Below are 106,279 nucleotides of genomic sequence, written 5' to 3'. Positions count from 1 at the left end.
ATAATTTTATTTGACTTCCTATAACAAAAATTTGTTTTAACAAAACTGCAATTTGGAAAAAGAGTACACAAAAAAATAAATTTAAAATATTTTGAGTATGGGGCTCGAAAGATAAGAAGTGACTCTTTTTAAATGCTTTGACGAACTAAAAAATCTAGAATACGTTCGTCTGTAATTGCGGTTCAAGAAAAAAAACAAATATCAGCAGTTTGTAAGCTTTAAAATCCTTTTTTCAGAATGCTTGCGTAGGGTAATTTTTTGGCGAACACATTACAAAATGGGGATTCAAAGCAAAATGTCTAGCAACCATCGAAGTAAACAAAAAAAAAAATTTTGTAACACGTGCTAGATATGGTAATTATAATTAAACTAAAACAAGAAAGGAAGCATAATTGACTACGTGGGCATCGATTTACAGAACTTAGTTAAAGGTAAATATTATTTTATCCGTTTGGATTTTTGAACTTATTATTCGAAAATACTACTACATAGCAGCAAAAATAACTAAATACGATGTTTTTTGCGTTAGTACCTCAGTTTATTTTAAATTGCTCCAATTGATTTGTTAGTAATACCATGCTACAGGCATTGCGGATGAACTTTGAAAACTTCGGCCACACTACAAAGAATAAGATTTTTCGACTGGTTAAACTCTTAGCCGATCTGAGTACTACTTTAAATTATTTTGAGTATGTGGACCGAATGATTAGGAGTGCCACTTTCCAAATGCTTTGACAAACTAACAAACGAAGAATCCGTTCGTCTGTAATTGCAGTTCAAGAAAAAAAAGCAAATTTCAACACTTTTTTAGCTTTGAGGTCGTTTTTCTCAGAATCCTTAATTTATTTGTTTGATCTTATGAACTTATTATTTTTAGTATTACATTAAATAAAACTTTAACCCAGGGTTCGAAAATACTACTATGTAGCAGCCAAAATAACTAATTAAGACGAGTTGAACCATGTTATTACCTCAATTTATCTTTTCAAAATAATTTAAAACCTGCGATATTATAAAAATTGTTGCTGAGGGTGTCTCTGCTATGTCGGGAGGGTGTATCGGCTTAGTGTGGTATAACTCGATTTCAACACATCGATATGAAAATCGATAACATCAAGTCGATTTTGACGGCATACCGTGAAATAGAGCTGCAAAAACATCGATGGTAGCCCCATCGATAGTCTTGATAGTTTGCGGACTAAACCTCGATTCTATCGCGATAGTATCGCTCATATATAAGCATTAGGGGTATTCATGTAAAACCAATATAATAGGGGTATTTTTTAAAATTAATTATTATTTTCAATTATTGACAATTAAAAACGCAATAAGTTTAAATTCAAGTGAGATCTTTTTAATACAGATTTATGAGAAATCAAATAACATTTCTTTGGTTAAAAACCAATTTGGCTGTCTTTCCATCTTTGGTCCTCTGAAAAAGATCCCATACCGAACTTCTAAGCCGGTTGACCTTTTTTAACGACTTTGCTCCTTGCACGTTGCACACGATTTCCACATCCTGCTCCACACCCTGCTTCACATTCTGCTCCTAACCTTGTCTCCACCAATAGTTTCATGAAGAATATATGTGAATTTAAGCTCTTTATATCTTTGCCATTCACTTGCTTTTTGCACCGCCAGCCATTTTTAAGGAACCACAACAACACCGGAACCACCAGAATATGAATATTTCTGTCGAAAACCAAAAAAATGTAGTATATATTACATTTTCCGTATGCAAAATGTGCGTACCTTCTTATTAGTTCGAATTTTTTGTAAAACTGTCGTGATAGTCTGAAAAATATCGAAGTCGGTCACCGGCGGCCAACCATCGATACTATGGATGGTTCCATCGTTTTTTTTGCAGCTCTACCGTGAAATATCGTCAATAACATCGATGCTCGATGTTTCATCACTAGCTTATACTAATACTTAGTTAAACAAATAATATAAAATCGGTCAACCACCCACCCACCAAAAAGGCCGCGCGGCTTCGTTCGCGACGTAACGGTGAAAAGCACGCGTTTTCCGCTTTTCCAGCAGACGTGTGCCAACTCGCTTCGCCCATTTTAAGCAGAGCAGCCGGAAAACACGCGCATATTGTGGAGGCAATGGGAAGCAAAAACATGTGTGCATGTGTGTCGCTGGGATAACGGCGAAAAAAGGCGAAAGAGGAGCTGTGAAATAGCGAAAACTTGAGCTGAGATCTAAAATCGGATCTCAAGTTTGAGGACAAAGATAGAGAGAGAGACGAGGAAAAAGCTGCTCTCATACACACACACGTTTAAACGCGTCACACGCTCTCCCGTGTAAAACCAATACAACAACAACATGCAATATTTGCAAAATAGTTAAATAATTCTGCCCTGTCTGCGCTTTATTTCCTTCTTCATTTCGGTTCTTCTCGTTTTTATTTTTTGTATAATTTCAACAAGTTTCTCGCTTTTCCCCACCCACACAATCACAAAGTTATTTTTTCGTTACTACTTCAAAACAACAAAAACACACGGCACGGCACACGAACACTAAGCACCAATACAACACAACGTCTCGTGTGACGTGCGAGCGCAGAAATTGTCGTCTTTAGATTTTGTTTTCGCCATTTCCCTTTGTGTTCCGTTGGTTGCGGAAGAGGAGGGGGCGGAAGGTGGAGAGTGGCCAAGAATCACCTGCGAAAAAGCGGCACGAGATCGCCAGAAAAGCAGAAAATCGCAAGAAGCAAAAGCGACCGGCTCCCCACGAACACACACACATACACATCAAAAGCACACACACACGCAACACTTGTTGCAGCGGAAGACGAGAAGGGGCAGAGAGCGATAAGAAGTGGTGATAAAGGAGGAGTACGAGGAGGAGGCGGAGAACAAGTGCCTAAGAAGACAACAACGCGCATCTGCTATCAGCGAATACCACTGCAAACGTAAGCTCACGGATAAAAACGGGGTGAAATAGACCTAGATAATACCCTAAGACTTCCAAATCGGTAGTAATAGATCTAGAAAAAGGCTATTTATAGGATATATATGTATATCTCCCTTACAGATTAAAAACTATTGGCTAGGGCTAGATATATTCCTACTCTATATCTTTAAGATGTGGAAGTAACCCTTTAAATGGTTATTTCAAACAAATTCCATCCGAGATTACATACAAATTACGTTTGAGATATCAACGGCACCTCTGTTTACACCCTATGTACCAGACGATCGGCAATAAATGTGTACTTTAAACTATCGTTGTTATCTTCACAAATAACATTTTGGTAATGTAACGGTGTCTAGGACTATCATTTTTATTATCATGCTCTATAAATAGAAAGTAATAACATTGATACTGGAAAATGATTTGTATAAATAAGATAGTTAAACATATCATCAAAGATTACATCTTGAAAAATTGTTGGATATGAGAAAAGTATATATCCTAAACGAATCAATAAACTAGAAATGTAGATCTATAGGGTGTTTCCAAGGTCTGACAGTGTAAACATCATATTACGTACTTTGTTTGAAAAACAAATTAACTTTCGACTTTTTGAATGTTATTTTTCAACAGTTAATTAGATATACAAACGGTTTGATCAGTTTTTAAATGGATTGTTATTATTTTGGTCAATGATCTTTAAATGATACGCCAGCTAATAGTCATGTTCAGTTTATCCTCCATTCGGCTGTAAAAATAACACCATAAAGTAGACCATATACCATTCATGGGGGACACAATCGGTAAACGAGTACGGCACGCTATCCGCCGTAGAAAGACCGGCTGATATGTGATAAGCCGGACGGACAGGCGGTGCAGTTTGCCGATGGTCCGACAATCGCGGATCTGATAAGAACGGAATCACGATTTTCATGTGCCGCACATTCAAATTAAAGGCGTCAAGCTATAAAATGATATATGAAGAGCTTTAGCATTTATCAGCGATTGTTATTTTTAAACGTGTACATAAGGGGGCAAAATAATGAGAGTTATCAGGAAGGTTTACTTTAGGCCCACTAGTGCGACTATTTTAATTTCGTTATTCTGTTTTCCAGATGGTCAAGGAGAAGCCCAACTCTACTCGTATCTACGACAAGGATGGATTTAGGCGACGGGCTGCCTGTATTTGCGTGAAATCTGAAAGCGAGGCGGAGGTAAGTGGAGATTTGTAATTTTTTGCCGCCTAAATGGTTTCATTAATTTCGCAATTTTACGAAATCAAAAAATTTTCCTAAACGATACATAACTTTATTGCTGACATTGTTACTTGTACCCAGGTACTCTTGGTAACCTCCTCTCGTCGCCCGGAGCTGTGGATCGTTCCAGGAGGTGGTGTAGAACCCGAGGAAGAGCCTTCGGTGACCGCCGTACGCGAAGTGCTTGAGGAAGCCGGCGTCGTTGGTGATTTGGGTCGCTGTCTGGGTGTTTTCGAGGTTGGTATAAAGAGAGACCGTAATTGATTTACCTTTTTCTCTTCACTACTCAACTTTATAAGGTCCTTTTCCGTTCAACCCGATTCAATTATGGTCTTTTATTCTAGAACAACGACCACATGCATCGCACCGAGGTGTTCGTCATGAACGTGACCCAGGAATTGGATGAGTGGGAGGATTCGCGGAGCATCGGCCGCAAGCGCCAGTGGTTTACCATTGACGATGCACTGTCGCAGCTGGCGCTGCACAAGCCGACGCAGCAGCACTATCTGATGCAGTTGCAGCACTCGAAGACGCGGGACAACACGAACCGGGTGGTGAACGCCACGCATCCGCCCAAGTTGACCAATGCCGCCACCCCAGCCGCATCGCCCACCACGGCATAAAGACATCAGAATGCAGGAAGCTGAATCCACACATGCACACCACACTTAACCCCGAGTCTAATTCAACACTAACTCTAACCCCATACCGAGAACCATACACATTTTGACATTTTGGAAATTTACAAATAGACAGGCAGTCTTCTAGATTATGTTTATTAAGCGATACTTATGTTACCCCGCATCCCCCACAAAGCCCCATTTGCGTTTATGTTTAAGTCAATACGTTCATTTATGTCTTTAGTAATTGTATCAGAACTAAATTTATGTGTTTACTCCAGAGCGAGTGAAGAAGAGGTGAAGAAAACAAAAACGCTACTCGATCAATGCTAAGCGATAACTTAAATTATTCGAGATCTTTAATACAAAACAGAAGAAAACGAAAAATACATGTAATAATTTTTGAGCGAATAGCACTTTTTGCAAACACTAAAAAGAAACTAAAACTTAACAAGAAAATCCAAAAGTAAAGATATCTATTAGATTTTTCTACTCTTTTTTATTATTTACTCAAAATGCATCTTAATTGATTATTGTAACAAACAAACCAATTGGAATCGGCTTTACCAAGCGCAAAGGAGATCTAATTAACTATGCTAAGCGGCCTAAACAATAAAACAAAAACTATTTAAGCGATGACTAACGAAGCAAACTCGTTCTGAATCTACATTTTCAAAAAAAAAAAACTTGACCTTTGACGAACGGACAGAAGACAGAAATAAATCATTAGAAAACCTTAATATTATTAACAACAGTTGCCTATGCAAGAAGATAAAACCCACTGCAGGGGAAATATAAAGATAAACGTTAACTTATTGTAAAAAACAAAATGCGAAAAATTAGAGAAGCCAGCAAACAACATATTATGAACTAATTCAACTACTAAGATATGTGCACGTTGTACTTTTCAGAAACAAAAAAAATTAACAATAATTACGATTATAATATTAACACACCTAGGAGAGGAGCATGTTTTCAATGTGATTTAAGAGATACAAGATACTTACAAACGAGTTGAACAATTTTATGTGAAATTTTTTCGATAATTTTTTGGCACTTCAAAAGCGCGCAACAAACGAAATTTTAATTCAAGCTCAATGGAAGCAAAGTCTGGGAGTTGAATCTATGATTTCTTCAATCTATCAATTGAACTTTAGTTGCAAACTAAAGCCGACAAACGAACTTTTATCGGAACGCTAAATTATATCACAAATTGTTGCAATTTAACAATGATTTACAACCAATAAAGAAGAAAACACAAAGCTAGTTTAGTTTCGTTCTTGGTGGATTATGAATATAGTTTCAAATTTTGTTCATGATTTAACATTTTCTCGTTTTAAGGATTGTCGTGGAAGGGAACATTTCAGTGAGTTCTGCTGAATGTTGATGTTTTTCAAAACATTTTCTTATATTTTGCTAAATGTTTGACTTGCCGAATACAGTAAACAGTAAATTGAAGTAAACATAAAATTGTAATTCTTAAATGTATTTTATTATGTACATAATTTTGTTATACCTATTTAATCTAAATCTTATATTTATAGACTAGTTCTTCAGCTGGATTCTTTTGAAGGGATGGGACTCGATGTAGGCCAGAGCCTTGAGGATGTAGTCTGGAATAGGAGGTGGCGTGGGGAGATGGGCACCAATGGGACGATATCCGTTCTCATCGGCCGTATACTCCAGCTGGATAGGTGAACCATCGGGAGCCGTATATTTCACTGATCCAGCAGCTTGAACTCCACCCAGACCACTCTCCTGAGCGTCGATTCCGTTGGAGGTTCCGAATTCCCAGCTGTAGGTGCCATCTGGCTTGATCTCATTCAGGTACTTGGTGGTTTGGGATTGGGACTCATCTGCAGCTCGGACGACTGCCACCAGGAACAGGGAAATGATAAGCGCCTTGATTGTGAAAAAAATTATTGGTTAGCTGTTCTTTAAGGACTATTATCGCATCAGACTTACGCTCTTGAACATTTTAGTGTTGATTTTGCTGAAGGTGCTTTTGATAACTGATCTCTGAATTCGACGGCAGATCGTTTTATACTTCTACCGATCACTGACCTACACCTACAACATCGCCAAACAGGTATCTCTTCGCAGTTCCGAATTATTAATTTAATGCGCTCATCTGAAAATATGAATTTGACCGAGTTTAACGAGCGTTTCTCGCTCAATAGCTCGGTGTGCTGTCGTCTGTTGTTTGTTTTTATTACGGCTTTACTACTTGTTTGCTCTATAACCTCTAACACCTGAATGGGGATCGATAACGCATTCCCTTATCTGCGCCCTAGAAATCAAAGATCAACAATCGCGACTTACAGCTTCCACAATGCCTCTTTTCTTATCTAATCTTGACTTAAATTCATAATAAGTATATAATTTGTAAGCCCAAATTGGAAGTGGGAAAAATATTTAAGCGAATATTATATACACTTTTGTTTAATAAGATATCATTTTGGGCTTGCGTAGTTTATCAAATTCTTGAAGATAAACCAAAACTGGTAGTATTATAAAGGTGTCCAACTATGCACAATAATCTTCGTATAATATTGATTAAAATTCTGGCAATATTTTGCATATCCTGGGGATAAACAAACTGTTTTGCTGAAACAAACTATCTTTTCTTAAAAAGAGTATCAACTTTGGTGGCGCCAAGAAACGTTTTGAGCTGTTACCCGATTAGCGGCTTTTGTTGTTAATGAGATGCAAATGCGAATATGAATGCGAGCAGATGCCAACTTCAGTTGGCCGAACTTGAAAATTTAACAAAGCACCTGATGTCATCGTAAATTTCTTACAACGGCTGCCGATCTCACATAATTAGCAATTTTAATTTATTTAAATTTTTTCGGAAAAGAATTTTTTTATTTTCCGTTTCAAAATGTATTACAAATTTATTGACCTTAGGGTTCTTAATTAGTTCATTGTCAACTAGAATTACACATATAGGGCTATATATCTCAATAAGGAAACACAGTTAATTTTTGTTCAATTCTCTGGCAACCGGAAGACTATGTTAGTGGGTTATTCGGAACTAAAGAACGTAGAAAATCGTGGTCGATGAACAATATGTTAGGAATTCCTAAGTGACTGTTCGAACTGCAACCTTTTCAGCGATATATTTCTTTCACAAACGCCACTCCGAAACATCACCTAGCGAAATCTAATACGAACTTATAAACTTGTCTGATTGATTTTCTGATTGGCTTATAAATTGTGGACCACAGTGAAAAGTTACGTTTAAAATCAATATTAGCAGTAGGCATCTTAAAATATAAAAAAAATCACAAATAACTTATTTTTATGGTTCCTGGCTTAGACGGGTAATTGCAATTAAAGGCGTAGTAAGGATTTGGCGTTAACCCCTTTCAGGTTCCAAACATTGCTTACAAAACCCCCTCAACTAAATTCCTTCAACGCCACTGATTACAAATGCGGTACATTTGAGTACCTTTTCCAATTTGGTTTGAGATCTGGCTAAGTACCTAGTTGGGATATTGATGGTTTGCGACCGCGCTTAAATAGAAAATGCGATATATCGATATACTTTTGTGAGTGCCTACCCATCTCTATCACTCCGACAATAATATGAAGTAGAAACAGGAAATTTTCCAAAATTTTGAACGAAAACGACCAGACTCCCGGTGTTTGGATACAAGCAAAGCCCTCAAGTGACTGTCACACTCTCTTCCCCAAAACAAACGAATCAACATGGTTGTTGGGTGAGTGCGGATGCGATTCTTAAAGCTTACGTAAGCCTAAATGGGGGATACTCTTGGAATCTTTTCCAGATTTCTGCTGCGCGGCGGTCTGCTGGGCGGAGCCGTCTACTACACACGCCAGGTGGGCATCTGGGGCGACTCGGACCAGTCGGACAAGCTCTACAACACCGTGAAGTCGGAACTGTGCCCTTATGTCGAGAAGGCGAAGAAGCAACTGCCCTTCGAGGTGCCGCAGTTGCCCAGAACCGGAGAGATGCGCTTCCTGGCCAAGCACTACTACAACGAGGGCGTGAAGAACACCTTCCGCTTCATCCACATGCTGCCCTGCTACGCGGGCAGGGGTCTCAAGAAGGTCAAGGACACGTTCCAGGACTTTGCCCAGTCCCCGGCGATCACCGGCGGTGAGGAGTCCAGTCCGGCGAAGTAACTTAACCAACTGCTCTTCAATGGCAGGCTGTTTTCATGTTAGCTCATAGTTAGCCTATTGGGTAATGTCGTTGTAATGTGTCGTTATTCCTCGAGCCGCTCGCCAGCGGATCCGCGACTTTAGATCTGTTCTCGACGTACTGAAACGCATCGAACTGGAACTTCCAGTTTAGAAATAAACTAATTTACGTGGTAAGCACTAAGATCGCCCTGAAACGTTGATGTATTCATTTGTATGCACGGGAAGAAATTATAGTTTTAAACTCAATAACCCCAGGTAAGAACTGCGAACATTCAGGATGAGCTACGTAAATGAAAAGCTTATTAAATGTCTAAATTTGTGTATGAGGTATAATAAGATAGTTCTTATAAAGGCCGAATTTCCACGATTGATATTAATGAACATATTAAAATTGTTCACCAACTTATCTGATCATAATATTCGATCTAAAAGTAAACCCAGTCGATAAGAACTTTCATTATCCATGATTTAAGCAAATAGTAGATTCTAAAAGCTTTTATTACAAATTTCGGTCGACTGTTTTAGTGACAATAATCAACAAAACTTATTTTGAGAAACAAAAAACTTTTTTTTTAGTCGTACTATATGTTAATTTATTTAATTAGTATTCAAATAATTCTAAACATATTCCAAATGTGATTTATTTCGGTGTAGTCGGCTAACTTTCTGGACAAGTACCTTGCAATTTTTGTGATATGAGCTTCTATATATATCCAACTTAGTTGCTTTTTGTGCTCTGCTAATTTATTAAGATTTTTTCGTCTCCACGTAAGACGTCTGTCACAACACACTCCCCAAACAGAGTGAAAAAAGGAAACTGATTTATTAGTTCACTACCGCTTCGGTTTCTGTGCCAGCTCAGATTTAGATCTTCTATTTGGCCAGTTAAAAACTGAACAACCTGTCATGGTGTGATGGGATGTTTTGAAGCACGTGAATAAGGTACCTTTCTTTATTTTTCAGATGTATGGGAGCTAAGATTCTTCCTCACACGCGGGTGATAAATTGCTTTCGATTTCATTTTTACTTTTTGTCTTGTCACTTGGCTGATAACATGAAATTATTGCTGTAAACAAAGCGATGTTCCAGATTGGCAATAACTATAGAAAGATGGCCGACTCTTGTTCATCAGATCGGCGATAAGGCGCTCTGCCACCCGCCAGCGCAGCTCTGACTTTAACTGACTCAGCACGGGATGGTTGACATTTTACAGCAGCTTCCGCTATGCCAGCGCGTTACGCATACGCCCCAGTGGCTAGAGCAAATATTAAACATTACTTTGGGACGCGCGGCAAATAAGAAACCACGGACGTCACTGAAGGCGAACGTACGCCGCCCAGTGATAACAGTTTAGTGCCTCCATTGGGCTACCAGGAGTTAGAGATAGAGCCACGACAAATATTATTAAAAACCAGTCGAAAAGTACCAAAAGATACCCCTGCCTGACCATTTCGGCTCCTTCAGCTGTCATCGCTTTAAATTTAGACACTCACTTGAGACTTCAAATGGGCTTTGATTATCTCCGCAATAATACTGCACGTTTTAATTTCGATTATTTGATTGTTTGCCTTTCTATTTATGATATTTGTCGAGTGCCACTGACGCTGGCTTCTATTTACATAGCCCCACCATGTTTTTAATTAATTAAACTTTTTTCCTTGTTTATTGGATGTGACGACCCAAACACAAGCAACTGTCTACTGCCTGCCAGGGAGCAGATGTTGTCTTGAGATAAAGAATTTACCACCTCAGTCCCCCATTGGACCGCTAGGTGACTCATCTGCTGGTGCGACAAAGCCAGAGATCTCCGATCTCGAAGAACCCCAAAGATCGAACCCCGAATCACGCCATCACGTGCTAGCCAGGACTTCATTGCCGCACTTGGATGGCCAATATTTGCGGGTAAACACGAAATCACATTGCCAGCGACCCATAAAATGGGTGCAAATATCAATATAACCTCTAAAATGGCCCTAGCAAGCAACACCTCCTCTGGTTATGGTTGGCTATAGGTACATATACCGTGGCAATGACTCCGGTAAACAGGCGCAAATGGGCCAGGGAAGATACTGATAAGCAAAGGCCAAGTTCTGCTCTTTCTTCGCCAAATTGGCGGAATAGAGCACAAGTGCTTGTTTGCCTTGGCAATGCGAACAATAATTAAATAAGCATTCTTGTTAAATATTCGCAGATCAAATTTGCTCAGCCACGAGCATTTCATTTAATTAAAGTTCCTAAAATAACCCCGATAAGAGGTGAGAAACTGAGAGAAGTCCCGCGAGGAATTGACGCAAGTAAAAAAAAAATAAAAAAATTAAATTTGAGAAGTGGAGAAATCATTAACTTTTATTGTTCACATGGGATACATTTAATGTAGTTATAAAGGAAAAATCTAATGGCTTAATGTAGGGAATTTTTTTCTCTAAGGAACCCAAAATACTTAAATGAAAAAGGGAATTTTGAACCTAAAGGGTGGACTCTAGAATTTTATATTCAAGATTTCTTATTCCAAAACGAAACATTTAAGACAAATATGTTGATAGCAAAATAAGTAAGGACTCTATAAAGATTGGTCTTTCCTAATGGCTTAGCTTCATGATAACTTTCACTGACAGATTACAGACAATAATCTTAACGTAACATTAAGAAATCAAACATCACAGCATCCACATTAAGTAATATGGCAAAATGAGGGCTCCCTCGTAACCCACTTGTATTGTACCACTCAAACTGTCTAGCTGATCGTGGATCAGTCCTCTGGCGAATAGCGAATAAATCATTCAAACATAGCCAGCTACAATCACGATCCACTCAGGTTTCAGACTACTGTCTACCGGGCCAACTAATTGTGTTTGACAAAACGATATTAACTCATTGCGCTATTGGCCATTTGTCATCCATTCAATTATTGTCACACTCTCCATTCTGTGTCACGTCGCGGCTTTAGCTTCGCCTTTGCCTTCGTCAGCTCATTATTATTATTAACAATATTATGGGGCGTTAGGGTGTGGGCCTGTTAATTCCGACCTCTGAGCATAATCCCTTGGACCGATCGTTCAACCAGGAGGATCGCATCGCGCATTCTGCTGATAAGACCTGAATAGTTTGTTGTTTGGGGACACTGGGGGGTTTATTGAACTTGCACCTGCCAAGTGGGATTCGGATTCGTATATAAATTCAGAATCGATCATCTAGCGATGGAGCGGAACACAAATAAGGCCAAGAGCGTGTGCAAACATTACAGGCTTAATTAGAAGCGCGGGTGGTTAGAGTTAGACACTTGGGCAAATAGCCGGGCCATATGACTTCTCATCCACTCGTTACACACTACACCCTCCGAGATATGTATGCTAATGCCTGGAAACAAACAAGAAATGCTGCTGCCAGTGCCTTCATAAATGTTACGATTATTTATTCTGATTCGGTGCATTTTCCAGTACGACTTCGATACCGGTTTGCTGACAGACGCAACTACGATGCTTCCGATTTGTACACCGCGGAAAACCCAATTTAGCCATGTTACTTGATCTATTCAGTTACCAATCTAATATAAAAAACAATTTCAATTTGAAATGGTATTAGTAGTATGTCTTTGTTATATTTTTGGTTTTGCATGTTACATTTCTTTATTTTTGGGGAACTCAATAATATAAAAGGTGGTATTCCTGAAAACTCACAGGTTTAAGCAAATACCTCTATCGATGTTTTTTATATTTTTAATGTAAAAGCGATGAGTTTATTTATAAAATTTCTAAAGGTCCAAGTTATAGAACACAAATACTAAATCAGAAATGCCTTAAAAATATACAACATTGATGATGTTGTTTTTAGAGTCAGATTAAAAAAATTCATTTATCGAAATATCATATTGTTTTTTAGAAAAAATGTTATAAATTTTCAACAAAAACTAGTATTAAATGGCATAGTTGAAAAAATAATTTTTTATTACAGAAATAAGATAAAAGTATGTGCCCCATAAAAAATAAAACTAAAAACCCCAAGCACATATGAGAAAAGTCTCTAATGACCACTTTTGGGGACGCTTTTTCTCCGAGTGGCAAACGCACGCGGGTGAGCACATCTAGTATATGGTCTATAGAATGCTTATAAGTGAGGCGATCCGCAATCGACCCTGCGCTATTGCCTTCCAGCTCTTGACCAGCTAACAATATCTACCGCTGCTGCAACTGCTGTCGCCGAGTGGTTCGGGAGTTGAGAGCAGATATTACCTGGTCTTATCAGGCCCAAAAAAACAGCAGAGGCGAGGGCTATTCCGTCCACAAGTCAGTGCGCGTTGGGGCGTCGGCGTCGACAGCAGCAGAGCAGAGCAGAGCGGTACCTGGTTCTCCGGCATTTCTGTATTTCTGGGGGGCGCAAACGCAGCGCGATCTCAAACCTCCGACGACCGGAGACCGGAGCGACAGGCACTCGTCCTCGAGAGAGTTGTGGGAAATTCGTAAATAAAATCGCCAACCGACGTGGATTTGCATTAATTGCAAAGTGAATGTGTGAAGTGAATGTGCGAGGAGATCGTGTGAAACATGAGCATATAATTTGACAAGCCAGCTAAATCGAATCATTTCGCTTGCGGCCACGAAAGGCAATAGTTGCAGATCTCCCTCAAATCAAGTAAAAGCATTTAATCTTAGAACAGACCAGCAAAATGAAGAACCTGAGACAAGTTTTGTGGATTACGCTGATCTTCAGCTGCAGCATCCGAGCTTCATTGGGGTAAGTTTTAACCAGAAATGGCAGGGAAACACCCAGACCCAGAAAAACATCTGATAAATCATTCAAATGAACATTCCTGGTATCTTCAGCTGTGGCCTGATAAAGATACTTTTTTGCAGAACTGTCTATATTTAGCTCTTATTGTGCTACTTCTTTTTTGCCATCGCGCGACCTGAGTAACTTCCAAACCAGACATCTTTGTTTTTGTTATGCTATTCTATAATAAGCCTTATTTTGCTTAAGTTTGATAAGGGTACTTGATGTGGCTTAAAATTAAAAACAAAACAAAAGATCACGACAGATATAGTGAAAATGAATAAACAATATTTGGTCGAAAATTACCAACCAGATTATTTTGATAGGGGCACTTTAAAAAGGTTGTCTGATATGAGACCGAAAGATGTACAAGAGAAAATGTTTACATGGAATCTGATAAGAGAGGGGTTACGCATAAAAGAATTTGGTAACTTTGCTTGTAACATTTCCTGTGTTGGGAAATTTCACATGGTTCCTTATGGGTTTTTTATATTTTATGCTTTAAGAATTCCCCCAAGCCATTGATAAATCTCTACCAATTTGCGTAAATAAATCTCCAGATTAGAATTTAATTAAGATCTGGAATGCGCAGTAAGAAACGCACCGAAAAATATTTACAGTCGGCTTTTGTTCTTTGATGTGCGAAAAAGGTCGCAAAATTTCTTATCGGATAAGTTCAAGATCTAAGCGCTTTATCAATAGGGCTATAATTGGTTTTCCGTCTGGGACCAGGTCAACTCGATTAATTGAATTAAACACTTTTTGTTGTTGCGCAAGCAAACGAATACATTGAAAATATAGAAAATAAAAATAAAACGCAGGTTAAATAACGAGTGCCATATGAGAAGACAAATATTTTGCTATTATTTATTTTTATTCAGCCATTTATTCTGCTGTTTGACATTTTAAGGTAGCTGCAAATGAGCTTGCACAGCTGTTAGGTGCTCAGTCAGGCAAACTCCGTAAAGAGAAGGCGTAAGCCCAGAAAAATCATCTCAAGTGCTATCTGGAAATAAGCCCGTAAATTCATTTATTTTCAAAGAGTTAATAGAAATTAACGCAAAAATAGTAAACAACATTTAACGATCTGCTCAATATTTTAAATGAGAGCCTGCTTGCATTTAAATATGAATCATTGCATCAGAAGGTGGAGATTGTTATTATATGTGGGCAATTTTTACAGGTCTTCCTTTTTGTAAGCTTTTTAAATCATTATAAGGCTTTTACGAACTATAGCCATATTTCTTACTGCACGTACAGTAGCCCTTTATGCAGGTTATTACTTTAATAACACCAGTTTACAAAAGAAAATTGATGAAATACGCCTTTCAGGAAACCTTTGTTTTCCGGTAAGATACATCTCCCTGATTAAGAAAAGGGCACTTAAAATTTTTTCTATGGTACCAATTTTTTTTAAAGTGTAAAAAACGTTTTTAGCACTTTTTTATTTTCTAACTCGAGTTGCGATAAACCGAATTCGGTCATTAAGGACTCATTTTACAGGTAATAGAATGCCCTTTAACTTTCTTATACACATCATTAAGTTCCATTCATTAGTTCAAAAGCTACACTTCGTCAAAGTTGAAAAATTTGGAAAAAAATCAAAAACGCTGGCATAAATGGCTTCTTTAAAAATACACGCGTAAAAACCGAAATTAGTTTTATGTTTTTTTCTTGATGGCTGAACCATAACGGAGAATATGCGCCATAGATCACGACAATCCGTTGGTAAATCGATTTTTAACAGATTTTTAAACGTATATACCCAAGTTCATTATTCGGGAGCAGCGGCCGTTAAACGTTATTTTAAATTTTCAGTGTTGGGGAACGTAAGAATTTGGTGCAAGTTGTTATGCATAACGTCAGTTTCTTTGCTATAGCGCTGGGCAAGCTAAAGAGTATGCGATTGCAGTTACGAGGAAATCATTTTCATATATTTTTAGCAAGGAAACTGACGTTATGCATAACAACTTGCACCAAATTCTTACGTTCCCCAACACTGAAAATTTAAAATAACGTTTAACGGCCGCTGCTCCCGAATAATGAACTTGGGTATATACGTTTAAAAATCTGTTAAAAATCGATTTACCAACGGATTGTCGTGATCTATGGCGCATATTCTCCGTTATGGTTCAGCCATCAAGAAAAAAACATAAAACTAATTTCGGTTTTTACTCGTGTATTTTTAAAGAAGCCATTTATGCCAGCGTTTTTGATTTTTTTCCAAATTTTTCAACTTTGACGAAGTGTAGCTTTTGAACTAATGAATGGAACTTAATGATGTGTATAAAAAAGTTAAAGGGCATTCTATTACCTGTAAAATGAGTCCTTAATGACCGAATTCGGTTTATCACAACTCAAGTTATAAAATAAAAAAGTGCAAAAAACGTTTTTTACACTTTAAAAAAAATTGGTACCATAGAAAAAATTTTAAGTGCCCTTTTCTTAATCAGGGAGATGTATCTTACCGGAAAACAAAGGTTTCCTGAAAGGCGTATTTCATCAATTTTTTTTTGTAAACTGGTGTAATTTATGGTATATTTAAAAATTGATTACATTTGTACAAAATATAAGTACTTAATTTAAAGGTTCCACTTTTTCTGACTTTTGCAATGCGTACATGCTATGTTATGCAATTTGTATTTAAAATTTAGTGCATTTTTTCACGAGTTCAGTAATAATTGGCAGCTCAGATCTATTGGGTATTTTGAGAATACCTGATGTAAATAGAAAACCTACAACTTGCTTAAGTAGGAGTAAGAAAAGTGACTTATTCACTTGCAGGTTTTAGATACACTTTATTTAAATTTGAAATAAGTAAGGAGTGAATATATTTTTTGATAATATTTTATAGGATGAATAATATTATTACTATAAGGAATATTTTTCTTTTCAATTTTTTAGAGCCACTAGTGACCAGGATGAAGATGAGGATTGTCCATCTTTGGCAAATGCGACGACCTTGCAACAGACCCAACTCATCCAGCGATTAACTCATGTCTGCCGCTATGATCGACTTGAGAGGCCAATTGGTAGGTTTTTGATGATATCATATGAAATAACTTCATATAATTATATGACCCTCCGTAGAATACGACCCTGTGACGTCAAAACGCCTGCCCATCGTGGTGAAGACTCGAATTTACGTATACTTCCTGCAGAATCTCAACTCCGACCTGCTGCAGTTCAAAATGCACGCCCTTCTGCAGTTGCGTTTCCAGGACATGAGGCTGGCGTATAATGTCTATAAGCGCGAAGGCAACATCATGGGGCAGAAGCACCTCAGCGAGCGCCTCTGGCTGCCGCACATCTTCTTCGCCAACGAACGAGAGTCCAGTATCCTGGGCACGGACGAGAAGGACGTCCTGACCTCCCTCACTCCGGAGGGCAACGTGATCATCTCCACCCGCATGCAGGCCAGTCTGTACTGCTGGATGGACTTCCAGAAGTTCCCCTTCGATCAGCAGTTCTGCTCCACAATACTTGAGAGCTGTAAGAGATGGAAACTTTTGTAGGGAATTTCAAGATATTAATACAGTTTCTGTATTGCTCTCAGGGATGTACAACACTTCCGACTTGGTTCTGGAATGGGAGCAGGACAAGCCCATCTCCTTCGATCCCGATATGAGACTCACTGAGTACAATATGGCCAACTACTTTCACAATACCACGCTGGTGGAGGCGGATGGAATTAATCTTCGCCATGGAGCATTCAGTAAGTCTAGGAAAACTGACTTTTTTAAAGACTTCCTCTAATCATGGATATCTTACAGCGGGTACCTACAGTTCCCTGAGCTTCACGGTCAATCTTAAGCGAGAAATCGGCTTCTATCTGTTGGACTACTATGTGCCCTCCATGATGATCGTGGCCATATCTTGGGTGTCCTTCTGGCTCCAGGCAGATGCTTCTCCGCCGCGGATTATGTTGGGTAAGGTTTAGATATATATATTTATCTGCAAACTTAGCTAGTTCAATTTGTAGACATGAACACACTGCGTATGCTTAATTTTTATATTAATAGTACAAAAAAATTTTAAGGGTCAATTAATCTTGAAAAAGCCACTTCTTTGCACTCATTTTTATACTATAAAACTAATATTTTCCGTTTACCTTACATTTCTTCCCATTTAGGAACCAGCACCATGCTGTCGTTTATCACTCTTTCCTCATCGCAGAGCAAGAATCTGCCCAAGGTGAGCTACATAAAGGTGTCGGAGGTGTGGTTCTTGGGCTGCACCTTCTTTATCTTCGGCAGCCTGGTGGAGTTCGCCTTTGTCAACACAATTTGGCGCCGCAAGGAGAACATTGAGTTGAAGAAGGTCAACAGCAAGTATATCATAAAGTCAACTCTGACCCCTCGACCTGCTCGACGACAAATTGGCGGAAGTTTGAGCAACGATTCCAGAGCAAGATCCTGCTCCAGTTTAGACAACATTGTGTCCAGCACGGAGAGCGTTCGCAATGGCAATGGCACTGTGAATCCGGCATTCAACAACTACCTGACAGTACATGTAAGAATTTATGCAGCATTTTTCCATCCAAGATTTATTTAATTTACTTTTAAAATCTACCCTTAGCCCAACTTACCCATCATCAAGACCGAGTGTGCCGATACCGCTTCCATCTGCAGTGACCGGACAAACAACGATCACATCGTGGATGTGGACAAGGACAAAAAGGACACGCCGCCCACTTTCACCACCATGACCCCGCAGGAAATCGCCATGTGGATCGATCGGCGATCCCGATTCCTCTTCCCGGCCATGTTTTTGGCCTTCAACGCCTTGTATTGGACCTTTGTCTATGTTTTGTAAGCGGAGTTAGCCGCCCTTAATGTGAAATCTTGTCTATTTGTGTAGTCCTGCTCGCGCAAATAATTGTTATATTGTAAGATGCATCATCTCATAGCTGTACAAATGTTAATCATTAATAAAGCAAAAAAAATATTTATCCAACACTTATTTTGTAGAATATAATACCATTTAAAAAGTAAAAGACACAGTGTAGCAATCGTATTTATTCACAATCCGCCAAATATATTGTTATATATTTAAAACTAATGTCAATAAGAACCTGACAAAGTAAGTAGTAGCCACAGATTTAACATTTTTATGTGGCGTTTAGTAATTTTAAACATTTATTTCCAAGTATTGTACAAGTCACTTCTTTTCTTTAACGAAATTCAAGTTTTCCCGCGTTTTCCCTACTACAATTGCTATTACTGCTACGGTAAGTTTTACCAGAAAACAGAAGGCCTTATATTGATTAAAAAATTGGTTAACACAATTTTCAAATTCAAAAATCAAATAGTCGATAGCAACAGTAAATCTAAAGATAGTCGCATGTCACCGCTAAAAGTCTACAAAAGTTCCCCTAGCGGTTGTGAACCACACTAAGCGGGTATCCAGGCTAACAACCATCGAATTGTGGCAAATTTAGTGACAGTTTTCAAAAATAAAGCCTGACCCTTTGGCATAATCAAGCGGTCCATCTACGGTCACACTGGTTGAGAGGAGGAAAAAATTTGCAGCGTAAAAGTCGAATTTCAAGGTAAATTTGGCATCATAATTCGTGCAATGACAGGTGCTGGCTCTAAAAATATGCACAATTATGGGCTGCCAAAAGTGCAGAGATCGCGCCCAGCAGCAGACGTACTCGGCCGCCTTTTGCCGCGGAGCAGTGCGAGAATTACATAACCTCTGGTCCCCAGTGCCATAATGTTTATAATAACGATCTGTGTCTTCATCCAAATCCTGGTGCACTTCTTGTGCGGTTGCTAATCGAAGGTATGCTTTCTCCCTCGCCCGCAGCCCCCGAAACATGCGTCTGTCCTCGATCCTGAATGGCCAGCACTTTGGCAACCTGGCCAAGGTGCACGGCATCGTCACCTACAAGCTCTCTCCCTTCGAGCAGCGCGCCTTCGCCGGAGCGATCAGCAAGGGACTGCCCAACATGGTGCGTCGCTTCCGCTCCAATGTCTTCATCGTGGCCCCCCGTGAGTATACCTCTGTATATCCCCCGGAAATACCCATAATAATCCTCTTCTTCCTTAGCCTTCATCGTCGGCTACCTGATCTACGATCTGACCGAGCGCCAGCACACCGCCCTGCTGCGCAAGAACCCCGCTGACTTTGCGAACGACGAATAAGCGCCTCAACTAGCAAATAGTTATGTTAAACTAATTAATAAAACTAGACCCACAGTTCAAGAGAGTTGTGTGTTTCGGTTGCTGGAAGGCTAAACTGCAATGTGTGTTCAGGAGGTCCAAAGGGCTGACAAATAGTTTCTTCTGTGCTATTTGTGAATTTTATTTCTTAATTGTTCGACATTTTCAGGAGGAATTTGTTTTTTAAACAATCAGCTGTTGAAACACTTTTTGGTTCGAGACCCAGCTGAGATCTACAAGCTCTCCAATTTGGATTTACCTCCTGCTAGATAGCGTTATTAAAGGGGATTCCCCTGTCCATATTTCAAGTGTTTCTTAAACAAAATGGACTAAGTGTAGACTAGTCTGGAAAAAAATAATTTTACTAATGGTCTAATTTTTGGAGATCCCATCACATAAAAAATGACATCACAATATGAAAGTATTTTGCGTTTTTTCAACAGCTCTGACATGAGTTTATTCTTGTCTCTATTCGTAATAAGTACCCCAAAATACAAGGACTCCGAAAAATTAAAAGGAGCTCCGGTCTTTTTGGAAGAACAGTCAAAAATTCCACTGATTTATGAGGAACATTTCTCAAAGAATAAGTAACAAAAAATGCTAGCGGTATGATATCGCAAATAGTTTATATATATTTTTCATATATTTTTCATTAATAAATGGTTTTATCAGCAATAAGTACCCACTTCTTTCTTTTTTGAAAAATTGAATTGCTAACGGCGGCTATCAAACAGTGCTACCATATCTTTGCTAAGCAAAGTCACCCACCCGTAGAGAGTTGCCACATGTGTAGAGCAATAATCGAATAATATAAAACCAGACAGCCCCACCTCTAGTACCCCCGACCAGCTGATCGCAATCCAAACAAAATTTGCGTTGTAACAAAAAAATAGTTATTAACCTTTACTTAATGGACTGCTGCGGCAACGAAGTGCGCAGCGAGAGTATCTACAACATGCTGCAGGCCCTGGTCGACTCGAAGGTGGTCAACGTGCAGCTCCTGTCGATTGCCGTGGGCATTTTCTTTGTGGTCCTGCTGCTGAAAAACAATTTTCGCAGCTTTTCTGGCACGTAAATGGAGCCAGTTTAGTGTTTAATGTATCCCATAATGTAATGTACGCTAAGGACTAATAATAACAACATTCACTTCAAGCCACTTGACCTTTGTTTCAGTTCTGTTCTTTTCGGAGCACCCCTCGCAGCAGTGACGTCACGTGCGATATATGTGTAATTTTTAGGTACTAGCACCTGTATATTTTTCGAGTCTCAGGGTCGTCGGTTTATTTCGGAGGTGTTTTGTTTGCACAATAACACGCCCAACGCATTATAATTGTTTCCGAAGGCCAGCTGAACTGGTTTGACTACACCCGAAACTTCTATGGAACATGCTAAGCAAAAAAATGAAATTGATCCAGCCCAGAATTGGTTAATTTCATCATTAGGCGACTGTGATTCATGGCTGCCCGTCTTGCGATAAGATAGCCTCTTGCAAATACTCGAAGTAAGTGCTACTTGGAACCGGCTTTGTCATCCGAAGAGCTGCTGAACTTTTGGCCCAATTGCCCGAGGAGAAGTACGGCGAAGCCATATCCAATCAGTCCCAATTGCTATCCACAAACGATTTCAATTGACCGGCGATTGATTGCCCAATGTCTGCACGCACTTCCTGGTGCAGCATTAGAATTCAATAGACGCCCGACTCGAGTTCAGCGGGCTTCATTCTGCAATCCCGCATTGACTCATTGCCCAACAGTTGCAGTATTTATGCAATGCCGTGGTACGTGCTCTTATGCTGAAATATTGCATTAGAACACCCAGCAAACGTGACTGGATTACATGGCTAGAAATCGAGGCACTAGCTTAGGGCCCAAAGGTAAACCATCCATTAAGCAGTCTTGATAAAGCCTCGTATAATAAATCTTAGAATAATTATTTATTTGTCCAACTGTTCTTGTAGGGCTAAGCAATTGCCGATATGTGGTTTTGATGTAATAGACCTTTATTCTACCTAAACAAATAATGCTAGTCAAAGATTATCTTCACCAACTAAATGCAGAAATCTCTGTAAAAAATATAGCTATAATTCTTAATGACCATCCTTAATATTTTGAACAAACCAAAGTAAAGTATACTTTCATTTTGGGAGAATATCACACTTTAATAAAAGGCGGGCTAACAAAAATTGCTAAGATCAAGTCTTAACACAATACACAATTATAAGGAAATCGAAATAAACTTAAGCAAATTTAAAAGATATGCATTTTTTCTTAGTCTCCATTCATCACGTCATTATGTTTAGTCAACTTGCTCACTATTGGAAAGCCCAGCGAAATTGCTTAACTCACAAAATAAATCAAAATAAAGCCATCCATTAAGCCAGATCATTAACCCGATTGTTCTTTACTGCTGAATGTATATTCCAAAAGCTTGTCAATGAACTTGTTAAACGGAGAGTTTCCTGGAACTCCGCCGCCAATCGAAGTCGAAGTGCTGACTGAAGTTCCGTTTGGTTTATTTACCCACCGACTGTTTATATAAGCGATATTTATTTGTTACAAAAGTATTCAATTACAGAAAAAGTGTTGCGATGAGGTGGTCTAAGAGAATACTAAAATAGCCAAACTGAAATTTTGGATATGAAATCAGCTTGGTACAACGTCAGGACATCAGATCCTGGTCCGTATTTATTGGTCATCAGTTAGGGGCTCCTGGCTGTTACATTTTTTCTTTGGCGCCGAGCAGAGGAAGTAGAAGTTGTCCCGCCCACGCTTGGCAGACTTTCGATTCTCCTTAGGAACTGCGGGCTCCTTAGGAACTGATGGCTCCTTAGGAACTGGTGGCTCATTAGGAACTGGTGGCTCATTAGGAACTGGTGGCTCCTTAGGATCGATGGTATCAGCCCCAACCTCTTCGCAGAAATGGACCCTATGATGATGGCCTTGCTTGCTGCGCTTCTTGTCATCGAACAGCTTCTGGAGACCCGCCATGACGCCCATCATCTCCTCCTGCTGGGCCTCGTACTTGGAAATAATAGTGTTCCGGCGTTCCAGCTTGGCGCTGAGGAAGCCCACCTCCTTCTGCAGGCGGTCCAACTCGCCGGCTTTCTCGGCAATGGTCTTCACCTCATGGCGCACTCTCTTGAGCTCCTTTTCGACCAGTTCGGCATTCTGGCGGACATCGAACATCCGCTTTTGGTACTTGGTACGCGTTTCGTTGATCTGATTCTCCAGGAAGGAAATGTACATCTCCTGCTTCACCACATGTTCGTCCAGCTTCTCTAGCTTCTGATTCAACACGCTACGCTGATCTGCTCCGCCGCGCTCCCGCTCTTCCCGCTCGGCGGACAGCTTGCTCTGCAGCTCCTGGATCTCCTGCTCCAGACGAGCCTGCACCACCGCCTGGTTCTGGCGGTTCTTACGGCTCTGGCTCTGTTTGCAGCGCAGGGTGGCTACCTCCCGACGCAGGAGGACCACCTCGTGTTCCAAACGGGCCTTGGCCCGATCGTTGATCGGCATTGGTTATGAAAATGGGTGGGGAAGGATAATTTGGAATATTTATTTTCCGGCGATTCGAATTTTGGCAGTCCAGAACACACGGCTTGTCTATTGTCAAATGAATTAAGGCACTGGGATTTTGAAGGCACTCGCATTCGCGTCTGCAATTGACTACTAAGTCATGGCAAACAAAATTAAATAATAAATGTAGTCTCTTGGTTTGGTATTTTAAAAGTTAGTATATTTATTAATATCTTTATTAAAATGTCTTAAATTATCTTCTCCTGTATATGTTTTATTGATTACAACGCGCCACTTTTAAAAATAAAAAGCTTGGGCAGTACTATTATTTCGACCGCAGATGTATGTCTATGACTGTCTTCTTTCGTTAATAACTCGCTAAAAAAATAGTCAAATTGAGGGGACCCAGAGATAAAGAGTGGCACTTTTCAAATGCTTTGACGAACTAAGAAACCAAGAATTCTTTCATCTAAAATTTCGGTTCAATAAAGCAAAAAAAAATGTTTAGCTTATAGGTTACTTTTCTCAGAATCCTTGAGTAGGGAAATTTTTGGCGAATACATTTCAAAATGGGGTTTCAAAGCGAATACAATTTTCAAGCCACCATTGAGGTAAATAAATAAAGGAAAATATATTGTAACACAGTAATATTTATATTATTATTAAAATATTTTATTTTTTTGAATTTCCCATCTTTTAATAATTAAAATAAATCTTAAACTACTATAAATATATAAGTTCCAACTAAATAATTAGAATGGAAATCATATATTTTTATTTTTCTTTCAAGCATCCTTCCCCTTTGTCCTGATAAAAATTATGGCCTGTATAATAATAAAATACTTTATTGGTACAATTATAGGGATTTCTAGCCCTGAATTTAAATCGGAACTGGCCGGAAAATCTAATGAAAAGATAATGTACACACAGGAATACAGTTCACAACCTATTCCTGTAGGTACGCATTTTTTCATTAGGGCTTCTGGACGGATGTGAAATGGCTTTGGAGTTGAGGAAGTTGATGAGCACTTGGTTAGACACGGATTGTGGCTTGACTCTGAGGTCGCACTTCTGCAACTTCTCCACGGCACTGGACATGTTCTGGTAGTGATCGCCGATCCGCTGTGCCCGATCCTGACGCACACTGGTCAGCAGCTTTTGCAGGTGGGTCTCCAGCATGGAGGCATTGTTCTTGATGGTGGACACCTGGCGCTCATAGTGGACCTTTATTCGCTGCATTTCCCGCTTCTGCTTCTCGATGCGCCGAGCCTGCAACAGGATTATATCGGCCAAGGTCTGGCGATCGGTGTGGTACTTCTCCGTCTTATAATCCCGCTGCACCAGGGCACTCAAGTCCTCCTCAGACATCAGGATTCCTTTCTTTTTCAAACTCGTGTGGCTCAAATTTCGACTGGCCATTTGTAATGATTGCAATGGTTTTCTGGATGGTTTCACATTCGATTTTTGTCTCTTTTGGGGCGTTTCGAGTACTCCTCGAGAATATTGCCCTTCATGCTGCATTCTCGACATTCCGTCGTTTGATATCCTCACGCCCCTGGTCATTCTAAACGATAATTTTGTAACTCTTGGATCCCGTTTTGATTCCCAATTTTATTCAAAGAACTCTGTGTAAATTTTGTCGATTAAGTGAAGGCAAACGTTGTTTTAAGAAGCAAAGATATTATACAAAAATGTTCGATTTTAAGAGATGAGTTGTAGTATCGTGGTTTATTTTTTCTAATTTTTTCCATTTTTTTTTTTGTAATTTACAAAGCGCTTTATTTAGGTATGTTACCTACACCATTTTCTGATTGCATAAAATTGTCTTGAAAGTGAAAAAATTAACAACTCTTACCATTTCTTCAAACGGGTACTACCCAAATAATTTCAGTTATTAAAAATTACTTAAAAAACACACAAAATTACAGCAATTTGATAAACTCAGGTTCAAGGTGGACTAAATGTTGCCAAAGTCTGTGAGAGTTTTTACAATGTATGGATTGTACCGGACTTGAAGCTGTCACGCCCACTACGTCATTGGAGGCTGGAAGCGAATAATGCCAGCTCACAAGATGGGACTATAACCACGTATATACCCTTTAACTTTTCTGATATTAGTCAATATGATTTACCTTCTGGAGACCCTGACAACCTTAATATTAAATATTATATGCATAGTTAAGGCTTATTTTAAAGACGCCTATCAAAGCCTATTTGGGCTACCAAAATGTATGTACAGGTTTTCCCCAAAGTTTTTCAAATTTTCTCTACTGTTATTTGATAGAAAGAGTAACGCAGTATCGGCCAACTTTATAGGGGGTTTTCGAGTCTTTTTTTTTGTTTGTAAAGCATAATTTGTATTTTCGGCTCCGCGATGCCGCACACTTGATAAGGGTTATCGATGTGCCCATGGATATGGGATATGCATGCATTATGTGCGGTTGATCATTATTTGCTTTCTTGTCCACTGCCTGTGGATCGCTTTCGCAAGTTGTAATTCATTTGGCAGCGCTTTGCGAAATGTATGTGCCCAGGAAGCGGATTTTGGATGGTTTTCGGGGTGTGGAAGATGGATGGTTGCCTCCATAAAAGAAATATTAATATCCTGAATGCTCATAAATTCGAAATACCCTCGTATTCCATAACTCAAGCTACTTCCTCGACCCATTTGATTCAGAGTCCTTTATGCCAAGGTCTGGTCTTCCATGTCACCATCACCATGTCACCATCACCGTCCAGACAGCAGATACTATATACCCACCAACACACGTAGACAGACGTCTGGCTACTTTTTTCGGCATCCAACAGATTGCGGCTAGAGACGGGGAGTGAAGGAGAGGAATGAGTCTTAAAGTTCCAAGCGAATTTTCGCCAGAGATGCGCGAAAAGCTCTAGGCGCAATGTACAAAAATAATTGTGATAGTGTCACGATTTTGTGAAGACAAATATAAGATGTATTTCTACTATACATTCCGAAAAATGTTAGTGATGATTAGACCTCGGCAAAACACTATTCTTATCTTCTATTCAAAGCATGCTTACCAAATAAGATATTATTTTGTAAAATCACACTTTGGTTAAACTGAAATAGAAGTATACATTTATCAAATTTCGCTTAGAATCGAATGTTTAGAATAATGGCTGAATGGCTCTTCATTGACACAAATAAAGTATATTAAATTCGAAAACCTCTGAAGAAATTAAAAGCATTAATTAAAAAATTAGTTGCGCCTAATCAGAAACACTTCAGAAGAAAACTTATGAATAATAATAACATAAAATAGTCAGTGATTGGGTCTGTTAATATGGTATTTAGAACTGTGGACTAGGCCTAAATGCCTAGAATTGATAATTGATAGAATATTATATTTATCATAATTTTATTTTGTTGGTGGAATTTCCACAACATTTACTTGATATATTTTCAAGTACTATATGGAATATTTATGGAACTATTCTCTCGCTGAACAAAAGATACAAAAACAAGGCGAATGTTCAAAAAAGATACAATTCATCCTGCTCAAAAAAACATATACTTAGGTCAGAAATGATTTCTTTTACCCTTAATATACTTTTCAATAAATATATTTTTCCCTCTTATTCGACGAGTATAATAATATTAATATAATACATAATATATAACACTATTTATGGACATAAAAAAGTTGGCCTTCGGTTCAAAAAACGTGTTAAGCCCTTCATTTAACTACAAAAAATGTTGATTCCAATAGTGTAAGATTTTAATAGGATCTTAGTTAAAGTTTTTCCTTAATCGTGACCACCGCAAATCCAATTTCGAAAAACAAAGTTCCGAAATAATATCGTTCAAAGTTGAAACGGCCTCAAGCCAGTCTGAATGTAGTGCGCTACATATGTATCTAAAAATAAGGTTTTAATGCTCTCATCACTATTAAATGATGTGAGAATATTCCTAAAACTATATTACAATTACAATATATTTAACACCTTAAATAGTACTTATCGAAAGTCTATAGTTTTGATTGCATAAATTAATTGTTTCTTTTATTTACCATAAAAGAATACAACGCTAGCTACTTATTGCCAGCTCTATAAATTCAGCTTACTCTACATACATACATACAGCAGACAGCTTAGAGGGTAAAACCTGGGCAATCCCCGTCCCCTTTGCACATGCCGAAAAATGATATCAAAATGCGAAATCAAAACAAAGACCCAGAATTTCGGCAGACTAACCCAAACAACATAAAAAAAGGTCAGAACTTGACTAAGATCTAACAAAAAAAAACACAAAGGGACCACGAAAAGCAGACAGGGAGCAGACGGGCGAACCCCAAATTCAAAACAGAAGCCCAAAGGGCTTTTTCCCGTCCCGCTCTTTCGTGAGCCCCTCAAAAGCGTAGACTTCAGCTAGACGAAATTTGAGATATTTAAAGGACGATGAGAAGGCAATCGGAAGGTAGAGATGCTGTCAAGTGCCGAAGTGAAGAAGACCAGACAGTATTCGTTGGATTCGTTTGAATTGTTCTATCAATTTCGGTTTAATTGCACTTAATTTGAATTGCAGACATAAAAATCAGGTTTTGTTTATTTCTTTTTCGGTTTTGCAGCTTGATTTAATTTGCTCGATAGACGGCGAAAAAGCGAAGGAGATATTGCGCAATTTGGTCACCCTGAGAGCAAAAATCAAATGCAGCTGGAAAGTCAAATAAAAGTGAATTGATTTATGGTGTTGTTGTTTGTTTGTGGATCTGTAATATTTAGGATTTCTAGCAGAATATGCCGTCACTCCAATTAATTATAAATTTGATTTATAGTGTTGTTTTTAGGTACAATAAAAATTTTGTGAACTTAAACTGTTACTAGATACTAGTTAGTGATTTTGCATCTAGAGTTCTAACAACCCATTTGAATATAATCTACAATCAAAAGTTTCCGCTGGATTTTTGGCACAGTTTTTCTGCCCGTTTTTGTATACCACCCCCTGGATTAAACACTTGCGCATAAATCTGCAGAGCAATCAGCATAGAGCTATAGCTTTAGACAAGAATCAAAACATATGAAATATGCAACAGGCCAGACACTTGGGTCGAAAATTTGTTTTGCAAATTCCAAGGGTTTTTTTGGCGACAAATTTCAATTCAAAATCGAGCACAGACATCCGTTCTGCGCCAGGCTAAGTGCAAATCGACGATATAACAGCTATAAAGCAAGATATCATGAGATACTGGAGGGATAAAAAGAACCTTAAGAACCATCCATAACTTACCAAAGGCAAACTCCGATTTCCGACAAGGGAACTCCAGCTCCTTCTGCTTACCCGAAATTTGATTCTGACTCTGAGTTATTAAAAACTGCACAGCAACAATGAGTAAGGGAAACAAACACAAAGTTTGTTATGTTATGTTGCGCAGGCGCAGCCCAGCAACGCCCTCAAACTCAGGGACTTGGATTCGGACTCACATGGGTATTGGGAGGTAGGTATGGGGGGCAGGAGGAGTACGGGTATCCGTACAATGTTATTGACCCGTCCCAACGATCCGTTAGCAATCCTCCGCCCCAATGCTCCGCCCTGCCGCACAAATTCTTATTAAGATCAATCAGCTAAATGTCGGTTTTATGCTTAATGCTCATGATTCACACGGGCAGAGAAGTCCAGGAATCGAAAATGCATATGGCAGCTCACACTCGGAAGGGATACGAATTTTTACTCATGATAACACACTCGGAAATACTCTTAAATATTATTGGAAAACTAATGTGTGGTGTAATTTAGAAGACTTTGTAGTGCAAATGAATGCCATATGTTAGTCCAATTTGCAATTCATTGGGTATTTTTGGACAGGTTTTAAAAGAGTTTGAGATCTGTTAATTTGGATGGCACCCTTTATAAAATGTTGATTTGTGGCGTTGATTAATTTTAATAAAATGTATTATTTAGTACTTTTTTTAATTATCTACACTTTTAAGATACAAATATATTTTGTTTTTATTTTACCTTAGTTATATTTATTTATAATTATTATTATATTTATTATATTTATAAATACAATTCTTGTATATTTTAGGTAATTTTAAATTTTAAAATGTTTTCATTTTTTTTATTTAGGTTTATAGGTGTCTAATGAAATCAAAAGAGTTAATAAAAATGTAATTATCTAGTTAAATGATTCTGCACAAAGGGGTTCTACTTTAATGTTTCCCCAAGTGGTATAAACTTGACGTTATAGTTAAGTTACCCATCCAAGCCGAATTCAACTCCCGAAAGCATGTCCCAACATCGTATATGAGAATATAAATAAAAATGTGCATTTTTGGCAGCCTTTACAAAGTTGTCGGCACGTTTTAATGCTGAGAATTTGAGCAGCTTTTTCGCCTTCTTTTCTTATTTTTTGGTTACTTAATTAGTCATGGCAGGCACATTTGGTAGAGTGGGCAAAGCGGAGTGGGAGGAATAAATTCACTTATAAGGAATGCAAACAGTATTCAGAATCACGGCGAATCGACTGAGTACGTTCAGATCTTATACAATAGTTTTCCCCTCCCCTCTGAAGTTTCTTATCACAAATGACACACATTGGAGGCCAGTTCTGTTGGGTTCAAGCTTTTGCAATCCGACGGCGTGCTTCCTGTTCCAAGTCAAGATTAACAGAGGGCTGTTCTAGTTCCTTACTCCAAACACACTTTTCCATCAGGCCACAAAAGATCTAACTCATACAAAACTATAATAAATTTGGGACCATATATTTTGAACCATGTTATAAATGTTTTTGTAGTGCAACTCACTAGTCTTTTTATGTAAATTATATATTTTTAGAAATATTTGAACTATAGATATTTCATTTATAATGATTGTAAATTCATAGATGGTATTAACTTTTCCAAAAGTTTAAGGAACGAAAAAATATCTTGTAAGTCTGTGAAGTATTCGTTGTAATACAGCAACTTAAAATATATAATAACCTATCTAAGTTAATTAATTGATGTAGCAAATTTATCTGTAAAATTGTTTGTCGTACAGAAATTGAAAGTTCGTTTTAGGCAAGTTCCACTGCATGTACAACACCACATTGTATGCACCACATATAGATGTGAATGTTTATTCGATCTGACAACGGTTAGCGATAAGCCCAGTCAATACGACAAACAATAACGAACATTTTTGGAATTTCGTCTTCGACTTTGTCATTATTTGCTTGCCGTTTGTTTACAGGCTGAAACATCAACTTCAACACACACGTCTGCATCAGCTGCTCTGCAGAGTCCCCCTTCCCCCCCACTGAAAAGGCGTAGGTACCCCCACCCACGTCTATGGGTTCATCTGTGGGTTATCAGCAGCGGATTGCAACTAGAATTGGTTACAAAAAGCGAGCTACGAAAAAGGGAAAACAACATTCTACGGTCGGTCGGCGAGAAAAGCAACCGCAAAAGTTCAATGCACATTTCGAGGTGAATTTGTTTTTTAGCTCTCGCTCGTCTGATGTCTGATGTCTGCATTAATTAATTACACAAATCGAGCGAGCGTGTTTAACTTGTTTTCGCGTCTAACATGTCATTGTAATTAACCGTCTAGCTGCGAATCGAGGCGATATCGATTGGAGTTCGCCAAAAGAATATCCAATAGATACGGGTTTGCCAGCGTCTGCGTTGCACTCAATTTGCTTGATTATTGCATATGGACTTTGCATGAGTGCGAGTATCTGACAGTTTGCCTATCTGCCCGACTGCCAGACGACCTTGCGCCCAATATGCAATTGATTCGTACTGTGCACATATGAATATTAATAGACGGCCAGAAAGTTACTTGAGGAATTTCGCAACCAGTATTCCATTAGGTCTTCAAATGTAGTCCAAGGAATGTTCGCTAAAAGTGTTTTTAGTCATTTAGCTTACTTTGTAACTGAGCTGATGCACAACCTAAGCGATAACCCTTTAATCGTAAAAATCGCTTGGTAAACAGAAAGTGGTTCATAGAATTTAATTATCAATCAAGTTGGTGGTTTACTTATTCGTATCAGTTCCGCTAAGGCTTAAACTTTTTCTTTTTATAATATTTTTATAAGGATATAAGGGAGCAGCCAAGCTTTCAAAGAGCAAAAGCTGTATCGAATGACAAGAAAAATCAATCAATCAATCTAATCAAGAACTGAAAGTTTCCCACTCTTATTTTCTCTAGCTCCACCCCCAATAGTCTTAATGCAATTCAGTGGCTTTCGTGGGGGTTTAGATGGTCTTATGGTTTATTTTTTATATTTTATTATTTTTATACAATTTAGTTATATAATTCAATTTTGATTCTAAGGAATTTTCGAAGTTAGTTACTGAAATGAAAAGATGAAAATTTAACAATAAAGTTATCTTTCTATAAGTTGGATAATAGGAAAAATAAACGTTAACATTTACTAAAGTAATACCTTTTTTATATCAAGTAAAAATTCTTCTAACAAACTTTTAGATTATAAATTTGTTCAGCCCAATAAGGCGCATTTGCAATCCAAATCTTCAAAACGGAAGAAAATATTTTGGAAAGTTTTGTTAGATATGAAAGTAAACTTTGATCATGATTAAGTTTTTGGAATGCTTTTTCTAAAAATAGATCTTTCAGCGCCGAAAGATACAAGTATATTAAGAGTTTACTTCAACAAAGATGGTTCCCCTTTGATAACAGAGCCCACGCCACTGATAACCCCACTGGAGCTAACAGAGCCCTAACAGCGCTGGGGCCTTAACAGAGCCCCAACATCCCCAAACAGCTGCGCTGCCGGCGTCGACTGCGACTGAGGCAGCGGCAGAGACCAAGGCAGAGGTAAAAAGTTTTGGCTGTTTTCAGTTCGTTTCGCCGTTTTGCGTATTCGTTTTCGAATTGTTACCGTGTGCGGACTGTGCCGACGGGCAGCGGAACTCAGGCGGTGCAACTGTATGTGTGCGGGTGCGTGAGAGTGTGTGTGCGAGTGTGAGTGGGGGGCCAGGCAGGCCAGGCAGAAAGCAGAAAGAGAGAGAGCGAGAGAGATAGTGTGTACTTTTTGTGTTTTTATTTATATGGGAACTGGGAACCCGACTCTACTCTACTCGATTCCGAGTGCGGTGCGTATATACCAGCTTAAATAAATACACATGTGTATACGTATTATTTCTATAGACTGCGGGCAACAGCAACAACAACAATGTGGGTCGTGCATATTGAGCGTATGCAAATACAAAATAACAACAGATAAATGCCAAAAATCTACTACACTTTTATAACCAAAACACACAGAGCGCGTGAGAGCGGGTGATAGCAGCAGAGAAGGAGCTCCCTCTCTCTTAGGAGGACCACCCCCACAGCGAAGAGAGCGAAAGAGAGCGGCGGTTAGAAGTATCTGCGAGGTACACCAACACTAAGAGAGCGCGTATCTGTATCTGTATCTTCTTGTCTGCGTTTTTTCGTCTCGTCGTATAAATTGAGCCGCACTTTGCTTATTCTCGAGTTTTTGCCGCTCAGACGTCGCTGTAAGTGCACGCGTCGCTCGTCTTTTCGGTTCCGTTCCGAATCGGTTTCGTTTTCGGTTTCCAATACCATACCTCCAGTTCCCACACACACTTGAAAGGAAAACCATCTGAAAGATACCTGTGCCCAAGAACCCAGTTTAAAGCAGGAAAATTGAAAAATATCTAAAATAATTTAATACTAATCAAAGGAAAACATTTTGTATGTTTAAGAGCTAATACTCCAGTTTTAAAGAGGAAATTTATCAGACAACTATAAGCTTCATCCTCAAAAATACAGTTAAATTTATATAAACTAAACCAATACCTAAATAAACTTCTTAACCTTATAAAAACCCTTATTCAATACTCTTTTTTTGAGATTTATCCACGTTATTAAAAGGCTCCGTTAGCCCAGTTTAACATTTTATAACAAAGAAAATCTTTATAAAATCCCAAAGCAACGTGATTGCGAATTTAAGTGCCAAAATCCATTTTCAGTGAGTGCTCGAAAAATTGTTTTACTGAAACCCAGCCGCAAATACAATTTTCAATTGGCTGTATTCGTGTTTCCAACGCACAAACATACAAATATAGCATATAATTTTGTCCATTATGTGTGCAATTAAATAAAAAAAATTCTGTGTGTGAAAAAGCAAAAAAAAAACAGTGCGGCGAACGGAGGCAGCAACAAATTAGACGCGTAAATTGCGTATCAAATTCTGAATGAATAAAATCAACAGAACCAGAAAGCGAATCAAGAGCGATAAGCGTAAGTAAAGCTTTACAAAATACATTTTGTGGTCTTACAAAAAATCCACATTTTTCTGAGATACTGCGAACATTGTTAGCTTTATATTTCGGTTCTAAAAAATAAGCAAAGAGCTTCAAAAACAGATAAATTAATTATTTTAAAATTCATTTCAAAGAAATGGGCTGACTTGAGGAATTTTTTAATCTTTGCATTCCACTTTCTTAAAAAAGAATTTTGTGTTCTAAGGAAGTGTGTATATTTTTCAAGACTTTCTGTAAATATTGCAATTAAATGGTGTGGTGAAATACAATTTCAATGAAAGTGATCATTGCCAAACAAAAATGCACTCCCCAAAATTAACACAAGATCCATGGAACAACCTGATATTGTTTCTTTTCATTTAATTGGGCTAAAGAAATTTCCCTTTTCAATGCTGCCACAGAAGAAATGAAAAGAGAGAAACATTCTCTGATTGATGTGGGGAAAAACAAAAACAGAAACCCCGAAAAGATATTTCGAAATCCATTGAGAGGGCCAGACGATGTCTAAGCATTTATCTTTCCGTTCTTCAACGCCGTTCTTGTTATTTTTACGAGGGGGGGGAACTGTTCAGGCGCCAGAGAAAGTGAAACATGTAATTTTTTGAGGGACGGCCTACAAAAATCATACGCCGTATTGAGTGAAATCGTAATGGGTTAAGAAATTTCTTAAATACGAAGGTTAAAAGGGGGCAGAGCAATCAGAAAGCGCACAGTACACACTGGGAAATAATGATAAGACGCGAGGAGAAAAAAGCCAGCCAAAGAATACGAAACACACTCTGTATTCTCTGTATTTTCTGACTCCTCTTTCCCCGGGTAATTACATGCCGTAAAACCAAAATAAATACGCACAGATAAAGATGCACAGATGCAGATACAGATACGAGAGTTTTGGGTTGGGTTGGCTTGGGTTTTTTCCTGCACTCTTTTTTTGTCCTCGCAAAACGAAAGCCGAAAATCGGCAAAATGCATTAAAATCGAACAAAAGCAAAAACGAAAACAGTCAATAAACGCTGTTTAATCAAATGTAAATGTTTATACCGCAGCGATCGGCTCAGAATCACCGAGTTTCACTTTTGTACCTCAATCATAAGAGTGTTTGTTCTGCCCAGAAACCAGAAAGAAACACTCTTTTCCGTCTGACCCACATCGGGTTCGTTATCACCGATTTTTATTATCCATATATATATATTTGGTTGATCCCATTCAATGGGCACACATTGACTTTACAGAACAATTTGGGAATTTAAAATTAAACACTTAAAACCATATTAACAAACAGCGGGGCCCCCATCTGAAAGTGACAGAGGAAATAATTGTTTTACGAGTTAAAATTCATTTTTATTTACGTTCTTTCTGAAATTAATTAGTAAAGGCAAAAGTAACATTTTAAAATGATGAAGTTAATTTATTTTGCACATGCTCACAGAGAAAGTCAAATGAGTGATACAAATTTTAAATTATTCGTTTTGCTTTTTTATAGGGCTCTTTCAATTGTTTTTCTTTTTTATTAGTTTATTAGCTACAAAATATATTTGAGAACAGGTTAAAATGGTGCTTTTGGTAAAAATAGGTATACTTGGAAGTAATTCTATTTGTAAATACACAAAATACATTCCACAATAATGCCGTATTAAAAACTCGACATTAAATAATAGAGTGATAATTTTTTAAAACTGAAAAAAAGGAAGTGTGTGCAATCAAACGACAAATATGTTCTTACCTTATATGGTGATTCCCACAACCAAAGATTCCGATCTGACTTTGTCTGCCTCGCCATTCCCATATTTTTCCACTGTTTCTTTTCAACTTCATCGCCTCCGCGAGGCAATAAATGATCAATAGCCCAAAGCATTTCGATTTCAGCCAAACTCACTTAATTTGTTTTCTGATTCCGCTCTTTTTTTGCCAAGCGTCCTAGGTCCAGAAAATAAAGCACGGCAAGAACAGGGAAAAGACTATAAAATTCACCTGTAATAACGTCGCAGAAAAATGAAGAAATCGGATGGGAAGCGGCAGACAAAAACAAGAATCGGGTAGAACTGAGAGAAGCGACAGCCGGAGCAAAAGAAAAAGTTGGGGGAACCGAGAGAACGAACCCGAAATCAGAAAACCAGATTTACTACTAATTTAAATTCTTGGCATACAAAATATTCTAAAAAACGCAAAAAAAATCCACAAATGCGGAAAAAAACAAAAACAAAAATACATACGGTTTATTGATTAACGAAACGAAGCGAAAATTGTTTTTTTTGGCCAAATATTGACGGGCACTTCCACATAGATCGAACACCCCTATGTCACCCGGTAACCCGCCCCCAGCATTTCCGTTTCCTCTGAACTCTTTTCGCATCTGATGGATTGACATTTGTTTTATCTGCCAGACGTTTAAAGTACATTTCTTGGTCCCAAAAAGGCAAAGTAAAAACATTTAGTCATCGCTGGACACAAAGGAAATGTTCAAGAACTTTAGTCACTTCGTATTGATTTTTACTGGCTCGATATTCCTTTATTCGTTCGCTAGAGCACGTGTAAAGGTGTACACAAATAAGTCTTATTCACAAGTCGAAGCTGATAATTTTATATGGTGGTGTTTGTATTTGGCATTATGTTAATCAACTGGCGAAACAAATACGTACAGCCGAATCGTCATTAATTATGCATTTATTTTGAGCGTCTCAGGCCGCTGGCTGTGACCACATTTGATATGAAAACCTCGATTCGCATTTCGAGAAACTGAAAGTTGGCCTAAAAACACAGTTAGGAATTGCCCCTGGCCGTGCATTGTAGTTGGGCTGGGTTGGGGTCGTGCTTACCGCCTTAGTCGACCGACTTCAGTCGCTACTATCAGCCAGATGTTGGTTTTACACTATGAATATTTCAATAAAAAAACTTATCATGAACCCATGAGGTGAAAAAAACATATGTCCTATGGAGACAGCTACTAAAAAAGTAAAGGAACACAAAAATATAACATGCAAGCTTTGTGATAATAATTAGAAATGATGTTTCTGGCCTTATATATATTCTTTATGTTACTCTAAGCTAACTTGATAATCGCGTCCTAAGATATAAATATATAATTCTATATCTTATAATGTAATATTAAATTTAATAAATAAGAATTTCTGTACCATAAGCTCAGCTATAAATAAAACTTAATAACTTTGTACATACATAAGAAAAATCCTTAAAACTTCTTATATTATATGAAATCAAACCATAATATATAGCTTTCATTTTTTTAACTAAACACTGAGATGAAAAGTATATCGGCAGATAAGGAAACACTTAATCAAGAGCATGTGGTATATGTTTTCAAACGTTGAACTTGTCTTCAAAATCATTTGCTCGACACTCCCCAGACCACTCGAAAAGCCCCAATTCCCCATGCCAATCATGAATATATGAGATGAATTCCCACATTCTCCGGCGACACGCCCTCTCTTTCGGACAGACAAAAGCCCCACTTGAGAGGTACGAGTATTTGTATATCGGGGACTGGATGGCAACAGTTTGCGGGCGATTAACGAACCAGAAGTCGCACTTGACTTGCCCGAAGCCGGGATGACATACAAAAGAGCCATTCAAGACCAGCCTAGAAGATGGCAGCCCGTGGAAGCGGCCAAGAGGAAGACGAATCATGATCATCAGCGACAATTACCGCACTGTAACTACGCAGCATCCGCAGCAGCAGCAGCAATAATAATGTAAACGGGCTGCGTGCAAAGCCGAGCAAAAAAAAACAGAGCCACATAGATACACAAGAAGCGGGTCTCCAGATGGACCCCGCCCCGAAATCCGGGGTCTACTCATCTGGAAGCTTGTTTTGCCGCTCTGCCCGCTGCGACGCGTCTTTAGCAAGTGATTTCAATTTAATTGACAGTCCTTGAACTTGACTTAAACGCAACGCATAACACAAACAACAATAATAATAAAAACAGCACAGCACTACAGCCACAACATCTCTTCACTCTCGATTCGCCATTCTGCGAAGTACAAGTCCCCCGACTCTTGGGGCTAAAGTATCTCCCCTTTGCGGGGTCTTTCGCTTTTAGATTCCATCAAATTGATATTAATGTTGGCCGAATTATTTTCGATTTTTTCGCAGTTAAAATGCTTATGGATTTTTAATGCACGTGTTCTAATTAACGATATCATAAATATAATACTAAATGTTATAACATCCCTTTTATATTAATATATGTACAATAGAAAAATTCAACAACAAGTAATGTGCAAATATTATATAATATTATAATATTATACATACTATATATATATCATTTTAAAAACTAATGACCCTTTATTGTTTTAAAATGACTAAGCGAAAGTTATTTCTGAAAGTATGAATATGAATAGAGTCCGAAGGCCAGTAAGAACCGGCTTTTCTATAACAACCCAAATTTCTATTCTTAGTAGACTTAAATTATTGTTACAAATGAGTAGTTTTAATTTTATATATTTCACAGGCAAAGCTTATATTTTTAACAACAAACAACTAACCATCAAAACTTTGCAGACATGAAATCTATTTATAAAGAAATCTATAAATTTAAATTTAAAGTGTTTGTGCTATATTAACATCTAACACAATAGAAACTTAAAATATGAAATGAAATGAAATGAAATCTATTTATAAAGAAATCTATAAATTTAAATTTAAAGTGTTTGTGCTATATTAACATCTAACACAATAGAAACTTAAAATATATGCTCTTTTTTAAGCTAATAACAATTAAAAATATATAAAAATATTTATATAATACTATCTAAATAAATAATAATAATAATACCCGATATTCATTTAAGTCAACGAAGATTAATAACCTTTCTTTTAAAAATGTGAGTTTAAATATATGGAATAATATTATAATTATGAAGAATTTAGTCAATTGGTTTCCTGAGAAATTCGAAAGACCCTTACATCCGGAAGGGACTTCGAAGTTCACTACATCCAACAGATATGTCCGCCCTTGGCCCTCCTCTTATTCATCTTAATCTGCATTGCCCTCCTTCTTCTTCCTTTGTTGACAAAGTTGAAGAGCAAAACCACACAAAAAGGGGCAGCCGCAAAAAGTTGCCCATTTGCGATTTCAGCACACAGTATTTTACGGCTCTTCTCGTCGTCATATTTTTTGGCAAATAAATCTTTTTAAAAACAACAAGCGAAACACCGACACATACCTACAGAAACCGGCGGATATACAATGTATGTATGTGGACATGCATATGTATAAACGCATTTGTCTATATAAAATCGTATCATCGGCGCATATATAATTTATTTTGAAAGCGTGCGTACGCCACGCATTTTATGCCGCCTGTCTTTTTGGGCCTAGACAAATGGCTGTCCGAACGGCAAACACAGCGATACATATACCATATAGACTTTCATTCAATGAATTTTGATATTTTTTGGCTTAATTGTTTTCTAGCCGAGAGGCCACCGAATTCTCGCGGAGATCTATAAAAATTTACAATTATGACTCGGCAAGATATCTGAGATATCGACACGTGTCTCTGAAGTTTTCTATCTTTTTTTTGTCCGCTTCTTTTTCCCCCATTTCGGTTTCTACTTCACATTGTGTATACGCCCCGTGGGCCCAGAGTAAGTTTTGTGAGATAAATAGCCACAGGTGACAAAAGATGTAAATGCACAACTTGATATTCAATAGATAAGGCCACAGTCCAGTAAAGTAAATGAAAGAAACATGGAGCCGCAGAAGCGAGGCGTACCCATGCAAAAACTTTCACCCGCAAATGATCTACGGGCCGAAAGAAAGACTTTCGCATTGAGAGCGCTCGCCGGCGGTACGCACATCTAATTACCGCACTCGAAAATGTGATTAGAAATCAGTTCTCGTCGCCGAAAAGAATCGAGAGAGTGCCGCAGCACTCGGCAGAATTTTATAGTACCTACATACATAGCAATAGTACTTTCACAACCGTTCAAATTCAAGTTCATGGCGAGGTTTGCAAGGGTTTCGGATTCGATTGCGATTAGGCATTCATATATGTGTTCCCCAGTGTTTCGGGTACTAATCAGTGACGCCGCCTTGATAACTAATACGAAAAGCGTACGATCCACCGGCTCTATAATGAATCGTGCGTGGATCGCACGCACAGGAAAACTAAATTTTGATTTCTTCGTTTCTGTGTCAACGAACCCATTTGAACTAAATTCTCTTTTATGATATTTCGTTTTTTTCGTCTGATTTCTTGTGTTTTTATATTGAAAACTTTCGGGCTCGCCGGTGCGTGCGGCGTTATCTCAAAAAAAGTCTGTTGCGTAGGCCGATTTGAATGCGTTTAGAAAAGAAAAGTTATGGCAGAGCGCGCCCCTCTTTCGGGTCGATTAGAAACCAGGTGATTGCGAGTGATATCAACTGGGGATTTACATATATTGAGATATTTTAATCAATCTATAAATGCTACACATTCATAGGAGCTAGTTCCCACGATTAAAGCGATAACGCGCGTCGTTTAAAACTAACTATATCATTATTAGTCCCAGACTGTTTTTTATTTAAGGTCTTTTGTGTTATCTTAGCTAAATGGTTTAGGAAAATGGTTTTAATTGCTGTTACATAACTTTTTACTAACTTGCAGAGATTCACTTTAATAAAGGGAAGAAAGAGTTCTCCCAAAGTAAATTAAATACACTAGAAATAAGATTTATTTATATTTAGCTATAGATTTTTTAAGTGGTTCCCCTCTTAAGGGACCCAGAATGGCTTGATCTTCTAAAGATTTGTGTGTCATCTCAGATTGCAAGTTGCAGTGCCCTGTTATTGTCACATAGCGCAGATAAGGATCCACGACTGGGATGAACCTATTTAACAAAAGCACCGCCCCAAGCTGATAAAGAACAATGATATTTCAAGAATAAATCCCCTCGTAGGTGAATCCCATTGGGATGTTTTTCCATCCTATAAAAACGCGAACCACCCTTGGCTTACCATCAGTTTGACTCAACCAATTAGACAGCAAAGATGTCCTCCAATAAGTGCGGAATCGTGATCCTCATCGCCTATTGTCTGGTGGCTCTGGTGGCCTCTTATCCTGAGCCGTATCCCGAGGAGTTCTGGACCAATCCCGAGAATCTTCTCGAGGAGGCTCCTTTGGTTCGCCGTGCTCGATCGCCGGAGGGCGGTTCCCTAGTCCTGTCCGCCAGCAAGGACGACCAAGTGGGTCGGGAGGCCAGTCTCCAGTACAACCACAATCTGTACTCCAGTCGCGATGGGCGTGGCAGCATCGACGCCTACGCCCAGGCCAGCCGGAATTTCGACCACAATCGCAACGACTACGGCGGCGGCATTCAAGGCACCTGGCGTTTCTGAGCGGGAGTACAAGTATTAAATTGGTCACAAAATGATTCATGTGTATAAATAAATGTGTTTACCAAAGCGCACTTCACTCAGCGGCTCATGTTGTTTTCCCATTAGCGAGGGATCCTCCTCCGAAGTTCGAGATCCCACCGAACCCAAAGATCTGTGCCCCTGACCAAAACAAACAGTAGCCGATGCATTGGCTATTTACTCAAAGTAACTCAACTGAAAAGACACAACAACGGGGAGCAAAAGTGAGGGAAGTATTAAGAAACGAAGAGCAGTAAGCTGTACTTTAAACACTCTTTATGGGATGTCAGATGCTTTAAAGATTGTTTTTCAGGGGTATTTTATTATACAAAAAATACAACTTACAACCTTTAAAATCGTTATAAAAGCGAGTTAATTGTTAAACTAATCATAATAAGAAAGGTTTCATATAATATATTTTTTAATTAACACTTTTACATTAAATCTCTTAAAATTCTTTTCCTATTATACTAATAAAATATTTTTTATTTATTTTTAATATTTTATCAGAACACATAGTCTTCTAAAGTCATTTTTATTGTAATTGTAAAACTATGAAATATATTACTTAGTTGTCACTAAAATGACGGTTTGAAAATTCTAGAACTCTCTGATTATTATTCTTTTCGCATTACATTTAAAAATTATTTTAAATATTTTTCTAATACTTTATTGGATCTAATGGTTTTTTAAGCAACGTTTTTCAATAAAACTATTTCAATTGATCAAACAGCCAAGGGTATTACCTTTAACAAGGAGCCGTAGGGCTTAGTCACCACTCGAATCTTATATGTTATATATTATATCTTATTTTCTAAAATAGTTCGGTAATTTATCCCTAATACATTTCCTGTCAACTAAAAATACCTATCTTAACTTTACTTCCCCTTCGGTTGCAAGCTGACCGGGTAAATTCGGCGTACTCCTTATGAAGTGTATGCCGAGAAGTACTAAAAGTCATGAGTCGTCGCCGGGGTCAATGGACTTCTCCTTCGCTGCTGGCGTCGTTGTTGTGTAACCAATAAAAATTGATTCTGTTGCGTGTGTGCCGAGGGGCAGCGGGGGCGTGGCAGGAAGGGGCGGCGAATTACGCACACTGCAACACAATTGCTCGCACACACACACATACAGTCGAGGGTCTGTTAATGCAATTGGGGGTTGCTGCATTTATCGCTCGCTTTCTTGGGGAATTCTTATGGGAACCCGTACTACATCTATATCTCCCGGTATTTGGGTGTGTACAGTGCACATACATATCTTTTAAATATATATATATATATGTAAGGGGCATGACTAAGGGTAATTACTTTCGCTTTCCGTTTGCTCAGCTGGCAAATCAATAAAACCGGCCGACGCAAGTCAAGAATACGTTAAATACTTGACCCCCTTGCACATTTTTCGGGAAAGCCGCTGCCGATGTTGTGGCAACAAAGGCGTCGTTAATGAAAAGCCACGAAAAAGAAAAAGCAATGCCTGGAAAATGACTTTCCATTTTCATTTAACAATAAGCAATCAATTGCAAGTTCATGGCACAGCTAACGATCTATTAGAAGAAAGTAAAAACAAGTAACGAAACCCATGCGAGGCCGAGTCAGAGGCAGAAACAAAAGACACACACAGAAAACCCAAGCCGACGAAAAGCGACGCCTACACAGGTAGGCTAGGTGAGTTGAGTCCAGGTGAGTTTTCAGGTGAGTTTCCAGGTGAGTGCAGCTGTCAGCTGTTGCTGTTGCCAATCAGTGCGAGCGGGACGGAGACGGAGAGGGAGGCGGAGACGGAGATGGAGATGGTGTCTCAGCCTCGACTGGTTTTCATTTCGGCTTGGAAAAACCACACATTGGCATTGCCCCGTTGCCATTTTTAGTGGCAAAAACTGACTGCATCATAATGAAAGTGAAATGCATTGCGCAGATGGCGATGGCGATGGCGATGGCAGTTACCAGATGCAACACCGCCAGGCAAGTAAGTCAAGTGCAGCAGCAACAGCAACAGCAACAGCAGCAGCAGCAGCAGCAACTGCAACATCAACTGCACTTGTTGCAACATGAAGTGCCGACTGAAACGCGGAGCGGATTGGATCGTATCGCTGCGGATTGGAATGTGCGCGCGTCACCGACATCTCCATCTCCAACTCCACTTCCATTTTCATTTCCATCGCCAACTGAATTCGGCACCATTCAGTTAATTGGCTAAATGCGAAAAGCGCTAAGCAAAGCACACACTTTGCATGCACCGAAAAAAATTTAGATATTTCTTTTAAAATATTCAGAATTCAATAAATAGATACTGATAAAGTTATGATCCTAAAGACCTTAAGGCTTGATTTTTGACTAACTGACTACATTTATTAAAAAAACTTAAGGCAATGATTTAAATTATAAACTCATGAACTCATGTTTGGCTTTTTTAGACTTTTTAAAATATATATAGTCAGTTAGTATGATAACTATAATAGATAGGTCAAACGAACCGTAGGTTTTTAGTTAAACATTTCTATATTTCTGGTCCTAAAACCTACTTTAAACCCTGATAGTTGCAAGTTAAATAACTTAGTTGTATTACAGTTTGAGTAACTTAAGTATTTTAAAACTTATATAAAAAGAAAATCTTCTTTGTCTTGTACATAGCGTCGAAATGAATTTTTAACAAAAATTAATGACTGCGAATCGATATTTTTTCCGGTGTATGCTCTGGATAAATTATGTCAACAGCATGTACCGTACCCGTACAATGTACAACTTACAATGTACATTGTACAATGTACATGCCTCCATTTATAGCCAGTGTTCAATGTCAGATCGGCGCCGAAGGTCGTTGTCGGATGCAACTCGCGGGTTTCATCTGGTTTCTTCGCTCGGATGTTTATCTCCATCGCCAGCATGAATATGTATCAGCATCTGCATCTGTATCCGTATCTGCATCTGAAACTCGTGCCAGTGTGTGAGTGGAGTTCTGGACCAGTGTAATTGATTCGAATAGCATGGAAAACTTGACATTGAGACAAGCAATTCGCATTGTGGTAGGACCACGATAACTTAACCTTAAGCACACATACTTGCAACAAGCAAACTATAAATATAACAAATCAGAGACCAAGATTGCAGACTTACTGGAAATCAATTCAATTCTTGGTATCTGAAGCCATTCTTATATATGGAAATGTTATAACTATAAAAACATTGTGAAGTATCAATGATACCCCTAAAAAATCTCAAAATTTAAAACCTAATAATATTGCAAAGAATTCTGCAACAAAAACGTTGATGATATAGGGTCCCAAAAACTCAAAATATAAAATAATTGTATATTAAATGTTTTTAATAGTATAAGCACCATCAAAAATCCCCAAAATAATTGCATAAATTCATCGACTCACCTTTCGTAGTGGCAGTTTCTCCCGCATATTTTAGGCGCATGCTCGACTCAATCAAGTCACAATAAATTAACCTCTATTTGTAAGCCAAGTGAATAATGCGAATAGCTAACAAACAGACAGCTGAACACAATGCAACATCAATTCACTTTTTTTTGGTCACATTTCACTGATTTTGAAAGTGAACGTTGTGGCAGGCGGCGGCGGCAACTGGCGGAATCACGATTTTGTGGGCAGCACAAACCTCTCCATCTCCCTCGGCAGTACAGTGGGTACGGGGTATGGTGACTAGGTGTTTGCAATTAAGTTTTGTGTTTAAATTAAGTAAATAGATTGCCAAGCTTGAGAATATTTACAAGTACTTTTAATTAAGATACTTTTTACTTTGACGTTAGTACTTATCGACTTGTTGAGCTTGCTTTTCTGCATAATTAGAATGATTTAATGACTAAAGAAGGTGAATAGTTGCAAAAAGAAGTTAGCAACTTAATCGGCTGCCTGTGCAGTGGATATTCCTACTGTTTTTATTGGCAACTGCGTGGGTGAAATCCAGCAGACATAAATTTGGCGTCGTGTAGCTGCCGTTTTTACTTTTCCAGTGCGAGCAAATGAAGCGAAACGTGGGTTACACTTTTTTCCATTTGCCTCTGCCTTTATTTATTTTATTTCATCTTTTTTTCTATATTTTTTGTTTTTTTTTTTTTTCGGCATGCATCTACAGCTGCATATCTTTTTGAGTTACATATTTGTAACGTCTGCGGCCGGATAGACAACGAGGTGGATGTGAATGTGGCTGAATGGAGCTGCGTAGGCCGCTCTGCATCAGGTTGACCCAGTTTTCGCTTTCTGTCTCCGTTTTGGCCTGGGTTTTTTTTTGTGATTTTTTTGTGAAAATTATACGATTTGCAACCCGCTGCAGACTTGTCCCATGTTTGTCCGTTAATTTATGGCACTAGTTGCAGCTCAATCAATTTAACACACATTCGTCTCGATCCAATCGCAGCTGGCCAGGGCACTTATTCAATTAAGCGCCACGTAACTCTGCCAGCACAATGCAATTGCACTCGGATTCCTACTAAACTAGTTTCTTATTCTTGTCACTTTGGTGGATATCGCACATTTGATACAATGAAACGGATGCGACAATGCTGGAAAGGGCAGTAAAGTGCAGTGCTTTCGATTGTACGCATCTGTTATGATTGCATACTTAGAGCCAATGGGCGTATACGCGATGAGGTTACTCAAATAGATAATACGCCATGTGTGACAAGGTGGTAAAGCTCGATAACAACTCTACAAAACCCTTTAAGTCATTTTTGTAATGTTTAAAGATTAACCTTTTTATCAGAGATCAAATAAAAAACTAAAATCTAGCAAAACTCGTTTAATATTTAATATGTGAACTTAATAATGACGCTCATATAAGGTTTATTTTTAGTAATCCATAAGTAAATACATACAGTAAGTTTCTTGAGCTATTATAACATTATCAGCAACAGGTTATTTGTCGGTAATTAAAATCACTTATAAAACCTCTTGTATTAATTGATCTATTAACCATTTAAGTTGGTAGTAGTTAAAAATAAATTCAGTATCAAATGAAAAATCAATCTAAATTGTTATTGAATAGTAAATACATGTATATTACAATAGATTATCAAGTAGTAAGGATTTGAAATTTGATGGTATGAACCTAAGACCAAACTATTTCTAGACCCGTGAATCACTTCTAGGACACACCCAACTTAAAAAGAAAATAAATGCACCGCGGGTCACCGAATGAACACCCCCAACTGCTTGCCAAATACCCAAGTTTATGACAATTTTTTTTGGCCATTAAAAAAAGGGGAGTAGCGAACTGCATCAGACGAAATACAATTTGGAATTGGCCATTGCAATCTTGGCCACATGCCATTCACACGCACACACACAGCCACAAGCAAACACCCATACACCGATAAATGGACAAGTCAATGCACTTTTCGCAAACTCACACACACACATATACACGCTGGGAAAACCAGAGAGGAAGAGCCAGAGAGAGCCACCGTTAGTCGGCTGCCTGTGTGCGTGTCTAGATTTTGCAATAATTTCGTTTTCATTTCGAATTTGAATTTCGTTTTCGTTTCGCCTCCGGAGCCCTAGTGCTCTGAAAGTACGATTGTTTTCAAATTCACTTTCACTAATTATGTCATCATAAAACCAAAGAGGCCGCTACCATTGTAAAGAGCTTGAGGTTTTCTATCTTTAAGATTGTCCCATTCCTTTAATTGTCTGTCTAGACGAAGGAAACCCCATCGTTTTCGTCTACTGCGCAATAAGTTTTTTATTGCCTGTATTCCTTGGGCCCAACCCACTGCCGCATTTCTTTCCTGTAGAACTTTTCTTAGGTTTTGCCAAAAAAATAAAGCTTTTTGGGGTGGTAAATTCTTTGGCTGGCTTTCCCCGCCTCAGACATTTATATTTTTGTTGTCCTAGGTCCGGAAAGTGAGGATAACAGGGGATGTAAATGAGAGCAACGGAAGAGAGAGAGATTCACGCATATCTACGTGAGATTTACAAACGCGAAAGCTGATTTACTTTTCCATCCCTAACAAAGACTTATTTATATATATTTCGAAAAGAACCAACTATTAGGGTAAGAATAACAAGAGCTTAAATATTCGGTTTACATTTTTTAAACTTAATTTGATTTTTTATAGTTAGAAGTTATAATATATATAATATAATAAAAAACTTTAATATAATAATGCTTAGATCTAAATAAATTAAATTCCGTTTTTACTCATCTTTTGAATGATCTACAATTTTCCCTAACCTACCTTATGTTTCCTATTTAAAATTGTTATCTATCGGAACCAAATCGACTATTTCCTAAGTCAACATAAGATCTTCCTAATCTACTACTATTTCTTGCAAAAAGTGCATCAGAAAGTGCAAGTAAACAAAGAGATTTCCTGCTCTCTTTTTCTCTGAGATGCACTTCCTCTCTTTCGCGAAGAGCTTTATGCAGCCCGTTCTCTGCTCTCTCGCCAAATTATTGAAATTGCACAAAGAAAAGTGAATCGAGAGAGCGGCATTGCGATTGTGTAAGTTTTACATGGATGCATGGCTGCAAGAAACTTGTTTTCTTTTTTATGGCCCGTAATTCGAGGTTCTTACTGTTGAGGAGGGGATTACGATTGAGGTACAAAAAAGGGGGATTACCACCCCTAGGTAGCGTAATTAGAGCAGTTATGGCACACACACACAGATACAGTGGAGCTTTGATTGCAGAAGAGAGTGCGCTGCACTCGGTTGATTGTGTCTGTGTGTGAGTGTGTGACTGACCTATCTCAATGCAATTTTGCTTGCCCGCTGCACTTACACACACACACAGAGATAGAGTCACACCAACAGGCCGTTGTGCTCATTTATCTTGTATTTTTATACAATTTTTCTTCTGTTTTTTTCGCCAAGGCGTCAGCAACTATTTTTGCCTCTGTCAAGATTTGCATTTTACATTTATTGTACACTTTGCCCCCATTTAATGGGGTTTCCTGTCCCCCCTCGTTTCGCATCGCTCTTGTTAATAAACAATAATGTTCGCTGCATTTTTTTCACACGCATTGCAGGCGCTCGAAATTGTTGTTAATCGGTCTGGCTGTAATTGTTATGACCCAACTAAACGCCGTGCTCATTTACACAAGTAGTTTTAATTACGGCTGATTGTATATGGGTACAACTTTATGACGCCAATTTTATGGGCATTAAATTCTATAAATAATTGACAGCCACAATGTTTAGCAAAAGTTGTGTAAGGCATACTTTAAAGCTTTACTTTGTAACCATAATACTAAAATATATTGAGTTAAAAATAAATATACAAGCAACTAAGAAATTAGCAAAGTTTAAAATGTTGTTCTATAAAGAGTAAGATATTTATAAAAGTGAAAGAGAAAATAAACTAGGGGTATGGGATAGATTTTATTAATCTTAAGCCATACCTAAAAATATATCTAACTTTTTTCACCTTCTTTATACTTTCAGTTACCGACCACAGAAACTCAAGCCTAACAAAAATGTAAGTTGACAACAAAAAAAGCCCCATTCAAAGTTCTTTATAAGTAAACAACTAATTTAAAATGGAACGCCATAAAAAGTCAGGCGCCAAAAAGAGCTAAGAAAAAAACACGAAAAAAGACCAAGTGGAAATTTACAAACGCCAAAATGTTGAATAAATAAAAAATTACAAACACGCACTCAGTGAAATTATGCAGGGATTTTTTGTTCGTTAAACAATTGAAATTATTTTTTGGGGAGCTTGGAGAGGCGAAAAAAACTTGCTAAGTACTTTCGTAAACAAATACTCATGAGTAATGAAATTTGTTTTGTATCTAGGCGTATTTTTAACGTTCTATATCTATGTAAGCCCGTTTTCTTTCCCCTCAGAGCCACTTGACACTTCGAGTGAACTAACTCCGAGAGCCAAAACACTTGAGAAGACCATTGAATGACTATTCATCTGTCTGATATTATGCAAATGAGTCAAAATTTCTGCGCATGACAAGGCTTAGCCGCATAATTGGTCGCTAATTGAAAAAATCAATGCAGAACCTACAATAAATTATGCTAAATTAGCCGGTCTCGAAGAGGAGGTGAATCGCCCAATGACAGTTAACAATTTATAAAAGTTCAATTAGTCCCTTAACGGTACTACTCGATCGGCGCAGCATTTAAGGCAGGTTAACACCTCATCCGAAGGTCCGCCAGTTGCAGTCCTGATTTCCAAAAGCCGCTTAAATCAGCGGGTCAATCAATCAGACAGAGGGTTCTGTTCTGTTTTAAATTAAGAATTTTTTCGGGCTTTTGAAACAAGCTTTCTTTTCTCCTCTTCCATTTCAGTACAGTGGGTAACAAATTTTAAAAAATTCGATTAAGCATGTTACAACCATCGAAAAAAATTGGAATTTTAAAAATATCTGCATATTAAAAAATGCATATTTCATTTTGTATCTCAAATTTAAATTGAGTCCAAAAACGTATTGTTTAACGGAAAACATTTTATAAATGTCATATATAAATTTATTTTAACCTTTAATTTAATTATATACGATACATTTAATTGTAAATCCTTGGTTTTACTACATTTTTATCCGTGGTAACTATTTCTTTTTTTTTAAATCTAAATCCTGACAGTAAAATGACTGCGTCAAAACATTTGAATAGCTTAAGATCAATAAGACAGGTAACAAAAAGATCAGGAAAACGATTTATAAACCATTTTTGAAGTATAAGAAGAACATTTTATAATTGTATAGTTCCACGGTTTGTCTGAAATGACAAATGTAAGCTGTTCTCTGGCGAAGAAAAAAGCAATCCACTCGCATTTATTCAGTACCTTTTGTGCGTACCTATATAGGTATATCCAGAAGGGAAATAAATGTCTTTTTTTCGGCTGCGTCGAGAACGTCACGTCAGCGCCATGTACTGATCTTCGGGCGAGATATTCGGGGACTTGGAGGATTGAGAGCGGCTACCAGGTAACACTGGACTCCGGGTCCAAGTCGCACTTAATGCAGTCCTCTTCGAATGCTTTTTTGATTGCATTTCATTAAGTTTTTTTCCCCCCGATTTTTTTGTTTATTTTGAATTTGTTTCGGCTTGGACTTTTGCGGGCATTTTAAAAATTTATGCACACTTGGCTGCCATTTTGAGCTTGTTAATTTTTCTTCATTTTTTTTTTTTTGGTTTCGTTTATTTTTTGTTTTACTTTGGTGTTTTTACCTTTCTCAGACTTTTAACAAGCGCCGTCAAAAAGGAAGTTTTGTTTTTCGCCAAAATAATGCGCGCATAAAGAAAAGAAACTGCTGTCCAAAAAAGTATTTTGTACGCACTCAATTGCAAACGAATAAATTTACTCACATGAGCAATTTCGAAATTATACCGAAAAATAATATTACCCTTGGTAGCAATCAAGTAAAAATACATTATTCTGAGATATTATTGTTATAAACAAACAATTTTAAATTCAATTTTGTTGTACTCACTCCTAAAACACTTTAAAAAATGATTCCAGTTTCACCAGCTGCTTATAATATTTTTAAAGTATTTTTTGTCATTGTTTTTTTGGCAAGAAAGCCACACCCTTTGTGTTGCCATGAATCATGTACCTCATACTGTATCTATATGTATCAAATTCAGACGTTTTACATGGTTGTTTCAGTTTAAAGTACCGAAAGACACATGCTTAAGTAACCGCCTACATGTGGGATTTTTATGGTATCTTGATCGCACTGAAATATAATTTTTATAATCCGAGATTGAAAAGTTTTATGACGATTTTATTTGAAGTGTGGCGATTTAAAATTAAATTAACATTCTATAATAGGATTAAAGGAATTACAAATAAAATAAATAAACAAAAAATTGATTCACGCCTGTTGCTGGGCCAAAAATGAAATAATTTCGCTTGCGAATTAGGTTGAAAAATTATAATGTATAAAAACACTTCGTATATAAGTGGGCAGCAACGATTTATATTATAATCGTTTGTCACAGCCACGTTCCGAACTTTTTGTTATTGTTTGTGTCTGTCCAACAGTTTGTTTACACAATTCGAGCTTCTGGTTCAAATTTCAGTTCTCAATGTGAAGGTCAAAGTCAAAGCACAATAAACGGATATATCTGATTGGTCAGCGAATCGGAGACCCTAGGGAATTGAGCCCAGAAAATGACTCAATGTCTGGGAATAAAAACAAGAATAAACAAATAAGTGTCTTGCGTTTCGAACATTGTAGATGGGCAAATATATCAACAAATTCCCGGCGATTAATGAGCATTTCTTCTACGCGATTTGCAGCTTATAAAAGTTGCCATCCGATAGCATGGGTTCTAAATCGTTTCTATGCTAAAAGTGAAATGTGGAAAAACCACTTTTCCAAGCTCTTTTCTGCAGGTTCGACAACAACTTCGACTTCAACTTGGACTTGCAACTGGCATCTGTTGCTGGTCGAGTGTGCAATTTACTTTCAATGCCGCTTCTAGCCATTGTTGGGGCTTTCTTCTTTGGCTTTTGGCTGTGGCTTTGCCACTTGTTTGTTGCCATGTTGCTGCTGTGCGGCGATGTTGCTGCTGTCAGCGTCTAGTCAGCACGTTGCCCGCGTGTCTGGTTTTGTTGCATGTTGGCATGCAGCAGCAGCAGCAGCAGCAGCAACAGCAACAGCAGCAACATCAGCCACTGAGCTGCTTGGTATGCAATTTGCAATAGTTGCGCTTGCGCAATTCAAATGCTCACCGATACACTGCCATCGGCTCATGTACACACATAACTCAGTTACGTAGTAGGAAAACCGAAGACCAAAGACGGAAGAGGGAAGACGTGTTGCAAGTGGCCAGGAAAACCGGAAAATCCACACGTTATGAGCAGAGAAAAAGTGCATCTCCCCCTTTTCCTCGCCAGCTTTACCATTCTTGTTACACTAGACAACAAGGGAGTGCATTTTATATTATTGGGATTTTAAGAAAATAAAATTATAGATTTATTGATAGCAAAAAACAATGAATAACCATACATAAAAGCATCTATTTCTGGTTATCTAATATCACAATCCCATAAATAATTTTATATTATGTCCCAAGAGCCTTAAGTTGCCTCAGATCAGAAAATTGAATTTTCAAATTGCTAAATATCCAAGAATATTAGTTTTAAAATAACCAAATCAATTGCTAAAAGTATTTGTTTTATTTAAGATAATAAATTCTTACAAATCCTCAAAAATCAATCATTACCAATTACAATATAATATATAAACATTGCAAAAAGATCATTATAAATGGTTATAGAACTAGGCTTCTAATTAATTTGTCATTTCGAATTTTTAAAAATCTTGTGATAGTTAGATTGAAACTCCTCAAAGTAATTAAAATGCCCCATTTGTATTTTGGTGTAAGCCCGCGAGTTGATTTCCTTACAAAGTATTTATGATGATAGCTGCGGGTCCAATTGAAATGGAAACCTCTGCCACCATCTACATATCGATCTCTCCTAACCAGTATGCCCCGTATCTCGTATACAGCTGGATGGGCCTATCCTCATAGATAGTTTCGTAAACGGGTGGTTTAATTGCATTTATTATGATTGACACTGATAAATCGGCAATCTTTGTCTGTCAAACGAACACTTGCAGCAAATTGAACAATTAACCATCCATCAGGCCAAATTAAAGGCAATAGATGGTCAGATGGTCGTCGGGGTCTTACATAAACATCTGGCGATAGTTCGCAACCTGGTCAGTTGCTCCCAGCCGGGTTCAATGAGCCCTGCCCGCAGTTAGAACCCCAGCACAACCCATACCAAAACCAAAGCCAAAACCCTAACCAAACAGGTAACTGCAGGAGTTCAGGTTCAGACCAGGGCCCAGCAAGTGCATCGGGATAGCTCCAAAGTTAAGACGCTTCTTCTGCATAGTCGGGAGGGGCGAGGGTGGGTTGAGGATTACGCAGCGATGGCAGCGATAAGTGGAAACCGAGTACTAAAGTACTGGCTTTGTGGTCCCATCTACGTCACCAGTTAGATTCGCAAAGAAGTACAGAACACTGTGGGAAAGTGTGAAATAGATAAGATGGGGAAATAAAGATACAGCCAGTGGCTTATCTCAAAGTGCTCTATTTTCTATATAATGTTGGAAATTTACTTCATGAGATGTTCTGACATCACATATCAAAACACATCTTCAATGGATAGCCACCCATTAGCTCAAAACAAATTTAATTGTGATCGATGGGTATAACATCAATTTTTATCTCAGATCGAATTCATATTCACAGACACAAAAAGCTATGAATGATCTGCGGTAGGGTAATAGAAACCGGAAAAACTTGACCATATGTCTGGATATTTGTAGGTCTTCAAAATGTTTTTTTATTTTTAAAAATACATACATTTTTATTGTTGTTCCTTTAAGCCCTATCATTTCTAAACCATTTTAAAGAGTCTGTTAAACTCCAGCTTACGCCAAGTATCTGAATTCCAATAAAATAAATTATACAATTAAGTAATAACAGTTTTTTAAAAAATAGTTGTCTTAAGGTTTATTTATTTAAGGAACGTTGCTTCTTGGCCTTTTGCTGTTTTGTTCCGATCTTGTAACCTCATATTAGCGCTGCATACCTTTAAAAAAACAAAATCAAAAATGCTAATTGAGCACGTGCTACTTCCATTCATCTCGAATTATGCATAAATAAATGTTCCCTCGATTCACACGCATTCCGATGGAACAACAGCGAAGTATTTCAAACAGAAATCAAAATCGCAAAATGCGCAATAAATAAAATCGAAGGAAAAAAGAAAAAAACCCAACAGCAGAAATAACAACAATTTCAAGGCCAAAGTTTATGACGCCTGGGGACCAAGATGGAAAAAAATGTTAAGTACTCCTACATTTCTTTCCCCTTTTTTCCCTATACAACTTATAAGTGGATTTCACACAGAAAAAAATCAACAATTTTTCCGACTCGGTTAAAAAGCCCAGTTTACAATATTAATATTGTAATCAGTTATAAAAATAACAATTTTGATATATTTAAAGTTATAAGCAAAAGGTTCTCCCAATCTGAAATCCTACAAAATAGTTTCAAAAAGTATGCAAGAAATATTTCTTTTATAAATCCAAAGTTGAAATTGAAATATATTTTTAAACGTACAGGCACTTCAAATTAAAAGTAACATATATAATCATTCTAATTAATAAGACTTGTTTGGATTTACATTGCCGACCTTTTGATGTTGTCTATTAAATAACCGAATTATATTCTGTATATAATGTTTATATTTTTGTGCATTTGGGAGTGTGGGCTGGCAGTCCCAACCTCCCCTTAACACCGAGCAGAAATTTCACTTTCCTTATCAGCGAGGTCGGGCAGAATGATAAGATTTGCGACTGCAGCCAGTCCATTGTGATTGCAATGAAGCCACAGCGGCTGTCGTCGCAGAAAGTGAAATTGGATTCAGTCATTGCTTTTTATAAGCCAACACAAACGCAAATGACTGAGTCAAAAACAAAAGCAACAACTATTTAGAACGAAATTTGCGAATATTTGACATTGAAATTGTTGTGCAAAAAAAATAAAAAAACCAAAAATGAGATACGAGTAGAGGGGAATTTGGACAAACTGTTTTAATATTTGTTTTGCATATATAAATTTGTTTTGTATATACAAGTTGAGAGATATAAGTTGTTTCATACTTGGTACTATATAATTTGCTTCGTTGTTATATATATATAGCTGTGAGAACTAATTAGCCTTTAAATAGGTATAACTAAGCGCCTCGTGCGATTGTAATTCCATATCAGCTTAACCTTGAACTTTTTCGATTTTCTTATCAGCTTGCCAAAAATATGGTGCAATCTAAAAAATTTGCAGCTTTTGCTAGTATTTTGTCGCATGCTGTTCATACACTGCGTTTTAAATGCATGTGTATGTGTTTGTCGCTGATAAGGTGTGTGTGTGCCCAGTGGTTTTCCGATTTCTTCCCAGTCTTCATTGGGATTTCGACGATATAGTTCCATTAAAACCGGAAGGTGAAGTGTAGCTTAAAAAATATGTAAATATATACATACGACTAAATTAAAAATTGCTAAAAAATTACTGAACCCGGTGTGATAATAACATTTTAACTTTATGTACCTATGTATTTACAAAATATGATCTATTAAAATGTGACTGATGAGTTTTGTTATTTGAAAGTCATTTTTTTGGTTGAGAGGAAGAAGACAATATATCACTAAAGAACCTGGTTTCCTTTTAAAATTATACAATTAACATAAATATATGTATATTTTCATAAACTTCCTCTTTGGATAATTATTGAGTTACACCTATTGAAATATTTTATGATATTATAATCTCTGTTATATAATATGATATCCTCTGTTTTAACAATGTTAAGACTTAATAATAATTAATAAAAACAAGTCAACGGCAATGCTTCTTTGCAATTGGCAAACTAAAATCTTTAAAAAATAAATATACATTAATTAAGACTTTCTAAAATATTTAAAAAAATAATTACATCAAAGTGGGCCTTTAACCTTAAAATATTTGTACTTCTTTTATTACGAACCTTCTTTTAGAACCCACTTCCTTTCATATTTTCAGACACACCACTGCCATATTGCAACAAAGAATATAGAACTGTTATCAGAGACCAGATCAACCAATCTACCTCGTTTTCTGGGCCAATAAGCAAACGCACATTGAGTTAAATGCGAAACCCCAATTTCCCGATAGGAAAATGGAACGGGCAATAGCCAAGACGACATAGAGGAAGTCCACTAAATCGTACCGTTGAGATTATACAGTTGAGATCAATAGAGCCCTCGAAGATAGACCAAGGTCCCAGTTAGTTTTTTGGAAACCCCCTGAAAAAGCTAAGATGACGAAGAGCAATGGCGATGTGGAGGCGGCAACCCAGGTGCAATCTCTGGGTGGAAAGCCCAGCAATGGACATGGCCCGTTGAATGGGAATGGCTATCACCAGAATGGCGGGCGGCGGGACTCCAGCCAGGCCTTCACACCCCTACTGTCGCAGCACAACAATGGCACAGCCACCAATAATGGGGAGGTGACAACCCTGCCACCAAGTACAGTACTGTACGAAAGCACTCCGAGCAACAATAACGAGTGGAAGGCCCCCGAGGATTTGGGCCAGCTGAAGAATGGACTCGGCAATCTGCTGAGCAGCAACAACAATGGCAATGGCAACGGGCACAGTCTCAGCGAAAAGTATGCCCACGAACAGGCTCCCCTAACTGGGAACTACAAGTTACCTCCTCGATCCAGTGAGTCCGAGGAGTCCGACTTCGACTCCGACCTCAATGGCAGCTCCTCCGCGGAGTCCAGCTCCAGTTGCGGCCTGTTTGGCTGCCGACCCAGGTGGGCACGGAGATTCGCCTCCACACATGTCTTCATGGTGGTCTTCCTGCTGGCCTACATCCTGCAGGGCATGTATATGACCTACTTCGTGTCCGTGATCACCACCATCGAGAAGCTCTTCCAGATCAAGTCGAAGACCACGGGTATCCTGTTGAGTGCCAGTGAGATGGGTCAGATATGCACGGCCATGTTGCTGACCTACTTCGCAGGAAGGGGTCATCGGCCCAGGTGGATAGCCTGCGGCATGGTCCTCTTCTCCATTGCCGCCTTCTCCTGCGCCCTGCCCCATTTCATCTTCGGCGAGCAGCTTATGCACTCCAGTGTGATCCTGCAGCAGCCGCAGTCCTCCTCCTCCCTCTGGCAGGCAAATCCCAATCTCTGCACCCTGGGCGGCAATGAAACGCTCTCGGGCAGCGAGTGCAACGAGGAGCGCCAGCTGGAGCAGGCCTCCCACTCGAAGATCACCGTCATCGTGCTGTGCATTTTCTTTGGCAGCCTGCTGAGCTCCGGGATTGGCCAGACGGCCGTGGCCACCCTGGGCATTCCCTATATCGATGACAATGTGGGCAGCAAGCAGTCGCCCATGTACATGGCCGTCACCATTGGCATGAGAATCCTGGGACCCGCTTCGGGTTTCATTTTCGGCAGCTTCTGCACTCGCTGGTATGTGAACTTCTCGAATCCAGGCTTCGATGCCACCGATCCGCGCTGGATTGGCGCCTGGTGGCTGGGACCGGTGGCCATCGGCAGCCTCATGCTGCTGGCCTCCATCGCCATGTTCTCGTTCCCCAAGCAGCTGAGGGGCAAGCAGCAGGCGCAGGGCCAGGCGGCCACTCCAGCTGCTCCAGTCGAGCCCGAGGAGAAGCCCAAGCTTAAAGGTGAGTCCTGAAGATGAGCGAGGAATTTTGGATGATCTTCTAAAATAGAATAAAAATAAGATCGAAATCTATAAGAAAGGAACATCTTAAATATCGTATCTCGCTTTTCTCCCTAAAAATCATGAATCTTTTAAATATTGCTAATATATTATCAAACCATTAATTTGTTTTTAATAATATAGGAATACAAAATCAAACTATTTGAAATTTTCTAAGGTAATTTCTAATTCTTTCTGATATAAGGGTGCTTCTAAGTCAAAGTCCTATATAAGCTGTGGTTAAGTCAGCTATTGTTAAGCAATATACGTTTTTATTACCTGTGTTGCTTTTAATATAGTATAAATATAGTTTTTACAGTTTCAACACATTATAGAAATAGTCCCAATGAGAATAAAGATTATCAGAAAGATAACCATATAAGTTACACTATTTATGCTGATCTGTGATTTATAATTAACTTTGTCTCACTACCAGACTTTCCAAAGACTGTGCGCCGTCAGCTGAGCAACGACATCCTGATGTTCCGCACCGCCTCCTGTGTGTTCCACCTGCTGCCCATCGCCGGTCTCTACACGTTCCTGCCCAAGTATCTGGAAACCCAGTTCCGGCTGGCCACCTACGATGCCAACATGATAGCCGCCTTCTGCGGCATCCTGGTCATGGGCATCGGCATCGTTATCTCGGGCCTGTTCATCCTGAAGCGGAAGCCCACTGCCAGGGGCGTGGCCGCGTGGATCGCCTTCACGGCCCTGGTTTACTCAGCGGGTATGATCATCCTGATGTTCATCGGCTGCAGCATGAACGACTTCGCCGGCTATAAGCCAAGCGATGGCAACAGGTGAGTCCTGAAAACGGAGTACTTGGAGTGGCCTTAGTACAAGTCGGAACCCATAAGTATTATTAAAAAAGGACTAAGTTTGTGATCATATCAGTTGGTACAAATGATTGACATAGTTTTATGATATTCCATAAAAATATTATACAATTTGTCAGCGTATGGCCAAAAAAATTTTGTTTTGGACTTAGAAAAGAGGATTATCTATAATATATACCAATGATACTGGATAGGAATTATTTTCAAAAGGATAATAACCTCAGTTTTATTAAAAATTCAATAATTGGGTCATTTTTGGATCACCAGTTGTCTTGAGTGTTTTAATTAAATGTCTGATTATATTTGAAATATTTTTTTCACATCTAAAATTCCAAAAAAAATTCTTCATTCTTTAGAAGTTTGTCTAAAAGTCATAATTAATTGTAACCCTAATCCAAATATAGATTTATAAAAATATTAGTAACAAGTTCAGCATTTTAAGGAAATGATTTTACATATAAATGGTGGTTTAATTTTTTTTAATTATTATAATAACTAACTTTTCTCCATCCCCAGTCCCGCTCTGATCGAGCCCACGTGCAGCGCCGCCCTCAACTGTACCTGTGATAAGGAGAACTTTGCGCCCATCTGCGCCGACGGCAAGATGTACATCTCGGCCTGCCACGCCGGATGCAGCAGCTCCTCGCTGCGGCCCAGCGACAATCGCACCCTCTACTCCGACTGTGCTTGCATTCCAGATGGTGAGATCTATTGATTTACCAAGATATCCCAGAGAACTTCAATCCCTAACCCACTTGCAGCTCCGGAGGCGGTCAACGGTTACTGTGATAATGACTGCAAGAACTTCATCTACTTTATACTGATCTTTGCCATTTGCGTATTTATGCATTCCACCTCCGAGGTGGGCAGCATGCTGCTCGTCATGCGTTGTACACATCCCAAAGGTAGGACTATTGGGATACGAGACCAGATGTTACACTAATCGAAACCTTGATCCCCGCAGATAAGGCCATGGCCATGGGTGTGATACAGTCGGCCATCGGCTTGTTCGGCAATGTTCCTTGTCCGATCATCTACGGCGCAGTGGTGGACTCCGCCTGCCTCATCTGGAAGTCGGTGTGCGGCAAGCACGGAGCCTGTTCGCTCTACGATGCGGACACCTTCAGGCAATACTTCTTAGGTGAGTCTAAGGAGGAAGAAAGGCAAAAAATAAACAGTATTACCTCATTTGATTATAAACTTTGGTCACTTGCATTTAATAGGAAAAGCATAGTTTAAGAGTTCCTCAAACTTTTTCCGTAATACTCCCTTTATAATGAGAAAGAAACAATATTAAGTTAAAAACAATAAGGTCCGTTATCTCTCATGGCTAATTACAGGTATGGGTTATACCTAAAAACCTCTGGAAATATAAAGGTTTAAACCTTCATCTGACTTAACATAAGGTAGAGGAAACATTCCTAAGTCTTTTAATAAATTGAAAAATATTTATAGGTTGGAAAACTCAAAATATTAATTTAGTGAAATAATATTAAATGTAGTAATGAAAGCAGTACAGAGTACATGTAAATATCATTTTAACATCAAGATTAAATAAAAAACGTAGTTTTTGAATTTATAAAAAATTAAAAATCTATATTATTTGAACTGATTGATATCTTGATCACAAATATTATTTAATAATATTCGTTTTAACGTCCTTTAACCTCAGGAATCACGGCTGGCATCATGTTCCTGGCATTCCTGATGGACCTGGTGGTGTGGCGCAAGGCGCACCGCATCGACATTGCGCCAGAGGATCCCCAGGAGGGAGGGCCCACGCCCAACGGAAGGTCCCTGGAGGCGTCCGAGTCCAAGCAGCCCATCACCCCGGCGCCGGACACGACGGTCTAGGGGGAGCGGGACGGAGACGAGCCTTGCACCTGCTGCAAGATTTCCAATAAACGTTTACCTTAATTGTTAATTAGTTATCATTTTGTCTAGTTTGTTAGCCTAGTGCAAGAGTTATGTATTTAGTTAAGTGGCATCTTTGAGCGTCGGGAGACCTCATTAAAATCTACATTAGAACGCGCTCGTCCAGCCCCCGATCCCGCTCCAAGTCCCTGCTCCATATTCTACATAAAGCCTATAAAATACGATTAGATTCTGTGTAAATCTCAGCGCGAAACGAAGAAATGAAATTCTAGACATTATCAATATTCATGCAAGAGCGTAATTGAACGACAAAAACTAAAAGAGAATTATCGAGAATTGTGCGAACAGCAAGAAAATTGATAAATCCTTATGTGTAACTATGTGTAACAGCTATATCGCGATGTATGTATATCTGTAATTAATATATTAGACATATACATTTACATGTATGTATGTAATTGCAACCTATCTGTGGTAGTTAAATTTTAGTTAAAATTCAAATTAATTGTCTAAGTTTGTCATACAACAAAAATATACGAAAAGAAATTAAATGGAAAACTATATACAAGTAATAAAATAAGGTGTTTTTGGACTGGTTTGGAGTTCAATAAATGTCTTTGATGAGATTCCCAGCGATTCATGAAAGTCCATCAGTAAGTTACATATTTCCTAAAACAGTAATGGAACCCACAAAAAACCCTTTAAAATTCACTTTTCTACCAAAAATGTGTTTTTTATTAACAATTTCAATAAAAAATTCTTAAATTTACGAAATGCAACATCGCTGCATCTGCCTTTCGCCTAACAAAAACAACAAATTGTGTTATACAAAACGAAAACTTGAAATGGTTGCAAGAACTGTCTTGGGCTATTGTCTCTGAAATAACAAAAACAGTGGATGAGTAAGTCGTGCCCAGCGGGCAGATCGCAAATGGAGATTGTCTGCGTGCGCTCACAGGCGAGTACAATAAAGTAATGGTATCAAAATCAGCTATCCGGCGACCACAGCTTGAATGTGCGGTCGAACGAAGTTGTGGCTATATACTGCGAATTGGACGCGATGTCCACCGAAATGACCTTGTTGTCGTGGCCCTGCAGCGTCTTCAGCGGCTGCCACGTCTTGTTGGACCAGATCTTGGTGGTCGAGTCGTAGGAACAGGTGACCAGAAAGCTGCCGCACTCCTGTTGGTACTTCACGTCCGAAATCAGGTTGGTGTGGGCGGGAATGGTATAGACGGGCTGGCGTCGCCGTAGGTCCCAGATTTTGCAGGTGTTGTCCTGAGACCCCGTTGCAATGTGGAATCCATTGGGCGAAAAGTCCACTCCGAAAACGGCACCCAGATGTCCCTCCAGGAACATGATGCACCGCCCGGTGCGCAGATCCCACACCCGCCCAAAGGCATCCAGTCCGCCGGTGACCACGACACTGCCATCCGAATGATAGCTTAGGCAGTGCACTGGCTTGGCGTGTCCCTCCTGATGCAGCACCTCTGTCTTCTGCTCCAGATCCCACAGCCGCCAGCTGGAGTCGTAGCAGGCGGTGGCCAGGAAACGGCCGGACGGATGAAAGGCCACCTTGGAGACGCGATGCGGCATGTGACCGGTGATGTCGGCGATGGACTCCTCGTTGTTGAAGCCCCACAGCTTGACGGCGCCATCGTGACCGCCTGACGCCATGGCCACCACGTTCTCCTCGTCCGCCTTGACTCCTGGTCGCAAAGCCACTCCACCCACATAGCTGGCATGCCCCCGCAGTGTCTGCTTCAGCTCGCAGTCGGGCACGCTCCACAGCTTGCAGAGACCCGACCACGAGGCGGTCAGCAGGAGTGTGGAGTCCGCGCTGAAGGCGGCACTGCTCACGGGCCGTGTGTCGCCCACTTGGGAGCAGAGTGGAGCCAGCGACTGGAGCTTCTTCTGCATTTCCACCATCCGGCCAGCCCGCGTGGCACTGGGCACCTCGAGAGCTTCGCGGGCCCGCACCAAGCGATCCTTGGCCCGTGGCAGGGAGTAGTCCGCCAGCCAGAGGCGGGAAATTCGCAGGGTGTCGGGTCCCTCGTGATACCATGTGGCCTGGTCCTGCTCCCGCTGCTGCTGTTTGCGCTCCTCCTCCTCGTACTGCTTCTTGTTGATGGCGTGCTCGCCCAGGCCGGCGAGAAGCTCCTTAAGACGCCTTCGTCGCTCCGCTGGTCCTTCGCCAAAGTAGCAAATGGGCTCGTTCAGCTGGCGCAGATTGCTCTTGATCTCCGTGTCGTCCGTGGAGACGTTTATCTGGCGCGCCCGCTTCTTGCGCTCGAATTCCTCGAGGAGCGCCACCTTGTCCCGCTCCATTTCTGTCTCCAAATCAAAGTAGTCATCGTCGATTTTGTTGGCCAGTGTGGCGGCAGTGGGTGGTGGCGCTCCCGCCTGCTTAGAGTTGCCCGTCTTCTTCGTCGACTCCTCGTAATCCTCATCGGAATCTATGTCCTCCAGTTGGCCGCCTGTGCCTGTTGTTGTTCTTGTTTCTGCACCAGACGATGCCGGCGTTCCCGCTGTTGTTGTTGCTGCTGCCGTCGCCCCAGACGCCGCGGCATTTTGCCGCTTTCGTTCCGACTCCTCGAGCGATCCGTAGTGCAGAGTGCGCTGCCGCTTGATGTACTGTATATCGTCGTCATCGGACATCGTGGGCGCCAGCGAGCGAGCGGTAAATAATTAATTTTAAAACAAAATTTCGCCGAAAAAACGAAGGAAACAACAAAAAAATATCGCCTCAATAAAAACGTTTTGCTGCCTAGTGTTGGACAACGCCGAGGGGGGTGGTTCAGCGATGGCACCGCCAGCCCATCGATATTTAGCACAGGATGCGGCGGACCCATCGATAGTTTTAGAACAGCGAGGGGAATTAAAATGTTTTTATTCATTTAGAAATAAGGTAATTTTTTAAAGATGTGTTAATTATGTTTATACTACTATACCATGTAATATAAAAAAAACACATATCAAAAATTTGGTCCTTATAAATATATATATATATATATATATATATATATATAAGGTTTAATAACAGCTTTTAAGCATATCAATTAATTATAATAAATATCCACAGTGGCCAAGAAAATCGAAAACTACATAATACAGCATTTCTCGTAGACGCTCAAAAAGATTATAATAACTATGTACTTTTAATATATGCAATAAAAATAATGTGAAATTCAGTATTGATAACATATGTCATAGGTTATGTGCGATAAGTACCACATTATCTCACATAGTATACATACTTGTTGTTTTTAATTAATTCCGCTAAAAACTAAAACAGTGATTTCCGTGACCGAGACCATGACTCGCCACACACGTATCGCCCCGCCGGCGCTTCGCAACACTGCTCTAATACACCACTACCCCATTTTAGTCCAACGCACGCACACACACACACGACTTTTCCTAGGTGGTTAAAAAGTGAGTGAAAATTGAGGATTTCCACACGCATCGCACGCTAGCGGTCACATAGCCTGCGAGATAGCCGTCACTGCCATCGCCGCAGCATTTTTCACGCGCTACCGGCCAGAAGGAAATGAGCGCGCCGAGCAACAAAATGTCGGCCACCGATCAGATGCGAGCAATGCTGGACCAGCTAATGGGCACTACGCGGAATGGCGACGAGCGCCAGCTGAAGTTCTCGGACACCAGGGTCTGCAAGTCCTTCCTGCTCGACTGCTGTCCGCACGACATCCTGGCGTCCACGCGCATGGATCTCGGTGAGTGTCCCAAAGTGCATGACCTGGCTTTCCGCGCAGATTACGAGAGTGCGGCCAAGGCGCGCGACTATTACTACGACATCGAGGCCATGGAGCACCTGCAGGCCTTCATCGCCGACTGTGATCGCCGAACGGACTCCGCCAAGCAGCGTCTGAAGGAGACCCAGGAGGAGCTGACCGCTGAGGTGGCCGAGAAGGCCAACGCCGTCCATGGCCTGGCCGAGGAGATCGGCAAGAAGCTGGCCAAGGCCGAGGCTCTCGGCGAGGCCGGTGAAGTGGAGGACAGCATGGAGCTGATGAAGGAGATCGAGGAGCTGCGCGCCAAGAAGATCAAGGCCGAGCACGAGTACCGCACGAGCATGCCCGCCTCCACCTACCAGCAGCAGAAGCTGCGCGTCTGCGAGGTCTGCTCCGCCTACCTGGGCATCCACGACAACGACATCCGGCTGGCGGACCACTTTGGTGGTAAGTTGCATCTTGGCTTCCTAACCATCCGCGAGAAGCTGATCGAGCTGGAGAAGACGGCGGCGCCGCGCAAGGCGGAGCTCAAGCGGACGGGTAAGATGACGGACCGCGACGACGAGGGCCGTGGCCGCAATCGCTACTTTGTAGGTGGCCGTGAACTGGACCGCCGCTCCCGCGTGCACCGTTCCCGCTCCAGAGAACGCCAGCGGCTCCGGGACGCGGAGCGCGAACGACCCAACAACGGCCGCGGGCCTGAGGAGAAGGGTGGCGAGCGGCCCAAGGAGGCGCCGGAAGGTCCAGAACGACCCGAAAGAGCCCCGGAACGTGGAGGACGGCGCGATGAAAGGGACAACCATGGCAGAGATAACCGCGAACGAGAACGCGATGGCAGGAGGGATCGTGAGCGCCACGGACGCAACGACAGAGGACGCTTCGGCGACAGGGGCGGCGGAGGAGGAGGCGGTGGCCATCACCGGGATGACAGACGCCGCTCACGCTCAAGGGACCGGTCGCCACGGGAACGCCGAAACTTCAACCACTTCAGGGATGGGGGCGGCGGCGGCGGCGGAAATGGACACGGACAGCGCAGACGCTCCTACTCCCGCGAGCGCTACTCCCGCCGCTAGGCTAGAATCCCGCCCAGCGCACGTACGTAGCATTAATCACATCAACTACAACTACAATGCCACCACAATTGAACTACTGAAAACAACAGCAAACGAATATTCATAGGCTAATCAATAAAGCAACCCATAGCCATACATTCGGCGCTCCAATGTGCAGAGACAACTACGATTGTAAATTTTTAATCATTTATATTTTTGATCTTGCGTTCCAACCTCTTAAGAGCCAATAAAGCTGAAAACGCTGTTGCTATCCCATGTTAACCGAACCCAGTCCAGCCCTTGACCCAAACGAAAAAGTGTAAGAGATACGATACGTGTACCCGAAGCAATACGATTGAAATTCGATAGTCCCCGTCCAGTCCAAAGTATTCGGCACGTAGAGATACCCAACCGAAAATAGCGAACCCAACGAACCCGCAGTGTTGCCGATTGTAGTTGAGTTTAGAGTAATTCGGTTAGGATTCAGAAGACTAAATTATTAAGACCCAGAGCAGGAGATACCTTTAATATTTGATATTTTGTGTGTTGTATAGCTAGCTACAAGTTGGTAACACTGACTGAAACCCAACCAAACATGACCACACTCGACCATGTATTCTTCTCAGCTCGCGATCACATTCTCCCAGTCGAAGTCAACGTGTGTTGTGCATCGCTGTCGTCCCGTTTTGGGGTAAGCCTCCACCATATATAACTCTGACACTCTATCACTGCTCTGATCTGATTTGATATGATTTGATTTGATTTGTAACCCCAAAGCGTTCTCCACTTGAAGTTCCACACTTTCGCAGCCGCTTTCGCACAGCTTCGGTACGTATTGAGTATGGCGAGGTGACTATATCCTTTAAACCGGACCAATGTTAGTTGTTTTGGCAGATTTGCGTATTACATACTAGATAATCCAGATAATATAGCTTGGGTACGTATCCATTCCGGCCGACGTTTCCTTTTCGAATCGTCCTATGAGAGTGTCGTTTATGTATTCGGTTCTGGGTACGTATTAATGTTAGAAGATCACGACTCTGTGGTACGTATGCATATAACGACTATGATATGACAATTTCCCGTAAGCAGACCAGGCTTTGTAGGGTTCTCGGCGATCCAGATCCCAACGTACGTATTCCTCCTCCTCTCTCTCTCTCTTGAAAATAAATAATCAAAAATACAACCACCACAAACCAAAAATAAAAAAATATTAATCCCGTAGCTGATTAGAGGCAATCGAAATCCGTTTCTAACCAAATCTCTGTTTATCTTGCCAAATGGTACTTAAGCCACAGACTCGATGCCGCCGCGGGGGCTCAGATCAGTACAGTACATGCCTTTATGTGAGTATTCGGGGCACTAATCTCTGATACAACCAGGCAAATACAAAATTGAATCATCGAGGACGGCTGACGCCCTGTTCTTGGCTCGTTTCTTTCGGCAGCCGAGGATTTATAGTGGGAATTGTGAGAGCAGTGAATTGAGTTGTTTGTGTTTGGCCCTGACAGTGGGTAAGAATCAATCGAAAACGCCAACAGATTTTCTAACTACCTTTATGTCTATCTAACAAAATGTATTGATTTATCTACTCCTAAGTCAACACACTGTTCTACACACTTTTAAGTTATATACCACACACAACACTCAAAGTATATCTAAATTAAAACTAATATTTATGGATCTAAGCGGAATGTAATAAAATTGCACTTGAATTATAGCCGAGTCAAACTGTTATTTCAAACACATTGTCATGGGTATTACTTGACATTATATGGAACTAAAGTTCATCTCTATTGGTGAAGGTTTCACAATGTTGCTAACGACAGGTATGTTTTCGAAGAGCTGTTTAATGGGATTACCTGAATTTATAACTCAACGGCCAAAAACAGCAACGAGATAAGAGAAACCAAATTGTGGATCAAATAAGCAGTAGCATGTGCTAACTTTTGGTTACCTGGCCATTCTATCCATATCGCAGGTCACACCCCACCAAGATTAACTAAAATCCATTCCTAAAGGTCGACAAGGAGCAAGGGATTGTAAAAATATTATAATCCTCAAATGGCTACAGACCATCCAAAATTGGACAGCAATTCGTACATGAAAAAATTACTCTAACAACCTGCATTACTCTAACCTCTTATAATACCGTAAGTAAAGGGAACAAGTAGCTAAATGATTTTAACCTACCATTAGAAGATACATACGGATTAAAAAAAAAGATTTTGGTTATACCTTACTTGTCCAGATTATACTTCCAAAACTTTAATTCGATCGGACTAATAATTTCGACGATACAGATTCTGCACTACAGAAGTTGGAAGTTAAATATGTTCCTTAGTTCAGTTTTCTTTAAACTATTATTATTTTCCTATTTTCCGATCTTTCCTATGGCAGAGATATGATATAGTCGCCCGAGTTTTATAAACTTTAATTCGAAATTCTGAACTATCAAAAAACGATATTCCTAAGAGTAGAAGATAATATGTTAGAAAACACCGAAGCTATAACTAAAAACATTTTTGTAAACATTCTTTTTCCGATTATTCCTATGGGAGCTATAGGATATGGTTGTCCGATCCGGTTCGTTCCGACTAATATACTACATGCAATAGAAATAAGACTTTTGGGAATAGCATCAAAACTGAAAGTCTAATTTGTATAGAAACAGACAGACGATGATGCTGATCAAGGTCGATGGGGTCGAAAATGTAAATGTAAAAAATTATGCTTGTTTTTTTACCCCTGTAACTCCTTAACAAGATATACCCCCAAAATGACACATGCAAGTAAAAACGCCGTGGTATTTTGTTTTCTTCCATGAGAAGGCTTCTCGGTGTTGTTTGTATTTTTTAATATTGCTGTTTCGTTTGGAAAGGACTTTCTTTTTTGATCCGCTTTCTTTTTTCTGCTTGATTTTTGTTCCAAAAGAGAATTTTCTGTACAATTTTGTCTTTTATGTATAAATTTAAAATTAGGTTTTCATTCTTCGTTTAACAATTTCATTGGCCCGAAAATAGATGTTTTTACAATTTTAAAGCGTTACCAAAATCTCAGGATGTTTGTTGTTTCTCCTAGTGTTGGTGTTTATTCGTTTGGTTGTGAATTCTGTTGTTGTTACTGTGGTATTGGGAAAACCTTCTCATCCGCTCTCCACTAACATCCCTTTGAGGTCTGGTCATCTTCTCTACTCCTAACGCAAAACAGTCACTGCGGGACCCGCCTGGTGGCACATTGATCCGCATTCAACTCTCTTTTACAATATAGTTTGATGGTTTTTGGAAATTGAATTTGCAGATGATCATCAACATGATTGGAATTTAGAATCTACGTGTGTTGGTATCTCTTTACAATTATAGTTATTATTTATACAACAAGTAGTTTTAATTTGGGTTGTTGGTTTTGAGTTTTTGGTTGCCTTGCTGAGTTGCAACCTTCTAAAATTTTGCACTATTAGATTGGATTTAATCTTATATAAAATTCATCGTTCTACAGTTTAGAGTATAAGTATTGTGTTGTGGTTTCTCTTTAGTATTCGATGGGTAAAAAATTATGCTCTCGACTTTGTTTAGTTATGCTTAAAGACACATCTTAAATACGTCTATATATAATATAAAGTGTTCCTCATTTTATCATTGTTGCTTTGTTTGTTATGGTTTGTTAAACGTTTAAACACTTTATGCTTACGAAACTAACTTAACTATCTGATTTGATTTATACTTGGATTTGTGTTCCGTATTACATCGTACAATAGTTGTTGCTTTTGCTGTTGATTTTATGCTTAAAATTAGACATTGAATTTGGCATTTATTGCGCATACTTGATAATAATTAACATGATCTTATCTTTCCCCATAGAATTGTATAGTTATTTACAAACAATTTATCGCCTGATTTGTTGATTACGTTTATGAAGACCACTTGCGGGAAGGACAGGGAATACGAAACAAATTAAGGCCATAGCATCTGTTCAATTATTCTGATGGGGTTCTCAAATTTGGGTTGAATGTTTGGAAATTTTCTTAAAACGTGCGCCTAAAATAAAGCTTTTGAAACTTGTAAATGCGGACTAGCTTTCAGAACCGAGGGCTATTAATAATGAAAAAATAATCTATAGGGTACAATTTGAAAACTAATCATAGTTTGGCATTTGGCCGGGGCAGCTTTGAATTAATTCAGAAATAGATATATAATAACTAGGCCTATATTAAGGGCTGATGCATGAACTAACCTAAAAACTATATGTGTACGCGCCGTAGAACAAAATGTTTAACTTGAGTAATATATGAGAGAAGACTACTAAGAGCTAGATTCACAGGAAACTGGACTTGATGATCATCACAAGTGTGCGGGTGTGTCATTGTTATTGTTTTTGTTGTGTGTGCTTGTTTTTTGTTGTTTTAATGGTATTTGTTTGCTGGTATTGCTGATGCTGCAGTTTGATTGCTGTTGTAAATGTTGGTGTTTGTGTTTTTGTTTTTGTTGTCGTTGTTTCAGTCCTTTGAGTGAATCGGTATCACATATTTATGTCCATACGGACTTTTGTACTTAATGCCACAATCACGATAGAATTTATCCGGTATACCTAGATTACATAAATACAATTTGCCACAATTGTTCGTTGATGCTGCTGCGACTGATTTGTTAGCCGCTGCTGCTGCCGAAGTGCTAGCAATGGGCGTTGGTGTGGCGGCAGCCGAAGAGGATGATGATGCTGTTGCTGTTGATATGCCATTCAATGGTAGTATGGGTAGTATTGAGTACTTGATAGCCACCTCATTAATGCCACACGGCGGTGGATCTACAGCCAGCACCGAAGCGCTAATACAGAAGAGAACGTTAAGGAGCTGTTATAATTTATATTTTTCCCACTAACCGATTCACACTGAGCCATTTCCTGATCGTATCCGATAAATTAGCGGTGTTAGTCGATAATATCACAAGATCTGGCGTGGGCAAGGCTGTAGGATAGTTAAAGATAAGGCTTGGATTAATTTGTTTATACAGCTTATCTTTTACTTACCATCTACTGAGTGAACTATGACATTGTCAGTTGCCTTGAACAAGGAAATCTCTGCGCTGCTGCTGTTCTGCTCCACCAGTTTAGCCTGCTCCACGTACAGGAGTACAGTGAGGCCATGGGAAGCCAGCTGGCGACCCGTGGCTGCTCCAACGTTAATAGTTCTGCAAGGATTTAGTTTTCATTATAGTTTCAGCCTTAAAGTCATTGACAAAGCCAGCTAACCTCATGTTCTTCACGCCATCGCAGATGATGACTATTTTCGGCCACTGATGATTGTTGGCCGGCGTCAAACGTCTGGCACCGCCCAACAGTGTGATGGCCAGGTCACTGGCCCCGCGCGCCAATATGTCTATCTGCCTCTGGAGCGAGAGGCCCGCCTTCTCGGCGCTCATCTCGATTTTATTCCGCACGTAAGCCGGAATTGTGGGTATAATGAGACCGTCGTCCGTCACAAAGTCCTTGCTGCCATCGAACATGCTCTCGATTTGGCGCAGCTGCAGCGGCTTACTGGCCAGGATGTTCTCGTCGTGCCGATACTTCTGCTCCGGCTGATGATGATTGTTTACTATGTGCCGCACAACGTCTGGCTTCTGGTGCGTCGACTCAATGTCGTCCCAAATAGCCTGCTTGTCGAACAGCGCCAGATTGCCCTCGAAATCGAAATCCTCGTGGATCAGTGGATCGTCCGCCTCGCTGCCAAAGGTCTGCAGCACCTGCTGCTGCCGCATGCTGCTCTCCCGTCGCACTCGGTTCCGCTTGTTCTTTCCATTGCCATTGCCGTTGCCATTTGCATTGGTGTAAGAGCCGTTTCCGTTGCCATTTCCATTGTTGTTCGCTTTGCTGTTCCTCCCGCCATTGCCGTTTGCATTTCCATAGCTGGAGGCTGCCGTCTGCTTGTAGAAGCCGTCTCCATTGCCAACGATATCTATGGGTCTACTGCTGCCTAAAGAAAGCCCGGTCGCCTCGCCGCTGTCTCCGCTACTGCTGCAGTAGCTCTCCCGCGTGTTGCTCACGTAGGCGCCCATCTTCACCTCCACCTTTGGCGGTATCATGTTGCCAAAGAAGGCGGTCACACTGTTCGGAGTTGTCGACATCTGCGGCTGCTGCTGGGCACTGGGCGCACGAGATGTCTGCGGTGTTCTAGGTGGCGAAAGAAAGATAAGGGTTGAATGGAAGGGTAAAAGATAAAGCTTGACAAATACCAAATGCAACGTTGTTACTTATTACAAAATATAATTTAGGCAGAAGTCTTTGCAGCTGTTGCTTAACACAAACCACTAATCAAGAGAGCCTTACCTTTGAAATATTTAATCAACATAGGTTTGCACTATATCCAAATGCTCCCAAGAGGTTAAAGCTTGTTTCTGTTATAGTGTTAGTGTTGGCCTCTATGAGGGTTCAAATTAAAATCCTTCAGGAACCCTAACATCTAGCTCCCATTGAATAAAGGCTACCATTTCTACCAATCATTAAAATAACTAAAGTACCTTCGGGTGCCATTGGAGCCATTTGTCTCGATGAGCTTCAGCTGGTGCATCTTATCGCTGAGCGCCGAGTTAAAGTTGCCACGTGACCCCGAAGAGCTCGATGCGACTGGCACTGCTCCCCCTGCTGCTGGTCGTCCATGGCCGTTGGCCCTCGACCGCGGCGTTGTCGGCAGATCCTCTTCCTGATCCTTCTCCTGGTACTGCTGCTTCTGTTGTTGCTGCTGCTGCAGCTGGAGCTGCTGCTGCTTGCCCAGAATGTTGGAGAAGTGGGGCAGCTTGACGGGCGTGGGCTTGTTGAGCACCGGGGGCGGGGCCGTGTGCCCATCCACATCCTGCTTCACGGGCTCGATGAGATCGATGCTGCGGATGTCCGTGCACTTGAGGACCACCTCGGCGTTCTGCTTGCGCAGCGGCACGCCATTCCGGAAGGCCCTCACGATGGTGATCTCCTCGGCGGAGATCTGCTTTATCAGGCCCTGAAAGACGCCCAGGACCTCGTCGCAGGCTATAGACACCGCACAGCCGATCCAGTCTTGATCCGTCGGACCCATGTAACCAGTTTTCGGTATTCCCTCTGCGGATGCGGAAGCGACACTGCGTTGGATTGGTTGGTTTGTTCGTCGCTGGCTAATATTTTTGTTTTCCTCGAATCGAAATGTTTGCTGGCTCTCGCAGCCCCGCTTGTTGTTGTTTTCCTTCCTAATACGCAATTTCGCACTAACTACGCACCACGCACCTCTCTTCCTCTTCTTCCTGCTGCTGCACAGCCGTTGATTTCAAGTGTTTTGGTGGCTAAATGTCTGTTGTTTTTTGGTTTTCTGGCTCTGTGGTCGGAGGTTTTGGAATTCTGTCTCTTTAAATCGCTAAATGCACCAGCAATTGCAACACTTTTGGGCTAAAACTTATTAGATTTCTCGACTTTTTTTTCACTGCTTGCGTATGGCCGTTCGTCTGTGGTGGGAAAATACCAAGCAAATACCGAACTCGCTGCGTGGCAAATTCATTTATTCACAAGTGGTAAGAGCAAAAATTAAATAAAAATGTTGATGTTGTATGAAAACGTTTTTTATTTGCATAAGCAATTATTTAAACTAAGCTGGAAAAGCTATTTTGTAACCTTCAAAAGGCATTACATTTAACTGTAAAGATGCCAGGTGGAGTAATATTTGGCATTCTAAATAAATATAATTTGAGGAATTTATTGGAGCTTAATACAACACTCAGAAATTAGTAATTAAAAAAATAATTCATTAATTTTTACCCAATACGTTAAGCAATTTATGTTTTATTTTCACTTTGCACCGCGGCTCAATTTGCTTCAGATAACTCACCACACTAATAAAGACTATTCATCGATATTTTTTCTGCCGGCGACGCGGTATTTTTTTCTGCTCCGCCGCTGCCGGCTGGAGATCGGCGTTCCGCTGCCGCGTGAAATATCGCGTAAAGTATCGGCAAGCTGCCCGCCGCAACGAACTGGCGCGAAGCGACCGCTTCCAGGAGAGCTCCAACATTTACTTCGACACACCACAATACAACTCTTAACTTTCCAACGTATCGCGTATGGTCACAAACTGCTGCCCGACGAGCCGATCCCCAGCAGCCAAACCCCAGGTGACTATTTCCAGCACTAAGGTTGCAGGTTGCAGTTGTGACTTCACAGGCGCGATCCCATTTCTCCGGGCCATCTGTTCACTGTACTGCGCTCTGCGATCTTTGCGTCGAGACCATCAACAAGCTTGAACCGACGGAGTCCACTTACGCCAGCACGTGCACTGGCCCAGGTGCAACCTATGTACTACCTAGTCACCATTCGCCCACCGGGGATCCACCATATTGAGATGTGCTAGGGCTGCCGATACCATCGGTATGTGGAAATGTGGCCGTATGCCGTACAGCTTTACTTGGAACATGGTCACCCCACGGCCTTCGCATCTCTAACGTCTACATTCTAAGAGAGAGAACCCGTTTCGCGTTTCGTTTCGTGTGTTTTTCCTGTCCGGTGTTTAATTTTTATTTTCTACCTCGCGTGCGACACACATAAAGGCCACCTATAGCCGACCGATTTCGGCGACCAAGGCATGTGAGCCGCTGCAGCGGTCCGAGTGATAAACCGCTGATTTAGTGCAGTGCATAATTCGCCGTGTGAAAAGTACGTGATGATTTTCCGCAAATAGTGGATAAAGGCGAACCCACACGCATACCAGCGCAAAATATATACATAAATCGGGCGAAATTATAGTGCCCCGGCCGTGGGTGTGTGTGAACGTAAGTGGAAAACTTGGTCGAAACTTTATGCTAACCATAAACGGGGAACGAAGACATGGCGTTGAACTCTTCGCGCTTGGCTGATTATCAAGGAAAATGTTTGGCTTTTGTGCTCTCTCACCCACACCTTCCCGCACTAACACACACACAAACACAAGCGGGGGCAGGGCGGCAGACAGAGATGGCATCTAGCACAAGTACCGTTGTGCACTTTGTTTGCCGTCTTTGTTGTCTGCTCGCTTTTCTTTTCTTCTCTTCTCCTCCATTCCCTTCTCCCTTCTTATCTTCCCCTTGTCACCTTGTCGCAGCCTCTTTCTTCTCTTTCTCCATTCGTGTCTTTTTCTCGCTTAATTTGCACTTCCGCTTTACACATTGTCCCCTCTCTCTTTGCAGAAGCTTATTCAAAAATAACAACAACACAACAATGTCGGCACGTTCCAGCGGCTGTGTGGCCGCTTCGGTCATTCCCGCCCCCTCGTCTTCCACTTCCTCGGCGGGCGGCGGCGATGTGCCACGCCCACCGCCCCGCAGGAGGGCCGCCTCTGTTGCAGGACAACAGCAATCGCGCCAGGAATTCGGCAACGGACACACGCCACGTCGATCGTTGGCAGCAGTGGTAAGTTTACATAAGTGCAAGTGACCCCCAAAATGAAGTGCACTCAAAAAAAACTATAAAACTTGGCTTTCCACCACACCTGGCTACTTCATGGTGTACCACCAACAATCGTGTAAAGGTGGTCGTAATCTTAAACAAATAATATGAGATTTTGTATATATTTTGTTATCTACATTTAACGGCAAATAGAAATTAGTGGGGTTAGGTATTTCCCTGCTAATTTCATGGGGTTTCTATTTTTATATGTCCTTACAACCAAAAAATATGAGAGTCCAGAATCCTATATAACTATTTAATAGATAGAAAATCTTTAGTTAAAGTCAAATGTTTGTTATGGCATTGGACATCTCACATATCTTATGAGCTAAACTATCATCACAGTTCTTCGCTACGAATTCATAAGGTGGTATATGATAGAAAATATCAACAAATTACTTCATTAATACAATCTAATCAGAACCAATCCATATTGTTTTTATGTTGTAAATTGGTAATATCCATTTAGAAGGATCTTAAAAATCCCAAGAATGGTATCTAAAATTATTTTCTGTGTGACAAATATAACTCGAATTCATCATGGAGTGGTGCTTGGGGGATTTGGTTGTCCTTATCAGTGCCTCTGTTTTATTTGGTGTTTCTATTTTTACGGTGTTTTCACTGTTAATCTAATCTGCAGCTTGCCAAACAGCTGAGTCGTGTAGATGTGCCCTGGAGATTCCACACCGTTCATGGTGATAAAATGGGGATCCACAATTGCTTTAAATGGGTAAATCCATGAAATCTTAACCCTTTACTTAATTCATTGCTGGTAGATTACTTAGCCGAAATATTTAAAGGTATAACTTACAGAAAGTCGTCTCTTATCTTTCCCACTTTAAAGAAAGAAAGGGATAATAAATATCGTCGATTAAAAAATATCTTAAATGTAGAGAAATCGATAATATTTAAAGATGTTCCTTGACTTATTGAAAAAGTTATGGTGTCTAAAACTCTGATAAAAAGTGGTTCCAAAAGGTGCTGATTCAATTTAGTCTAGTCCACTAAATGTTATTTTATACTTAGAAAAAGGTTCCTTAACGTCCAGACAGTATTTAAAATTGTATAAATTTCTCTAAGCATCCCTTGCACTTTGTCAGCACAGAAAAGTGCTCCATAAACAGCGGTCAGAACATGAATCTGCAGCAAGTAATGTTTATTTAGTGTCTGGAATGTGCTTTTATTGTTTGGCTCACTTGTGTAAACAAATTATTCGCTCGGTATCTCAGACTGAACGGAAAGTAATTTATGTATCTTAATTTGCCAAAAGATGCGAGCCACTTGAGCAGTCATCGGCATCTTCGGAGCTAATTTAATTTATCAACACGATTCTTGGCCGCCGCCTTTTGAATGTTGTGGGCGTAAATTGTCTGGGCTTTGCTACACGGAAAAAAAACTATAAATGCTTAACCTATACAACTGAAATTCAATAACCTCTTCCAAGTTTATATAAAACTTTATTAAAATATAATTTATAAGCACATAATTAAACAAACAATTTTATAAAGAACTTGATTTAAAATTACTGACTGAGATCTTAAATATTTTTTGTATTTGTTTTCAATTTTATAATTATATTAGTCATATTTTTAGGAAAAGAAAATTCTATTATTAAACTCTGGTCCCAGTTAATTTTTTTTTTTCAATGAGCGCTAATTTGACGGAGTCCCGATTCTGTTTGCCTAACTTATTTAAGCTTTTTCAGAAAGGTTAGAAATTCCTGGCCAAACAAGAGGGGATGGTGTTTGTCGCGTTTGTCTTCATTAGTTCGGATGGGTCTGGCAAAGTTGGATGCCCCCGCTAATTGAGCTCAGTTATTTGGGTTATTTAATCCAATTCGCACGTCAACCGGCAAGCGGTGACGTCGCCCAATCGACGCACTTGTCAAACCGCTCAACGTCACAGTTTGCTTAGCGGATTGCCTTAATGGACCGCTTATCAGTCAACAGCTGGTCAATTAAAGGCGGATAGTTTCAATTGGCTCCATTACGTCAGCAGCGCCGGCAGTCAAATGTCAATTATAATTGATTATGCGCTACTTAGCAGAAACATGTTCATGTTAATGGGGGTTCCCAATTTTTATTACAGCCACACAGATACAAATTGCAGCCGCTACTCAGATACTCACGCACACTTATATGCTCCCCCACCCACACCAACTCACACAGCAGCCTATCAGCTGTTTTTGTTTTGTTTTGCTTTTGGACACTTGTTCGATGGCAGCTGTCAACGGTGGGAGCGAGACAGGAAGAGTGAGAGAGTAAGAGGTAGAAAAGAGAGTGCAGCCGCGCTGTCATTTAAAAAAGCTTTTGCCCACCAGCTGAAAGCTTGCTGCTCAGTGTTGAAAAGTGTGTTTATAGATTTGGTTTTGGTATTTTTAAATTTAAATGTTTTTTTTTTTTTTTTTTTTTAAGTTCACTTAACATATAATGTGTCTTTCACCTAAGTTTATATAAATCCGTATAAAATGTTAATATTGAAAGAGAAACTCGAAAACAATCAAGTTTGTAATTTTTTTTTGGTTGGAAATCAGTTTTGTATTTAGGCAATTTATTAAAGTTGGCGAAGAGAACCGATTTCTTGCAAATCCGTTAAAAACTTTGATTTAACTTGGTTTATATTATCTGCAAAATATGACCTTTATCAAAAATCTTTAAAACAAAAGTTGTATAGCTAGTTAAAATAAATATTTTATACGAAATAACTATTTAACGTATTTAACAGTGGATTCTAACCCATTAAAAAACTTTATTTAATTTGGTTTCTATTATCTGAAAAATATGACCTTTATCAAAAATATTTTAAACAAAAGTTGTAAATATTTTATACGAAATGACTATTTAACGTGTTTAACAGTGGAGTCTAACCCGTTCTTCAAGGTCCGGGTCGAACCTTCGGTCACACTAAGCGCGGGGAAAGCTTTTTTGGGGCCGTAAGCGCTGGCCCCACTATTCGGCGGAGCTGCCTTCATTTTAGCTTAGAACGCGAAAGCGCCAAGTTCCGTGTTTCGCGCCGCGGCCGCCGACAAGTGTTGCTGTTGCTGTTCCGCTCGCACTCACAACCGCACACACACTCGCTGCGGGAGCGAGCGAGAGAGGCAGACATTTACGCAGAACATGTTTTCGCAATAGTGTTGGTGTGCCGTTTGTTATTGTTGTTATTGTTTCCATCGCTTAGGGCCGTTAATAAAAGATAAATAAGTGAATAATTGAATTATAAATATAGAGGGTACAAGCACACACTCAGCGGTGGATTATATACATAGATAAATTTATTGCACCGTACCCCTGAAATGTGTTAATTATATAAAAAAAAGGGTAAATAAGCGTACGTATCGGAAAGCAACAGTTCGTGCTCGGCAAAAAGCGAGAAATCTTGAAATCGAAATCAGAAAAACCTACAATTCTCATTTCTCTCGCCTTATTCGAACGCCCCTATTAGTCATTCTTGCCAAAAAAAAGGAAAATAATGTTTGGTGGCTGGGAATGGGAATGTGAAGCCTGACTGTGCCCTGCCCCTTTTGGCCCTAACCAACATTACGTATACGCAATAAGCATAATAAAAACAAAACGGCAGTTGTTGTGAAACCTGTTCCCTTTTTTGTCGCCGTATGCAGCTTGTGCAGCTTAGCAAAAAAGCTCGTTGAGATACCAAAATAAATCTTGTGTGCGCCAAAAAGTGAAAATCGAACAAAAAGAACGCAAAAAAAAGGCTGCAAGAATAGAGGAAATTCCTTTTGGCCAACCCGTTTTGTGCAGTTAAAACCGCCAAAATCGGCAAATATTTCCATGCCTTTATTTCTTTTTATAACCTCGCAATTTATTGTTCAATTTAGTTTGCGGGGCGTGCACGAAAATTAACACAAACACCAAACGTAAACAGAGGAGAAAATTCGGCGGTGAATAAAAAAAAAAGTAGTCTCAATCCAAATCCACATCGAAACAAAAATGGCCGAGTCAACAACCACATCGCCATCGGTGACGAGCGAAGATGGCCAAATCCATGGCTGCAATAACAGTGATGTAAGTAACTGGCGAGAGCAGCAGCGCCTCTCTCTGCCGCTCTCTCTCTCGCCAGTACGTGAAAATGGTACATATGCAAATGTTCGAGCCTCCGTGTGTGTCTGTGTGTGTGTGTGAGTGTGCTCATTTTCTTCGGCCGCTAATTGAGCCGCCTTTGATGTGCCTCACGTGTCGCCCTCCCCATCCCACCCCATCCTATCTCATCCGATCCCATCTTGCCCCTCCACACAATCCTCCTTTCCACATTCCCATATCTCTTGAGATTTTCCGGCCAAGGCCTCCCGGTATTGAGATTTTACGGATGAAATATTTCAAAGTAACAGATTTGATCGGAAAACGGGTAATGCTAATTTAAAGGCCATGTTTCCCAGTCTTTTTGACTTTTCCAAGTCGAAATATTGGTAATAGATACCACTTAAAATAGTGACAAATTAGGTTTTTGTTCAAAATGTTTGATGTATCATAAAAACCAATTTTATTGCTTTTTTCGAATTGATTTGCTTTTTTTTGAAGATTTTTGCTCTAGTTACCATGGGTTTTTATATTGGAAGGATAATTAGTTAAATGATAAATTATAACAAGATATCTAATATATGAATATATTATCAATTTTTATTAAAATAGTTTTTTTCAAACATTTATAATAATGATCACAAAATAGGAATCCCCAAGTGATATTATTAGTACATTTAATATACACAAGATCACATTCTTAAATAAAATTGCATCTAGAAATATTTACGATCAATCACACAGTGGTTCCTTTGACCTCTTAATAGATTGTCTAATTTGTTTTCACAAATTATTTTCTCGGAATTCGTTAAAAACAAAAGAAATACAATAATTTCATTAAATTAATGCGGAATTTATCTGTCCGATAACAGAAGCTTATTTCTGTACTTATGAACGTCATTGCGATATATCATCGTCGCATTTCAACAATATATTTATAGCTTTAAGGGTATTCAACGTACAAATACCTACGCTATTCCTTATTAATTGAATAATTTACCTATGTTCGCCTCGCAGTCAGTTTTTTCTGGTTTTTGTTCTAAAATTAATTCATCAGATAGTTTTTGTGGCACTCACAAACCCCTCAGATGTTTCAAGCTTTTATCTTGTAAACTGTCGAAGTATCCATCATCCAACGCAGATGCATGCCAGAATGTCAATTTGTGTAATGAATTTGCATTGACCCCTGGACAATGCGGACAAGTGGGAGGTAGTAACCAATCAATTAGGTTAATGGCACCGACCATAGCTATAGGCCACACTTCTTTTTGGCTTGTAGGATTTTTTGTGCTACTGCTTTTCGCGTGCATTAAAAACAACAATTGATATTCAAGCTTGTTTAATTTCGCTGCTCACTGGTATTTATTATCTCCCATCAGCATTCCGTTTAAGCCGTCTGTTTGAACAGCAGATGAAACGTTAAGAGCAACAGAAATGGGCTTCCGTCGAGCGCCTTGACTTCTTTTTGCTACCAACGTTTCCTCTCTCTCTCTGGCCTTTGCTTATCAGCGCACAACTGAATGACTATTCACATATATATTTTTATAATTCATTATTCATTCAGTTGGCACGGAAATAAAAGTGGAGGAAAACTATGGGGAATGTGAAATGCTTTGGGGAGGCGGGGAAAGTGGGCGATTGGATTGATGGCAAGGAAGCGGAGGAGGGGCGCCAGGCTGGTTGTGTGTCACATGGTCATCCAAATGGCAAAAGTCAACGCCTTGCCAACTCCGATAATGAGCGTTTGGCTTTGTGCCTATTGATAACCGAATTCGGCTGCGATTTCAGCTTTTCAGTAGCCAAGAAAATCGAAATCGTATCAGTGGGATTTGTGATTGGTGCATTTGTTAATAATAAACAATGTTTATCTATAAAGCTACTTTACCTACACACGCATTACAAATAAGGATATTTAATATAAGTTATGTGCTGTGCAAGCAGTACGTAGTATATGTTTTTTAATTTGTTAAGATTCCGTTGAATAAAAAGGGATAGTTATAAAAACTTGCGATCGGTTGGTCTTAGATAACTAAAAAAAAACATCAGAACCTCAATGAAAAAAGGTACTATTTTCTTTCGATATTTAAGATATTATGGTCAATTTTTTTTAACCGTTTTAATATATGTACACTTAAAATGGTAATAAGCTTAAGTTTGAAAGCCAGTTTCGCTGTTTTATTGAGAGAAGTTCCACTGTATCAATCCAGTCAATCAAAGGAAGATGGGATGTCGGTGCATCGCAATGTGGATCATTACGTCGGACATCCCTTTTAATTAACGCTTTTCCTGTCATGCCCCACAATCTCTCCACTCCCCCTGTCAATCCAGTGCCAAACAGGCTTAAACCGCAAGAACAGTTTTAAGCTAATTTCCCTCGGTCCCAGATTTGGTGGCTAAAAATCAATTTAATGCCAGCACCGACGTGGCTCTGTCAGAGTCTTTGAGGCAGGCAAGGGAACTGTGACAGCTGCAGGGGCATTGAAGGCATGCGAAAGGATCCTGGAAAGACCTTGGGGATTACTCGACTCCAGGGTCACCAGCTTAGGCTGACTGATGGGACCCCTTGTCCGGGCCATAATCGAGTCCCGACAACGGGGCATCTGGCATTTGTATTGCGCTTTAGCTTCACTTCGCTCATCGTCGATAAAACGAGAGCTTTATAGTATTAATAGTTATATAGTATTAGCATGTAGGGACAGCTGGAATGTCTACTTGTACACAGTCAATAATAGTATCTATTTTTAAACAGATGGCATTAAAATAAATAAATGTAAGTGGAGTATAGGTTTAGCATCGATATTGAGACTTAAAGTCAACCTGATAAATTCAATAAATAAATATTTAATAATAGTCATCGATATACCAATTGTAACCATTTGTATCAATACTACTATATGTTGATACAAAAATAATTGATTTTAATTTACTTCTTATAACCACTAAGTACTTAAAATCTTACCTATCTTTACAACAATTTAAAATTAAATTTTTTTCTCCCGCCCAATTTTTTTTAAGTGCGCGTTTAATTATTGCACAAGTGGGAAAAGCCGCAGCTATTTTAAAGAGCCAGCCCCACGCGGTGAAAATCAATAGTACAAGTTCATGGAAAATGCGGAACTGGCAGCGCATAAATAAAAATACAACCCGTCACTAAAACGGAACGAAAACAGAACCAGAATGGAATAGTTCCCCAGAGCGTGTACGAAATGGCACATGTAATATGGGGTCTAAAACCAACCTAGTCAGGGTCATCGGGCGGCCAACAAGCCGCAACATGCGAGCCTCTGATATCTGATACAAGGGGGGTCGGATAGAGATATAGATATAGATATGGCGCCGTCTGGTCAGCCACCAAGGAATGGGGCAGCGGGGGACTTGGATTTGCTCTTAACTTTATAAACAATGTCGGCAAATTGAATATTTCAGGGGAAAGCCTCTTAATGGATACAAGTGTTAGCTCTCAGCCGAGATGAGTAGATAAAATGGGGTTGGCTTAACTTCCAGGAATGCAGAAAGTTTGTTGCTCCACTGATCCCACATAATGGAAGGGGATTGGGGTGTCATGGGCTGTAGGTGTTGCTTTTTCTTGCTGTGTGGTTAGCTCTCGGGACGACAAAAAAATTGGCAAAATTGGCCTGGCTGTAAGCTCTGACTAATTGAAATTTTAGATCGGCTTGGTAGGAGGCTACAAGAAGGGAAAAGGCTATTGGAAAATTTAAATACAAAAAGTAATCTCTGAGTCGAAAATAGTTAAGAACAAATTCTTCTTAAAATGTTCTCAATATAAATTTCAACCTTTTAATAGGGCCTTAAATTTAAATTCCGTTAAATTAAAGGGCGATAAATTTATTATTCAGAAACTCCCACCTTTAAATAAGGCAAAAGCGTTAAGCTTCATTCTCCGACCTATTTCAATGTAAATTTCCACCAATAAATTTCATATTCCAAACTGTTTTTCCTTTAACATTTTTATCACTGTTCTCTCATTAAAATCTGGCATAATAAATAAATCAACGTTCATTTAAAACCCATATTAATTCCCTAGATTTATGACATGAAAAGCCTTTCAACTTTGAGGTCAGACATCAAGCTCTCGCTCAATTAACCCAATTCTGAACCCCTAAGCCGCTTTAATTTGGCCACAAAGTACATTTAGATGGGAAAATGTATTTTAGAGAGATGCCTAAAATTGTGTTTCGCATTTCAACGAGGAATGCCAACTGCAAACTGGGCCGCAACCGCATTTCTAGACCCCAGAGCCCCGGGGCCCGAAGTGAATCACAACACGCAATTTAGCTCAAGTTTGGGCCGCATTCTCTGCACTAGACAATTGCTTGATGACTCTCTTGAACTTCCAGGCCTCTGTTTTTTCTTTTTTTTTCTGTGGTGGCAGTGCTTGTGTCAAGGTCGTGGAAATTATCTAGCCTCGAACGAAAAAACAATTATGCACGCGAATGTATAATGCAGATCCTTCAGAGAGCATTTACGAGGGGCTTTTGTGCGAGCGGAGTGTCGGTCGTAAAGTGCATGAATTTTCATCCAGGCAGGACCACGCTGCGTATGCTTAATGCCCGTGATTACGCATACGCCGCGTGGCCATGCCTTGTGGCTTATTTATTTTCGATGCGACCCAGCTGGCTCCTCTGCGGCATTGAATTCCCGTCCGCTGTTTTTCCCCAGCGATGCGTGCACAAGTGTCTCATTTGTGTGTCGACTGTTTGTACTAATTTTCCTGTTTTCTCTTTTTATTTTCCCCCCTTTTCAGAACGACTCTGGCGACTCGTGTCACCTGCGAATCGTTGTGCTCAGCGGCCAGTCGCTGGCCAAAAAGGATATATTCGGCGCCAGGTGAGTGAATCAGCTGCTAATTAAGCCAATTATGAATGTGGATAATTAAAATGAATTCTCTCGTCCGCAGCGACCCGTATGTCAGAATCGATTTGAACACAATCAACGGTGATATAAATATTGACTCTGTTTTGACAAAGACCAAAAAGAAGGTGAGCATAATAAAATCCCTGAAAGTATTAACCAGTCTAAACTTGGCTGACAAGGGCAACTTTGCCGGAGTTTATCTTATCGATTATGCTTGGAACAACTTGCCACACTACTGAACGGAAGGTGCAACAGTGTCTACTTGGCCTACTACTTGGCCTTGATAGTGCGATTAGAAATGTAAACCACACAATGCTTATCAAAATCGTGACTAATGCTTAGATATCTTCCTTCGGAATCAAAGCCATGTTTATTGTATACGAACAGTTTCGGAGAGCAGATAACCTTTTGAGATATCTAATTGTTAGGTTGTTTGTAGCTAGCATTGATTGCGAAATTCAAGAGACTAGCAGTTTTACTTTTCAAAGAGATAGAAGAAACGTGTTGACAATAATTTCAAAAGTAAAATCAATGCCCTTTTTGATAATTTATCTATCTACTGTCTACTTATCTATCTTTGTGTTGGACGTGAGTTGCATAAATACAGTTATAAAGTCCAGAAAAATTTATAGAAATAAGTAATACTGCCGTATAATGAAGTTGTCTACTATTAGTCTATTAGTGGGAGATTAGGGAAACTATGGTTTAAAGAGTCGAACTTACATATGACGAGTATAGTTTGTAGAAGTTTATGAACGTAATTAAATAATTCCCATAACAAGGTCAATGTAAAATCGTAACTTACTACACATATTTGAAATCAGTTTTTAACTCACTTAAAATTATCATCTAAATAAAGCCACTTACTTGAAAAATATTAATGATTTCTTTCCTTCCCTCTCAGACACTGAACCCAATCTGGAACGAAGAGTTCATATTCAGAGTAAGTAGCCAGCAAACCGATTAAGTAGTTGGACCACCTCCTAACTGATTATTTTCCTCCCAATTGACCAGGTTAAACCGTCTGAGCATAAGCTTGTCTTTCAAGTGTTTGACGAGAATCGCCTGACACGCGACGACTTTCTGGGCATGGTGGAGCTGACCCTGGTGAATCTGCCCACGGAGCAGGAGGGCCGCACCATCGGAGACCAAAGCTACACTCTGCGCCCGCGCAGGTCAGTAGGGTAGGTTTATATCGTTTGCAGTTTGATTTTGTTTCTTTAATTTCAGTTGATTTACACACAACTACATAGCCATACTATCTAGTTATGTACCAAAAAAAAAACATAAAAGTCAAAGACAAGCCCAAAGAATATGTTCCTATAACCCAAACTAAGGCAGAATTGTTAATAGAGATTGGTGAAGGAGCTAAGATCTTGTTTACGTCCCCCAACTCGTAGAGATTCTGTTGTAGTGCTATAGAGTTTACGTGTTTTGCTTTCAGACCTCACCTTGTTTATTGTTTATTGTTTATCGCCACGCCCCCTTCGCCCAAGTGCAGTCTTCAATTGCAATTTTAATTTCCAAACGTATTCGTCGTCATCGTAGTAGAACACCTCACTTGCCCTTAGACTAGAATAGAATCGCTTTTTAATTTTAACTGCTGTTCACAACTTTAAGACCACATAGACATAGTATAAAAATATATATAGTATAAAAAACTACAACTTACGTGACTGATATTACATTTTAATTCGGTTTCAATTTAATACTTGACTAATTGCAACACAACAACAATTATCTTTTGAATCTTTTCGTCATATTCTATTTATTAAAGTGACTCATTCAAGACCGGAAATAAAAAATTGCAAATCTTTTTGATTAAATTCGTTGAGTGCTTTTGACAAGTCCCATTCTTATCGCCCAAATTTCTCCACTTTTGACATTTATTGAAGGGAAAGCGGTTTTAAAGTTGTGAAACGCGTCGTAATCCACAGTATCCCATTTGTATCTGCATTCGTGTATTCGCCGTTGAGTTTATTTTTAGTTAACGCTTAGTATAATACTTATTGTTTAACAGTCGTGTGCATATGTGTGTCTTCTGTGTGGGCCTGGTGTTGGCGGTTGTGGCGGTGTCTGTGCACCTGTTTGGTTGGCTCATTAATATTTACCTTATCCCCCATGCCCTCCACCCAGCAGCGCCAAATCCCGCATCAAGGGCACCCTGCGCATCTACCATGCCTTCATCCGGGAGACGCGGGAGCAGAGCGAGCCGTCCAGCGGCAACAGCGACGGCGAGTGGGAGCACGTGGAGGCCACCAATGCCGGCGAGACCTCGTCGCAGCCGGTGAGTGTCATTATTGTTGTTCCCTTTGAAATGCAAATAATAATCGTGTGGCATTCCCCCGCGACAGCACCCCTTTCCCAATGGCGGCCACGACGCCTTGCCCGCTGGCTGGGAGGAGCGCCAGGATGCCAATGGGCGCACGTACTATGTGAATCACACGGCAAGGACGACGCAATGGGAGCGACCTACTATGTAAGTTGGAAGGGCGAAATATGACTCTAAATCAGGAGGACCTTTCCCATGATTTTCTTAGGGATTTATGGGAAAACCATGTCTATCTGAACAGAAACGCTGTAAGAATATGCATTAATAACACAGTGCATCACAGAAAATGTAACCGCAATATGGATTTCACAATCTGAGAGTACTAATCGAAATGAGTCAACCCCCATGTGGCGTTCCTCTGGGTTAGCTCGCTTTTCCATATTATAGCGACATAAAGATGTGGCGTAAAACTTGATTAGTGAGGACTATATTAGTTAAACCCAGTCGAAATTTAGGTTATTCGTTCACAAAAGAATCGAAGGGGAACCGGTAGAAAAGTTCCAAATACCAAGCCGGGTTTTACTCGTTTCAATTAGTTCCCAGGTTTTAAAATTTATAATGCAGATACACTCCAAACTTCTTTAAATGTTGCACAGTGTTAGTATTGTTTTCTAATTAAACCTAGTTATACTCGTAACTTGTAGAGTACAAGGGTATATAAGTTTCGTCCGACAGTATGTAACAGGTAGAAGGAAGCGTTATCGATCCTATAAAGTATTCATATTCCTAATAAGGATCACTAGCCGAGTAGATATAGCCATGTCCGTACGATCGCTGAGATCTCGGATACTATAAAAGCTTGATAGTTGGGACTCGGCATGCAGATTCTAGAGCATCCGAAAATAAACCCGACCACTATTCGAGACGTGCACCACTTAAAAGTTACCGTCTATACGAACCAAACAAGCCATATTTAGACAAAAAATTGCAAAATAAATTTTATTTTATTTGTCATAGCTTTGAATTGTGAGGCCGATAACAGAATTGCGCCTGAAATTTGAACTTCAGTATTGACTAACGTAAGGAGGTTCATTTTATTCCCTTAGGCAGTGTTGTTAAACTGTGCTATAGCGTTCACCCTTGATTTACTTTTACTTTTTGAGATAAAGTTGCATGTACTTTTCCCTGACTAATCACTGTAATCTCTCTAATCACTTGCAGCTTAACGAGCAACAGTAGCCAGTCCACTGACCAGCTGGGCTCGGATTTCCAGAGACGTTTTCACATCAGCGTGGACGAAACGGAGTCAGGACGTTCGGCGGTAAGTTTAAATATCTGGTTCTGGAATCCCTGAGGGGCTCACTTTAAGTTTAGCACTGGGAAGACTTGTAAATTTCTATATATATATATATATAATCAGATACTTATAACTATTTATTATGCATGTGTGATGAGCAATTGACTTGATTGATATTTGTGCATGATCTTTTAAATTTCAACATCGTACACAAACCCATTACACAACGCACACACAAAACGCACTCGAACCGACTAACCCAATAACAACCAAACCACAAGCCACAGAGGTCGAGGAACGCTAGTCACATGGAGACTCTGGCCAGCGAGGAGAGCAGCCAGGATGAGGATGAGGATGGGGATGTGGCTGAGAATGGGGATGAGGAGATGGTGGATCTCCAGAATAATCAGGCCAATTGTCTGCACTGCGGCGAGCTGCATGACAATGAGGAAGCCGAGGAGGATGGCGATGAGCCGGAGCAGGATAATGTGGAGCTCCAGCCTCCGACACCTGACCCAGATCAGCCCTCGGCCACATCCCGAAGCGCGCACACTTGTGATATACTCGATAGGAACTTGTACCTGAAACGCATATTCGTAATGGCAAAGTTTGATTAGTTTTATTGACGATTACGCGTATCGCTAGTTTTTCGATAAGATGTTAGTCGTATGGTATCACTGTTGGACGCTCTTTTTTATTAAGTTCCTCATCGCGAGATGCATACTGCAGTAGATCTTTGTGCCACATATCATCAGGTTTTTGTCAAGCCCCCCAGTTAGCACTGTAGATTTTTAGTTGTCTAGTGGCCCACCATTAACCAATCCCTGTATATACGTAGGACACCATCAGTCGGAATAGTTTAGAGGACAATAACAATGTTGCTGGCTTAGCAACGACACCATCAACAGAGGCAACCACACCCACATCGATCTCACCACCCAACACACCAACAAACAACAATGGATTTGCCATGTTACATGGCCAAGAGGGCGTACAGACGGACCCAACTGTGGACCATACCAGGTTAATATCATCTGCTAAGCGTTGGCGCTAGCAACACCCATCCAAACGATCCCACCCAGCCTTCTGTCGGTACTCTGTCCGAACCCAAAAGATCCTCCCGATCCTCCCAAGGCTCCTTCAGTTCGCAGCCAGCTTCTTAACCGCCATCCGTTGTGCTCTATCTTTCATGACCTCAGTTTTGTTTACAATTCCCTGCGACATCCTGTCGCCCATAGGCCGCCCGAAATCTCGGCGACCAGTTTGCAGAACGACCTGCGGCCGGTGCGAGAGGCGCCCGGGGTGCCGGATGTGGCCATAACCAATCTGTTGACGCGGCGGGCCGCGGGCAACATGGCCGACGGTCTGGGACGACATCAGCAGCGGCGGCGACAGCAGATGCAACTGCACATCCAGCAGCATCAGCAGCGGCAACAGCAGCAGCAGCACCAGAATAGAATATTGGTTAGCAAGTCCTTAGCACACACACTCATCTCTCACGTAATAGAACCAATTCCAACTCCACCCACATCACTCATTTCACTTGTAGCTTGATGTGGATCATCGCCAGCCGGAGCTGCAACATCGGGGGCAACGACACCAGCAACTTCAGTTGTACCAGCAACATCAGCCATCGGTCAGCACATAGCCAGCCATCGTATCATTGCACTTGTAGTCTAAAAACTTGGTTGTCTCCTCTCGATCGTTTTACTTGTTGGAAACTTTGAACTATTTGGCGTCTCAAAATCTGTCAGTGCTAGCAAAAATCCCACATTTCTGTGTTTGTTTCGTGGCATGGGGTTTTCAGCCGGAGGAGCGGTAAGCGAAACCGAGTCCATACCGAATGCTCCTCAACATCTCTGTAGCATGTTAACAAACTTGACTCTTAGTACTTAAACTCATATTGCTTCCATGCAGCTTTGTGTAATCTTTGTTTTTCAGCTAAAACCTAAGTTACTCGATTAGTTTTAATATTTTCTATGTTTGCATGTGTGGCTTGATTTGTGTTCTTAGAAGATCTGCCATTCGAGAATTCGATTTTAATTTCATCAACACTTCTTTTCTGTTTCTTCCAAAACCGACAAACAAAAATACCTTACGCAATGCAATGCATCCATATGTATACATTTATGAATAAAATAATCCACCAATCCACCAATGACTAGAATGAAGACACCGATCACACAGACAGCCACAATCCCTCCGACATCTCAGCTCCGTCCACCCGACGCAATTCCGAGGAAGACAACGCGGCTGTGCCTCCAATGGAACAAGTAAAGTCGATTCCCCTCTATTTTTCCCATCCTAAATGCACACGAAAAACGTAAATAGAGTTCGAGATATTCTATCTGCATGTGCCAAGGATATTTGCAAAGTGGAATGTAAGGATAAATGACTAATGTTGTGTGGCGATCTTGTCTTGCAGAATGCTGGTGGCGAGGAGGAACCCCTGCCACCGCGCTGGTCGATGCAGGTAGCCCCTAACGGCAGGACGTTCTTCATTGACCACGCATCCCGGCGGACTACCTGGATTGATCCCCGCAACGGAAGGGCCAGCCCTATGCCAAATCAGACGCGTCGCGTCGAGGACGACCTAGGTCCCTTGCCCGAGGGTTGGGAGGAGCGGGTGCACACCGACGGACGCGTGTTCTATATAGATCATAGTGGGTTATATTATATTATGTTCTTAGCCCTGACAATCAATCTAACTAAACCTCCCTTGCAGACACGCGAACCACGCAGTGGGAGGATCCTCGCTTGTCCAATCCAAACATTGCCGGACAGGCTGTGCCCTACTCCCGAGATTACAAGCAGAAATACGAGTATTTCAAGAGTCATATTAGAAAGCCTGTGAGTATTAACAAGATCAGTTTTCTGATTAAAGATTAATCAAACTATGTATTTTGTTCCCAGACCAATGTACCCAATAAATTTGAAATACGTATTCGCCGTACATCGATTCTGGAGGATTCTTACAGAATTATCAGTTCGGTAACCAAGACCGATTTACTAAAGACTAAATTATGGGTGGAGTTTGAGGGAGAAACTGGGTTAGGTATGTAAATCAGACTAATATCGATAAATTTAAATTAAAATGCTTGTCTCTGGATTACAGATTACGGAGGCCTTGCTAGGGAATGGTTCTATTTACTATCGAAAGAAATGTTCAATCCGTATTATGGGCTCTTTGAGTACTCGGCTATGGACAACTATACGCTTCAGATAAACAATGGCAGCGGTTTGTGCAACGAGGAGCATTTAAGTTACTTCAAGTAAGCATTTACTATTTCTAAAGTAATTCTCCTCGCTAAGAGTTGGATTAACCCCACAGATTCATCGGCCGCATTGCGGGCATGGCTGTGTATCATGGAAAACTGCTGGATGCCTTCTTTATTCGTCCATTCTACAAGATGATGCTGCAGAAGCCCATTGACCTGAAGGACATGGAGTCTGTGGACACGGAATACTACAACTCGCTGATGTGGATTAAGGAGAACGATCCGCGCATTTTGGAACTGACTTTCTGCCTGGATGAGGACATACTTGGCCAGAAGAGTCAGCACGAACTGAAGCCAGGCGGGGCCAACATAGACGTGACCAATGAAAACAAGGATGAATACATCAAGTGAGTATGAAAAGGAATAAATGTCGTTCTAAAGCCTAAAACGCATATCCTATCTATTACCTTTAGACTGGTTATTGAATGGCGTTTCGTGGCACGTGTCAAGGAGCAGATGTCGTCCTTCCTGGACGGCTTTGGATCGATTATCCCCCTGAATCTTATTAAAATATTCGATGAGCACGAGCTGGAGCTGCTGATGTGCGGCATACAGAACATCGACGTGAAGGACTGGCGCGAGAATACTCTGTACAAGGGCGACTATCACATGAATCACATAATCATACAGTGGTTCTGGCGGGCGGTGCTCTCATTCTCCAACGAGATGCGTTCCCGCCTGCTGCAGTTTGTGACAGGCACATCGCGCGTGCCAATGAACGGTTTCAAGGAGCTGTACGGCTCCAATGGCCCCCAGATGTTTACCATCGAGAAGTGGGGCACGCCCAATAACTTTCCAAGGGCACATACCTGGTGAGTTGCGTGGGGGACACCCCCTTGAGGGTAATAAAAACTCTGAGCTAACGAGATTCATCCACAGTTTCAACCGCCTGGACCTGCCGCCCTACGAAGGCTACCTGCAGCTGAAGGACAAACTGATCAAGGCCATCGAGGGCAGTCAAGGATTTGCCGGAGTTGATTAATAACACCGGCAACGGGAGTGAAAGCGAATGGCTTTGGCTGGAGGTGCAGCAACAGTTTCAGCAGCGCCGGGAGGAGGAGCAGCTACAACGATTCCACACATCACATGAACCACAAGATCAACAACAACGACTTGAGCAGCAGCAGCAGCGAAATCAGCGGCACAACCGCAACCTCATTGCATCCACTTGGAGCAGCACCGCCAGCAGATCGTGTACTTATTTGTTCGTTTGCTTTTGTATTATAATCATTTTTGCTAGTTTAGTGTTATTTCGTATGTATTTTAACTAGGCGCCAAAACTCACACACAACACTTACACCTTATACAAGCAGATGAGAGAAGGATTCAAATAAAGCTGCGCATGGTGAGCCACAAAAACCTAACAAAGAGTCCAAATTATATATAAATATATTTATTACATTGCCGACAATTGTAAAAAGTTTAGAACATTTTACAAACTAAGTGAGATGAGAAGAATCCAACTAACTATTAAATCTATAGAGTCAAAAGTATATCTTGTATGTATGCAGAGAAACCTTTTTATAATTGTTATTTTTATGCGCTATTCCTCTATACATGCCCACAGCAAATACCTAACGGCGAAAAAATGAAAAAAAATGAAAGTTAATATTTGTAATCTGATGGATGCATATTTTTAAAAAATTAAATTTTCTATTCTGTATAATTGTATGTGTATTCGTAATAATAATAATGTTAGTCCGTAAAAGTCGCTCTTTACTATTTAATAAAAAGACAAACATCAAATATATATAAAAAAGAAGCCTATAAACTAAAACCTTAAAAATGCAATCAATGTATATTGTATAAATGTTAATTATACACACATTCCAAATGTTTATTGCGAAAGAGAAACTCTGCAAATGGAGGCCTATATAATAATATGATTATTGACCGATCAAAAGTCAATCAAAATTAAATTTTAAAGTCAAAGAATGGTAAAGAAAGCTGGACTGGAATTTCTGTTTCGAAGTCAGATAGAAAAGCGACATAAAGAAAATGAATACCAATAAAAGAGGTTAAAGTTAAGTAATTCAAATCGAAAGTTGTTTTTTTTTATTCAAAGAGGTGCTAGTTTTGTTTATTTATATTTTAAAAATGTCGCAATTTACTCAATTTTGGCTTAGCCCATTTAATAACCCAAAAATGCATGATTTGTATGCTCGAAAAAATCAGATAGTTTTAATCAAAACATCAGCAACTTAACGAGAAATGCCGGTGTGCTCCTTGATCCAGCCCAGGTAGCTGGTGACGCGGGTGAAGACGGCGGGGTACTCCTTCTCGCAGCCAGCAGACGATCCGAAGGAGGTGAGACCGACCTGGACCTTGTCGGAGGCCAGCACCAGAGGGCCACCGGAGTCGCCGTTGCAGGTGGACACGCCGGCGGGAGTGGACACGCAGATGTTCGAGTCGCGGATGGTGGAGTAGTAGGTGCGCTTGCACTCGCTGTTGGAGATGACCTTCATGTGGGCATACTGCAGATGGGCGGCCACGGCGCTGGCGGAGTCGGAGGTGCGGCCCCAGCCGGAGGCGATGACCTCATCGTTGTCGTAGGTGGCGTAGCGGGACTCCTCCTTGGGCAGCTCCACGTTGTGGATGGCGCTGCTGTAGTCCACGTGCGGGATGCGGATCAGGGAGATGTCGTTCCTCAGGGTGCGGCTGTTCCAGTCGGCGTGGATGATGATCTTGTCCTTGGTCACGAGGTGCTTAACCTTGGGGCTGGAGCGAACGGTGCTGCCCAGGTAAACCTCGACGGAGTCAATGCCGTCAGTGCAGTGGGCGGCGGTCAGAACCCACTCGTGTCCGATGAGGGAGCCACCGCACCAGGCCGAGGAGGAGCCGATCTTCAGGGAGAGTCCCACCTGGTAGGGGAACTGGTCGGTGCGGGCATCCTGGCCGTGGGTGATGCGACCACCGGGTCCGTCCAGGGAGCGCAGGGCCGATCCGGAGGCGTAGGCCAAAGCCAAAGCGAAGACAATCAGAACTTTCATGTTGGAGCTACCTATGGAAAGTATGTCCCACATGGACTCATCCCGCCGCTTTTATAGCCGCTGGAGTCCAATCAAGTGACGTCTCCATCGCTATCTGATTTTCGGACGCCTGCTCAAGTGGGCCGGTCTCCTTGTGTAACGCGCTTTGAGCGATATGGAAATTGATCTGCGCTTATCATCGATAGAGCTCGTTGAAAATTCTCAGATACGGGGGCGTGAATCGTCAAAATTCTTCTCAGCGGAAAGATAGTATAACAGGAAGACATTTGGAAAAATTGGGGATTTTTCAGCCATCGACAAAGAACGCAAAAGATAAGTACGTTAGATCTTTTTCAAATAATCGAATTTATAAAAATGATAGAAGAAGCAGTTAAGATAGTACCTTCTTGGTATTTGTCGGAGTTTAAAGTCAGCATGATGGGAAAATTTGGGATAGTTTAAACTTATTTATGTTTATTAATTACATCCCATTTTATTTGGTATAACTTTTAAAACTAACTATAATTTTTTGAATTAATTTAAGAAAATATCTTTATCTCTCTATCTATAAATACTAATCATATTTTATTTACTTAGTTACATATTTCACATATTCGTCTTCTGGTATGCTTTTGTAATTTACAGTGCTTGTGTAATTGAGTAATTGAGAACAGGTCTTTAAAAATAGGTTTAATTTTTTTAAACAAGACAATATTATATATTTTCAGTCTTGGTGTTCCCTTGATTTTGATTCGGTTAGGAAAATTTTGGTGGCTTGTGTTAGTGATGACTTTCGAAAATATATTTTGAAATAAAGATTCATGTCAGCCTATGTTTATATTTAATTTTGTATGCATTGAATTACTTTTAAAGGCTTACGCCTTTTCTATCCACCTGTTGGCCATAGCAATTTTTATAAGTTACTAAAAAGTATGCTATGCAACAAATTTAAAATTCTTATCATAGGCAAAGGAAGCAGCTGTTATCTATACTAGCCAATAAAACAAACTGCGCCTCTTTTTGAGTGTCATTCCCCCACATCAACCCCCCGAAATGAAAGGCAACAGTCGCAACTCAAATGCTCAACATTTAATTTAATTACAGTGCCCAGCACTGTTTGATCAGTCATCAAGGGCCACTTTATGAATAGATAACCCCGCTTACCTCACCTATCCAATCTAAATAGGCGGTGACGCGTGTGAAAACCGATGGGTATCCCTTAGTGCAACCCGACTTCTTGCCGTAGGAAGTAATGCCGATCAGAACATCTGTATTAAGCAGGGGATCCTTGTAGACCAGCGGTCCGCCGGAGTCTCCGGTGCAAGTTGATTTTCCTCCGGTTGTATCCATGCAGATGTTGGTAGATTTTATGTTGTCATAAGAGTAGCAACAGTCCTCGTTGGACTCCACAAATCGGGCGACATAGCGGAGGGTATCGGAGATAGTAGCCGATTCTGTATATAAGGAATTTTCAGGTCAACCAATCAAAAATATTTACTTTTAGATCTAATAACTTTCAAAATATTTATAATGCAACTTCGTAATATAGTCTAACAGAAAGTTCTACCATAAAAGCGATGCTTTGTGCGATAAAGATAACGTACGCACATAAAGACGTTCCATCTTTATAAAAAAGTTTCCCAATTTCTAGTTCTAGATTTTAATTTGTAAGACATTAAAACCACTATATACCAGTTCTTACCATCATTCAGGCGGCCCCAACCTGATGCAATTGCGGGGAGGTACTCGTAATTGGTACTGCTGGATGAGATTCCTGGCAGTCGGATGGGTCTGATAGAATCGCAGAGATTGGCCTCCACTGGTAATCGTAGCACTGCTATGTCATTCTCCAGGGTTTGGGAATTATAAGATGGGTGCAAGTGCACTTCAGGACTAATCGTTCGGATTAGCTGTCGAGGTGCTAGTCGCAGCACTCCACCCAAGTAGTAAGTGATACCAACAGCCCTGCAAATGGTATCAAAGCCACTTAGTATAGTCACTAATTAGTAGATCCAATAGTTACTTTTCAACACAATGTGCTGCCGTTAGCAAATGTCGGTCAGAGATCAAACTAGCTCCACACCAGCAAAACAGGTCGTTGGGCTCCTCAATACTCAGACCCACTTGATAGGGAAACTGATTAGCCAGGGCTAACTCCCCGCCAGTGATTCGCCCTTCGATCCCATGACCCAGGTCCAGGCAGGTAATCGACCTGCCCTGAATAATGATTAGAAGAGAAACTAATGCCGTTCTGATTTGCATGTTTTCCGGACCCCACTACTTGCGCCACTGACGCGCTGAATTTGGGTTTATATTTATTGTCCCCTCAATGGGTTAATCTAAAAGACGTAAGAATGGGTATAATGCCAGATTATGGATTATCTTTTCGGACTGATCTGAACGCCACTTGATTACAGAAATAATGGAAAGTACATATGTTTTGCTTTCGTTTAGCACGGGCCTCCGATAGGAGCAATCAGTCAAAAGAGCTTGTTCCGAATTGGGAAAACTCCTGATTATATCTTTATGATCCATCGGTCGAATCGGTCTGTGAATTTAAAAACATTTCTAAGGCTTGGCCCTATTTAAAATAATGTTTAATATTAAAAGCTTACTTTTTTAAAATATATGCTGAAAAGTACTCCGATGGAAGCACTCAGCCTGAAGAGCTTGTTTCAGAAAAGGTTTATGATATATCGGTCAAAATTAAAAATTGGAAACTTTTAACAACAGTTAAGTAAAAATAAAAATGTTTCAAAACTTGACATATAAAAAGCTTTATTTTTCAGACACATGCGGAAAAGTAAGCAACAATTTCTATAGTGACTAACAACTGTGTGAAGGAATTACAAGAAAAGGTAACCATATCAGTAGACACACATCAATCAAGAAACGTATAAAAAGGTAAAATATTTATATATTGACGGTTATCAAAGCAACTGAAAGTGGGAATTTGCAATCGATTAAGTAAATCAGTATGTTTGTACCATGTGCTAACTTAAGAGTTGGTTAGATTAACAAGGCCATTAATGCCCTACTCTCACGTGCTGATTTCAGTTGCAGTGATTCATTGCGAGTTCATTTGAAGTGAACTGTTTTTTTTTGTGATCATGGCAATAATCCCACTGGTCTAGGGTGCTTGATGCTCGAGGGTGTCCTTATCAGTGATAAGGGGGTGATAGTTGGGGGCTTAGCCCGTTCCTATATAACCCTGAAGCAGTCTCCCTTCCTCAGTTATTCCTAAGCGTCGTAAAATGATGATACTCTTTCTCTGTGTCCTGTTGGCAGCTTCCTGTACAGCTGATCCCCTCCTGACCGAGGTGGAACCCTTTATTACCAATGGGGAACTCGCAGAGGTGGGTCAGTTCCCCTACCAGGCGGGTCTGAACATCTCCTACGGCAATTGGAGCACCTGGTGTGGCGGCACCTTGATCTCACACTACTGGATAATCACAGCGGCGCACTGCATGGATGGAGCGCAATCCGTAACGGTCTATTTGGGCGCCATCAACATCCACGATGAGGCGGAGGAGGGCCAGAAGAGGATCGTGGTTCAGAAATCGGGCATTATAGTGCACTCCAACTACACGGCTAGCACGGTGGTTAACGACATCTCGCTCATCCACCTGCCCACCTTTGTGAGTTTCAACGATCGGATAAGGGCTGCCAATTTACCGCGTCGTTTAAACGGCCAATTTCCCACCTACGAATCCGTCCGAGCTTTTGCCTCCGGCTGGGGACGTGACAGTGATGCCTCCGAAACGGTTTCTCCCGTGCTGAGGTACGTTGAGATGCCCGTGATGCCGTACGCCCTGTGCCGGATGTACTGGAGCGGTGCTGTCTCGGAGAAGATGATCTGCATGAGCACTACCAGCGGCAAGTCCACCTGCCATGGCGATTCCGGCGGTCCGCTGGTCTACAAGCAGGGCAACTCCAGCTATCTGATCGGGACCACTTCCTTTGGCACCACCATGGGCTGCCAGGTGGGATTTCCGGCCGTGTTCACGCGCATCAGCAGCTACTTAGACTGGATTCTGAAGCACGTAATCGCCCACGTCTGAAGTTTACATTGCGATATTATCTCCACAGAACAACATTTTAAATATATACAAAGATCTTAAATTGCAAAAACATATTTATACCAGTTACTCGTAGAGTAAAAGGGTATATTGTAATTGGAAAAAAGTGTATAACAGGTAGAAGGAAGCGTCTCCGACTCCATGAAGTATGTATATTCTTGAACAGCATCACTAGCCGAGTCGATATATTCATGTTTGCCTGACCCCTGTGATCTAGAAACTATAAGAGCTAAAGAGTTGAGATTTTAGATGTAGATTTCTTAGCTTCGTACGCAGCCCAAGCTTATTACGCGAATGAGCCACGCCCACAAACCGCCCAAAACTGTGGCTTCTACAATATAAAAGCTAAAAAATATCTGATATGTATTGCTCTTCTAAATACCTACCGATTAATTTAAAAAAGTTTGCCACACCCACAAACGCCCATAACACTTAAATCTCTTTGCCGCCCACATAAGCATATATTGAAACCGCTGGTAGGTGGCGCTTTACAATCACACTTTGCTGCTTGTATATCTCCATCGTCTTTTAGCTGAGTAAAGAGTATCCGATGGTCGAGACACTTAACTATATCGTTCTTTCCGGTTTTTGTGAACAAGTTTTAACTTTCTGAAATGGACCTTAAAACTGTATCTCCCTAATCACTGTGGACAGCAATAAACTTCCTGACAAAGCACACCGGAAGAAAGAACAAAGGCAACTACTATGTAGAAAGAAAGACGTTTAGGCCCGATATCTCAATTTCATGTTAATTTTTGTCGTTGATTTAAATAGCTTTTATGGGAACATTTGGGAAAGTGTGTCAACCGACCCTGTAAAGATTCGATAAATTAAGATCATATTGAGAAAACAAGTTTGTCTTTCCAAACACTTTACCCCCATGTTAACTTTTACTGATAGATGTGAAACTAGAACCTTAACCTAACATTGAGATATCGGTCCTTGAAGGAAAACAGCTAGTCCGATAAAACGGAAACAGTCGCTCTGGCACCCACATTTTCAAAGTTAGAGATTAAACTTGACATTTACATAGATTCTACTAAGTTGAATTGGTTGCCTGAGTAAAGAGTATATGATAGTCGAAGCACTGGAGGAAAACGTCCTCTTGTGTTAGATACTTATGAATTTCCTATCTGAACATTGAGAAATTGTAAGAATCCCCTTGAATATCCCCAAGAAAAACTCGGTTCATTTAATTTTTTCCTGATTTTTTTGTTGTTTATTTTTTGCATTTTATTGTTTTTTGTTTAGAATTTTTGCCTGGTTTTGAAGATTTTTATTCGTGCCCTCGTGGGGGCGTGCAAGTGCCGAGTGAGTTCATATTCGAACGCACAACCAAACAGTCCCAATGAAACCCGACACTTGCCCGCCCCCCGAGCGGCGGGTTTTCCATTTGCTTTCTAAGTATGTACAAAAACTTAAGTTAGGAGAGGGCGAAGGGTGGGGATGGGGTGGGGTGTATGGGGCCAAGAATAAGTATGTAAAAGAAAACTTTAATCTTAGATACAAATTACGCATTCAACTCGATCGAGGGTGGGAGATCGATCGATTAGAAGAACGGGTTTCTCGGATTCCCAACTTAAAGTAAATGTTTCTCGATTGTGTGGGGTGTGTGTATAGATGTGTGGTGTGTTTAGAGCTATATATGCTTGCAGCTTAATGCAGTAGTAGAGAAATCGAATACGAATATACGAGTACGAATAGTTTTGAAAAACGCGCAACGTTCGCTTAACCTTTGCCTTAGTCGAAAATTACATAAAATTTCATTTCATTCTCATTTTCGCTTCGAATATATAGATCTCACTTAGTTTTCTATATGCCTAACTTTTGTTTTTCTTCCTTTAGCATTTTGTTAGTTTTTCGTTCGCTTAGCTTAGTTTGCTTACAACGTTTTCGCTTGCTTTTACATAATTTTTAAACCTTTTTGTTTTCTTGCACAACAATTTTATTTTATTCAAAATTTTGTTTTGGGTTTTTTTTTGCTTGCATAATATGTTTTCGTTTTGGGGGATTTATGTTTGTTTTTGTTTTGGTTTTTTGTGGTAATTTGTTTCGTAATTCTATTTAAAAAATAAATTAAAAACAAATGAAAGCTACGTCAACGTTCCAGGCGATCGTGTAACATAATATCCTCCGCTGAAACAATCAGATCTGTTTAGTTATCTTCATTGAAAAATGAAAACACGCTACTGTATATATTGCTATGTGTCGAAAATGAATTTGGGAATCGGTTGGTAAACAGGGCGATCGTTCAAAAAGGAAAGAAAAACTTTGCTAACTAAAGATAAACTTCTTCATTCATTTTCGGATTAGCAACTAGGTTTTAATTAAATAATTTATTATGTAGTTTGGCGTCTTCAATTTTGAATCAAAGCGCTGGCTTTCTTTTCCTCTATCCTCAATCCTCTTCCACAACTACTTGCTCCTCCTGCTTCTGCCCATGTGCTCCGTGTGGATTATTCTGAAGTTCTTACTTTGTCTGGCTTGCATTTAGTTGGGGCCGTATTTAGTATATTTGCTAAGCGGAAGTCGGTTCTATATATCTCTCGATTTGTGTGAGTGTGTGTTTGTGAGTGGCTATATACAGCTTACATTGTGTGTTACGGGTATTTGATTTGCTAACTTAAATGCTAGACGGCCATTGCTGCTCTCTGTGAATATTCTGCCTGCGTCTCGGATTCCGTTCGCCAACAATTCGCTTACAACTAGTCTATGTTTTTGTGTATGTGGGCTTAAATGTACTCTATTTATTATAATTATAAATTAATTAATGCTGTACAAAAGTTCTCGCGTTTTGAGTTTTGCGTTTACGGCCAGCCCCATCGCGACCTCCTCTTCTATTTTGTTTCTACCATTTCCTCTCGATTCGACTCGCTATTTAGAGTTTTAGCTATGTGCTTAACTAAAATCAATAATGCATCTCACCATCAAACCTAACAACTAGCCTACAATCGGACTTACTGAGGTTCTATACATATATCAAAAAGTGCCACTTAGGGACTAACCCGCTGACCGCTACCACTACTTCTTGTTGTAGACGGGCATGGGGGGCGGTGCCAGCCCGGCGGCGGAGGGCGGTAAAGCGTTGGTGGGCGCCAACAGCATAGATGGTGGTGCGGCACTTGCTAACGGAGCGCCCATTCCTCCGATCAAATTAGGTACGGCGCCAGCACCGCCAAGGGGATTAAAGCCGCCTCCACCAGCTCCATTGTATTTCGCATAGTCTTGGCTTTTGCTCTTCTTTCCCTCCTTGTCGCGGTCTCGATCGCTGTGCTTCTTCTTGCTGCTGCCGCCGGAACTACTGCCTCCCGAGGAGCTGTATCCCCCACCGCCGGCGCCGTAAGGAGGCAGCGCAGGAGGAGCAGCAGCCCCGATCGAGGCGGTGGATGTAGTGGTGGTCGTAGCCGGAGGCAGTCCATAGCCAGTAGCTCCCGGCAAACCAGCCGCTGCAGAGTAGTTATTGGGCTCAACCTTGTTCTTGCTGATCTTGAGCTTAATGGGTGCCGAGGCGCCCGACTGGAGGCTGCCGTTAGGATTCTTGATCACCATTTTCAGGGGCTCATTGGCCAGCGAGCCGTCCTTGCTGCCACCGCTGCCGCTCCGTTCCTTTTGTTTGTCCTTCTTATGCTTCTTGCGCTCCTCCTTTTCCGTCTTGTCCTTGGACTTATCTTTCTCCTTGTGTTTGTGCTTGTCCTTCTTCTTTTTCTTCTCGGACTTGCTACTGCTTTCTTCCTTTATCTCCCCGGCCAGCTTGGTGGGCACTTCCAGGTCCATTGGAGCGGGGCCTCCAGACAAGCTGGTCAAGGGAGTGACTCCCGGTTCTTTTTTGATTGCCGCCGGCAAAGTGGGCATAGGCTCCAGCAGTTCTGCCGGAGGTTTCAGCCCAGGCATAGTCAGTGCATCCGGTTTAAGCAGCGAGGCGTTAGAGGGACACAAACTCTCCTTTAACAAGCTGCGCACCAAATCCGGCGTGGTCTCGATCCCATTGGACATGTTCAAAGGCGTGTGCTTTTCCTCGTAGCTGGGATAAGTCGGTAGGCCAGTTGCATTGTCCAGCTTGCGCAGCTTCTCGCGTGGCATGCTACTGCTGTCCAACTCCTCCAGCTTATTTAGTCCGTACTGACTGCCCGAGATCTCGTTGGCCCGCTTCAGGCTGCCGCTCTCACTGGGATTGGCCAGCAGATCCCCGCCATGGGGCAGCTGTTTCTTGTGAGGCGGTAGCATCGGTTTCGATGATCCCGAGGCGGAGGAACTGCTACCACTGCTGCCCATGGGCATGGCAGGACGGTGTTTGTCCTTTTTGGTGGGCGTGAGGCGCTCCTTTTTGGGGCTTTCTTTGTCGCGCGGATGGCTGTTCAGCTTGTAGTCATGACCTGGTGGGGCCGGAGGTGGTAGCAGTCCATTGAAGGGCTGTGGCTGCGTCTGCGCCATAGACTCCTTCTTGATGTCGGGCCACTCGGGACTGAAGAGTGAGTTCTTGGACTGTGAGGAGTGCTGCGTTGCCTCCGAGGGCATCTGTTGCTGCTGGGGCTGCGGCACTTGCTGTTGCATGTGGCCGTAGCTCTGGCTCTGGGTATAAGGCATTTGCTGCTCGAAGGGAGGCATGCCATGGACGGTGGAGCCGGATTTGCTGCGATGCCCTCCATATCCGGCCGGAGGCGGTGGCTGGGATCCATTGCTGGCGCCTGGATATCCGCCACGCGACATCAGCGTGTTTTGCGGGGCACTATTACTGTATGGCGGCGGAGCGTTGGGGTACATCTTGCTGCTCTGGGACTTATCCTTGGAGGACATACCCGATGCAGATGAGTTGGAGGCGGATGGATGAGGGGCCGGCGGCTGCTGCTGCGGCGGCTGAGGCTTGGAGCTCGAAGGCATCTTGTGGCTGCCGTGCGGCGGCATGGCCACGCCGACTGGCGGCATGCCACGCGAGGATTTGTGATAGTCTACGGGCATAGACGGTCGGCCCGGCTGCTGGCTCGACGACGACGAGGATGAGCTGCTGCGCTGACCGCTGCTTCCCGAGGAGCCCAGTCCGCTGCTACTGCTACGCTGGTGACTGGAGGGCAGGCGATTGCTGTAGCCCGACTGCTTCGATTTGTGGTCTGCAATGCGAATGGGTTAGATTGCCTCCATCTTTCCCAAAGCGGGAGATGCACTTACCTGGATGGCCGTCGGGCATGCCACTAGGATAGTTTGGCATCTTGTGATTGGAGGAAGACGACGAGGAGCTGCTGCCCGGCACACCACCCACCGAGGACGAGCGCTGGTGGCTGCTATCCTGGCGTCTCTGTTGCGGTACCATTGCCGGCGGCGGCAGCAGCGACGCTTGATCCCGCTCCCTCTCCCGTTCCCGCTCGCGCTCACGTTCCCGATTGTCGTTGCCATTTAACAGCTCTGGCGGCGGGGTGATGTTCGAATGATAGCCCTTCATCATCTCAGTAATCTTCCAGTCCTCCTTAGGCTTGTCCTTGCTGTTGGCCGTCCTGTTGCTGGCTCCCTGGGCGATCGCCTTGATCGAGTTCAGCTTGGACTTGAGGCGGGCGGGGCTCTTCTCGTAGATGGCGATGAACTCATCGGTCAGCTGCTTCAGCAGATCCAGCGAGACGCTCTTGTCCACGTAGTAGAACCAGTGTTTGCCCTCAGTCGACTGGGGGATCTCCCAGCGGGACCACTTGCAGGCCAGGTAAATGCAGAAGCAGGCCACCACGGTGGGGCGGTATTGCAGGCACATCGAGGTCAGATGCAGGCTGTGCCAGGATGGTTAAGTCAATTTAGTGACGGTTCGTTTCTTATACTATTAGAACTAAGTGTAGTTTTGTGAGTGTGTGCAGGGAGATTTCATCACTAAAACCGCCGATTGCGTCTTAGCATACTTCAAGAGACCTTATGGATTTTCTCTTTGTTATTTGAGGGATTATAAAACCAAAACAATTATCCCAAGATAACTCAAGATTTAGAAATAAGTATAGTTCCAAAAAATCATTTCTGACATTCCTCGGGTAGCCAGCATTTTCCACGGAATTATAAGTCGAAAACAATGTTATCTTCTTTTCAGATGTTTGGAAGGAAAAAGGTTTTTCGCGGTTGCCAAAAGTACAATCATCCTTTTCTAGGAATCACAGCCTATTCTTTAATACTTCGCGGATTTCCCGATACAAATTACAATGTTATTGCAGGCAACTGCCGATAATTGACCCAAGGGACCGGAAAAATACTGCCTTTTTGTTAAGATGCGGGTTTTTGTGCAGCATGACTGCCTGCTGCGATAAGCGACCCGCGTATCCTTGTTCGCTCAGTGACTTCGGGTCCTCACCTTTTCTTTGTCTCGGCCCAGATACCTGGGTCTATTAGCTATAAGCGAGGAAACAAGCAGGTAGAAAAGCTGTCTCACCATGCTTAAAACCTGGAAAAGGGTGCTGTACCACCTGACCACTTTCTAGAGAGGATTGGGCCCCATTCCTCACCCGCACACACACACACACCGCTTATACCACTGCCTCATTCGCTTTGGGAGTCAATCTCCGGGAGGGATTATACCACAGAGTAGCGCATTGCTAGTATTGAGCCATACCTGTTCGAGGCCAAGAAGTACGAAGTCTGCGCCAGATCCTTGCATGCTAAAATATACCACAGTAATCAGTACCATCTGACATGTGAGGGGAACATGGCTTGGGTCGGATGGTGGGTGCCTACCTTTGACCAACTGGCAGGTGCGCACCACATGCGTGTGCGGATGATCGATGGCCACATCGAAACCCAGCGTCTGCAGCAGCACGTTCTCGTTGAAGACAAGCTCCTGGGCGAGTTCGGCGTAGTTCTGCTCGGTGGTCGGCGGCAGGCACTTGTTGGCAGCCCTGATAACGTGCTCCAGCTTCCTCGGCTGCTCCTCCACCTTGGCGGCCAGGAAGAGACTCGCCGACGCCATGGAGTTCCGGTGAAAGTGGGTGAACGAGTGGAAGGCGTAAAAGCGATGCATATACACGATGGCCGTGTTGATGCACAGCTGGGAGACCTGCAGACGCTGGCCCATCTCCTGGATCAGGTAGGCGGTCATCTGGCGGTACTGCAGCTCATCGTCTCCCTTGATGCCGCATCGGCGGCTGGGCGAGTTGACCAGCTGATCGTTACTGAAGTACCAGATCTTGTCCTTCTCGAAAGGCAGGTTGTTGTTGGCGCTGGGTGGAATCCCGCTGGCGGAGGCGGCCGACGAAGATGAGGATGAGGCGTTGGCCGCCGGGGGCATTGGCGTGGCCAGGAGACTCATGGTTGTTTGGTTTTCTTTCGTGGCGAATGGGGGTTTCGGGGTTTGGGGCTCAGGCTTTTGGGTCCTCCTCCGTGTTTCACATGCAACCTCCTGCGCCTTTGGATAGGCAACCAATCCCCTTTTAGGCCGATTCAGCTGTAGGAACTAACTGTACAAAGAGGAAGAGATCGCTCTTTCTTTGTCGGCCGTGCTGGGGTGCGCTGGTATTGGTGTCCGTATCCGTATCCGTGTGCGTCGTTGTTGCAGTGGCGGGGGTGGCGGCGGTACGGAGGGGGCAGCGGGTATCGCACAGCACATTGGCTACGCCACACTCGATGGGGACTCCAATTTGGGTTCGGAACAAGGGGCTATATCCACGGTCCGCACACTTTTTCCGCCGCCGCGTCTCTGCCCTTGCGTGCGACTGTGTGTGTGTGTATGTGCGTGGTGATGGTGGTGGTGTGGTGTGGTGAGGTTTTCTGGAAATTGCGACTGCGGCGGAAACGAAACGAGACGAAAAACACACTAACCGCGACACCAGGCGACGTGTTATGCAACTTTCGTATCAATTCATAGTTATTCGCACTGCATTCGCCGACGCGTAGGGCACTTGAACCATTACGGGTCGTTTACTGCACGTTATTAATTCCACAACGCATCACAGATTCCATTCACACAGTGACAATGACAAACTTTGCAGAAAAAAATGTATTTTCAAGTATGGCCGTCAGCAGAGTTGCCAGACTGTGACACGTCGCAATCGATGTTTGTCGATGCTATCGATGTTTCCCGAAACGTGACAGCTACGATGTTTTCACCGAAACTATCTGTTATTTTATGTTTTCACTGTCACGTTTTTAACATTTTGAATAAATTATTAAATAATTTAATAGCCCATACATTAACAACGGAAAAATTTATGAAATATTAAATTAGTAAGCTTGGGATGCGATAAATGCAGATATATATTCCCTTACTGATCGATAGATGTACAGTATTTAGTCAAAAAATCTTTGAATGTGATAAAATGTCATTCGCACTGAAAATGTATAGAACACTAATCAACTACTGATATATTTTGTAAGCGAGTTTTACGAGTTTTTGCAAAAATATAAACGAATATAAATCTATCTTGCCTGTTGTAGCGCGAAAAAATATCGGAAGGGAATGTTCCATAAATCTCACTGTCATTGCAACAATTCATAAATTTGCTGCAAAAAGAAACAGAAATGTATAAATATGCAACACAAATACGAAAAACATGAATGGCCATCAAGGCATTTACGGTGTTGCTATCATCCGCTGAATGATCCATCTGAAAATGTTTTAAAAACGATAGCTTGCTTTACTGTACATTTTTAAAAAGTTGGAGTGCAAAGAACACTAACTGCATTGCCAATCATATGTCGGTGTTAAGTGCACACACAAAATATTACACAGTGGAATCCAGCTATGATCTAGGTAATACTGAAAAAATACCAAAAACAAATGCGGACAGCGGTGTCTCCAACCATGGTTCAGTACCACGCTTTTGGTTTTGGTTAGTTAACGGATTTCACTGCATAATTTTGAATGAGAACACTAAAAACATACAATATGCAATGTGTAAATCCATGTTTATTTGTGCGTTCACCTTTATTTTGGACAATATAATTAAATATTATTAATAATCACCTCATTTCCGACGCCCAATAATTATTTGATACTGACATAAAAACACACTTTCGTTTTATTGTTATTTATAAAACAGATAATATATATATTTTATGGTTTGTAGATTAAAATATACAAAATTTAGCTAAAATCCTTAAAACTCTTATGTTTTCGTAACAGTAAATAATTATGCTAGCTGGTGACTGCTGCTCTTGCTTCGTTTTTAATGCATTCTTATAAAAATTAATCTAATCCGTTCGCTATCGCTTTCCTCTAACCATAAAATTCACCTACATACCATGTCTTCGATCCAACTTGCGTTTCCTTACTACATATGCATTAAAGTATATATATTAGATATATTGTGGCTGGCTTTAGCTGATTTCTCATCGCAGACAGTTTAA

At 40.8% G+C, this 106,279-nt stretch overlaps 18 protein-coding genes and 1 long non-coding RNA gene across 38 annotated transcripts; 10 read left to right on the top strand and 9 right to left on the bottom strand.

The window, feature by feature from the left end:
* Positions 1-1,332: 1,332 nt before the first annotated feature.
* On the bottom strand, positions 1,333-1,885 carry LOC118877259 (uncharacterized). The gene is made up of 2 exons (XR_005014178.3): positions 1,753-1,885; positions 1,333-1,692 (listed from the first exon to the last, which is right to left on the bottom strand). It is a non-coding gene; the product is annotated as an uncharacterized lncRNA (long non-coding RNA).
* Positions 1,886-1,940: 55 nt separating this feature from the next.
* On the top strand, positions 1,941-6,060 carry Aps (diphosphoinositol polyphosphate phosphohydrolase 1 Aps). The gene is made up of 4 exons (XM_036815025.3): positions 1,941-2,920; positions 4,038-4,136; positions 4,260-4,415; positions 4,523-6,060. The coding sequence occupies exons 2-4, from the start codon at positions 4,038-4,040 to the stop codon at positions 4,799-4,801; spliced, it is 534 nt and encodes a 177-aa protein (XP_036670920.3). The 5' UTR covers positions 1,941-2,920; the 3' UTR covers positions 4,802-6,060.
* Positions 5,283-7,214, bottom strand: Cpr67Fb (Cuticular protein 67Fb). Its single transcript, XM_036815027.3, has 2 exons — positions 6,764-7,214; positions 5,283-6,700 (listed from the first exon to the last, which is right to left on the bottom strand). The coding sequence occupies exons 1-2, from the start codon at positions 6,773-6,775 to the stop codon at positions 6,344-6,346; spliced, it is 369 nt and encodes a 122-aa protein (XP_036670922.2). The 5' UTR covers positions 6,776-7,214; the 3' UTR covers positions 5,283-6,343.
* Positions 7,215-8,310: 1,096 nt separating this feature from the next.
* Positions 8,311-9,165, top strand: QIL1 (MICOS complex subunit MIC13 homolog QIL1). The gene is made up of 2 exons (XM_017067880.4): positions 8,311-8,523; positions 8,593-9,165. Exons 1-2 carry the CDS (start codon positions 8,513-8,515, stop codon positions 8,948-8,950), a joined length of 369 nt encoding a protein of 122 aa, XP_016923369.4. The 5' UTR covers positions 8,311-8,512; the 3' UTR covers positions 8,951-9,165.
* Positions 9,166-13,110: 3,945 nt separating this feature from the next.
* On the top strand, positions 13,111-18,694 carry SecCl (Secretory chloride channel). Its single transcript, XM_017067847.4, has 7 exons — positions 13,111-13,702; positions 16,643-16,770; positions 16,829-17,230; positions 17,295-17,453; positions 17,512-17,667; positions 17,871-18,250; positions 18,317-18,694. Exons 1-7 carry the CDS (start codon positions 13,635-13,637, stop codon positions 18,551-18,553), a joined length of 1,530 nt encoding a protein of 509 aa, XP_016923336.3. The 5' UTR covers positions 13,111-13,634; the 3' UTR covers positions 18,554-18,694.
* Positions 18,695-19,132: 438 nt separating this feature from the next.
* UQCR-Q (Ubiquinol-cytochrome c reductase ubiquinone-binding protein) lies at positions 19,133-19,947 on the top strand. The gene is made up of 3 exons (XM_017067851.4): positions 19,133-19,289; positions 19,550-19,734; positions 19,793-19,947. Exons 2-3 carry the CDS (start codon positions 19,560-19,562, stop codon positions 19,885-19,887), a joined length of 270 nt encoding a protein of 89 aa, XP_016923340.1. The 5' UTR covers positions 19,133-19,289; positions 19,550-19,559; the 3' UTR covers positions 19,888-19,947.
* A 779-nt stretch (positions 19,948-20,726) lies between these two features.
* Positions 20,727-22,286, top strand: LOC108004792 (uncharacterized). 2 transcript variants are annotated; one of them, XM_017067843.4, is made up of 2 exons: positions 20,727-21,020; positions 21,079-22,286. In XM_017067843.4, the coding sequence occupies exon 1, from the start codon at positions 20,816-20,818 to the stop codon at positions 20,978-20,980; it is 165 nt and encodes a 54-aa protein (XP_016923332.1). In that variant the 5' UTR covers positions 20,727-20,815; the 3' UTR covers positions 20,981-21,020; positions 21,079-22,286. The 2 variants fall into 2 exon arrangements, with proteins under 2 accessions (XP_016923332.1, XP_016923331.1); XM_017067842.4 differs by having other exon boundaries at positions 20,728-21,015.
* Positions 22,287-22,432: 146 nt separating this feature from the next.
* LOC108004797 (ankyrin repeat domain-containing protein 62) lies at positions 22,433-23,585 on the bottom strand. Its single transcript, XM_017067849.4, has one exon. It carries the CDS (start codon positions 23,418-23,420, stop codon positions 22,590-22,592), a length of 831 nt encoding a protein of 276 aa, XP_016923338.4. The 5' UTR covers positions 23,421-23,585; the 3' UTR covers positions 22,433-22,589.
* Positions 23,586-24,283: 698 nt separating this feature from the next.
* On the bottom strand, positions 24,284-25,078 carry LOC108004801 (uncharacterized). Its single transcript, XM_017067853.4, has one exon. The coding sequence runs from the start codon at positions 24,981-24,983 to the stop codon at positions 24,360-24,362; it is 624 nt and encodes a 207-aa protein (XP_016923342.4). The 5' UTR covers positions 24,984-25,078; the 3' UTR covers positions 24,284-24,359.
* Positions 25,079-32,297: 7,219 nt separating this feature from the next.
* Oatp74D (Organic anion transporting polypeptide 74D) lies at positions 32,298-60,486 on the top strand. 3 transcript variants are annotated; one of them, XM_036815420.3, is made up of 9 exons: positions 32,298-32,316; positions 33,366-33,636; positions 48,423-48,456; positions 55,533-57,187; positions 57,662-58,025; positions 58,578-58,762; positions 58,823-58,966; positions 59,026-59,202; positions 59,734-60,486. In XM_036815420.3, exons 4-9 carry the CDS (start codon positions 55,810-55,812, stop codon positions 59,913-59,915), a joined length of 2,430 nt encoding a protein of 809 aa, XP_036671315.3. In that variant the 5' UTR covers positions 32,298-32,316; positions 33,366-33,636; positions 48,423-48,456; positions 55,533-55,809; the 3' UTR covers positions 59,916-60,486. The 3 variants fall into 3 exon arrangements, with proteins under 3 accessions (XP_036671315.3, XP_036671314.3, XP_065720438.2); XM_036815419.3 differs by lacking the exon at positions 32,298-32,316 and having other exon boundaries at positions 32,543-33,636; XM_065864366.2 differs by lacking the exons at positions 32,298-32,316; positions 33,366-33,636; positions 48,423-48,456 and adding an exon at positions 54,903-54,978.
* Positions 40,615-41,073, top strand: edin (elevated during infection). The gene has a single exon (XM_017067854.4). It carries the CDS (start codon positions 40,655-40,657, stop codon positions 41,000-41,002), a length of 348 nt encoding a protein of 115 aa, XP_016923343.4. The 5' UTR covers positions 40,615-40,654; the 3' UTR covers positions 41,003-41,073.
* A 157-nt stretch (positions 60,487-60,643) lies between the features above and the next one.
* Positions 60,644-62,727, bottom strand: U4-U6-60K (U4-U6 small nuclear riboprotein factor 60K). The gene has a single exon (XM_017067874.4). The coding sequence runs from the start codon at positions 62,592-62,594 to the stop codon at positions 60,924-60,926; it is 1,671 nt and encodes a 556-aa protein (XP_016923363.4). The 5' UTR covers positions 62,595-62,727; the 3' UTR covers positions 60,644-60,923.
* A 584-nt stretch (positions 62,728-63,311) lies between these two features.
* Positions 63,312-66,460, top strand: LOC108004808 (putative RNA-binding protein Luc7-like 1). The gene has a single exon (XM_036814723.3). The coding sequence runs from the start codon at positions 63,487-63,489 to the stop codon at positions 64,759-64,761; it is 1,275 nt and encodes a 424-aa protein (XP_036670618.1). The 5' UTR covers positions 63,312-63,486; the 3' UTR covers positions 64,762-66,460.
* Positions 66,461-67,549: 1,089 nt separating this feature from the next.
* On the bottom strand, positions 67,550-72,228 carry Edc3 (Enhancer of mRNA-decapping protein 3). The gene is made up of 5 exons (XM_036814722.3): positions 71,253-72,228; positions 69,988-70,905; positions 69,766-69,926; positions 69,619-69,703; positions 67,550-69,563 (listed from the first exon to the last, which is right to left on the bottom strand). The coding sequence occupies exons 1-5, from the start codon at positions 71,801-71,803 to the stop codon at positions 69,236-69,238; spliced, it is 2,043 nt and encodes a 680-aa protein (XP_036670617.3). The 5' UTR covers positions 71,804-72,228; the 3' UTR covers positions 67,550-69,235.
* A 976-nt stretch (positions 72,229-73,204) lies between these two features.
* Positions 73,205-91,966, top strand: Nedd4 (E3 ubiquitin-protein ligase Nedd4). 17 transcript variants are annotated; one of them, XM_036814591.3, is made up of 20 exons: positions 73,205-73,520; positions 73,914-74,136; positions 82,972-83,054; positions 83,125-83,206; positions 83,986-84,024; positions 84,096-84,265; positions 85,218-85,368; positions 85,436-85,560; positions 86,575-86,674; positions 87,489-87,673; positions 87,889-88,114; positions 88,200-88,286; positions 88,816-88,923; positions 89,076-89,313; positions 89,376-89,500; positions 89,564-89,705; positions 89,766-89,922; positions 89,982-90,275; positions 90,342-90,740; positions 90,808-91,966. In XM_036814591.3, the coding sequence occupies exons 2-20, from the start codon at positions 73,945-73,947 to the stop codon at positions 90,908-90,910; spliced, it is 3,006 nt and encodes a 1,001-aa protein (XP_036670486.3). In that variant the 5' UTR covers positions 73,205-73,520; positions 73,914-73,944; the 3' UTR covers positions 90,911-91,966. The 17 variants fall into 17 exon arrangements, with proteins under 17 accessions (XP_036670486.3, XP_036670484.3, XP_065720754.2 ...); XM_036814589.3 differs by having other exon boundaries at positions 87,850-88,114; XM_036814592.3 differs by having other exon boundaries at positions 73,206-73,520; positions 85,221-85,368.
* A 115-nt stretch (positions 91,967-92,081) lies between these two features.
* On the bottom strand, positions 92,082-92,950 carry LOC108004804 (serine protease 1-like). The gene has a single exon (XM_017067870.4). The coding sequence runs from the start codon at positions 92,916-92,918 to the stop codon at positions 92,130-92,132; it is 789 nt and encodes a 262-aa protein (XP_016923359.2). The 5' UTR covers positions 92,919-92,950; the 3' UTR covers positions 92,082-92,129.
* A 1,021-nt stretch (positions 92,951-93,971) lies between these two features.
* On the bottom strand, positions 93,972-95,227 carry Jon74E (Jonah 74E). The gene is made up of 3 exons (XM_017067837.4): positions 94,921-95,227; positions 94,600-94,862; positions 93,972-94,351 (listed from the first exon to the last, which is right to left on the bottom strand). Exons 1-3 carry the CDS (start codon positions 95,157-95,159, stop codon positions 94,038-94,040), a joined length of 816 nt encoding a protein of 271 aa, XP_016923326.4. The 5' UTR covers positions 95,160-95,227; the 3' UTR covers positions 93,972-94,037.
* A 904-nt stretch (positions 95,228-96,131) lies between these two features.
* LOC108004794 (brachyurin) lies at positions 96,132-97,028 on the top strand. Its single transcript, XM_017067846.4, has one exon. The coding sequence runs from the start codon at positions 96,152-96,154 to the stop codon at positions 96,956-96,958; it is 807 nt and encodes a 268-aa protein (XP_016923335.4). The 5' UTR covers positions 96,132-96,151; the 3' UTR covers positions 96,959-97,028.
* Positions 97,029-98,167: 1,139 nt separating this feature from the next.
* CycT (Cyclin T) lies at positions 98,168-104,953 on the bottom strand. The gene is made up of 4 exons (XM_017067878.4): positions 103,673-104,953; positions 103,551-103,596; positions 102,140-102,726; positions 98,168-102,081 (listed from the first exon to the last, which is right to left on the bottom strand). Exons 1-4 carry the CDS (start codon positions 104,241-104,243, stop codon positions 99,998-100,000), a joined length of 3,288 nt encoding a protein of 1,095 aa, XP_016923367.3. The 5' UTR covers positions 104,244-104,953; the 3' UTR covers positions 98,168-99,997.
* Between the last annotated feature and the right edge of the window lie 1,326 nt (positions 104,954-106,279).

The sequence above is a fragment of the Drosophila suzukii genome, chromosome 3, assembly GCF_043229965.1.
Source record: "Drosophila suzukii chromosome 3, CBGP_Dsuzu_IsoJpt1.0, whole genome shotgun sequence".
Taxonomy (NCBI): Eukaryota; Metazoa; Arthropoda; class Insecta; order Diptera; family Drosophilidae; genus Drosophila; species Drosophila suzukii.
This window is presented reverse-complemented; position numbering and strand designations above follow the sequence as displayed.

Bases quoted from the DNA above. Each gene is read 5' to 3' on its own strand.
- Aps (XM_036815025.3), top strand. From the start codon at position 4,038: ATGGTCAAGGAGAAGCCCAACTCTACTCGTATCTACGACAAGGATGGA. The intron at 4,137-4,259 runs GTAAGTGGAGAT...ACTTGTACCCAG, and splicing joins AATCTGAAAGCGAGGCGGAG to GTACTCTTGGTAACCTCCTC. The intron at 4,416-4,522 runs GTTGGTATAAAG...CTTTTATTCTAG, and splicing joins GCTGTCTGGGTGTTTTCGAG to AACAACGACCACATGCATCG.
- SecCl (XM_017067847.4), top strand. From the start codon at position 13,635: ATGAAGAACCTGAGACAAGTTTTGTGGATTACGCTGATCTTCAGCTGC. The intron at 13,703-16,642 runs GTAAGTTTTAAC...TCAATTTTTTAG, and splicing joins AGCATCCGAGCTTCATTGGG to AGCCACTAGTGACCAGGATG. The intron at 18,251-18,316 runs GTAAGAATTTAT...ATCTACCCTTAG, and splicing joins ACAACTACCTGACAGTACAT to CCCAACTTACCCATCATCAA.
- UQCR-Q (XM_017067851.4), top strand. From the start codon at position 19,560: ATGCGTCTGTCCTCGATCCTGAATGGCCAGCACTTTGGCAACCTGGCC. The intron at 19,735-19,792 runs GTGAGTATACCT...CTTCTTCCTTAG, and splicing joins TGTCTTCATCGTGGCCCCCC to CCTTCATCGTCGGCTACCTG.
- LOC108004792 (XM_017067843.4), top strand. From the start codon at position 20,816: ATGGACTGCTGCGGCAACGAAGTGCGCAGCGAGAGTATCTACAACATG.
- LOC108004797 (XM_017067849.4), bottom strand. From the start codon at position 23,420: ATGCCGATCAACGATCGGGCCAAGGCCCGTTTGGAACACGAGGTGGTC.
- LOC108004801 (XM_017067853.4), bottom strand. From the start codon at position 24,983: ATGACCAGGGGCGTGAGGATATCAAACGACGGAATGTCGAGAATGCAG.
- edin (XM_017067854.4), top strand. From the start codon at position 40,655: ATGTCCTCCAATAAGTGCGGAATCGTGATCCTCATCGCCTATTGTCTG.
- Oatp74D (XM_036815420.3), top strand. From the start codon at position 55,810: ATGACGAAGAGCAATGGCGATGTGGAGGCGGCAACCCAGGTGCAATCT. The intron at 58,763-58,822 runs GTGAGATCTATT...ACCCACTTGCAG, and splicing joins CTGTGCTTGCATTCCAGATG to CTCCGGAGGCGGTCAACGGT. The intron at 59,203-59,733 runs GTGAGTCTAAGG...CTTTAACCTCAG, and splicing joins CTTCAGGCAATACTTCTTAG to GAATCACGGCTGGCATCATG.
- U4-U6-60K (XM_017067874.4), bottom strand. From the start codon at position 62,594: ATGTCCGATGACGACGATATACAGTACATCAAGCGGCAGCGCACTCTG.
- LOC108004808 (XM_036814723.3), top strand. From the start codon at position 63,487: ATGAGCGCGCCGAGCAACAAAATGTCGGCCACCGATCAGATGCGAGCA.
- Edc3 (XM_036814722.3), bottom strand. From the start codon at position 71,803: ATGGGTCCGACGGATCAAGACTGGATCGGCTGTGCGGTGTCTATAGCC. The intron at 69,927-69,987 runs GTTAGCTGGCTT...AAATCCTTGCAG, and splicing joins GATGGCGTGAAGAACATGAG to AACTATTAACGTTGGAGCAG. The intron at 69,564-69,618 runs GTTAGTGGGAAA...CTTCTGTATTAG, and splicing joins AAATGGCTCAGTGTGAATCG to CGCTTCGGTGCTGGCTGTAG.
- Nedd4 (XM_036814589.3), top strand. From the start codon at position 73,945: ATGTCGGCACGTTCCAGCGGCTGTGTGGCCGCTTCGGTCATTCCCGCC. The intron at 84,025-84,095 runs GTAAGTAGCCAG...CCAATTGACCAG, and splicing joins ACGAAGAGTTCATATTCAGA to GTTAAACCGTCTGAGCATAA. The intron at 86,675-87,488 runs GTAAGTTTAAAT...GTATATACGTAG, and splicing joins CGGAGTCAGGACGTTCGGCG to GACACCATCAGTCGGAATAG.
- LOC108004804 (XM_017067870.4), bottom strand. From the start codon at position 92,918: ATGAAAGTTCTGATTGTCTTCGCTTTGGCTTTGGCCTACGCCTCCGGA.
- Jon74E (XM_017067837.4), bottom strand. From the start codon at position 95,159: ATGCAAATCAGAACGGCATTAGTTTCTCTTCTAATCATTATTCAGGGC. The intron at 94,863-94,920 runs GTAACTATTGGA...TACCATTTGCAG, and splicing joins GCAGCACATTGTGTTGAAAA to GGCTGTTGGTATCACTTACT. The intron at 94,352-94,599 runs GTAAGAACTGGT...CCTTATATACAG, and splicing joins TTGGGGCCGCCTGAATGATG to AATCGGCTACTATCTCCGAT.
- LOC108004794 (XM_017067846.4), top strand. From the start codon at position 96,152: ATGATGATACTCTTTCTCTGTGTCCTGTTGGCAGCTTCCTGTACAGCT.
- CycT (XM_017067878.4), bottom strand. From the start codon at position 104,243: ATGAGTCTCCTGGCCACGCCAATGCCCCCGGCGGCCAACGCCTCATCC. The intron at 103,597-103,672 runs GTAGGCACCCAC...GGTATATTTTAG, and splicing joins CACCTGCCAGTTGGTCAAAG to CATGCAAGGATCTGGCGCAG. The intron at 102,082-102,139 runs GTAAGTGCATCT...TTCGCATTGCAG, and splicing joins CATGCCCGACGGCCATCCAG to ACCACAAATCGAAGCAGTCG.